Here is a 144,179-nt window from a genome sequence, read left to right as displayed (position 1 = left end):
ATTAACCATAGCTGCCCCTAAATTAACCCGTTCATGATCCGGACGTCTCTAGTCTCGCTATCGGTGCTGGCTGCTGCAGGAGAAGCTCCGTCCTTTTGAGTAAGTCTGCTGCCGGTTCCCCGTTACATAAACCAAAATACCGGCTTCAAAGGGCTGATTACCGGGGCGAGGGAGGGGCGGTAGTTGTAAACTCATGGGGCAGCTGCTTTGGCACCCCACTGAGTCACACCACACAAAAACAAAAGTTTTAGATTTTAGAAAAGCTGACTTTTCTAAAATGAGAATATGTATAGAGGAGTCATTATCAGACTGGGACAATTTAAATGGCGTTCAGGAGAAATGGGATTTTGTAAAAGCTGTATTAGTGAAGATAACAGAAAATTGTATTAGGCTGGTCAGTAAGAGTAAAAAAATTAAGAAACCGCTGTGGTACTCTGCAGAAGTGGCCAAAATCATAAAAGACAAGAAGTTAGCCTTTAGTAAATACAAAAATACCCAAAGTGAGGAAGATAGACAGATCTATAAAATTAGGCAGAAAGAGGCAAAGAAAGTTATAAGAGCTGCCAAATCACATGCAGAAGAGCGAATTGCCCTCTCAGTAAAAAATGGAGATAAAACATTTTTTAGATATATAAATGAGAAAAGGAAAGTGAAACAAGGATTAGTTAGACTAAAAACAAAAGGAATATATGTAGAAGATGATAAAGTTTAGCTGACTGCCTCAATGAATATTTCTGTTCAGTTTTTACAGATGAAAATGATGGAATGGGACCTCATTTGGGAAAAAAGACTGAATCATTTGAAATATGTGAGTTTATCGAGGCGGAGGTTCTACTTCAGCTGTCTAAGGTAAAGACAAATAAGTCGATGTGGCCTGATGGGATACACCCCAAGTTATTAAAAGAGCTCGGGGGTGAACTAGCAAAACCGTTAGCTGATATATTTAACGAATCATTGGTAACAGAGTTGTCCCTGGGGATTGGAAAGTAGCGAATGTTGTGCCCATTCAAAAAAAGGCAGTAGGGAGGAGTCGAGCAACTACAGGTTAGTCTTACATCTGTAGTGGGGAAATTAATGGAAACAATGTTAAAGGAAAGGATTGTTGAACATCTGAAGTCACATGGGTTTCAAGATCAAAAACAACATGGGTTTTCCTCAGGAAGATCATGCCAAACAAATCTTATTGATTTCTTTGATTGGGTGACTAAAGTAATTGATCAAGGTGGTGCAGTAGACATTGCGTATCTGGATTTCAGTAAGGCCTTTGACACTGTGCCACATAGAAGACTTATAAATAAACTGCAATCTCTGGGTTTAGATCCCAATGTTGTTGAATGGATTAAGGAGCGGCTGAGTGACAGACAACAGAGGGACAACAGAGGGTTGTAGTCAATGGCGTATATTCAGAACAAGGTATTGTTACCAGTGGGATACCTCAGGGATCTCTACTTGGACCCATTCTCTTTAATATTTTTATTAGTGATATTGCAGATGGTCTTGAGGGAAAGGTATGTTTATTTGCTGACGATACAAAAATTTGCAACAGGGTTGATGTTCCTGGAGGAAGAAGCCAAATGGCAAACGATCTAGGAAAACTGGAAAAATGGTCAGAGCTGTGGCAATTGGCATTTAATGTGGATAAATGCAATGTAATGCACCTGGGGCATAAAAACCCAAGGGCAGAGTATAGAATATTTGATACTGTCCTAACCTCAACGTGTGAGGAAAGGGATTTAGGGGTAATTATTTCTGAGGATTTAGAGGTAGGCAGACAAGGTAGTAGAGCAGCGGGTAATGCTAGCAGAATGCTTGGTTGTATAGCGAGAGGTATTAGCAGTAGAAAGAGGGAAGTGCTCATGCCGTTGTACAGATCACTGGTGAGACCTCACTTGGAGTATTGTGTACAGTACTGGAGACCGTATCTCCAGAAGGATATAGAAATGTTGGAGAAAGTGCAGAGAAGGGCTACTAAAATGGTTTATGGATTACAAGATAAACCCTACCAGGACAGGTTAAAGGATCTTAACCTATATAGCCTGGAAAAAAGACGGGACAGGGGGGATATGATAGAAACATTTAAATACTTAAAGGGAATCAACAAGGTAAAGGAAGATAGTTTATTTAAAAGGAGAAATACTACCACAACAAGAGGACACAACCATAAACTAGAGGGGCAAAGGTTTAATGGTAACATCAGAAAATATTACTTTACGGAAAGGGTAGTGGACGCATGGAATAGCCTTCCAGCAGAAGTGGTAGATGTTAATACAGTAAAGTCATTTAAGCAAGCATGGGATAGGCATAAGGCCAAGCTAGATATAGGATAAGGCCAAGTACTAAAGGAAAGTACTCAGAGGTTGGGCAGACTGGATGGGCCTACTGGTTCTTATCTGCCGTCACTTTCTATGTTTCTATGTTTCTATATTAACTGCACCCGAGGCCCCTTTTGCTTCGCATTAAATGCGACCAGTATTGTACACTTTTTTTATACTTGAAGGATCGGCGCCATATTCCACCCCTGTCACTGCTAAGCACCCGTTATTGAAAAAGACACTTCCCTGCTACGTGACAACATGCAGCATTCATTACCCAGAAACATATCACACAACGGACAGGAATTGTATTGCTATATGTCCCTTTACATTATATCATTCATATTGCATATATTCATTTCCATGCCCAGTTCCTGTAATAAAATCTGCAATGTTTTGTGTAAATGTGTGTGTGTAAATAAAGTTTTTTTTTATTTTTTTTCTCCATTGTGATGTCATAACAGAAGATGCACAGATCTCCACACAGGAGCGAAGCCGTCACTCTGGAGCATCTCCATCTACTGCAGCAAAGAAGTCTGAAGAAACGTCAAAACTGCTGGCCGCCTGACAAAGTGATCTGTGGAGTGTCGGCTCTCCAGCAAAGAGATTCGCAGAGTGTCGGGGGTCCCAGCAGAGGTCTGAAGATTGTAACCCGCAGATCGACGTTTATGATCAATTATTTGTATTTTATTTTGAATTTCATTTTTCCCCATCCACAAGATAGAATTAGCCTCTTAATGCCCAGAGGGAAGGGCAATTCTTCCAGCCATGGCTTCTCTAAAGGTTTCCTCCAACGCTGGGGTTTTTCCTTTCCTGTGGGCTGGAGAATGACTCTTTGTGAGTCCAGAGGTGGCCCCCTCTCGACCTGCTTTATGGTCGATTGTATAGAAAAAAAAATGATTATATAATAAACTTGTATTATTCTCATAATCATTGTCTGTGCATTTTTCTTCCAAATAGTAAAACTGTTTATTTGCTTTCTACTGTCATTCTCCAACGGAAGATAAACTTCATTTATTCATTAATTTAAAACCTTTGAAGGGTCTTCTGTAAGCAGCATTTTGCGGGTATCACATCATTCACACATTACCATCAGCACAGGGCAGAGATACTTCAGTTATTAACGTCTCATAGTGAAGTGATAGAGCAGCAAATAAAAGAGAAGATACATTTTACATGGCAACAATTAATGGTTTAAATACCCTCACTGTATAAGTCTCTACACTCCTGTTTGGAGGCATCTCCTCCTTTGCATAGATAAATCACGGACACCTTGTCTTTTTTTAATAAAGAAACAACAGATTTATAAAGAAATAATAATATATTTTTTTATTCATATCTCGTTTTTTATAAAATTATGTCAACAAATATTTTACAAATACATACATTAATGTTTAAGTCGCACTTTACCGTTTGATGGGGAACTGCCATATCTGCGATGAGACTAGGATTAATTCCAGCATTTAATAAAACATCTTACATTATTATATGTGACTTGTGAACAGAGCCACTAGGGCAGAATACATTGGGAGCAGCTGCTTTCTAGCCAAATGTGACTCCAAGGACAGGCGACCAAAGCTGCATCCTTCATGTTTATTAATAAACGGAAATAACGGTAATCCAACAGCTATAGGAGCCAACAGTGACTTGGGAATTTTATTTTAAAGGGGAACTCCCCAACAGGGTTGATGTTCCTGGAGGAAGAAGCCAAATGGCAAACGATCTAGGAAAACTGGAAAAATGGTCAGAGCTGTGGCAATTGGCATTTAATGTGGATAAATGCAATGTAATGCACCTGGGGCATAAAAACCCAAGGGCAGAGTATAGAATATTTGATACTGTCCTAACCTCAACGTGTGAGGAAAGGGATTTAGGGGTAATTATTTCTGAGGATTTAAAGGTAGGCAGACAAGGTAGTAGAGCAGCGGGTAATGCTAGCAGAATGCTTGGTTGTATAGCGAGAGGTATTAGCAGTAGAAAGAGGGAAGTGCTCATGCCGTTGTACAGATCACTGGTGAGACCTCACTTGGAGTATTGTGTACAGTACTGGAGACCGTATCTGCAGAAGGATATAGAAATGTTGGAGAAAGCGCAGAGAAGGGCTACTAAAATGGTTTATGGATTACAAGATAAACCCTACCAGGACAGGTTAAAGGATCTTAACCTATATAGCCTGGAAAAAAGACGGGACAGGGGGGATATGATAGAAACATTTAAATACTTAAAGGGAATCAACAAGGTAAAGGAAGATAGTTTATTTAAAAGGAGAAATACTACCACAACAAGAGGACACAACCATAAACTAGAGGGGCAAAGGTTTAATGGTAACATCAGAAAATATTACTTTACGGAAAGGGTAGTGGACGCATGGAATAGCCTTCCAGCAGAAGTGGTAGATGTTAATACAGTAAAGTCATTTAAGCAAGCATGGGATAGGCATAAGGCCAAGCTAGATATAGGATAAGGCCAAGTACTAAAGGAAAGTACTCAGAGGTTGGGCAGACTGGATGGGCCTACTGGTTCTTATCTGCCGTCACTTTCTATGTTTCTATGTTTCTATATTAACTGCACCCGAGGCCCCTTTTGCTTCGCATTAAATGCGACCAGTATTGTACACTTTTTTTATACTTGAAGGATCTGCGCCATATTCCACCCCTGTCACTGCTAAGCACCCGTTATTGAAAAAGACACTTCCCTGCTACGTGACAACATGCAGCATTCATTACCCAGAAACATATCACACAACGGACAGGAATCGTATTGCTATATGTCCCTTTACATTATATCATTCATATTGCATATATTCATTTCCATGCCCAGTTCCTGTAATAAAATCTGCAATGTTTTGTGTAAATGTGTGTGTGTAAATAAAGTTTTTTTTTCTCCATTGTGATGTCATAACAGAAGATGCACAGATCTCCACACAGGAGCGAAGCCGTCACTCTGGAGCATCTCCATCTACTGCAGCAAAGAAGTCTGAAGAAACGTCAAAACTGCTGGCTGCCTGACAAAGTGATCTGCGGAGTGTCGGCTCTCCGTCAAAGAGATTCGCAGAGTGTCGGGGTCCCAGCAGAGGTCTGAAGATTGTAACCCGCAGATCGACGTTTATGATCAATTATTTGTATTTTATATTGAATTTCATTTTTCCCCATCCACAAGATAGAATTAGCCTCTTAATGCCCAGAGGGAAGGGCAATTCTTCCAGCCATGGCTTCTCTAAAGGTTTCCTCCAACGCTGGGGTTTTTCCTTTCCTGTGGGCTGGAGAATGACTCTTTGTGAGTCCAGAGGTGGCCCCCTCTCGACCTGCTTTATGGTCGATTGTATTGAAAAAAAAATGATTATATAATAAACTTGTATTATTCTCATAATCATTGTCTGTGCATTTTTCTTCCAAATAGTAAAACTGCTTATTTGCTTTCTACTGTCATTCTCCAACGGAAGATAAACTTCATTTATTCATTAATTTAACCTTTGAAGGGTCTTCTGTAAGCAGCATTTTGCGGGTATCACATCATTCACACATTACCATCAGCACAGGGCTGAGATACTTCAGTTATTAACGTCTCATAGTGAAGTGATAGAGCAGCAAATAAAAGAGAAGATACATTTTACATGGCAACAATTAATGGTTTAAATACCCTCACTGTATAAGTCTCTACACTCCTGTTTGGAGGCATCTCCTCCTTTGCATAGATAAATCACGGACACTTTGTCTTTTTTTAATAAAGAAACAACAGATTTATAAAGAAATAATAATATATTTTTTTATTCATATTTCGTTTTTTATAAAATTATGTCAACAAATATTTTACAAATACATACATTAATGTTTAAGTCGCACTTTACCGTTTGATGGGGAACTGCCATATCTGCGATGAGACTAGGATTAATTCCAGCATTTAATAAAACATCTTACATTATTATATGTGACTTGTGAACAGAGACACTAGGGCAGAATACATTGGGAGCAGCTGCTTTCCAGCCAAATGTGACTCCAAGGACAGGCGACCAAAGCTGCATCCTTCATGTTTATTAATAAACGGAAATAACGGTAATCCAACAGCTATAGGAGCCAACAGTGACTTGGGAATTTTATTTTAAAGGGGAACTCCCCTTTTTTATCACAAGTTGTGTTAAGTTTGGTGGTGTATTCCATCATAGGTCTTATTGTGTATTGGACTGGGAATTGTTTACCATCTTTGTATATCAACCAGTAAGAGCGTAGTTGAAAGCCATGCAATTGACCAGCAGAATACCCTAAAATAAAGTAGCATATTAAAATTATAAAGCCCAAATTCTCCCAGATCTCAAACCAAAAACACGAATATTAGAAAAGATATGTTTTCAATTTTTCAATATAACTATTTCTTGAAGGCTGTCCAAACACTCACAATAAATGTAAAGCTTACATTGACTTCATCAGAAAGATTAAAAGGTGTCATGAGATGACATCAGATGTGTTCTAATTTGTAATAGGATCTTCAAGGATGACTAGCAAATACTGTTGTTAGATAAATAGAGAAAATTGAAAGATATTTCAAACATTACTGGATTCCAGCTAATGTGGTTCCAAGCTTAATTGCTACTTCTAGATAATTTATCTTGATCTCAACAACTTGAAAAAAATCAATTTCCTTTCCATGCATTTTCATTAATGTGTTGAACTCGGCTTCAAGACATTACTAGACAGATATGACAGACCCTCCTGTAAACACAACGCACAACAAAGATGCCCACTAGGGAACTTGACGTATTAGGGGTATGTATCAGTCACGTTATTGTTTTTCACTGAATGTTCCGAAATGATTCCGAATTTTACATCCAGATCATCATCACATTCCAGAGCATAAACTCTGTATGTAACGCAAGCATCGCTTCGCATGACACATGTCACGTTTCTATTTAACCAGTGAAAAATTCATATTAGTGATGTCCGGATCATGAACAAATCATTCTTTTGATACAATTCTTTTCAGTGATCCGGATAATCCGGTTCAGTATACTGAACGATTCATTTGTAACAGTTCAGTCTAGTGATGTCCGGATCATGAACGAATCGTTCATTTGATCCGGTTCTTTTTAGTGATCTGGATGAATCGGTTCAGTAGACTGAACGATTCATTTGTAGCGGTTCAGTCTGTGAATCATGTAACCTGATCCTAGAGCTGTGAGTCATCTGCAGAGCACTCAGACACAGACTCTGGGGTCAGGTTACAGCTCATTAATTCACACAGGAACGATGACTCATAGAGTCAGAGAGTCGTTCAAAGAGTCGAATGATCCGAAGAGTCGAATGATCCGAAGAGTCGAATGATCCGAAGATTCAAATGATTCGAATCTTACAGGGATCCGGATCTTACAAGGATCCGAATCTTACAGAGATTCGAATCATTCAGAGAATATTACTGATACCATACTTTTATAAATAAATACATTAATAATGTTTACACTGCCCCCAGGATTTAGATTCCCCTGAGTTTGCCCCCCTTTACCTATAACTGCACCTACAGTTAACTTTATTAAATTAATTAAATTAACCCTCAGTCATCAGCATAAAATTAACCCTTATACCCCATCAACCATAACTGCCCCTGAAATTAACCGTAAAGATCCCATTAACCATAACGGCCCCTGAAATTAACCCTAAAGACCCCATTAACCATAACAGCCCCTGAAATTAACCCTAAATACTCCATTAACCATAACTGCCCCTAAATTAATTGCATGTACTCCAGATAAATTACCTAATAAATTGGTATGGTTGATGGGGTCTTTACTGTTAATTTAGGGGCAGTTATGCTTAATGAGGTGTTTAGGGTTAATTTGGGGGCAGTTATGCTTAATGGGGTCTTTAGTGTTAATTTAGGGGCAGTTATGCTTAATGAGGTGTTTAGGGTTAATTTGGGGGCAGTTATGCTTAATGGGGTGTTTAGGGTTAATTTGGGGCAGTTATGCTTAATGGGGTCTTTAGTGTTAATTTGGGGGCAGTTATGCTTAATGGGGTGTTTAGGGTTAATTTGGGGGCAGTTATGCTTAACGGGGTGTTTAGGGTTAATTTAGGGGCAGTTATGCTTAATGGGGTCTTCAGTGTTAATTTAGGGGCAGTTATGCTTAATGGGGTCTTTAGTGTTAATTTGTGGACAGTTATGCTGAATGGGGTGTTTAGGGTTAATATGGGGGCAGTTATGCTTAATGGGGTGTTAAGGGTTAATTTTAGGGGCAGTCATGGTTGATGGGGTGTTAAGGGTTAATTTTAGGGGCAGACATGGTTGATAGGGTGTTTAGGGTTAATTTAATGGTGAGGGTTAATTTAATTAATTTAATAAAGTTAGCTTAAGGTGCAGTTGCAGGTAAAGGGGAATGTAAGTCCTGGGGGCAGTGATTATTAATGTATTTATTTATAACAGTATGGTGATATTCTCTGAATGATTAGAATCCCAATGAAGGCAGAGAGTCGTTCAAAGTCAAATCCCTGTAAGATCCGAATCTTTGAACGACTCTCTGCCTTCATTGACATCACTGGAGGCAGGGGGGAGGATTCATAATGAAAGGGGCGGGGCCAATCGTTAGTGTGCCTGCACGGAGTTACTGGAAATAAGTAACTCCTGTGAGTCACACTGAGTGATCCGAATGATTCACTTTAATGATCCGAACTTCCCATCACTAGTTCAGTCTGAATCATGCAGTTGTAACCTGATCCTAGAGTGAGTCATCTGCACAGCACTCAGACACAGACTCTGGGATCAGGTTACAGCTCATTAATTCACAGAGATCGAATACTTCAGAGAATCTCACTGACACAATAATTTTATAAATAAGTACATTAATAATCTTCACTACACCCAGGATTTGAATTCCCCTTAGTTTGCCCCCCTTTACCTCTAACTGCACCTTAAGTTAACTTTATTAAATTAACCCTCAGTCCTCAGCATTAAATTAACCCCAAAGACCCCATTAACCATAACTGCCCCTAAATTAACCCTAAAGACCCCATTAACCATAGCTGCCCCTAAATTAACCCGTTCATGATCCGGACGTCTCTAGTCTCGCTATCGGTGCTGGCTGCTGCAGGAGAAGCTCCGTCCTTTTGAGTAAGTCTGCTGCCGGTTCCCCGTTACATAAACCAAAATACCGGCTTCAAAGGGCTGATTACCGGGGCGAGGGAGGGGCGGTAGTTGTAAACTCATGGGGCAGCTGCTTTGGCACCCCACTGAGTCACACCACACAAAAACAAAAGTTTTAGATTTTAGAAAAGCTGACTTTTCTAAAATGAGAATATGTATAGAGGAGTCATTATCAGACTGGGACAATTTAAATGGCGTTCAGGAGAAATGGGATTTTGTAAAAGCTGTATTAGTGAAGATAACAGAAAATTGTATTAGGCTGGTCAGTAAGAGTAAAAAAATTAAGAAACCGCTGTGGTACTCTGCAGAAGTGGCCAAAATCATAAAAGACAAGAAGTTAGCCTTTAGTAAATACAAAAATACCCAAAGTGAGGAAGATAGACAGATCTATAAAATTAGGCAGAAAGAGGCAAAGAAAGTTATAAGAGCTGCCAAATCACATGCAGAAGAGCGAATTGCCCTCTCAGTAAAAAATGGAGATAAAACATTTTTTAGATATATAAATGAGAAAAGGAAAGTGAAACAAGGATTAGTTAGACTAAAAACAAAAGGAATATATGTAGAAGATGATAAAGTTTAGCTGACTGCCTAAATGAATATTTCTGTTCAGTTTTTACAGATGAAAATGATGGAATGGGACCTCAGTTGGGAAAAAAGACTGAATCATTTGAAATATGTGAGTTTATCGAGGCGGAGGTTCTACTTCAGCTGTCTAAGGTAAAGACAAATAAGTCGATGTGGCCTGATGGGATACACCCCAAGTTATTAAAAGAGCTCGGGGGTGAACTAGCAAAACCGTTAACTGATATATTTAACGAATCATTGGTAACGGGAGTTGTCCCTGGGGATTGGAAAGTAGCGAATGTTGTGCCCATTCACAAAAAAGGCAGTAGGGAGGAGTCGGGCAACTACAGGCCAGTTAGTCTTACATCTGTAGTGGGGAAATTAATGGAAACAATGTTAAAGGAAAGGATTGTTGAACATCTGAAGTCACATGGGTTTCAAGATCAAAAACAACATGTGTTTTCCTCAGGAAGATCATGGCAAACAAATCTTATTGATTTCTTTGATTGGGTGACTAAAGTAATTGATCAAGGTGGTGTAGTAGACATTGCGTATCTGGATTTCAGTAAGGCCTTTGACACTGTGCCACATAGAAGATTTATAAATAAACTGCAATCTCTGGGTTTAGATCCCAATGTTGTTGAATGGATTAAGGAGTGGCTGAGTGACAGACAACAGAGGGTTGTAGTCAATGGCGTATATTCAGAACAAGGTCTTGTTACCAGTGGGATACCTCAGGGATCTCTACTTGGACCCATTCTCTTTAATATTTTTATTAGTGATATTGCAGATGGTCTTGAGGGAAAGGTATGTTTATTTGCTGACGATACAAAAATTTGCAACAGGGTTGATGTTCCTGGAGGAAGAAGCCAAATGGCAAACGATCTAGGAAAACTGGAAAAATGGTCAGAGCTGTGGCAATTGGCATTTAATGTGGATAAATGCAATGTAATGCACCTGGGGCATAAAAACCCAAGGGCAGAGTATAGAATATTTGATACTGTCCTAACCTCAACGTGTGAGGAAAGGGATTTAGGGGTAATTATTTCTGAGGATTTAGAGGTAGGCAGACAAGGTAGTAGAGCAGCGGGTAATGCTAGCAGAATGCTTGGTTGTATAGCGAGAGGTATTAGCAGTAGAAAGAGGGAAGTGCTCATGCCGTTGTACAGATCACTGGTGAGACCTCACTTGGAGTATTGTGTACAGTACTGGAGACCGTATCTCCAGAAGGATATAGAAATGTTGGAGAAAGTGCAGAGAAGGGCTACTAAAATGGTTTATGGATTACAAGATAAACCCTACCAGGACAGGTTAAAGGATCTTAACCTATATAGCCTGGAAAAAAGACGGGACAGGGGGGATATGATAGAAACATTTAAATACTTAAAGGGAATCAACAAGGTAAAGGAAGATAGTTTATTTAAAAGGAGAAATACTACCACAACAAGAGGACACAACCATAAACTAGAGGGGCAAAGGTTTAATGGTAACATCAGAAAATATTACTTTACGGAAAGGGTAGTGGACGCATGGAATAGCCTTCCAGCAGAAGTGGTAGATGTTAATACAGTAAAGTCATTTAAGCAAGCATGGGATAGGCATAAGGCCAAGCTAGATATAGGATAAGGCCAAGTACTAAAGGAAAGTACTCAGAGGTTGGGCAGACTGGATGGGCCTACTGGTTCTTATCTGCCGTCACTTTCTATGTTTCTATGTTTCTATATTAACTGCACCCGAGGCCCCTTTTGCTTCGCATTAAATGCGACCAGTATTGTACACTTTTTTTATACTTGAAGGATCTGCGCCATATTCCACCCCTGTCACTGCTAAGCACCCGTTATTGAAAAAGACACTTCCCTGCTATGTGATGTCATAACAGAAGATGCACAGATCTCCACACAGGAGCGAAGCCGTCACTCTGGAGCATCTCCATCTACTGCAGCAAAGAAGTCTGAAGAAACGTCAAAACTGCTGGCTGCCTGACAAAGTGATCTGCGGAGTGTCGGCTCTCCGTCAAAGAGATTCGCAGAGTGTCGGGGTCCCAGCAGAGGTCTGAAGATTGTAACCCGCAGATCGACGTTTATGATCAATTATTTGTATTTTATATTGAATTTCATTTTTCCCCATCCACAAGATAGAATTAGCCTCTTAATGCCCAGAGGGAAGGGCAATTCTTCCAGCCATGGCTTCTCTAAAGGTTTCCTCCAACGCTGGGGTTTTTCCTTTCCTGTGGGCTGGAGAATGACTCTTTGTGAGTCCAGAGGTGGCCCCCTCTCGACCTGCTTTATGGTCGATTGTATTGAAAAAAAAATGATTATATAATAAACTTGTATTATTCTCATAATCATTGTCTGTGCATTTTTCTTCCAAATAGTAAAACTGCTTATTTGCTTTCTACTGTCATTCTCCAACGGAAGATAAACTTCATTTATTCATTAATTTAACCTTTGAAGGGTCTTCTGTAAGCAGCATTTTGCGGGTATCACATCATTCACACATTACCATCAGCACAGGGCTGAGATACTTCAGTTATTAACGTCTCATAGTGAAGTGATAGAGCAGCAAATAAAAGAGAAGATACATTTTACATGGCAACAATTAATGGTTTAAATACCCTCACTGTATAAGTCTCTACACTCCTGTTTGGAGGCATCTCCTCCTTTGCATAGATAAATCACGGACACTTTGTCTTTTTTTAATAAAGAAACAACAGATTTATAAAGAAATAATAATATATTTTTTTATTCATATTTCGTTTTTTATAAAATTATGTCAACAAATATTTTACAAATACATACATTAATGTTTAAGTCGCACTTTACCGTTTGATGGGGAACTGCCATATCTGCGATGAGACTAGGATTAATTCCAGCATTTAATAAAACATCTTACATTATTATATGTGACTTGTGAACAGAGACACTAGGGCAGAATACATTGGGAGCAGCTGCTTTCCAGCCAAATGTGACTCCAAGGACAGGCGACCAAAGCTGCACCCTTCATGTTTATTAATAAATGGAAATAACGGTAATCCAACAGCTATAGGAGCCAACAGTGACTTGGGAATTTTATTTTAAAGGGGAACTCCCCTTTTTTATCACAAGTTGTGTTAAGTTTGGTGGTGTATTCCATCATAGGTCTTATTGTGTATTGGACTGGGAATTGTTTACCATCTTTGTATATCAACCAGTAAGAGCGTAGTTGAAAGCCATGCAATTGACCAGCAGAATACCCTAAAATAAAGTAGCATATTAAAATTATAAAGCCCAAATTCTCCCAGATCTCAAACCAAAAACACGAATATTAGAAAAGATATGTTTTCAATTTTTCAATATAACTATTTCTTGAAGGCTGTCCAAACACTCACAATAAATGTAAAGCTTACATTGACTTCATCAGAAAGATTAAAAGGTGTCATGAGATGACATCAGATGTGTTCTAATTTGTAATAGGATCTTCAAGGATGACTAGCAAATACTGTTGTTAGATAAATAGAGAAAATTGAAAGATATTTCAAACATTACTGGATTCCAGCTAATGTGGTTCCAAGCTTAATTGCTACTTCTAGATAATTTATCTTGATCTCAACAACTTAAAAAAAATCAATTTCCTTTCCATGCATTTTCATTAATGTGTTGAACTCGGCTTCAAGACATTACTAGACAGATATGACAGACCCTCCTGTAAACACAACGCACAACAAAGATGCCCACTAGGGAACTTGACGTATTAGGGGTATGTATCAGTCACGTTATTGTTTTTCACTGAATGTTCCGAAATGATTCCGAATTTTACATCCAGATCATCATCACATTCCAGAGCATAAACTCTGTATGTAACGCAAGCATCGCTTCGCATGACACATGTCACGTTTCTATTTAACCAGTGAAAAATTCATATTAGTGATGTCCGGATCATGAACAAATCATTCTTTTGATACAATTCTTTTCAGTGATCCGGATAATCCGGTTCAGTATACTGAACGATTCATTTGTAACAGTTCAGTCTAGTGATGTCCGGATCATGAACGAATCGTTCATTTGATCCGGTTCTTTTTAGTGATCTGGATGAATCGGTTCAGTAGACTGAACGATTCATTTGTAGCGGTTCAGTCTGTGAATCATGTAACCTGATCCTAGAGCTGTGAGTCATCTGCAGAGCACTCAGACACAGACTCTGGGGTCAGGTTACAGCTCATTAATTCACACAGGAACGATGACTCATAGAGTCAGAGAGTCGTTCAAAGAGTCGAATGATCCGAAGAGTCGAATGATCCGAAGAGTCGAATGATCCGAAGATTCAAATGATTCGAATCTTACAGGGATCCGGATCTTACAAGGATCCGAATCTTACAGAGATTCGAATCATTCAGAGAATATTACTGATACCATACTTTTATAAATAAATACATTAATAATGTTTACACTGCCCCCAGGATTTAGATTCCCCTGAGTTTGCCCCCCTTTACCTATAACTGCACCTACAGTTAACTTTATTAAATTAATTAAATTAACCCTCAGTCATCAGCATAAAATTAACCCTTATACCCCATCAACCATAACTGCCCCTGAAATTAACCGTAAAGATCCCATTAACCATAACGGCCCCTGAAATTAACCCTAAAGACCCCATTAACCATAACAGCCCCTGAAATTAACCCTAAATACTCCATTAACCATAACTGCCCCTAAATTAATTGCATGTACTCCAGATAAATTACCTAATAAATTGGTATGGTTGATGGGGTCTTTACTGTTAATTTAGGGGCAGTTATGCTTAATGAGGTGTTTAGGGTTAATTTGGGGGCAGTTATGCTTAATGGGGTCTTTAGTGTTAATTTAGGGGCAGTTATGCTTAATGAGGTGTTTAGGGTTAATTTGGGGGCAGTTATGCTTAATGGGGTGTTTAGGGTTAATTTGGGGCAGTTATGCTTAATGGGGTCTTTAGTGTTAATTTGGGGGCAGTTATGCTTAATGGGGTGTTTAGGGTTAATTTGGGGGCAGTTATGCTTAACGGGGTGTTTAGGGTTAATTTAGGGGCAGTTATGCTTAATGGGGTCTTCAGTGTTAATTTAGGGGCAGTTATGCTTAATGGGGTCTTTAGTGTTAATTTGTGGACAGTTATGCTGAATGGGGTGTTTAGGGTTAATATGGGGGCAGTTATGCTTAATGGGGTGTTAAGGGTTAATTTTAGGGGCAGTCATGGTTGATGGGGTGTTAAGGGTTAATTTTAGGGGCAGACATGGTTGATAGGGTGTTTAGGGTTAATTTAATGGTGAGGGTTAATTTAATTAATTTAATAAAGTTAGCTTAAGGTGCAGTTGCAGGTAAAGGGGAATGTAAGTCCTGGGGGCAGTGATTATTAATGTATTTATTTATAACAGTATGGTGATATTCTCTGAATGATTAGAATCCCAATGAAGGCAGAGAGTCGTTCAAAGTCAAATCCCTGTAAGATCCGAATCTTTGAACGACTCTCTGCCTTCATTGACATCACTGGAGGCAGGGGGGAGGATTCATAATGAAAGGGGCGGGGCCAATCGTTAGTGTGCCTGCACGGAGTTACTGGAAATAAGTAACTCCTGTGAGTCACACTGAGTGATCCGAATGATTCACTTTAATGATCCGAACTTCCCATCACTAGTTCAGTCTGAATCATGCAGTTGTAACCTGATCCTAGAGTGAGTCATCTGCACAGCACTCAGACACAGACTCTGGGATCAGGTTACAGCTCATTAATTCACAGAGATCGAATACTTCAGAGAATCTCACTGACACAATAATTTTATAAATAAGTACATTAATAATCTTCACTACACCCAGGATTTGAATTCCCCTTAGTTTGCCCCCCTTTACCTCTAACTGCACCTTAAGTTAACTTTATTAAATTAACCCTCAGTCCTCAGCATTAAATTAACCCCAAAGACCCCATTAACCATAACTGCCCCTAAATTAACCCTAAAGACCCCATTAACCATAGCTGCCCCTAAATTAACCCGTTCATGATCCGGACGTCTCTAGTCTCGCTATCGGTGCTGGCTGCTGCAGGAGAAGCTCCGTCCTTTTGAGTAAGTCTGCTGCCGGTTCCCCGTTACATAAACCAAAATACCGGCTTCAAAGGGCTGATTACCGGGGCGAGGGAGGGGCGGTAGTTGTAAACTCATGGGGCAGCTGCTTTGGCACCCCACTGAGTCACACCACACAAAAACAAAAGTTTTAGATTTTAGAAAAGCTGACTTTTCTAAAATGAGAATATGTATAGAGGAGTCATTATCAGACTGGGACAATTTAAATGGCGTTCAGGAGAAATGGGATTTTGTAAAAGCTGTATTAGTGAAGATAACAGAAAATTGTATTAGGCTGGTCAGTAAGAGTAAAAAAATTAAGAAACCGCTGTGGTACTCTGCAGAAGTGGCCAAAATCATAAAAGACAAGAAGTTAGCCTTTAGTAAATACAAAAATACCCAAAGTGAGGAAGATAGACAGATCTATAAAATTAGGCAGAAAGAGGCAAAGAAAGTTATAAGAGCTGCCAAATCACATGCAGAAGAGCGAATTGCCCTCTCAGTAAAAAATGGAGATAAAACATTTTTTAGATATATAAATGAGAAAAGGAAAGTGAAACAAGGATTAGTTAGACTAAAAACAAAAGGAATATATGTAGAAGATGATAAAGTTTAGCTGACTGCCTAAATGAATATTTCTGTTCAGTTTTTACAGATGAAAATGATGGAATGGGACCTCAGTTGGGAAAAAAGACTGAATCATTTGAAATATGTGAGTTTATCGAGGCGGAGGTTCTACTTCAGCTGTCTAAGGTAAAGACAAATAAGTCGATGTGGCCTGATGGGATACACCCCAAGTTATTAAAAGAGCTCGGGGGTGAACTAGCAAAACCGTTAACTGATATATTTAACGAATCATTGGTAACGGGAGTTGTCCCTGGGGATTGGAAAGTAGCGAATGTTGTGCCCATTCACAAAAAAGGCAGTAGGGAGGAGTCGGGCAACTACAGGCCAGTTAGTCTTACATCTGTAGTGGGGAAATTAATGGAAACAATGTTAAAGGAAAGGATTGTTGAACATCTGAAGTCACATGGGTTTCAAGATCAAAAACAACATGTGTTTTCCTCAGGAAGATCATGGCAAACAAATCTTATTGATTTCTTTGATTGGGTGACTAAAGTAATTGATCAAGGTGGTGTAGTAGACATTGCGTATCTGGATTTCAGTAAGGCCTTTGACACTGTGCCACATAGAAGATTTATAAATAAACTGCAATCTCTGGGTTTAGATCCCAATGTTGTTGAATGGATTAAGGAGTGGCTGAGTGACAGACAACAGAGGGTTGTAGTCAATGGCGTATATTCAGAACAAGGTCTTGTTACCAGTGGGATACCTCAGGGATCTCTACTTGGACCCATTCTCTTTAATATTTTTATTAGTGATATTGCAGATGGTCTTGAGGGAAAGGTATGTTTATTTGCTGACGATACAAAAATTTGCAACAGGGTTGATGTTCCTGGAGGAAGAAGCCAAATGGCAAACGATCTAGGAAAACTGGAAAAATGGTCAGAGCTGTGGCAATTGGCATTTAATGTGGATAAATGCAATGTAATGCACCTGGGGCATAAAAACCCAAGGGCAGAGTATAGAATATTTGATACTGTCCTAACCTCAACGTGTGAGGAAAGGGATTTAGGGGTAATTATTTCTGAGGATTTAGAGGTAGGCAGACAAGGTAGTAGAGCAGCGGGTAATGCTAGCAGAATGCTTGGTTGTATAGCGAGAGGTATTAGCAGTAGAAAGAGGGAAGTGCTCATGCCGTTGTACAGATCACTGGTGAGACCTCACTTGGAGTATTGTGTACAGTACTGGAGACCGTATCTCCAGAAGGATATAGAAATGTTGGAGAAAGTGCAGAGAAGGGCTACTAAAATGGTTTATGGATTACAAGATAAACCCTACCAGGACAGGTTAAAGGATCTTAACCTATATAGCCTGGAAAAAAGACGGGACAGGGGGGATATGATAGAAACATTTAAATACTTAAAGGGAATCAACAAGGTAAAGGAAGATAGTTTATTTAAAAGGAGAAATACTACCACAACAAGAGGACACAACCATAAACTAGAGGGGCAAAGGTTTAATGGTAACATCAGAAAATATTACTTTACGGAAAGGGTAGTGGACGCATGGAATAGCCTTCCAGCAGAAGTGGTAGATGTTAATACAGTAAAGTCATTTAAGCAAGCATGGGATAGGCATAAGGGCAAGCTAGATATAGGATAAGGCCAAGTACTAAAGGAAAGTACTCAGAGGTTGGGCAGACTGGATGGGCCTACTGGTTCTTATCTGCCGTCACTTTCTATGTTTCTATGTTTCTATATTAACTGCACCCGAGGCCCCTTTTGCTTCGCATTAAATGCGACCAGTATTGTACACTTTTTTTATACTTGAAGGATCTGCGCCATATTCCACCCCTGTCACTGCTAAGCACCCGTTATTGAAAAAGACACTTCCCTGCTACGTGACAACATGCAGCATTCATTACCCAGAAACATATCACACAACGGACAGGAATTGTATTGCTATATGTCCCTTTACATTATATCATTCATATTGCATATATTCATTTCCATGCCCAGTTCCTGTAATAAAATCTGCAATGTTTTGTGTAAATGTGTGTGTGTAAATAAAGTTTTTTTTTCTCCATTGTGATGTCATAACAGAAGATGCACAGATCTCCACACAGGAGCGAAGCCGTCACTCTGGAGCATCTCCATCTACTGCAGCAAAGAAGTCTGAAGAAACGTCAAAACTGCTGGCTGCCTGACAAAGTGATCTGCGGAGTGTCGGCTCTCCGTCAAAGAGATTCGCAGAGTGTCGGGGTCCCAGCAGAGGTCTGAAGATTGTAACCCGCAGATCGACGTTTATGATCAATTATTTGTATTTTATTTTGAATTTCATTTTTCCCCATCCACAAGATAGAATTAGCCTCTTAATGCCCAGAGGGAAGGGCAATTCTTCCAGCCATGGCTTCTCTAAAGGTTTCCTCCAACGCTTGGGTTTTTCCTTTCCTGTGGGCTGGAGAATGACTCTTTGTGAGTCCAGAGGTGGCCCCCTCTCGACCTGCTTTATGGTCGATTGTATAGAAAAAAAAATGATTATATAATAAACTTGTATTATTCTCATAATCATTGTCTGTGCATTTTTCTTCCAAATAGTAAAACTGTTTATTTGCTTTCTACTGTCATTCTCCAACGGAAGATAAACTTCATTTATTCATTAATTTAAAACCTTTGAAGGGTCTTCTGTAAGCAGCATTTTGCGGGTATCACATCACATTTTACATGGCAACAATTAATGGTTTAAATACCCTCACTGTATAAGTCTCTACACTCCTGTTTGGAGGCATCTCCTCCTTTGCATAGATAAATCACGGACACCTTGTCTTTTTTTAATAAAGAAACAACAGATTTATAAAGAAATAATAATATATTTTTTTATTCATATCTCGTTTTTTATAAAATTATGTCAACAAATATTTTACAAATACATACATTAATGTTTAAGTCGCACTTTACCGTTTGATGGGGAACTGCCATATCTGCGATGAGACTAGGATTAATTCCAGCATTTAATAAAACATCTTACATTATTATATGTGACTTGTGAACAGAGACACTAGGGCAGAATACATTGGGAGCAGCTGCTTTCTAGCCAAATGTGACTCCAAGGACAGGCGACCAAAGCTGCATCCTTCATGTTTATTAATAAACGGAAATAACGGTAATCCAACAGCTATAGGAGCCAACAGTGACTTGGGAATTTTATTTTAAAGGGGAACTCCCCTTTTTTATCACAAGTTGTGTTAAGTTTGGTGGTGTATTCCATCATAGGTCTTATTGTGTATTGGACTGGGAATTGTTTACCATCTTTGTATATCAACCAGTAAGAGCGTAGTTGAAAGCCATACAATTGACCAGCAGAATACCCTAAAATAAAGTAGCATATTAAAATTATAAAGCCCAAATTCTCCCAGATCTCAAACCAAAAACACGAATATTAGAAAAGATATGTTTTCAATTGTTCAATATAACTATTTCTTGAAGGCTGTCCAAACACTCACAATAAATGTAAAGCTTACATTGACTTCATCAGAAAGATTAAAAGGTGTCATGAGATGACATCAGATGTGTTCTAATTTGTAATAGGATCTTCAAGGATGACTAGCAAATACTGTTGTTAGATAAATAGAGAAAATTTAAAGATATTTCAAACATTACTGGATTCCAGCTAATGTGGTTCCAAGCTTAATTGCTACTTCTAGATAATTTATCTTGATCTCCACAACTTAAAAAAAATCAATTTCCTTTCCATGCATTTTCATTAATGTGTTGAACTCGGCTTCAAGACATTACTAGACAGATATGACAGACCCTCCTGTAAACACAACGCACAACAAAGATGCCCACTAGGGAACTTGACGTATTAGGGGTATTTATCAGTCACGTTATTGTTTTTCACTGAATGTTCCGAAATGATTCCGAATTTTACATCCAGATCATCATCACATTCCAGAGCATAAACTCTGTATGTAACGCAAGCATCGCTTCGCATGACACATGTCACGTTTCTATTTAACCAGTGAAAAATTCATATTAGTGATGTCCGGATCATGAACAAATCATTCTTTTGATACAATTGTTTTCAGTGATCCGGATAATCCGGTTCAGTATACTGAACGATTCATTTGTAACAGTTCAGTCTAGTGATGTCCGGATCATGAACGAATCGTTCATTTGATCCGGTTCTTTTTAGTGATCTGGATGAATCGGTTCAGTAGACTGAACGATTCATTTGTAGCGGTTCAGTCTGTGAATCATGTAACCTGATCCTAGAGCTGTGAGTCATCTGCAGAGCACTCAGACACAGACTCTGGGGTCAGGTTACAGCTCATTAATTCACACAGGAACGATGACTCATAGAGTCAGAGAGTCGTTCAAAGAGTCGAATGATCCGAAGAGTCGAATGATCCGAAGAGTCGAATGATCCGAAGATTCAAATGATTCGAATCTTACAGGGATCCGGATCTTACAAGGATCCGAATCTTACAGAGATTCGAATCATTCAGAGAATATTACTGATACCATACTTTTATAAATAAATACATTAATAATGTTTACACTGCCCCCAGGATTTAGATTCCCCTGAGTTTGCCCCCCTTTACCTATAACTGCACCTACAGTTAACTTTATTAAATTAATTAAATTAACCCTCAGTCATCAGCATAAAATTAACCCTTATACCCCATCAACCATAACTGCCCCTGAAATTAACCGTAAAGATCCCATTAACCATAACGGCCCCTGAAATTAACCCTAAAGACCCCATTAACCATAACAGCCCCTGAAATTAACCCTAAATACTCCATTAACCATAACTGCCCCTAAATTAATTGCATGTACTCCAGATAAATTACCTAATAAATTGGTATGGTTGATGGGGTCTTTACTGTTAATTTAGGGGCAGTTATGCTTAATGAGGTGTTTAGGGTTAATTTGGGGGCAGTTATGCTTAATGGGGTCTTTAGTGTTAATTTTTAAGGGCAGTTATGCTTAATGAGGTGTTTAGGGTTAATTTGGGGGCAGTTATGCTTAATGGGGTGTTTAGGGTTAATTTGGGGCAGTTATGCTTAATGGGGTCTTTAGTGTTAATTTGGGGGCAGTTATGCTTAATGGGGTGTTTAGGGTTAATTTGGGGGCAGTTATGCTTAACGGGGTGTTTAGGGTTAATTTAGGGGCAGTTATGCTTAATGGGGTCTTCAGTGTTAATTTAGGGGCAGTTATGCTTAATGGGGTCTTTAGTGTTAATTTGTGGACAGTTATGCTGAATGGGGTGTTTAGGGTTAATTTGGGGGCAGTTATGCTTAATGGGGTGTTAAGGGTTAATTTTAGGGGCAGTCATGGTTGATGGGGTGTTAAGGGTTAATTTTAGGGGCAGACATGGTTGATGGGGTGTTTAGGGTTAATTTAATGGTGAGGGTTAATTTAATTAATTTAATAAAGTTAGCTTAAGGTGCAGTTGCAGGTAAAGGGGAATGTAAGTCCTGGGGGCAGTGATTATTAATGTATTTATTTATAACAGTATGGTGATATTCTCTGAATGATTAGAATCCCAATGAAGGCAGAGAGTCGTTCAAAGTCAAATCCCTGTAAGATCCGAATCTTTGAACGACTCTCTGCCTTCATTGACATCACTGGAGGCAGGGGGGAGGATTCATAATGAAAGGGGCGGGGCCAATCGTTAGTGTGCCTGCACGGAGTTACTGGAAATAAGTAACTCCTGTGAGTCACACTGAGTGATCCGAATGATTCACTTTAATGATCCGAACTTCCCATCACTAGTTGAGTCTGTGAATCATGCAGTTGTAACCTGATCCTAGAGTGAGTCATCTGCACAGCACTCAGACACAGACTCTGGGATCAGGTTACAGCTCATTAATTCACAGAGATCGAATACTTCAGAGAATCTCACTGACACAATAATTTTATAAATAAGTACATTAATAATCTTCACTACACCCAGGATTTGAATTCCCCTGAGTTTGCCCCCCTTTACCTCTAACTGCACCTTAAGTTAACTTTATTAAATTAACCCTCAGTCCTCAGCATTAAATTAACCCCAAAGACCCCATTAACCATAACTGCCCCTAAATTAACCCTAAAGACCCCATTAACCATAGCTGCCCCTAAATTAACCCGTTCATGATCCGGACGTCTCTAGTCTCGCTATCGGTGCTGGCTGCTGCAGGAGAAGCTCCGTCCTTTTGAGTAAGTCTGCTGCCGGTTCCCCGTTACATAAACCAAAATACCGGCTTCAAAGGGCTGATTACCGGGGCGAGGGAGGGGCGGTAGTTGTAAACTCATGGGGCAGCTGCTTTGGCACCCCACTGAGTCACACCACACAAAAACAAAAGTTTTAGATTTTAGAAAAGCTGACTTTTCTAAAATGAGAATATGTATAGAGGAGTCATTATCAGACTGGGACAATTTAAATGGCGTTCAGGAGAAATGGGATTTTGTAAAAGCTGTATTAGTGAAGATAACAGAAAATTGTATTAGGCTGGTCAGTAAGAGTAAAAAAATTAAGAAACCGCTGTGGTACTCTGCAGAAGTGGCCAAAATCGTAAAAGACAAGAAGTTAGCCTTTAGTAAATACAAAAATACCCAAAGTGAGGAAGATAGACAGATCTATAAAATTAGGCAGAAAGAGGCAAAGAAAGTTATAAGAGCTGCCAAATCACATGCAGAAGAGCGAATTGCCCTCTCAGTAAAAAATGGAGATAAAACATTTTTTAGATATATAAATGAGAAAAGGAAAGTAAAACAAGGATTAGTTAGACTAAAAACAAAAGGAATATATGTAGAAGATGATAAAGTTTAGCTGACTGCCTCAATGAATATTTCTGTTCAGTTTTTACAGATGAAAATGATGGAATGGGACCTCAGTTGGGAAAAAAGACTGAATCATTTGAAATATGTGAGTTTATCGAGGCGGAGGTTCTACTTCAGCTGTCTAAGGTAAAGACAAATAAGTCGATGTGGCCTGATGGGATACACCCCAAGTTATTAAAAGAGCTCGGGGGTGAACTAGCAAAACCGTTAACTGATATATTTAACGAATCATTGGTAACGGGAGTTGTCCCTGGGGATTGGAAAGTAGCGAATGTTGTGCCCACTCACAAAAAAGGCAGTAGGGAGGAGTCGAGCAACTACAGGCCAGTTAGTCTTACATCTGTAGTGGGGAAATTAATGGAAACAATGTTAAAGGAAAGGATTGTTGAACATCTGAAGTCACATGGGTTTCAAGATCAAAAACAACATGTGTTTTCCTCAGGAAGATCATGGCAAACAAATCTTATTGATTTCTTTGATTGGGTGACTAAAGTAATTGATCAAGGTGGTGTAGTAGACATTGCGTATCTGGATTTCAGTAAGGCCTTTGACACTGTGCCACATAGAAGATTTATAAATAAACTGCAATCTCTGGGTTTAGATCCCAATGTTGTTGAATGGATTAAGGAGTGGCTGAGTGACAGACAACAGAGGGTTGTAGTCAATGGCGTATATTCAGAACAAGGTCTTGTTACCAGTGGGATACCTCAGGGATCTCTACTTGGACCCATTCTCTTTAATATTTTTATTAGTGATATTGCAGATGGTCTTGAGGGAAAGGTATGTTTATTTGCTGACGATACAAAAATTTGCAACAGGGTTGATGTTCCTGGAGGAAGAAGCCAAATGGCAAACGATCTAGGAAAACTGGAAAAATGGTCAGAGCTGTGGCAATTGGCATTTAATGTGGATAAATGCAATGTAATGCACCTGGGGCATAAAAACCCAAGGGCAGAGTATAGAATATTTGATACTGTCCTAACCTCAACGTGTGAGGAAAGGGATTTAGGGGTAATTATTTCTGAGGATTTAGAGGTAGGCAGACAAGGTAGTAGAGCAGCGGGTAATGCTAGCAGAATGCTTGGTTGTATAGCGAGAGGTATTAGCAGTAGAAAGAGGGAAGTGCTCATGCCGTTGTACAGATCACTGGTGAGACCTCACTTGGAGTATTGTGTACAGTACTGGAGACCGTATCTCCAGAAGGATATAGAAATGTTGGAGAAAGTGCAGAGAAGGGCTACTAAAATGGTTTATGGATTACAAGATAAACCCTACCAGGACAGGTTAAAGGATCTTAACCTATATAGCCTGGAAAAAAGACGGGACAGGGGGGATATGATAGAAACATTTAAATACTTAAAGGGAATCAACAAGGTAAAGGAAGATAGTTTATTTAAAAGGAGAAATACTACCACAACAAGAGGACACAACCATAAACTAGAGGGGCAAAGGTTTAATGGTAACATCAGAAAATATTACTTTACGGAAAGGGTAGTGGACGCATGGAATAGCCTTCCAGCAGAAGTGGTAGATGTTAATACAGTAAAGTCATTTAAGCAAGCATGGGATAGGCATAAGGCCAAGCTAGATATAGGATAAGGCCAAGTACTAAAGGAAAGTACTCAGAGGTTGGGCAGACTGGATGGGCCTACTGGTTCTTATCTGCCGTCACTTTCTATGTTTCTATGTTTCTATATTAACTGCACCCGAGGCCCCATTTGCTTCGCATTAAATGCGACCAGTATTGTACACTTTTTTTATACTTGAAGGATCGGCGCCATATTCCACCCCTGTCACTGCTAAGCACCCGTTATTGAAAAAGACACTTCCCTGCTACGTGACAACATGCAGCATTCATTACCCAGAAACATATCACACAACGGACAGGAATTGTATTGCTATATGTCCCTTTACATTATATCATTCATATTGCATATATTCATTTCCATGCCCAGTTCCTGTAATAAAATCTGCAATGTTTTGTGTAAATGTGTGTGTGTAAATAAAGTTTTTTTTTATTTTTTTTCTCCATTGTGATGTCATAACAGAAGATGCACAGATCTCCACACAGGAGCGAAGCCGTCACTCTGGAGCATCTCCATCTACTGCAGCAAAGAAGTCTGAAGAAACGTCAAAACTGCTGGCTGCCTGACAAAGTGATCTGCGGAGTGTCGGCTCTCCGTCAAAGAGATTCGCAGAGTGTCGGGGTCCCAGCAGAGGTCTGAAGATTGTAACCCGCAGATCGACGTTTATGATCAATTATTTGTATTTTATTTTGAATTTCATTTTTCCCCATCCACAAGATAGAATTAGCCTCTTAATGCCCAGAGGGAAGGGCAATTCTTCCAGCCATGGCTTCTCTAAAGGTTTCCTCCAACGCTGGGGTTTTTCCTTTCCTGTGGGCTGGAGAATGACTCTTTGTGAGTCCAGAGGTGGCCCCCTCTCGACCTGCTTTATGGTCGATTGTATAGAAAAAAAAATGATTATATAATAAACTTGTATTATTCTCATAATCATTGTCTGTGCATTTTTCTTCCAAATAGTAAAACTGTTTATTTGCTTTCTACTGTCATTCTCCAACGGAAGATAAACTTCATTTATTCATTAATTTAAAACCTTTGAAGGGTCTTCTGTAAGCAGCATTTTGCGGGTATCACATCACATTTTACATGGCAACAATTAATGGTTTAAATACCCTCACTGTATAAGTCTCTACACTCCTGTTTGGAGGCATCTCCTCCTTTGCATAGATAAATCACGGACACCTTGTCTTTTTTTAATAAAGAAACAACAGATTTATAAAGAAATAATAATATATTTTTTTATTCATATCTCGTTTTTTATAAAATTATGTCAACAAATATTTTACAAATACATACATTAATGTTTAAGTCGCACTTTACCGTTTGATGGGGAACTGCCATATCTGCGATGAGACTAGGATTAATTCCAGCATTTAATAAAACATCTTACATTATTATATGTGACTTGTGAACAGAGACACTAGGGCAGAATACATTGGGAGCAGCTGCTTTCTAGCCAAATGTGACTCCAAGGACAGGCGACCAAAGCTGCATCCTTCATGTTTATTAATAAACGGAAATAACGGTAATCCAACAGCTATAGGAGCCAACAGTGACTTGGGAATTTTATTTTAAAGGGGAACTCCCCTTTTTTATCACAAGTTGTGTTAAGTTTGGTGGTGTATTCCATCATAGGTCTTATTGTGTATTGGACTGGGAATTGTTTACCATCTTTGTATATCAACCAGTAAGAGCGTAGTTGAAAGCCATACAATTGACCAGCAGAATACCCTAAAATAAAGTAGCATATTGAAATTATAAAGCCCAAATTCTCCCAGATCTCAAACCAAAAACACGAATATTAGAAAAGATATGTTTTCAATTGTTCAATATAACTATTTCTTGAAGGCTGTCCAAACACTCACAATAAATGTAAAGCTTACATTGACTTCATCAGAAAGATTAAAAGGTGTCATGAGATGACATCAGATGTGTTCTAATTTGTAATAGGATCTTCAAGGATGACTAGCAAATACTGTTGTTAGATAAATAGAGAAAATTGAAAGATATTTCAAACATTACTGGATTCCAGCTAATGTGGTTCCAAGCTTAATTGCTACTTCTAGATAATTTATCTTGATCTCCACAACTTAAAAAAAATCAATTTCTTTTCCATGCATTTTCATTAATGTGTTGAACTCGGCTTCAAGACATTACTAGACAGATATGACAGACCCTCCTGTAAACACAACGCACAACAAAGATGCCCACTAGGGAACTTGACGTATTAGGGGTATGTATCAGTCACGTTATTGTTTTTCACTGAATGTTCCGAAATGATTCCGAATTTTACATCCAGATCATCATCACATTCCAGAGCATAAACTCTGTATGTAACGCAAGCATCGCTTCGCATGACACATGTCACGTTTCTATTTAACCAGTGAAAAATTCATATTAGTGATGTCCGGATCATGAACAAATCATTCTTTTGATACAATTCTTTTCAGTGATCCGGATAATCCGGTTCAGTATACTGAACGATTCATTTGTAACAGTTCAGTCTAGTGATGTCCGGATCATGAACGAATCGTTCATTTGATCCGGTTCTTTTTAGTGATCTGGATGAATCGGTTCAGTAGACTGAACGATTCATTTGTAGCGGTTCAGTCTGTGAATCATGTAACCTGATCCTAGAGCTGTGAGTCATCTGCAGAGCACTCAGACACAGACTCTGGGGTCAGGTTACAGCTCATTAATTCACACAGGAACGATGACTCATTGTCACGTCTGCAATACAGCAGAGGATCCTCGCTGCAGAAATTGGGAAGGCGCCTCCTGGCGGAGATGGAGGGCCCAGCAACGAAACACCAAAGTGAATCACGGACACAGGAGCGTAGCGCAGTACAAAATCCAGGAACGAAAATAATAAATAAAAAATAATAAATTCAGGGGTCAGGCAAAAGAGTAGTCGGGGTCACGAGCTGAGGTCAGGGCAGGCAGCAAACAGCAAGGTCAAAAACTAGCCGGAGTCAGAACCAATAAATAACAAAGGAATATGGAACGCTAGTGAAGGCAATTAGGCACTATCACAGGCAAAGGTGAAGTGCCTACTGAGGGTTTAAATATCCCTCTACTCACAGGATCCTCCTACCCACCTAATTAGGGGGAGGAGGAAAAAAGATAAATGTCGCTTTAAGAAGCGACATGAATATTTATGAGTTAGCCGTTCGCGCATGCGCGAACGGCACTCCTGACGTCGAGGCGCGCGCCCCGTCAGGATCCAGTGATCTCTGCGGGGACGCGCGTCTATCCGCCGGACGGACCTGGCGGCGGCTCCCGCCAACGGAACGAGCAGGGGGCTGGACGCGCGGGCTGCGTCTCAGCTCCCCTACCCGCGGGACCACGGAGGAGGTAACACTCATAGAGTCAGAGAGTCGTTCAAAGAGTCGAATGATCCGAAGAGTCGAATGATCCGAAGAGTCGAATGATCCGAAGATTCAAATGATTCGAATCTTACAGGGATCCGGATCTTACAAGGATCCGAATCTTACAGAGATTCGAATCATTCAGAGAATATTACTGATACCATACTTTTATAAATAAATACATTAATAATGTTTACACTGCCCCCAGGATTTAGATTCCCCTGAGTTTGCCCCCCTTTACCTATAACTGCACCTACAGTTAACTTTATTAAATTAATTAAATTAACCCTCAGTCATCAGCATAAAATTAACCCTTATACCCCATCAACCATAACTGCCCCTGAAATTAACCGTAAAGATCCCATTAACCATAACGGCCCCTGAAATTAACCCTAAAGACCCCATTAACCATAACAGCCCCTGAAATTAACCCTAAATACTCCATTAACCATAACTGCCCCTAAATTAATTGCATGTACTCCAGATAAATTACCTAATAAATTGGTATGGTTGATGGGGTCTTTACTGTTAATTTAGGGGCAGTTATGCTTAATGAGGTGTTTAGGGTTAATTTGGGGGCAGTTATGCTTAATGGGGTCTTTAGTGTTAATTTAGGGGCAGTTATGCTTAATGAGGTGTTTAGGGTTAATTTGGGGGCAGTTATGCTTAATGGGGTGTTTAGGGTTAATTTGGGGCAGTTATGCTTAATGGGGTCTTTAGTGTTAATTTGGGGGCAGTTATGCTTAATGGGGTGTTTAGGGTTAATTTGGGGGCAGTTATGCTTAACGGGGTGTTTAGGGTTAATTTAGGGGCAGTTATGCTTAATGGGGTCTTCAGTGTTAATTTAGGGGCAGTTATGCTTAATGGGGTCTTTAGTGTTAATTTGTGGACAGTTATGCTGAATGGGGTGTTTAGGGTTAATTTGGGGGCAGTTATGCTTAATGGGGTGTTAAGGGTTAATTTTAGGGGCAGTCATGGTTGATGGGGTGTTAAGGGTTAATTTTAGGGGCAGACATGGTTGATGGGGTGTTTAGGGTTAATTTAATGGTGAGGGTTAATTTAATTAATTTCATAAAGTTAGCTTAAGGTGCAGTTGCAGGTAAAGGGGAATGTAAGTCCTGGGGGCAGTGATTATTAATGTATTTATTTATAACAGTATGGTGATATTCTCTGAATGATTAGAATCCCAATGAAGGCAGAGAGTCGTTCAAAGTCAAATCCCTGTAAGATCCGAATCTTTGAACGACTCTCTGCCTTCATTGACATCACTGGAGGCAGGGGGGAGGATTCATAATGAAAGGGGCGGGGCCAATCGTTAGTGTGCCTGCACGGAGTTACTGGAAATAAGTAACTCCTGTGAGTCACACTGAGTGATCTGAATGATTCACTTTAATGATCCGAACTTCCCATCACTAGTTCAGTCTGTGAATCATGCAGTTGTAACCTGATCCTAGAGTGAGTCATCTGCACAGCACTCAGACACAGACTCTGGGATCAGGTTACAGCGCATTAATTCACAGAGATCGAATACTTCAGAGAATCTCACTGACACAATAATTTTATAAATAAGTACATTAATAATCTTCACTACACCCAGGATTTGAATTCCCCTGAGTTTGCCCCCCTTTACCTCTAACTGCACCTTAAGTTAACTTTATTAAATTAACCCTCAGTCCTCAGCATTAAATTAACCCCAAAGACCCCATTAACCATAACTGCCCCTAAATTAACCCTAAAGACCCCATTAACCATAGCTGCCCCTAAATTAACCCGTTCATGATCCGGACGTCTCTAGTCTCGCTATCGGTGCTGGCTGCTGCAGGAGAAGCTCCGTCCTTTTGAGTAAGTCTGCTGCCGGTTCCCCGTTACATAAACCAAAATACCGGCTTCAAAGGGCTGATTACCGGGGCGAGGGAGGGGCGGTAGTTGTAAACTCATGGGGCAGCTGCTTTGGCACCCCACTGAGTCACACCACACAAAAACAAAAGTTTTAGATTTTAGAAAAGCTGACTTTTCTAAAATGAGAATATGTATAGAGGAGTCATTATCAGACTGGGACAATTTAAATGGCGTTCAGGAGAAATGGGATTTTGTAAAAGCTGTATTAGTGAAGATAACAGAAAATTGTATTAGGCTGGTCAGTAAGAGTAAAAAAATTAAGAAACCGCTGTGGTACTCTGCAGAAGTGGCCAAAATCGTAAAAGACAAGAAGTTAGCCTTTAGTAAATACAAAAATACCCAAAGTGAGGAAGATAGACAGATCTATAAAATTAGGCAGAAAGAGGCAAAGAAAGTTATAAGAGCTGCCAAATCACATGCAGAAGAGCGAATTGCCCTCTCAGTAAAAAATGGAGATAAAACATTTTTTAGATATATAAATGAGAAAAGGAAAGTGAAACAAGGATTAGTTAGACTAAAAACAAAAGGAATATATGTAGAAGATGATAAAGTTTAGCTGACTGCCTCAATGAATATTTCTGTTCAGTTTTTACAGATGAAAATGATGGAATGGGACCTCAGTTGGGAAAAAAGACTGAATCATTTGAAATATGTGAGTTTATCGAGGCGGAGGTTCTACTTCAGCTGTCTAAGGTAAAGACAAATAAGTCGATGTGGCCTGATGGGATACACCCCAAGTTATTAAAAGAGCTCGGGGGTGAACTAGCAAAACCGTTAACTGATATATTTAACGAATCATTGATAACGGGAGTTGTCCCTGGGGATTGGAAAGTAGCGAATGTTGTGCCCATTCACAAAAATTGCAGTAGGGAGGAGTCGGGCAACTACAGGCCAGTTAGTCTTACATCTGTAGTGGGGAAATTAATGGAAACAATGTTAAAGGAAAGGATTGTTGAACATCTGAAGTCACATGGGTTTCAAGATCAAAAACAACATGTGTTTTCCTCAGGAAGATCATGCCAAACAAATCTTATTGATTTCTTTGATTGGGTGACTAAAGTAATTGATCAAGGTGGTGTAGTAGACATTGCATATCTGGATTTCAGTAAGGCCTTTGACACTGTGCCACATAGAAGACTTATAAATAAACTGCAATCTCTGGGTTTAGATCCCAATGTTGTTGAATGGATTAAGGAGCGGCTGAGTGACAGACAACAGAGGGACAACAGAGGGTTGTAGTCAATGGCGTATATTCAGAACAAGGTATTGTTACCAGTGGGATACCTCAGGGATCTCTACTTGGACCCATTCTCTTTAATATTTTTATTAGTGATATTGCAGATGGTCTTGAGGGAAAGGTATGTTTATTTGCTGACGATACGAAAATTTGCAACAGGGTTGATGTTCCTGGAGGAAGAAGCCAAATGGCAAACGATCTAGGAAAACTGGAAAAATGGTCAGAGCTGTGGCAATTGGCATTTAATGTGGATAAATGCAATGTAATGCACCTGGGGCATAAAAACCCAAGGGCAGAGTATAGAATATTTGATACTGTCCTAACCTCAACGTGTGAGGAAAGGGATTTAGGGGTAATTATTTCTGAGGATTTAGAGGTAGGCAGACAAGGTAGTAGAGCAGCGGGTAATGCTAGCAGAATGCTTGGTTGTATAGCGAGAGGTATTAGCAGTAGAAAGAGGGAAGTGCTCATGCCGTTGTACAGATCACTGGTGAGACCTCACTTGGAGTATTGTGTACAGTACTGGAGACCGTATCTCCAGAAGGATATAGAAATGTTGGAGAAAGTGCAGAGAAGGGCTACTAAAATGGTTTATGGATTACAAGATAAACCCTACCAGGACAGGTTAAAGGATCTTAACCTATATAGCCTGGAAAAAAGACGGGACAGGGGGGATATGATAGAAACATTTAAATACTTAAAGGGAATCAACAAGGTAAAGGAAGATAGTTTATTTAAAAGGAGAAATACTACCACAACAAGAGGACACAACCATAATCTAGAGGGGCAAAGGTTTAATGGTAACATCAGAAAATATTACTTTACGGAAAGGGTAGTGGACGCATGGAATAGCCTTCCAGCATAAGTGGTAGATGTTAATACAGTAAAGTCATTTAAGCAAGCATGGGATAGGCATAAGGCCAAGCTAGATATAGGATAAGGCCAAGTACTAAAGGAAAGTACTCAGAGGTTGGGCAGACTGGATGGGCCTACTGGTTCTTATCTGCCGTCACTTTCTATGTTTCTATGTTTCTATATTAACTGCACCCGAGGCCCCTTTTGCTTCGCATTAAATGCGACCAGTATTGTACACTTTTTTTATACTTGAAGGATCTGTGCCATATTCCACCCCTGTCACTGCTAAGCACCCGTTATTGAAAAAGACACTTCCCTGCTACGTGACAACATGCAGCATTCTTTACCCAGAAACATATCACACAACGGACAGGAATTGTATTGCTATATGTCCCTTTACATTATATCATTCATATTGCATATATTCATTTCCATGCCCAGTTCCTGTAATAAAATCTGCAATGTTTTGTGTAAATGTGTGTGTGTAAATAAAGTTTTTTTTAATTTTTTTTCTCCATTGTGATGTCATAACAGAAGATGCACAGATCTCCACACAGGAGCGAAGCCGTCACTCTGGAGCATCTCCATCTACTGCAGCAAAGAAGTCTGAAGAAACGTCAAAACTGCTGGCTGCCTGACAAAGTGATCTGCGGAGTGTCGGCTCTCCGTCAAAGAGATTCGCAGAGTGTCGGGGTCCCAGCAGAGGTCTGAAGATTGTAACCCGCAGATCGACGTTTATGATCAATTATTTGTATTTTATATTGAATTTCATTTTTCCCCATCCACAAGATAGAATTAGCCTCTTAATGCCCAGAGGGAAGGGCAATTCTTCCAGCCATGGCTTCTCTAAAGGTTTCCTCCAACGCTGGGGTTTTTCCTTTCCTGTGGGCTGGAGAATGACTCTTTGTGAGTCCAGAGGTGGCCCCCTCTCGACCTGCTTTATGGTCGATTGTATAGAAAAAAAAATGATTATATAATAAACTTGTATTATTCTCATAATCATTGTCTGTGCATTTTTCTTCCAAATAGTAAAACTGCTTATTTGCTTTCTACTGTCATTCTCCAACGGAAGATAAACTTCATTTATTCATTAATTTAACCTTTGAAGGGTCTTCTGTAAGCAGCATTTTGCGGGTATCACATCATTCACACATTACCATCAGCACAGGGCAGAGATACTTCAGTTATTAACGTCTCATAGTGAAGTGATAGAGCAGCAAATAAAAGAGAAGATACATTTTACATGGCAACAATTAATGGTTTAAATACCCTCACTGTATAAGTCTCTACACTCCTGTTTGGAGGCATCTCCTCCTTTGCATAGATAAATCACGGACACTTTGTCTTTTTTTAATAAAGAAACAACAGATTTATAAAGAAATAATAATATATTTTTTTATTCATATTTCGTTTTTTATAAAATTATGTCAACAAATATTTTACAAATACATACATTAATGTTTAAGTCGCACTTTACCGTTTGATGGGGAACTGCCATATCTGCGATGAGACTAGGATTAATTCCAGCATTTAATAAAACATCTTACATTATTATATGTGACTTGTGAACAGAGACACTAGGGCAGAATACATTGGGAGCAGCTGCTTTCCAGCCAAATGTGACTCCAAGGACAGGCGACCAAAGCTGCATCCTTCATGTTTATTAATAAACGGAAATAACGGTAATCCAACAGCTATAGGAGCCAACAGTGACTTGGGAATTTTATTTTAAAGGGGAACTCCCCTTTTTTATCACAAGTTGTGTTAAGTTTGGTGGTGTATTCCATCATAGGTCTTATTGTGTATTGGACTGGGAATTGTTTACCATCTTTGTATATCAACCAGTAAGAGCGTAGTTGAAAGCCATGCAATTGACCAGCAGAATACCCTAAAATAAAGTAGCATATTAAAATTATAAAGCCCAAATTCTCCCAGATCTCAAACCAAAAACACGAATATTAGAAAAGATATGTTTTCAATTTTTCAATATAACTATTTCTTGAAGGCTGTCCAAACACTCACAATAAATGTAAAGCTTACATTGACTTCATCAGAAAGATTAAAAGGTGTCATGAGATGACATCAGATGTGTTCTAATTTGTAATAGGATCTTCAAGGATGACTAGCAAATACTGTTGTTAGATAAATAGAGAAAATTGAAAGATATTTCAAACATTACTGGATTCCAGCTAATGTGGTTCCAAGCTTAATGGCTACTTCTAGATAATTTATCTTGATCTCAACAACTTAAAAAAAATCAATTTCCTTTCCATGCATTTTCATTAATGTGTTGAACTCGGCTTCAAGACATTACTAGACAGATATGACAGACCCTCCTGTAAACACAACGCACAACAAAATGCCCACTAGGGAACTTGACGTATTAGGGGTATGTATCAGTCACGTTATTGTTTTTCACTGAATGTTCCGAAATGATTCCGAATTTTACATCCAGATCATCATCACATTCCAGAGCATAAACTCTGTATGTAACGCAAGCATCGCTTCGCATGACACATGTCACGTTTCTATTTAACCAGTGAAAAATTCGTATTAGTGATGTCCGGATCATGAACAAATCATTCTTTTGATACAATTCTTTTCAGTGATCCGGATAATCCGGTTCAGTATACTGAACGATTCATTTGTAACAGTTCAGTCTAGTGATGTCCGGATCATGAACGAATCGTTCATTTGATCCGGTTCTTTTTAGTGATCTGGATGAATCGGTTCAGTAGACTGAACGATTCATTTGTAGCGGTTCAGTCTGTGAATCATGTAACCTGATCCTAGATCTGTGAGTCATCTGCAGAGCACTCAGACACAGACTCTGGGGTCAGGTTACAGCTCATTAATTCACACAGGAACGATGACTCATAGAGTCAGAGAGTCGTTCAAAGAGTCGAATGATCCGAAGAGTCGAATGATCCGAAGAGTCGAATGATCCGAAGATTCAAATGATTCAAATCTTACAGGGATCCGGATCTTACAAGGATCCGAATCTTACAGAGATTCGAATCATTCAGAGAATATTACTGATACCATACTTTTATAAATAAATACATTAATAATGTTTACACTGCCCCCAGGATTTAGATTCCCCTGAGTTTGCCCCCCTTTACCTATAACTGCACCTACAGTTAACTTTATTAAATTAATTAAATTAACCCTCAGTCATCAGCATAAAATTAACCCTTATACCCCATCAACCATAACTGCCCCTGAAATTAACCGTAAAGATCCCATTAACCATAACGGCCCCTGAAATTAACCCTAAAGACCCCATTAACCATAACAGCCCCTGAAATTAACCCTAAATACTCCATTAACCATAACTGCCCCTAAATTAATTGCATGTACTCCAGATAAATTACCTAATAAATTGGTATGGTTGATGGGGTCTTTACTGTTAATTTAGGGGCAGTTATGTTTAATGAGGTGTTTAGGGTTAATTTGGGGGCAGTTATGCTTAATGGGGTCTTTAGTGTTAATTTAGGGGCAGTTATGCTTAATGAGGTGTTTAGGGTTAATTTGGGGGCAGTTATGCTTAATGGGGTGTTTAGGGTTAATTTGGGGCAGTTATGCTTAATGGGGTCTTTAGTGTTAATTTGGGGGCAGTTATGCTTAATGGGGTGTTTAGGGTTAATTTGGGGGCAGTTATGCTTAACGGGGTGTTTAGGGTTAATTTAGGGGCAGTTATGCTTAATGGGGTCTTCAGTGTTAATTTAGGGGCAGTTATGCTTAATGGGGTCTTTAGTGTTAATTTGTGGACAGTTATGCTGAATGGGGTGTTTAGGGTTAATTTGGGGGCAGTTATGCTTAATGGGGTGTTAAGGGTTAATTTTAGGGGCAGTCATGGTTGATGGGGTGTTAAGGGTTAATTTTAGGGGCAGACATGGTTGATGGGGTGTTTAGGGTTAATTTAATGGTGAGGGTTAATTTAATTAATTTAATAAAGTTAGCTTAAGGTGCAGTTGCAGGTAAAGGGGAATGTAAGTCCTGGGGGCAGTGATTATTAATGTATTTATTTATAACAGTATGGTGATATTCTCTGAATGATTAGAATCCCAATGAAGGCAGAGAGTCGTTCAAAGTCAAATCCCTGTAAGATCCGAATCTTTGAACGACTCTCTGCCTTCATTGACATCACTGGAGGCAGGGGGGAGGATTCATAATGAAAGGGGCGGGGCCAATCGTTAGTGTGCCTGCACGGAGTTACTGGAAATAAGTAACTCCTGTGAGTCACACTGAGTGATCCGAATGATTCACTTTAATGATCCGAACTTCCCATCACTAGTTCAGTCTGTGAATCATGCAGTTGTAACCTGATCCTAGAGTGAGTCATCTGCACAGCACTCAGACACAGACTCTGGGATCAGGTTACAGCTCATTAATTCACAGAGATCGAATACTTCAGAGAATCTCACTGACACAATAATTTTATAAATAAGTACATTAATAATCTTCACTACACCCAGGATTTGAATTCCCCTTAGTTTGCCCCCCTTTACCTCTAACTGCACCTTAAGTTAACTTTATTAAATTAACCCTCAGTCCTCAGCATTAAATTAACCCCAAAGACCCCATTAACCATAACTGCCCCTAAATTAACCCTAAAGACCCCATTAACCATAGCTGCCCCTAAATTAACCCGTTCATGATCCGGACGTCTCTAGTCTCGCTATCGGTGCTGGCTGCTGCAGGAGAAGCTCCGTCCTTTTGAGTAAGTCTGCTGCCGGTTCCCCGTTACATAAACCAAAATACCGGCTTCAAAGGGCTGATTACCGGGGCGAGGGAGGGGCGGTAGTTGTAAACTCATGGGGCAGCTGCTTTGGCACCCCACTGAGTCACACCACACAAAAACAAAAGTTTTAGATTTTAGAAAAGCTGACTTTTCTAAAATGAGAATATGTATAGAGGAGTCATTATCAGACTGGGACAATTTAAATGGCGTTCAGGAGAAATGGGATTTTGTAAAAGCTGTATTAGTGAAGATAACAGAAAATTGTATTAGGCTGGTCAGTAAGAGTAAAAAAATTAAGAAACCGCTGTGGTACTCTGCAGAAGTGGCCAAAATCGTAAAAGACAAGAAGTTAGCCTTTAGTAAATACAAAAATACCCAAAGTGAGGAAGATAGACAGATCTATAAAATTAGGCAGAAAGAGGCAAAGAAAGTTATAAGAGCTGCCAAATCACATGCAGAAGAGCGAATTGCCCTCTCAGTAAAAAATGGAGATAAAACATTTTTTAGATATATAAATGAGAAAAGGAAAGTGAAACAAGGATTAGTTAGACTAAAAACAAAAGGAATATATGTAGAAGATGATAAAGTTTAGCTGACTGCCTCAATGAATATTTCTGTTCAGTTTTTACAGATGAAAATGATGGAATGGGACCTCAGTTGGGAAAAAAGACTGAATCATTTGAAATATGTGAGTTTATCGAGGCGGAGGTTCTACTTCAGCTGTCTAAGGTAAAGACAAATAAGTCGATGTGGCCTGATGGGATACACCCCAAGTTATTAAAAGAGCTCGGGGGTGAACTAGCAAAACCGTTAACTGATATATTTAACGAATCATTGATAACGGGAGTTGTCCCTGGGGATTGGAAAGTAGAGAATGTTGTGCCCATTCACAAAAAAGGCAGTAGGGAGGAGTCGAGCAACTACAGGTTAGTCTTACATCTGTAGTGGGGAAATTAATGGAAACAATGTTAAAGGAAAGGATTGTTGAACATCTGAAGTCACATGGGTTTCAAGATCAAAAACAACATGTGTTTTCCTCAGGAAGATCATGCCAAACAAATCTTATTGATTTCTTTGATTGGGTGACTAAAGTAATTGATCAAGGTGGTGTAGTAGACATTGCGTATCTGGATTTCAGTAAGGCCTTTGACACTGTGCCACATAGAAGACTTATAAATAAACTGCAATCTCTGGGTTTAGATCCCAATGTTGTTGAATGGATTAAGGAGCGGCTGAGTGACAGACAACAGAGGGACAACAGAGGGTTGTAGTCAATGGCGTATATTCAGAACAAGGTATTGTTACCAGTGGGATACCTCAGGGATCTCTACTTGGACCCATTCTCTTTAATATTTTTATTAGTGATATTGCAGATGGTCTTGAGGGAAAGGTATGTTTATTTGCTGACGATACAAAAATTTGCAACAGGGTTGATGTTCCTGGAGGAAGAAGCCAAATGGCAAACGATCTAGGAAAACTGGAAAAATGGTCAGAGCTGTGGCAATTGGCATTTAATGTGGATAAATGCAATGTAATGCACCTGGGGCATAAAAACCCAAGGGCAGAGTATAGAATATTTGATACTGTCCTAACCTCAACGTGTGAGGAAAGGGATTTAGGGGTAATTATTTCTGAGGATTTAGAGGTAGGCAGACAAGGTAGTAGAGCAGCGGGTAATGCTAGCAGAATGCTTGGTTGTATAGCGAGAGGTATTAGCAGTAGAAAGAGGGAAGTGCTCATGCCGTTGTACAGATCACTGGTGAGACCTCACTTGGAGTATTGTGTACAGTACTGGAGACCGTATCTCCAGAAGGATATAGAAATGTTGGAGAAAGTGCAGAGAAGGGCTACTAAAATGGTTTATGGATTACAAGATAAACCCTACCAGGACAGGTTAAAGGATCTTAACCTATATAGCCTGGAAAAAAGACGGGACAGGGGGGATATGATAGAAACATTTAAATACTTAAAGGGAATCAACAAGGTAAAGGAAGATAGTTTATTTAAAAGGAGAAATACTACCACAACAAGAGGACACAACCATAAACTAGAGGGGCAAAGGTTTAATGGTAACATCAGAAAATATTACTTTACGGAAAGGGTAGTGGATGCATGGAATAGCCTTCCAGCAGAAGTGGTAGATGTTAATACAGTAAAGTCATTTAAGCAAGCATGGGATAGGCATAAGGCCAAGCTAGATATAGGATAAGGCCAAGTACTAAAGGAAAGTACTCAGAGGTTGGGCAGACTGGATGGGCCTACTGGTTCTTATCTGCCGTCACTTTCTATGTTTCTATGTTTCTATATTAACTGCACCCGAGGCCCCTTTTGCTTCGCATTAAATGCGACCAGTATTGTACACTTTTTTTATACTTGAAGGATCTGCGCCATATTCCACCCCTGTCACTGCTAAGCACCCGTTATTGAAAAAGACACTTCCCTGCTACGTGACAACATGCAGCATTCATTACCCAGAAACATATCACACAACGGACAGGAATTGTATTGCTATATGTCCCTTTACATTATATCATTCATATTGCATATATTCATTTCCATGCCCAGTTCCTGTAATAAAATCTGCAATGTTTTGTGTAAATGTGTGTGTGTAAATAAAGTTTTTTTTTATTTTTTTTCTCCATTGTGATGTCATAACAGAAGATGCACAGATCTCCACACAGGAGCGAAGCCGTCACTCTGGAGCATCTCCATCTACTGCAGCAAAGAAGTCTGAAGAAACGTCAAAACTGCTGGCTGCCTGACAAAGTGATCTGCGGAGTGTCGGCTCTCCGTCAAAGAGATTCGCAGAGTGTCGGGGTCCCAGCAGAGGTCTGAAGATTGTAACCCGCAGATCGACGTTTATGATCAATTATTTGTATTTTATATTGAATTTCATTTTTCCCCATCCACAAGATAGAATTAGCCTCTTAATGCCCAGAGGGAAGGGCAATTCTTCCAGCCATGGCTTCTCTAAAGGTTTCCTCCAACGCTGGGGTTTTTCCTTTCCTGTGGGCTGGAGAATGACTCTTTGTGAGTCCAGAGGTGGCCCCCTCTCGACCTGCTTTATGGTCGATTGTATTGAAAAAAAAATGATTATATAATAAACTTGTATTATTCTCATAATCATTGTCTGTGCATTTTTCTTCCAAATAGTAAAACTGCTTATTTGCTTTCTACTGTCATTCTCCAACGGAAGATAAACTTCATTTATTCATTAATTTAACCTTTGAAGGGTCTTCTGTAAGCAGCATTTTGCAGGTATCACATCATTCACACATTACCATCAGCACAGGGCAGAGATACTTCAGTTATTAACGTCTCATAGTGAAGTGATAGAGCAGCAAATAAAAGATACATTTTACATGGCAACAATTAATGGTTTAAATACCCTCACTGTATAAGTCTCTACACTCCTGTTTGGAGGCATCGCCTCCTTTGCATAGATAAATCACGGACACCTTGTCTTTTTTTAATAAAGAAACAACAGATTTATAAAGAAATAATAATATATTTTTTTATTCATATCTCGTTGTTTTTTAAAATTATTTCAACAAATATTTTACAAATACATACATTAATGTTTAAGTCGCACTTTACCGTTTGATGGGGAACTGCCATATCTGCGATGAGACTAGGATTAATTCCAGCATTTAATAAAACATCTTACATTATTATATGTGACTTGTGAACAGAGACACTAGGGCAGAATACATTGGGAGCAGCTGCTTTCTAGCCAAATGTAACTCCAAGGACAGGCGACCAAAGCTGCATCCTTCATGTTTATTAATAAACGGAAATAACGGTAATCCAACAGCTATAGGAGCCAACAGTGACTTGGGAATTTTATTTTAAAGGGGAACTCCCCTTTTTTATCACACGTTCTGTTAAGTTTGGTGGTGTATTCCATCATAGGTCTTATTGTGTATTGGACTGGGAATTGTTTACCATCTTTGTATATCAACCAGTAAGAGCGTAGTTTAAAGCCATACAATTGACCAGCAGAATACCCTAAAATAAAGTAGCATATTAAAATTATAAAGCCCAAATTCTCCCAGATCTCAAACCAAAAACACGAATATTAGAAAAGATATGTTTTCAATTGTTCAATATAACTATTTCTTGAAGGCTGTCCAAACACTCACAATAAATGTAAAGCTTACATTGACTTCATCAGAAAGATTAAAAGGTGTCATGAGATGACATCAGATGTGTTCTAATTTGTAATAGGATCTTTAAGGATGACTAGCAAATACTGTTTTAGATAAATAGAGAAAATTTAAAGATATTTCAAACATTACTGGATTCCAGCTAATGTGGTTCCAAGCTTAATTGCTACTTCTAGATAATTTATCTTGATCTCAACAACTTAAAAAAAATCAATTTCCTTTCCATGCATTTTCATTAATGTGTTGAACTCGGCTTCAAGACAGATATGACAGACCCTCCTGTAAACACAACGCACAACAAAGATGCCCACTAGGGAACTTGACGTATTAGGGGTATGTATCAGTCACGTTATTGTTTTTCACTGAATGTTCCGAAATGATTCCGAATTTTACATCCAGATCATCATCACATTCCAGAGCATAAACTCTGTATGTAACGCAAGCATCGCTTCGCATGACACATGTCACGTTTCTATTTAACCAGTGAAAAATTCATATTAGTGATGTCCGGATCATGAACGAATCATTCTTTTGATACAATTCTTTTCAGTGATCCGGATAATCCGGTTCAGTATACTGAACGATTCATTTGTAACAGTTCAGTCTAGTGATGTCCGGATCATGAACGAATCGTTCATTTGATCCGGTTCTTTTTAGTGATCTGGATGAATCGGTTCAGTAGACTGAACGATTCATTTGTAGCGGTTCAGTCTGTGAATCATGTAACCTGATCCTAGATCTGTGAGTCATCTGCAGAGCACTCAGACACAGACTCTGGGGTCAGGTTACAGCTCATTAATTCACACAGGAACGATGACTCATAGAGTCAGAGAGTCGTTCAAAGAGTCGAATGATCCGAAGAGTCGAATGATCCGAAGAGTCGAATGATCCGAAGATTCAAATGATTCGAATCTTACAGGGATCCGGATCTTACAAGGATCCGAATCTTACAGAGATTCGAATCATTCAGAGAATATTACTGATACCATACTTTTATAAATAAATACATTAATAATGTTTACACTGCCCCCAGGATTTAGATTCCCCTGAGTTTGCCCCCCTTTACCTATAACTGCACCTACAGTTAACTTTATTAAATTAATTAAATTAACCCTCAGTCATCAGCATAAAATTAACCCTTATACCCCATCAACCATAACTGCCCCTGAAATTAACCGTAAAGATCCCATTAACCATAACGGCCCCTGAAATTAACCCTAAAGACCCCATTAACCATAACAGCCCCTGAAATTAACCCTAAATACTCCATTAACCATAACTGCCCCTAAATTAATTGCATGTACTCCAGATAAATTACCTAATAAATTGGTATGGTTGATGGGGTCTTTACTGTTAATTTAGGGGCAGTTATGCTTAATGAGGTGTTTAGGGTTAATTTGGGGGCAGTTATGCTTAATGGGGTCTTTAGAGTTAATTTAGGGGCAGTTATGCTTAATGAGGTGTTTAGGGTTAATTTGGGGGCAGTTATGCTTAATGGGGTGTTTAGGGTTAATTTGGGGCAGTTATGCTTAATGGGGTCTTTAGTGTTAATTTGGGGGCAGTTATGCTTAATAGGGTGTTTAGGGTTAATTTGGGGGCAGTTATGCTTAACGGGGTGTTTAGGGTTAATTTAGGGGCAGTTATGCTTAATGGGGTCTTCAGTGTTAATTTAGGGGCAGTTATGCTTAATGGGGTATTTAGTGTTAATTTGGGGCAGTTATGCTTAACGGGGTGTTTAGGGTTAATTTAGGGGCAGTTATGCTTAATGGGGTCTTTAGTGTTAATTTGTGGACAGTTATGGTTGATGGGGTGTTAAGGGTTAATTTTAGGGGCAGACATGGTTGATAGGGTGTTTAGGGTTAATTTAATGGTGAGGGTTAATTTAATTAATTTAATAAAGTTAGCTTAAGGTGCAGTTGAGGTAAAGGGGAATGTAAGTCCTGGGGGCAGTGATTATTAATGTATTTATTTATAACAGTATGGTGATATTCTCTGAATGATTAGAATCCCAATGAAGGCAGAGAGTCGTTCAAAGTCAAATCCCTGTAAGATCCGAATCTTTGAACGACTCTCTGCCTTCATTGACATCACTGGAGGCAGGGGGGAGGATTCATAATGAAAGGGGCGGGGCCAATCGTTAGTGTGCCTGCACGGAGTTACTGGAAATAAGTAACTCCTGTGAGTCACACTGAGTGATCCGAATGATTCACTTTAATGATCCGAACTTCCCATCACTAGTTCAGTCTGTGAATCATGCAGTTGTAACCTGATCCTAGAGTGAGTCATCTGCACAGCACTCAGACACAGACTCTGGGATCAGGTTACAGCTCATTAATTCACAGAGATCGAATACTTCAGAGAATCTCACTGACACAATAATTTTATAAATAAGTACATTAATAATCTTCACTACACCCAGGATTTGAATTCCCCTTAGTTTGCCCCCCTTTACCTCTAACTGCACCTTAAGTTAACTTTATTAAATTAACCCTCAGTCCTCAGCATTAAATTAACCCCAAAGACCCCATTAACCATAACTGCCCCTAAATTAACCCTAAAGACCCCATTAACCATAGCTGCCCCTAAATTAACCCGTTCATGATCCGGACGTCTCTAGTCTCGCAATCGGTGCTGGCTGCTGCAGGAGAAGCTCCGTCCTTTTGAGTAAGTCTGCTGCCGGTTCCCCGTTACATAAACCAAAATACCGGCTTCAAAGGGCTGATTACCGGGGCGAGGGAGGGGCGGTAGTTGTAAACTCATGGGGCAGCTGCTTTGGCACCCCACTGAGTCACACCACACAAAAACAAAAGTTTTAGATTTTAGAAAAGCTGACTTTTCTAAAATGAGAATATGTATAGAGGAGTCATTATCAGACTGGGACAATTTAAATGGCGTTCAGGAGAAATGGGATTTTGTAAAAGCTGTATTAGTGAAGATAACAGAAAATTGTATTAGGCTGGTCAGTAAGAGTAAAAAAATTAAAAAACCGCTGTGGTACTCTGCAGAAGTGGCCAAAATCATAAAAGACAAGAAGTTAGCCTTTAGTAAATACAAAAATACCCAAAGTGAGGAAGATAGACAGATCTATAAAATTAGGCAGAAAGAGGCAAAGAAAGTTATAAGAGCTGCCAAATCACATGCAGAAGAGCGAATTGCCCTCTCAGTAAAAAATGGAGATAAAACATTTTTTAGATATATAAATGAGAAAAGGAAAGTGAAACAAGGATTAGTTAGACTAAAAACAAAAGGAATATATGTAGAAGATGATAAAGTTTAGCTGACTGCCTCAATGAATATTTCTGTTCAGTTTTTACAGATGAAAATGATGGAATGGGACCTCAGTTGGGAAAAAAGACTGAATCATTTGAAATATGTGAGTTTATCGAGGCGGAGGTTCTACTTCAGCTGTCTAAGGTAAAGACAAATAAGTCGATGTGGCCTGATGGGATACACCCCAAGTTATTAAAAGAGCTCGGGGGTGAACTAGCAAAACCGTTAACTGATATATTTAACGAATCATTGGTAACGGGAGTTGTCCCTGGGGATTGGAAAGTAGCGAATGTTGTGCCCATTCACAAAAAAGGCAGTAGGGAGGAGTCGAGCAACTACAGGTTAGTCTTACATCTGTAGTGGGGAAATTAATGGAAACAATGTTAAAGGAAAGGATTGTTGAACATCTGAAGTCACATGGGTTTCAAGATCAAAAACAACATGTGTTTTCCTCAGGAAGATCATGGCAAACAAATCTTATTGATTTCTTTGATTGGGTGACTAAAGTAATTGATCAAGGTGGTGCAGTAGACATTGCGTATCTGGATTTCACTAAGGCCTTTGACACTGTGCCACATAGAAGACTTATAAATAAACTGCAATCTCTGGGTTTAGATCCCAATGTTGTTGAATGGATTAAGGAGTGGCTGAGTGACAGACAACAGAGGGTTGTAGTCAATGGCGTATATTCAGAACAAGGTCTTGTTACCAGTGGGATACCTCAGGGATCTCTACTTGGACCCATTCTCTTTAATATTTTTAGTAGTGATATTGCAGATGGTCTTGAGGGAAAGGTATGTTTATTTGCTGACGATACAAAAATTTGCAACAGGGTTGATGTTCCTGGAGGAAGAAGCCAAATGGCAAAGGATCTAGGAAAAATGGAAAAATGGTCAGAGCTGTGGCAATTGGCATTTAATGTGGATAAATGCAATGTAATGCACCTGGGGCATAAAAACCCAAGGGCAGAGTATAGAATATTTGATACTGTCCTAACCTCAACGTGTGAGGAAAGGGATTTAGGGGTAATTATTTCTGAGGATTTAAAGGTAGGCAGACAAGGTAGTAGAGCAGCGGGTAATGCTAGCAGAATGCTTGGTTGTATAGCGAGAGGTATTAGCAGTAGAAAGAGGGAAGTGCTCATGCCGTTGTACAGATCACTGGTGAGACCTCACTTGGAGTATTGTGTACAGTACTGGAGACCGTATCTCCAGAAGGATATAGAAATGTTGGAGAAAGCGCAGAGAAGGGCTACTAAAATGGTTTATGGATTACAAGATAAACCCTACCAGGACAGGTTAAAGGATCTTAATCTATATAGCCTGGAAAAAAGACGGGACAGGGGGGATATGATAGAAACATTTAAATACTTAAAGGGAATCAACAAGGTAAAGGAAGATAGTTTATTTAAAAGGAGAAATACTACCACAACAAGAGGACACAACCATAAACTAGAGGGGCAAAGGTTTAATGGTAACATCAGAAAATATTACTTTACGGAAAGGGTAGTGGACGCATGGAATAGCCTTCCAGCAGAAGTGGTAGATGTTAATACAGTAAAGTCATTTAAGCAAGCATGGGATAGGCATAAGGCCAAGCTAGATATAGGATAAGGCCAAGTACTAAAGGAAAGTACTCAGAGGTTGGGCAGACTGGATGGGCCTACTGGTTCTTATCTGCCGTCACTTTCTATGTTTCTATGTTTCTATATTAACTGCACCCGAGGCCCCTTTTGCTTCGCATTAAATGCAACCAGGATTGTACTTGCACCCGGTGACACTTTTTTTATACTTGAAGGATCGGCGCCATATTCCACCCCTGTCACTGCTAAGCACCCGTTATTGAAAAAGACACTTCCCTGCTACGTGACAACATGCAGCATTCATTACCCAGAAACATATCACACAACGGACAGGAATTGTATTGCTATATGTCCCTTTACATTATATCATTCATATTGCATTTATTCATTTTCATGCCCAGTTCCTGTTATAAAATCTGCAATGTTTTGTGTAAATGTGTGTGTAAATAAAGTTTTTTTTATTTTTTTTCTCCATTGTGATGTCATAACAGAAGATGCACAGATCTCCATACAGGAGCGAAGCCGTCACTCTGGAGCATCTCCATGTACTGCAGCAAAGAAGTCTGAAGAAACGTCAAAACTGCTGGCTGCCTGACAAAGTGATCTGCGGAGTGTCGGCTGTCCGGCAAAGAGATTCGCAGAGTGTCGGGGTCCCAGCAGAGGTCTGAAGATTGTAACCCGCAGATCAACGTTTATGATCAATTATTTGTATTTTATTTTGAATTTCATTTTTCCCCATCCACAAGATAGAATTAGCCTCTTAATGCCCAGAGGGAAGGGCAATTCTTCCAGCCATGGCTTCTCTAAAGGTTTCCTCCAACGCTGGGGTTTTTCCTTTCCTGCGGGCTGGAGAATGACTCTTTGTGAGTCCAGAGGTGGCCCCATCTCGACCTGCTTTATGGTCGATTGTATAGAAAAAAAATGATTATATAATAAACTTGTATTATTATGCTGCCACTCTGTCCTCCCCCCCGAGATATGCTTCCACTCTGTCCCCCCACCCCCGAGATATGCTGCCACTCTGTCCCCGTCCCCCTCGAGATATGCTGCCACTCTGTCCCCGTCCCCCTCGAAATATGCTGCCACTCTGTCCCCGTCCCCCTCGAAATATGCTGCCACTCTGCCCCCGTCCCCCTCGACTTACCAGAGCAGACTCCCGGGTGTCTTGTGGGGCCCGGCGGGGGACATCTACGTAATATGCGTATACAACTTCCGGTGCCGGCACTCAGAGGTAAAACACATCGTGCGGACGTTCACCAGCTGCAGCCGGTGAACGTCTGCGCGATGCGCTTAGACAATCTCCTGTGCCGGCACTCCCCCCGTGGAAAGTGCTGGCAGGGGAGGCTGTCTGAGCTTATCGGAGAGTAGAATCCAGGTCCCCTGCACCGCTGCGGGGGATCTGTATCCTAACCATGCTGCCTGCCCGGCGCCCGGAACTGCATGTCCCAGGCGTCGGGCGATTTGAATTGCGCATTCCTGCGCTTAACCCCGAATATATGCCACACCCCCACTTTAAAGACTTAAAGTGGGGGGGGGGGTGCGGCCTATATTCGGGAAAATACGGTATTACTGTATACAGCACTGGGGGTTATATTACTGTATACAGCGCTGGAAAGTTAGTACTGTATACAGCGCTGGGGGTTATTACTGAACACAGCGCTGGGAGGTTATTACTGTATACAGCGCTGAAAGGTTATTACTGTATACAGCACAGGGGTTTTTACTGTATACAGTGCTGGGGGTTATATTACTGAATACAATCCTGGGGGTTATATAACTGTATAACGCTCTGTGGGTATATTACTGTATACAGCCCTGGGGGTTATATTACTGTATACAGCGCTGAGGGTTATTACTTTATACAGCGCTGAGGGTTATTACTGTATACAGTATATACAGGTGGTACAGCATAACACCTCTTACTATATACTGAGGCACACATTGACGATGGTACAGCGTAACACCTATCAGTATACATTGAGCCAGACATTGACAATAAAGCAGCATAACCCCTGTCACTATATAGTAAGCCAAACATTGATGTCATGTAGGCCTACCACTCCAGTGTCTTGCTTAGAATATAGTAGAGATGCACCGAAATGAAAATTCTGGACTGAAACTGAAAATTCAGCATTCACTTGGCCGAAACTGAAAATTACCCCCCCCCCCACACACCCCTTTAAAAAAACCCACACTTTTTAAGGTCTGCTGGTTTCCTTGTAGATTGTGAGCTCCTTGGAGCAGGGCCGTCCTCGCCTTTTGTCTCTGTAAGTGATGCACTACTTGTTATGTGCGCTTTACTCGTTGTACAGCGCTGTGGATTATGATGGAGCTATACAAATGACTTGACAATATTATTATTTATTTTTTATTCTTTATCGCTTAAAAAAATGATACAAATGTTTATAGTGGGTTGTTTACAAAAGCATAACAGATTTAAAAATGAGTGAAAATGTATAAACCAAGACAGCGTCTAAAAGAGTCAATGAAAAAGACGCACAACAATGTAACAAAAAGTGTCACATCCGATGTATGTGTATACATTTAAAGCCAAGTGGCTACAGCAGGCCCTTGTCCCTTCACCTTGTAACCCACACACGTTTACACATACAGACTAGAGTGACCACATTTTATTTCTGCCATTCAGGGACACAATATGATGCCCATGAGATCACACGCAGAGGTGTGTGTGTGTGCATATATATATATATATATATATATATATGCGTTAGACATGCATTTTTAACTACATAATATGTCTTTTATCTCTTTGAAGTAAAGACTATGATTGAAATATGACTTCAAAATAACAGCTGAACTGTGCAGTTTCTTTAATATTAGCCCATGTTGCCGATATTTATTAATATTAGACCCTGCTGCCAACACATTTTATATTAAAAAATTGGACCCTAAGCAAGCAATTCTTTGGGCCCTGCTCCACGCTCCCTAGCATGCAATCACTCCCTCTGCTCCTGTACCACAAAATAGGTATAGATCAAATAAACAACACATAAAACAGCACTTGCATGTATAGATCAACTGAATAAGACATACAAACCTAGATAACTACGTACATAAATAATTTATGGAAACATCGCATAGCAGGGATAGATCAACACATTAACACATAAACCCAGCTTTGGATGGGTAGATTAATTGAAATTCACATGCAAACTCAACACTGAAGGCATAGAATCAGACAAACAAATCCTGTATTTGCAGGTATACAATAATAATGTATGGAAACATAGCATTGCAGGTATAGATACAGATCATACAAGCCCAGCATGGCAGGTATAGATCAACTGGAAATCACATGTAAACTCAGCACTGATAGTATAGATGAAATAAACACATGAAAACAACACTGCAGAACTCAGCAATAAAGGTTTAGATAAAACCCCCTAAATAACAGACATAGATCACAGGTTGTACACCCCAAAGCCAGCCCTGGGGTCCACACTGCCCACATAGAACCTGACCAGCACCTAGATAACACACTTAAGACTTAACATCTTTGTCCCCAAACAGCCCAGCATCAGTCAACTTTGTCCCCAGACAGTCCGTCCTATGCCATCTTTGTCCCATAAACACCCTGCCTGCGCCATCTTGGTCCCCAAGGCTCAAGCACCCTGATTGTGCCATCTTTGCCTTTAAAATCAATTCATTCTCTCCCTCATGCACAGAATTTATCCACACACGAATTCATTTTTTCTCTCACTCAATTTCAATATTCTTACTACCCCCTTTCTCACCATCTACCCCCTCTCCCCCATTTCTCGCTATCTACCCCCTCTCCCTTCTTCTCACTATCTATATGGGGAGCAGGGGGAGAATGTTAAACCTTTGGTTGGCTCTTTAGGTAAGGTGGGCGGTGTTCCTCTCCCCAACCACATCCCTCCTGGGTCTGGCCATGCACCTGCTGGGCTCAGTTCCCCCCATCCCCATCGCTAGCCAGCCCCCTCCCCCAGCCCAGTTTGAACCCCATGTCATCTACCACCAAAGCAGTTGGTCGATCATATATTACATATTTGACACTGAAGGTCTGATCACATTGTTTTCATCTTCTATGGCAATAGCCAGGGCCGGCCCAAGGCAAAATGCCGCCTGGGGGAATTTTAAAATGCCGCCCCCCCACCTTATCTACCCCCCCCCCCCGTGCTTGCCTTTCAGCGGTCCTGCGGCGAGTCTCCCTGTTCGGTCTCGGTGCAGGCTTGTAATGCTCAGCATTACAAGCCGGCACCGAGACCGAACAGGGAGACTCGCCGCAGAGGAGAGAGAGAGGGGCACCGGGCGGGTACTGACAGCTTGGTAAGTGAAAACCACTCGGCGCCCCTTTCTCTCTCGCTTTAAGTGCCGCCTGGAGTGGTTGCCCCACTCGGCTCCATAGTCGGGCCTGCTTTTGTGTGATATAATAACTTAGTGTTTCATGCATTTAGTCACATGATATCTACAAGAACTGGAATATAGAGTCAGCACAGGTGGCCCTCACCCTCATTGGGGGCCACAGCCCGAAACTCACCCAGGGAAAGTTCAATCCAGACCCGGGAGGACCATGTATTTTCCAACAGGACAGAGAGCCCCGTTCTCCAAGTTTCAGTAGGCCACTCCACAAAGCCAGTGTTGTCCCTACGGCCCCCGAATCCCATTCCTTAGCTCTGAGAGCGATTTCCTGTTGTATGAAGCCCCGACACTGGCTTTTGGGTTGCAGCTGGCGTGGGTGAAATTGCGAGTTTGTTCCAGCCAGGAAGAATACATCTCCATGACGTTCCCCACCACTTCTGAGCTGATCTTCTTGCCAGAGCTGCCGTAGAAGACTGAGAATGGAGGTGGGTGGCCACCGACGTCCACCTCCTGGTTCTCCTTCGTCAGATCCCAGCAGGGAATACTCTGATGCCAACCGAAAGACGGGGTTAACAGGTGAAGGTCCAGGAATCCACTACACGCCGATCTCAATGAAGCCCTTACCTGTTCCAAGACATTTACACACAGAAAATCCTAGCCAATGAAACAGGCTGCATACCTCTCACCAGCCCCGCGTAACTGCCCCACAGTCCCCCATGGGCATTGGGAATCATGTAAGGTAGTCCCCTCCAACCACATCAATGCAGTAAACTGTGTTATTTTATTGGATGCGGATCATTTTTTATTGTTTCTGTATATTTTATTTTTTTTTAAAAGAAGAAAAAAATGACATATTTCACAATAAAAGTCTGTTGTGAATGTAATGATTTACTAAATATTATTATTATTGAGTAAATTATTACATTTACAACAAAATTCTAACACATTTTTGTTCAACGTTCTTCCATCCATTTGATATATTGGCAATTTTATTAGGATAATGATTTAATTGTTGTTATTATTATTAAATATGTTACTATAATAAATAATAATTGAAATGTGTAAAAATAATATTAACATATTATTATTATTAAACATAATTATTATTTTAAATATTAATAATTGTATAATGTAATGTAAATAATAATGTAAATGGGCGTTGCCAATGCGGAAAAAACACGCAAAACGCAGAGTGGGCCAAACATATAAACGGATTTACCCCCAACCCTGCCGCTGAAAGGGAGCCGCGCATGTCCAGCTCATAAAAAAGTGTATATAATTATATACATACATATTATGTCAGGTTCCTGGCTGAGGCTGATAGGAGTTGAAACCCACAGCACTTGTTTGGGGGTTATGAAGCTCACCCAGTTGCATGATTATTGATCAGGGTTACTGATCACCAACAGGAGACCCGTTAATCCCGGTTATTACCGTATCTCCGGATCCAGCTACTGATTCTTCCTGGGGCTCCCAGGACCCTGACGTGTTGAAAGCCACAGGCGTGCAGTTTGTGTGGGGCTGCCAGACCGTATTTTACTTTACTGATATATAACCTATTACTATATAAACTGTCTTAAAATATAATAGAAAAACACATTTATATATCGCATATTTTTATCTAGTGTGTGTATATGTATGATAATAATAATAATAATAATAATGAATATATTTTATTTTTATAGCGCCTCTATTGGTCGCCGGCAGGGAGCCCCACACAGCACAACTCTCTTATCACACCCAGCCACCACACATCACAATTCACTCCTATCACACCCAGCCACCACACATCACAACTCACTCCTATCACACACAGGCATCACGAATCAGGCCTATCACACCCAGCTATTACACATTACACCTCACTCCCATCACACCCAGACAGCTTCCTCCTTCCTCCTCCTTCCTTCTTCTTCTTCTTCCTCCTCCTCCTCCTCCTCCTCCTCCTTCTCCTTCTTCTTCTTCTTCTTCTTCTTCTTCTTCTTCTTCTTCTTCTTCTTCTCTTGAGCAGAGCTAGAAACTAGTACATACAGCTATATCATGTGGAAACAGCGACCCGCCTGGTCACCTGCCTGCATTTATGAGCGGTCTGTCAGAGCGAGGCTTGGAACGCTCCCGGAAGTAGGAAAGAGGCATTTCCGTGCTGGCGAGAGCCGTTGGCGCGTGTCTAGGCCGGACGTGAATTGAGACTGGGGATATTGGGGGGGGCCACAGAAAAGCAGAAACTGTCTCACAGGGCTCGGCAATGGTAGAGTTACTATAACCTTGAAGTAATTTCCCTGTCACTGCGTTTTATTTCATCTGTGGCCAGGTATTTTTATTTTATTTTATTAAATACTTGTGTGTGAATTCCCCAAAATGTTGTCGGCATATTTATCATGTAGCTCTGGTGCCTCGGCTTGCTTATACAGCAGTGCAACTAGATGTCCATGTGCAATCACCATGGTGACCAATTGGATATCTGACGTGATCTCGCTTCACTTCTGCACCAGTCGTGAGAAACATTATCTTGGTTTCTATGGAGCAGTTATCACTTTTATTACTTTGCGCCATGAGTTCTGTTTATACATAAAGCAGGTAGTGTGTAATTTAGAGCAGCAGGGCCTGCTGGAGCAGTCACTCAATGTTAATGCTACTAATAGTGAGCCCTTGTATAGTTTGGACATTCTTTCTGACACTGAAACTTGAGTCTCAGGCGTGCTATAGAGTGCGTGATCAGAGTATGTTTTTAAATGAGCGATGGGTAAGCACGCGTACATAGAACAGAATGTTGGCGTATTTTAGGAGGAATAGTATAAGTAATAAGGGCTGAAATACGTGGTCCTCTATGTTTTCTTTTGTGACTTTTCTCCCCATTTCTGTTTTAGAAATGAAGTCAGAAGAGCAGAATCCGAACATGTCCTTCATTGATCAAACCATAAAGATGAGCAAAGAAGCAAATGACAAGAGAGTGATTTTGGCCTGGGGTCTGCTGAATGTGTCATTGGCAGGGATGGTTTACTCAGAAATGTGAGTTTATTTGTAAAAATAATAATTGTGTCAAAGTTCATTATTTATTTTAGCTCTGTAAGAAGTGACTGCTAAAAGGGACACTTTAATGTTCCTTACGCCTCATCAAAGAATGCTTATTAGTCTTTTAATAAGCATTCTTTAACCTCTTGACTGCCAACGACGGCACCATGCCGTTGCTAGCACTACCCTACCTTGATGGAGGTCTGTGGATCACCATCTGCCCCTCACACTGAAGGGCATCACCGGGGCCACCCGATCCGGCCGGTGACGGCACGCGCAATGACGCGATAATGTCACTGCGCAACTTTATTAATAACTGACAATTGTCAGTTAAAGCGGTATGGGGGCATGACCCTCAACATATACCATTGGAAAGGCCTTTAATGCTTGTTAAAAAAGAATAAAAAATATTAAGTTAAAAAAATAAAAATTTACGAAAAAAAGTAAAAAAAATGATTTGGGGATCTCTAAACGAAGATAAAGATCAAAATTGCCTAGAGACCCCTAAATTAAATTATCTAAACATTAACTAGTTTAACTTTAAAAAAAATAAAAATAAAAAGTTAAAGTATTCTAGCTAAATGATCACTGTGGTAGACAATGTTACCACAGCGATCATATAGCTATGAAAAGTCACATTCCCTTTTTAAAAATGGCCGATACTAAATTGTAGCCAATGGTAGAGGGCGGCAATTTTTGAAATCCTGATGAACTGTAAATATTAAATTCAGCTATTTAGCCTGTGCGGTATGTGAGTAACCGTCTCATCCTTGGAGCTCCTTGCATTTTTACGGCAACTTATTTTTGCTGTAAAAGTGATGTTTTTTTGATTTTTTTATTTTTTTATCCCTTTACCATAATTTCTTTGGGATTGTAAGGGGGAAGAATGGTGTGTGCGCTTCAGTGAGTGAATGTATGGAAGGAAAGGTGTGTGCTTCTGCGAGTGAATGGAGATATGAAAGGCGTGTGAATGGTCAGTAATTAGGGTTGAAGCCTTGACGTGGCATTACTACTCACGTAAGAAGTTAAATTATGGCACAAAAAGTACACATTTGCAAAAACTACAGACCTTGACGCATGTGTTTCTAGTACAAACCTGGAGTGCGCAAGACTCAAATGAACATGTCGTTATGGTTAGAAAAAACATATTTTCTAGCCAAAGCGACATATTCCATCATTATTTGTGCACTCAACTTTTGTCCTAGAAATACATGTAACCCCTCATTTGAAGCTCCAAGGGGTGTAGTTTCTTGAAATGTGTACTTTATGTACCCTAATTTAACTTCCCAGATATCTAGACCACTTTAACTTCAGATATGGCAGATTTGAGAATCTTGTTAAAAAATTGTCTTTTAACATTATGGGGGGATGGCTGCATTTAGACAGCTGGAAAGTTAAATTATGGTACATAAAGTGTGTGTGTATATATATATATATATATATTATACCGTATTGGCTCGAATATAGGCTGCACTTTTTTCCCCCACTTTAAGTCTTTAAAGTGGGGGTGCGGCCTATATGCGGGGTCTAGCGCCCGACGCCCGGGACATGCAGTTCCGGGCGCCAGGCAGGCAGCAGGGTTAGGATACAGATCCCCCGCAGCGGTGCAGGGGACCTGCATCCTACTCTCCGATACGCTCAGACAGCCTCCCCTGCCAGCACTTTCCACGGGGGGGTGCCGGCACGGGAGATTGTCTAAGCGCATCCTGCAGACGTTTACCGGCTGCGACGATGAGCGTGAACGACCTCCGCTGCTGGCACGTCTGCTCGGTGTGCTTTAACAATCTCCCTTGCTGGGAATTCCCACGGGGGGGTGTCCCGGCAAGGGAAATTGTTAAAGCACATCGTGCAGAGGTGCCGGCAGCGGGAGGTCGTTTACGCTCATCGCTGCAGCCGGTGAACGTCTACACAATGCGCTTAGACAATCTCCCGTGCCGGCACCGGAAGTTGTCTACGCGTATTGCGTAGGTGTCCCCTGCCGGCCCCGCAAGACACACAGGAGTCTTCTTTGGTAAGTCGTGGGGGGGCAGAGTGGCAGTATATATATCGGGTGGGGGGCAGAGTGGCAGTATATGTATCGGGTGGGGGGCAGAGTGGCAGTATATGTATCGGGTGGGGGGCAGAGTGGCAGTATATATATCGGGTGGGGGGCAGAGTGGCAGTATATATATCGGGTGGGGGGCAGAGTGGCAGTATATATATCGGGTGGGGGGCAGAGTGGCAGTATATATATCGGGTGGGGGGCAGAGTGGCAGTATATATATCGGGTGGGGGGCAGAGTGGCAGTATATATATCGGGTGGGGGGCAGAGTGGCAGCTTATCTATTCTACGTTTAGAAAATTTTTTCCTTAGAAAAGCACCTAACTTTTAGGGTGCGGCCTATATTTGTGTGCGGCCTATATCCGAGCCAATACGATATTATATTAAACTACACCCCTTGACGCATCAAATGAGGGGCTGCATGTATTAGTAGCACAAGACTGGAGTGCGCAAGACATAAATGAACTTGTCGCTTTTAATTTAATTTTTATTTTTATAAGTGTGATATTCACTTATTTGTTGTGCGCGTCAGATTTGTGATACAAATACCTCATTTGCTGCGGCTGGGGGTGTAGTTTCTAAAAATATACAGTTTTGTTGGCATATTTTAACATCCCGGGCAGCTAGAGCTGTTTAATTGACGGCAGCCACGCATTAAATTTAAAGATGTCTTTTGTGATAGTCTAGTAAATTTTACTTTTAGCAATAAAATATTAGAAAAACACAGTCTACTGTTCTCAATTTCTGTTTATTTTAGACCGGTTACCTACTACAAATATTTAGCTACACAGCTTTTGATATTAGAGTTTAGAAAAATAAAATTACAAACTATTTTTTATTGAGTCGGAAGTGAAAAAATACTTTTCCCATTTTTGGCTTTATTTTGCAAATCTAATGAGACATACACATATAAAAATGGTATATTTGGAATCTGCTGGGTGTGCTGAAAAAACCAATATGTGGTTTGTAAAGTTTATTCCCAAGAAGTGTACTTCTAAACGGTTTAAACGAGAGATGCACCAAAATGCCGAAAACCAGCTTAGCACCAGGGTGGGAAATTTCTTAGCAGCCAAGGGGTTAAAAGATAAAAAAAAAGCATTTTTGGTCCTTGAAATCAATGGAAGCTTTTTCTGAGGGTCACCACTGTGTGTGTGTGTGTGTGTGTGTGCGACACATCTTAAGCATGGGAAATGGGCATAGGCAGAGTTTACCTTATGCAATTACAATGGGGACCACATGTAGAGTTTAAAGAGACCCCTCAGCTATCCCATGATTAGAATGTGTATGATGGCTGAAATGTCCATTTAAGAGTGTTTTGATTCCTCCATAAAATAATTACAAACTACATATTTTTTTTGTACTTTTCCCCCCATCTGCAGGACTGGTAAAATGATAAGTACGTACTATAACATTCCAGACTGGCCCTTATGGTATATTGGTAAGTTATCCACAGATTAATTATCATTACACCTGAAAAGAAAAGGTTTTTATATTGTCTTTCATGTCTGTATGTTTGTGTGTTTGTGTTTTTGTACTAACTTTTATACTTCAGATGATTTAACATTCCCTCCCTTTTTTGTGTTCCAGAATTAGCCTTTGCATTTCTCTTTAGTATAAATGCGCTGTTTGATTTTTGGCGATATTTCAAATACACAATGACTTCACCAAGCCTTGCTCTGAGTCCATTTCAGCAAAAGCTTCTTGGAGTACCAAACACCTGTAAGTATATTGAAAACCCAAAAGTCAGCAATTCATGGCAGTCTGTTTTAGCAACAGACTAAATGTCATTAATATTATAGGAATGCTAAGTAGTTCAACATAAAAATGCTATATTTACCATGTACCTGAATACTCATTTTGGCTTTTTGTGTCTGGGAGTGAGAGATCAGTGCGTGTATTTTTGTCTGACCGATGAGACTTATAATCAGGTGTCGATAGTGTCAATGGCCAAACCATTTCAAACTGTTTCCCTTTTTATTAGGAAACAAAATCCATCTTTTAGGTATCATAAAAGTACCACGGAGACGTCTCATAAATTTTTAAAACACCTGTAATTGTAAACTTGTTCAGATTTCTTTTTGAATGTGACAACAGTATTTCTGCTGTGTAAGGCACTGTCAGCGTCTCTAGTTCAAGAAATCATTAAAATATATTACAGTGGATGAACCATTGAACTTGCTGCTTAAATTGTATAATATGTATCCACAGTGTGGGCTAAATAAAATATATCATTGAAAAAGGCCTATTATGTGAGAACTGTAAAAATTTGGTCTTGTTTCAGGTGTACAATCCACTCCTCCTCAAGATGTTGTAAAAAGCAATGTTTCAACGTCTACTCCGTCACCCAGTATGCAAGGGCAGAGCGTGTTGAGCTATAGTCCATCCAGGTCACCCAGTGCCGGTCCAAAGTTCTCCAGCAGCTGCATGAGTGGATACAGCCCTCAAATGCAGGCCTTATTACCAAGCAGTGGGAGTTCTTTTAATTCAGCTATAGCGTATTCGCCAAGCAGCAGCTTCTCTAAGGTGAGTATCTAGCTTTTTGCCAAAATGCCAGTTATTGTGTATATTTTAAGCTCCCTCATTCTTCTAGCAGGGTAAAGTGTGAATTCATTACATTAGAGTTTAATGTTAATAACTTTATAAATGTAGATCTTGTTCCCTCTTAAACTGTATACTTTCTCAATGTCTAAGTGCTTGGGATAATGTAGAAATACACAACATTCAAGCGTTAACATAGAGGAATAAAGAAACCTTTTAACTTTAGTTTTTTTTTCTTCAGTAGTTTTTTGTATGTTCTATCGTATAACTGTGTAACTTTGTAGACCAAAATATTAGCACTTACAATGGCTTTGGCCTATTTAGTAAAAGGAAGATACATTAAATCCCTTTTGGGGGGATGGCCTGTATGAAATTTCAATGATCTCTTCAGTCTCTAATATACTGTATCTAATTGGGAAGAAAACATTCTTATTTCTATGTACTATTAAAGTGGTTAAGTGTTAATATACTAAGTTAAGTTGTAGTAAATAGTAGGCGCTGCGTGTATATTTACATATCCATTTTCCTATGGGTGTTTGATTGTTTAACTGTAAAATATAATTTTATTTTGACCTAGTCGGCAACACATCAAGGCTCCTATAGATTCCACAAGTCTTACCATATGCTGCAGTAGAGTGATGTAAAATGTATTTTTTCCTCTCAAACGGTTAAATCTTGGTTAGTCTTCATGGAACCTCATTTTACCTTTTCTTTGCAAAATGATTTTAGATGCAAAGTTTCAGTCCAACTCCTGGTTCACCACAGAATCCAAGCAGTCTTGGCCCAGTGGATAGTAGTGGGCTGAGGTCTCGATTCCGTTCTTCACCATCTGCCTACAGCTCACCTACAAGACAGGATGACTATATGACAGATCTTAAGATACTGGGCACGTTTCTACGAATTGAAGAGGAAAAGCTGCAGCGCACTCAGATAGGTATTAAGCTAGATTTTACAGCTACGTTGGTTTACTGTGTTTCATTCACCATTACTGGTTTAAGCCTTGTCAGCAGGTTAGTGCTGGCTTCATAGATACCCAGGGTGCGGTGGCTCCAGTTTTCTCCAGGTGCACCTATATCAGGGGCTTCCAACCTGTAGTCCTGCCACAGGTTGGAAGACCCATGACCTATATTATGAACTTGTACGCCAAAGTAATATCATAGAGACCTATACTTGCCCTGGAAAAATATGAATATATCATTTTTCCTTGCTAAAGGGACACTGCGCCATTATGTGCACTTTAATGGAAGGGATACTTTAAAGGGCACTTTCAGCTATCATGGTGTCCTACTTGCAAATGCGTGAAGGGGAATTATGTAGACTTCCTTATATACATGTGCCCCTGGTATTTTCTGTGCGAGAGATGGGTTCAGCCAAACATATTCGTAAAGTACTATAATATGCAATCTTTCTGGGTAAGGCTGTTTGGGGGCATTATATTCTTCCTGCAGAGGGCAAGCTAATTATAATGTGACTTTATTATACGGGACAGAACTACAGATGATGAAATACAGCTCTCTTTTCAGCTATACACTGTCTAGCAAATTGGCACTTTTTTTTTTTTGTGATATGGCAATGGGATAATTTGATGCATTCCAATGGTACAAGCCTTCACCACGCTTCGTTTATTTCAAGATACCTTGTTTTTGAGTTTTAACCTAACCTACCTATGCTTTATGTAGGGAGTCCTGATTCTACTTCACCAGCAAACAGTCCAACATTTTGGAATTACAGTCGGTCTATAGGGGATTATGCGCACACTCTCAGGAAGTTCCAGTACCAGCTGGCCTGCCGTTCCCAGGCTCCATCAACCCACAAGGATGAAGTAGACCTAAGCTCCAAACAAGCAGCAGAAGAGGTATAACTTACTCATTCACTAATAAACATGCTTTTTTTATTATTATTATTATTCCGGCTGACATTTGACATATTGATAGAATAATCTGCATATGTATACTATTGCGCGCCTCAAGTTTGCTTGCTAATTAATACACAAATGTGTATATTGATTCCATACACAACATTTTATTATAAAATGTAAACATCTGATTTATTTTTTTTGTGTGCGTGTGTGTGTGTGCGTGCGCAATGGATGTTGGTCCTATGTGTGTATTTAGTATATTGCCTAAAGCCGTTACAGCAACTTGAACCGCCTCGTATCTGAGAATTACCATACGTCTGTCATCTTTGGCTACCTCTTTAGGGGAGCTTCTGCTGCATTGTTATAGGTGGCAGTCTAGATGTTAAAATACCTTTTTAAACTGCAGGTTTGGGCGAGAGTCACAATGAATCGGCAGCTGCTGGAGCACATGGATTCGTGGACTGCAAAATTCCGAAATGTAGGTGTACATTGCATTAAATCCATGCAGAATGTTTCATGTGTGATGATAAATCACACTTAATGTGTGGTAGCTCACTTTTTTCTTATGTCAAGGTGTAAGTGTTTTAGTGTATGTATAGATGTGTGTGTGTGTGAAATATATATATAATTTTTTAATATTAGTCGCCCTTCTCCCTTATTTTGCATTATATATTTTTAGATGGTCTCTCTCCTGGACAGAGACTTTCAAATACACGTGTGAATATCTGAGTTCTTGTAAATGATTGATTTTAGTAAAAGTTCTTTGGCAAGTTTGTTTTGCTTTTTCTTTCATAGGTTTTGAAAATATTGAGTGTCTTGTATTTTCTATAGACTGACTTTTACTATTGACAACTTTTAAAAATCACTTTAATCCAGTATAAAACTCTTCTTATTTCTTTTTGTAGTGGGTTAATGAAACTATTTTAGTTCCTTTGGTTCAAGAGATGGAATCCGTGAACATACAAATGAGAAGACTAGGTTGCCCAGAGTTGCAAATCGGAGGTAAATGGAAGCATAGTCATCCTAAACCTCAAAACTGTTAAATTCCACTTGGCAAGTTGTGTGTAATACTGGTATGAAATGTTGGCATGCATACAAGTGGCAACAGCCTGTCATAAGCTGTAGAGGGTAATACAGTAAGAGAATTAAACGTGCATGGAATAGGCATAAAGCTATCCTGGATATAAGACAAGATCAAAGACTGGTGTAAGATCAGAAATAAATGTGTATACTAGACGGGCTGAATGGTCCTTGTTTGCTGTCAAATTGTATGTTCGCTTACGGAGGGAAAGGTTCGAAAAAATGCTTTTTGGAATCCAAACAACTTTTTGTTCTTGATATGCTTGTTTTGGTTTATCTTTATAGACGATGAAACACACAGCAACACAAAATGTGACCTAAATAATTTTTACATTGATCAATGCATATATTTATAACTTGGGGCAGGAGATACTCCCCTATGTACTTTTCCCTGATAAAGGTGTATAGTTTCTATAATGTTGGGGTGTACCTGGCACAGGTTGCCAGTGCAGTATGCACCAATATGATTTTACTGTGATATCTCTGAAAGAATTACATATTTAAACATGAGCAAGCCTTTCAAAAAAGTAATAATGCTTGTTAGGAGTATTGGATATTGGAAAAAAGTATATTAAGCCCAGAAAAAATGTGATTGTGATATTTTTTTTTTTTTTTCTGTTCGTCAGGAGTGTTGCTTCATTACCTTTTAGTAGTCCTTTTTTATGTTAAACTGTGAACTAAAATATTAATGTATCTGTGCTCTTGGCTTTTTTAGAATCTAGCATCGGCAGTTTGAAGCAAGCAGCTCTTTTAAAAGCTCCACTTGTTCCCTCGTTTAATATCATTGTGCAATATCTGGACATCACTCCAAATCAAGAGTACCTCTTTGAACGCATTAAAGGTTGTTTTGGTTTTTGTTTTATTGTGAGATTGAAAATTTTATTAATGCTTTAATATGTTAGACTAGTTAGTGGGAACACGCTAATCTTGTTTTTGTTTTGAAACCTGATTCCAAAACAGTTGAATTTTTCATTCAAAATGAATATATAACACTTAGTTTACTAGATGAATTGGAAAACTGTGGGCTGTTTGTATTTCTTTGACCATGCAAATGTGTCAAAAATCATGTGAATCTTTAATACAGATAGAAGATATATTCGTAGAGGATTTTTATTTTTTCTTACAAGCGTTATTTACTTTCTTGCAGAACTGTCCCATGGAGGGTGTATGAGCGCCTTTCGATGGAATTCAGGAGGAGACTTTAAAGGTCGTAAATGGGACACAGATCTTCCCACTGACTCAGCGGTATGTTGTGCCACTCAGAAAACTTACTTAAATACCCATTATTAGAAAGAAAAACTGAGCATTTGTAGCCCTAAAGTGATTTTCATATTGAAGTACATCTCCATTATCCAATTATCCATTTAAAGTTAGAACTTTTTTGCATCTTATTTTCTTGAATCTGGCAGCTTTCCTGACGACAATACAAAAAAACAAACTGTCTGCGCTTATCACTCTAATAAAGTTGGCGACAAATATATAAACATAATATAAATGAGAGGTTTTGGTTATATGAATTGGCCAAAGCATAATTAAGCTCACCCGCCACGTCAAGGCACACTCTCAATAGGGTGAGAACCTACTCTCACCTCCTACATAGTGGGCACACAAAGCAGTTTAAACTGCTACCAAAACCCCTGGACAGCAAGCTGTGTGTGTATTAACTATAAAGGCAAATGCAAACCTCTTGGACCAGGTCTAATTTATACATATGGAGTAATCCAATTTGTTATGCTGAGTATATAGTGATTATAGCTGTATTTGTTTTAATGGATTCCTTGCAGTTGTGAAATGTGTTTTGCAATATCTACATATCGGTAATGTAAAAATGATCTTGGATATTAAGGAAATTAACAAAAATTTATATACATATCTTCAAAGAATGTATTTGACTAGTGACTAAAGCACACATGCTGCCCAGCTTTCAGACAGATCTCTTTTGTCTGCTGTTTTTTACAGATCATCATGCATATGTTCTGCACATACCTAGATTCCAGGTTGCCTCCTCATCCCAAGTATCCTGATGGAAAAACCTTCACTTCACAGCATTTTATCCAGACACCTGATAAGCCAGGTTTGTGTGTTTCATTAACAATTTTATCCTGTTCATGGACAGTGATGTTTGTTATCAAACTTTATGTATTAAAACATACTTTGATATTAAAGGAAAAGTCATGCTATTTTTTGAGACCTCACCCCACCCTTTCCATACCACTTGAAAGCCATTGCACTTGAGCTCTAACTCTTGCTCTGCCTACCACGTATTTACTATATGAACAAAATTGAGCATATTACTGCCAGGGAATCTAAACTCCAAGGGAAAGGAACACAAAAGTTTATTATACCACATATCAGAAATGTGCTTTGCATTGTTGGCTCAGAGGGCCACTTGCATATCTAATAGTATTCACTGTCCTGCTGTAATCACCAGATGTTTTATGTATTTTAAGAAATACCATATTGGCTCGAATATATTCGGGGTCTAGCGCCCGACGCCCAGGACATGCAGTCCCGGGCAGGGTTAGGATATAGATCCCCCGCAGCGGTGCAGGGGACCTGTATCCTACTCCCCGATACGCTCAGACAGCCTCCCCTGCCAGAACTTTCCACGGGGTGGGGGGGGGGTGCCGGCACGGGAGGTTGTCTAAGCGCATCGTGCGGATGGTCACCGGCTGCGGAGGTTGTTTACCCGCATCGCCGCAGCCGGTGACCGTCCGCACGATGCGTTTTACCTCTGCCCCCAAGACTTACCAGAGGAGACTCCCGGGTGTCTTGCGGGGCCGGCGGGGGACATCTACGCAATACGCGTATACAACTTCCGGTGCCGGCACATCAGCTGAGTGCCGGCACCGGAAGTTGTGTACGCGTATTGCGTAGATGTCCCCCGCCAGCCCCGCAAGACACCCGGGAGTCTCCTCTGGTAACTCGGGGGGGGGGGGGGCAGAGTGGCAGCATATCTCGGGGGGGGGGGACAGTGGCAGCATATCTCGGGGGGGGGGGGGGACAGAGTGGCAGCATGTTTTTTTTCTTTAAAAAAGCACCAAACTTTTAGGGTGCGGCCTTTATACGGGGGTGGCCTATATCCGAGCCAATACGGTATATAAATCTAGCATTGATGGCATCTTTGTAAAGCAAACACTCTGATCTCTGTATGTAAGAAGCAATTGGTATTTGGAAAGTCCATCCAGGCTGGCGACTGACCGGTTGGATCACCTTCTCAGTGTACAGAGTGAATTGTCTAATTACATGCAGGGTACATTTTTTGTAAGTGTCTACCCCGTTTAAAAACACACAAAAACAAAAAAGCATGCTTATGGACTACAACTACCGTGACCCTAAACCAGGGTGATAGGAGTTACCCAAACTGTATCAAAAACAGAAAAATGTTTCTTGGGAAGGTGTGTATTTTATGCTTATTTTGTGTCTTTGGTATAGTTATGGAACCCATTACATTACATTACATTTATTTATATAGCACCAACAGCTGTTACAATCAGTGGCATAATTTAAAATTGCACACGCAATAACAAGCTGGTACAAAAGGAGAAGAGAGCCCTGCTCTTTCAAGCTTACAATCTAGTCGGTGGTTGAGCGGGAAGTGAGACAATAGGAGAGGTCTGCTTGGATGGGGATGAGTTGATGGGGTCCCGGATGATCTGTAGAAGTTGTGGTCATTCAGATGGCTTGATAAGGTTGATGGCTGAGAGTGTTAGGAGCAAGGGTTGTCCACTTCTCGGAAAAGGTGGGTTTTTAGGGAGCTATAACACCCATATTGTGTACCTACCTAGCGATATGCTGTGTGCTGTCACCTACATGGACCCCGTGTGTTTGGTAATTTACTAAATGAGATGAGGACATCTCTGAGCAAATAGTGTTTACCTTTTAGTTCCTTTTGACCTTTGCGGCGAGATGGTGAGTTTGTTTTTATACATATATTTGCATTAGTACCAAGTGATAACAGGCATTATTTGTCTACTTATGCTGATTTTTTTTCTTTTCTTTTTTGCATCAGATACCTCAAAGGAAAATGTGTTTTGCATCTATCAGAGCAGCGTCACTCCTCCCCATTACGAGCTAGTGTATCTAAAGCACATTTACAACTTGCCAAAGGTAATCAGATTTTTATTTATGTATATGAGGCTGTATTATTCTCAAACCATTTGTGCAAATACATTTTGAGGTGAATATATTTGACAATGAGAAGATGTTTTGTTTTGTGTGGGATTGGTAGAAACATATTGAAATTGGTTCTGGTGTGTCTGATTAAATGTTTGTTTGGGTTTGTTTTTTTTGTATGTTCTAGGGAAGAAACAACCTCTTCCATACGTTACTAATGTTCCTGTACATCGTAAAGACTAAAGAATCCGGGATGCTTGGGTAAGTGGAGCAGGGTATTTTATTAAACATTTCCTTTTGGCGTCTATTTTAATTTGGGATTACCAGACTTCTGTATCTGTTAAGAAATACACAAAATTAAGCTCTTTGTAATGGTTTGTTTTTTTTTTGCTCTGTCACATGCCTTGATTTTTTGAACAATTTCAAAAGCCTTTATGAAATCGTATTTAAAGAAAAGTACCATTATTACGGATGTATATCAACCGCCTTATGATACGATGTACCATTATGTCCTTTGCTTAGTGTTTAGAGAGGAATATTTCCCTTGAAAACATAAAAACCTATGAACGGGGGCTGATGCTGTACTGGTGGGGGATGTTTGAGTGTCAGTTGGGTTTTGATGATGGGTTTGTATGGTTATTCATACAAAATAGAATCAAAAGAAAGCTCTATCTGTTTAATATGCGTGAGTACACTTAACATGAAAGAGGGGTGCAATTATGGTTAAACATGGTTAAAGTCGGAAAAAAGTTCTTGTCATATTATATTCTGTAATGTTTACCAATGGCTTTTTTTTTTTTCTTTTAGGAGAGTCAATCTTGGTTTATCGGGAGTAAATATTTTATGGATATTTGGTGAATACGGACAATAGACGTACCTGACATTTGGTTGAAAATAGATTAAAAATTATTTGCCCCCTCCACTAAAGTGGAGTTTTGGTTTTGTCCTTGTGTACAATTTTTTTTTTTTTCTTCTTAAGGTGGGAGATCTGGAGAGACATTTTGGGAAAAATACATGTTTCTCATGAGTAGTTTTAAAGACTTTTTCTAATTTCAAATTTGTCTGGAGAAGTTCTTCACAATTAGATAACCTGTGCTATGGACAAGCCAGAAGAATACATTTCCGAGGCCATTATGTTGTATAGTGACCAGCCGTTTGAGGAAAAAATGGCACAGAGCATACCTTTTTTTTTCCCAGATAATTTTAATGCCAGAAAATTGCTTTGTAACTCATTTGGCAGAAGATACTTAACTAACTGCAACTGTGCTTTCATTCAAAGTTATGTTTGTAGTTGTGTGGTTTTTTTCCCTTGTTATTGGTTTGAACTTGTAGAAGATATTGCATTCTAGGGTCAACATATTCACGCAATAACAAACTTTCAAGACTAGCACATACGCTACTGCTCAAAAGTTTGGGGTTCACTCAACGTTTTTTTTTTTATTATTAAAATAACATCGAATAGATCAGTAATACATTGTAGACGTTAATGTTCTAAATGACTATTGTATCCAGAAACGGCTTTTTTTTTGTTTTTTGTTTTTTTTAATGGAGTATCTTCATTGGCGTACAGAAGGCCTTTATCAGCAACCATCACTCCTGCGTTCCACTGGCACATTGTGTTTGCTGATCCCAGTTTAAAATGTCCTTGTTTTCCATGAAAGCGCTAAATGACCCCAAACTTGTGAACGGTAGTGTATCTGTAGAAGACACCTGAGATCTTTAAAGCTTTTGTGACTCTACTCCTAACTTATAATGGATGAATATAATCACAAATTTTAAGGTAATCCCTACATGCTGTCTTCTCGAGCATCAGTTTATCTTCTAATTACTATTTCATCAATGCTTAACAATTTCCACAAAGACTTGCCCAATTATTTGTATTTATCACTCCGTGTAATTGATATCATTCAGTTTGCCTGGTATTTAATCATGCCACAAAATCCAACTTCAACATCTGATACATTTAACTGTATTTATTCTTATAAGACAGATTCGCACACTTAGTGCTGCAAGCAAATGGTTTTTTACAGGTTTTATTTATCTCTGCCATATCATATATGTAATGTTTTCAGGGAATGGACTTTTTTCTAAAAAAAAAAAAAAAAGTTATCTTAAAAATTAGCAATGTTAATGTTTGTTGACTTGTTGCTAGTGGTATTTTTTATTGCAATGTTTCCCTCTCAAGATGAGGCTTGTATCAAGTGGTACCTAAAATAAACAATTTTTTTTTTTTTTTTTTTGTTTTTTAAACAGTCATTTTTCTTTCAGTCTTTGTATTGACAAACGTCCCCTTTATTTAAGAGCAAACAAGTTATGCCATCAACACAATGTGAACAAACAAAAATGTGTAATGGGGATAAAATTAACAAAAACAATAGTTTGGTGTTCTCTGTGCATTAAATTGTGTGTATTCTGTTTTTATTTATGTAATGGGAGCTCGACTTGAATATACTGGTACCTTGGCAATTGTAAAAAAAAAAAAAACAACACCCTATATTGTGATTTTCAGGCATGCCTCGCTAAATCTTTACAAGTAAGCTTGTACTTTAACACAGTTAACGTAGAAGCAGCTTTAATAACAGTTGGGTATCCTGGCTTTTAAACTTCTAATCTTCTACAAGATGTTCTTGTAGGTCAGCATTTGTCATCTGGATCGTGTAACTGGTTATAGAAGGTCTATATTATACACTAGATCAACCTGTTTTATTTTGTTCTTTTCTATACAGGCTTGGTTAATATTTCTTTAACCCCTTAATGACAATTGCCGGTCCTGGCACGGCACGGAAAAGCATGTGCTTTACAACAATTGACGTGCCAGGACCGGCACGTCTTTAAACGGGTGCAGAAAGCGATCTACTATCGCTTTCTGCACCCAAAAAGCGTTGCTGAATGCCTCGACCTCGAGGCATTCAGCAACGCCGCGATCGGCACGAAGGGGCCATCTCTGGCCCCTCCACGGGGCGTCAACATCCGCCATACTTTGTATGGCGGCGGACGCCCGTTTTAAAAGCGTTTAGGAGGCGATCGACGATCGCCTCCTAAACTTAAATGGTGTCGCTGGAATGCCTCGATCAGGAGGCATCCAGCGACACCAAACACTAACCTTTTGATGGGCTGTGACCGCTCCGGAGAGCGGTCACAGCCGCAGCTGCCGGCAATCTTCGCCATCAAGGAAGATGGCCGCCGTCCTGTAACAGGAACCACAAATTTTAAAAGTTTGCTAGATGGTCCAGACCATCTAGAGAACTTTGGCTCCACTTGCAGGTTGAATACAGGTACTGCATTCACCATGCAAGTCAATGGAGCCCAGCTTTCTAATCACAGTGTGATTAGTAAAAATAAATTAAAAAATAAAATAAAATTAATAATAATTAGAAAAAAATAGTAAAAAACAGTAAAATGTAAAAATCATTTCCCACTGATGTCACTATCAGGGGAACCTCCAAGTTGAAAAAAAATGTTAAATTTTTTTAAAAAAAAAATATATATATATAAAAAATATATTTTTGTGAGCAAGTCCTAAAATTAGCATATTAGCTTAAAACAATTCTCGCATGGAAAGAGTTAAAATACTGGCATATTAAATGCCCGTGGGGTGTCTACTTTTAAAAAAATGTATGATTTGATGGGGTAAATTGAATGGGCCAGGTTCAACAACGTCCCAATTAACACGGGGGGAAGGATGGCCACACATCTAATTTCCAATTAGAAAAATGCACACGTACCAAATGTGGCCTTTTAGTTCCCCCAAAAAATGACACACCCATGCATGTGGGGTATCACTGCACTCAGGAGATGTTGCTGAACACATTATGGGGTGTTGTGTGACAGCGGCATATACCAGGAGCTGTAAATTCATACATAAAGTAGGTGTGTGTGGGAAAAATACACACACAAAAATATTACTGCAAACTTTGAAAAAATGCTGGTGGTAAAATATGTGCATGCAGAGTTAAAATACCAGCATTTAAAATACCCTGTGGTGTCTAGTTTTGAAAAATATATGGTTTTGTTGGGCACACTGAAATGGCCTGGCTCAAAGATGTACCAAATAGGGCATGGGCAGTGGATCCCAAATGCCAAAGTTCAACATTGAAAAAAGCGCATGCCCCAAATGTGGCCCTTTTGCCCCAAAACAGCCAGGCAAAATCATTCATGTGAGGTATCGCTGTACTCAGGAGATGTTGCTGAACACATATTGGGGTGTTTTGTGATAGTGACATATACGAGAACATTTTAATTCATACCTGAGTTAAAATGTGTATGGAAAACCAAATGCAAAAAAATGACTACCACAAAGTTTGACAAAGACTGGTGGTAGATATGGTGCATGGAAAGAGTTAAAATACTAGCATTTGAAATACCCTGGGGTGTCTAGTTTTCAAAAATATATGGGTTTATTGGGCACACTGAAATGGCCCGGCTCAAAGATGTACCAAATAGGGCATGGGCAGTGGATCCCCAAATGCCAAAGTTCAACATTGAAAAATGCGCATGCCCCAAATGTGGCCCTTTTGCCCCCAAACAGCCAGGCAAAATCATTCATGTGCGGTATCGCTGCGCTCAGGAGATGTTGCTGAACACATATTGGGGTGTTTTGTGATAGTGACATAAACTAGAACATTTTAATTCATACCTGAAGTAAAATGTGTATGACAAAACAAATGCAAAAAAATGACTACCATAAAGTTTGACAAAGACTGGTGGTAGATATGGTGCATGGAAAGAGTTAAAATACTAGCATTTGGAATACCCTGGGCTGTCTAGTTTTCAAAAATATATGACTTGATGGGGTAAATTGCATTGGCCGGGTTCAAAGATACCCGAAATGGCACATGGGGGGAAGAATTACCAGATTTGGAAAAAATGGCTTTGAAATAGCAAAACGCTACCTGTACTTATTGCCCCATAATGGGTAGAAAAAAGCAAAAAAACATAAAAACATTGGGTATTTCTAAACTCAGGACAAATAGTAGAATCTATTTAGCAGGTTTTTTCATTACCTTTTATAGATGAGTAAAAGATTTTTCAACTAAAAGTTAGAAACAGTCATTTTTTTCTAAATTTTTCACCATATTTTATAATTTTTTTAATAGTAAATAATATGATACAAACAAAACAATGTCATCTAAAGAAAGCCCTTCTTGTCCTGAAAAAAACAATATCTAATGTGTGTGGGTTCAGTAAACGGGAAAGAAGAAAATTACAGCTAAACACAAGCAGCGCAGAAGGGTACAAAAAGTAAAATCAGCCTTTGTCTCGAAGGGGTTAAGCATGTGTTTTTGTATCAATGAAGTGCATCTTGAAGAAGAGGCTGTGTTCATGTGTGTGTATATATACATAGGACTGTGACAGGGTGTAGTCAGGTGCTGATAGTTATGCTTGGAATACATAAATCTGAGTCCTTCAACACTCAGATGGTTAGTCCAGGAATCATGTTTGGGATCATCAAGAAGCAGAGGCAACTGCTATCCAATACAAGTTCACCTAAAGTGACACTGGACACAGTGTTTTGCAACTGAAGCAAGCAAGCAAGCATTTTGGCCTGGGGGGCGGATATAGCCAAGTGCCCCCGTTTCTGATAATGCGCGAACAACCGCATTAAAACATCCTCGCTCTATCATCACACGTTGCCTTACAACTGTAAAGTTTGACCTTGTCCAGAGCCTCTCCCGTTCGCTGCTGACAAACTGCGATATATCTTGTAAATCACAGCACATAAGAACCATCTGCCCTATCCAGTAACGACCCATCTAGATATTACGGGGGGGTCACGTAACATCGCATTACGTGACCCCACTGTGCTCCTGCACCCGTGAGCGGGCTGGGCCCCCCTCCTGTTTGAATTATTTTGGACTAGTCACTAGCCCATGGGGTAATTGTCCTCCAGGCCAGCATGGCTCTGGCAACAACTATATATACAGCTTATGAAATATGTCCACAGCAGCCAAAGGTTACGTCACTTTTAATCTGTATCACTATTATATAGCTGTTTATAGTGGAAATACATATTTTTTCGTCTTATTTAGGGATCGAATCCCCCAGTCAAGCGTCACTGTCAGAGAAAAGAGTACAAGCAAGGACGGACTAATTTATATGTAAAATGAAATGTAAATTAATTTATACGGGAAGAACTTAATATACAGTAATTAAGGGGATTTCATAAAAACACAATGGCACATCGTGTACTATAAAAAGCAAACTAGATGTATTCCATGTCATAATATTCCATAGAGCATCATTATAGCGTGATCAAAGTAATACAACGCTTACAAAGGTAGTTAGCGGTGTCTTTGCCGCACCTGCAGCAAACTTGCACGAAAAAAAACTACAACCCCCGTCATGCTCCGCGCAGTTTAGCTTTGCGCATGCGTGCTCCTGCTACATCGTCTTAAAGCCCTGTCATGTGGCGGGCAGCTTGTGTAAGGTGAAAGGAATCAGGATCGAGATGCTAGAGGAATAGAAGTCTCCTAGCTGAGATGTCTCTGGATGTGGAGTATACCCGGCGCAGGAGGTACACGCATGACGCTTTCGGTAAGCATACACCTGTTTATTAAAGCGAGCAGCTTTTCGACCAAACGGGTATATTAATTGAACGTGTGCTTAATAGAAGTACGTATTTGGATATGACTCAAACACAGCCTATAGAATGAGTCTGATGCAAAGTTTTTTTTGTTATATTAAAATATAAACAAAATACATTGCCTAAGCATCCAAACGTGCCGTCTGATTCTTTTTACCATCAATTGTGTTAACTGCGTAATTTGATTGCATCCATTAAGCCCGTTCCATGTATGAATGTTTTCTAGCTGTTCTTACAACAACTTCTGGATTAACTTTTATGTGAGGTTTGTATGATAAGTGAACGGATTAGTAATTGATTCATGTTGTATCATTTGTCATGGCTTTGTAATGTGGTGTGTGTAAATATATATTTACTCTTGTTTCTGGTACATGGTGACAGGTGTCTTCTTTCCCCGCTCACAGTGAGACATTTCACCTATGCACAGAGCTGGATCCTGCACATGGCTACCGAGGTGTCTGTTTAGGGCCCAATGTATATAGCATGTAATGGTTGCTTGGGAGTCAGTATCGTTGTTATATGTGCCGGTGCCCACCTCTTCCATTGAAAGTGCTGGATGCAGCCTCCAGCCTGGCTTGGGAGCAGAAGCGTAATGGGTGGCATCTTGTGTCGCAGGTATAAATCATGCCGGGTGTGAAGCGATTACGAGGTGGCCCCTTACATGTATCAGAAAACACCTAAGTTTCTACATAGGTTCGCTTCTCTTATTCCTTGTGCATATGCATCGTTATCGGTGTCGATGAGTAGGTGTTTCTCTTTTTTCCATCATATAAACGTTGGTACCACATCTGCTTTATCTGTGGAAATGGACCTGTTAAAATAGGAAGTAATACTGCAGTAGTATTTGGTTGGTGCCATCACGGAGAGAAACCCATTCTAAACAGCCTTCTGTCTGTATAATAAACAATAAATAATGCTGACTGTGCAATAGATCTCAGCTACGCTTTTAATCCAAATATTTCCCAAACAATAAGCAAGTTAAAAGCAGAACACAAAGAATAGCCATAAATGAAATGAAGGTTAATGCCGTAGTGGTGACTATTCTCCATTACCCATTGTACATCGCTACCGAATTTGATGGTGCTATATAAAACAATAAATAATAATAATAACCCAATCTGTCCCATTTCTACACTGTGTGGCATTCTTTTGGCTCAATCAATGCAGATTGTACCGGTGCCTTCAGCACCTCCTCTGGTCCTTCGCTCCTATTATTTACTAAACAAAGGGCTCATTACATTTGTTAGGAATTCAGAAAACCATAGTCATAATGTTTCATGTGCTGTAGCAAAACTGGATCTTCAACTAGGATGAGTGCGTTTTCATAGTGTCTGAAACTCTGTATGTTCTTTACTTTGCAACATTGTGTCATTTTTAGATAAAACCTTGCATTCTTCCATTTTTCACATATTTAGTATACCTTCAGAACAAAAAGTTTAAGGTTTTACTTGGCAGCATTTTCAATTTTCTAATGTATGGTGTTGTGATAATGTCATTTTTTTTCTTTGTGGTTTCTTTATGGAGAAACAGACGTTATATACTAGAGACATATATATATTTTAATGGCTTTATACACTGACCTCAGCATAAATCATTAAGTTACTGTAAACCCCATAAGTGACTGTTATATATATATATATATATATGTGTAAGTGACAGTTACTTGTTTCATTGGACTGTTCTGTGGCTTTTTTGTCACAACTGTCTTGTACTTGTACTTGTTTTCACAAACAAAGTGGGACAACTTGCCTAAAAGTTTTGTATGGGTGTCTTTAGTTCAGGGATGCGACTTGAAATATATATATATATATTAGTTCATCTCACCAGTTTGCTCTAAGACTTGTTAGGGAATGCTCTGGAAGGGGGTCAGACCGTGCAACTGACTTGGATTCTATTGTCTGAATAGTGTGAAGATATGGAAGAGCGCATGATGGAGCTTGTTCTTCATGTGATGTGGCTATCTGTTGCAGAACCAATAGATTAAATGCTTTGCCCTGTTGCTTTTGACTTGTTGTAATATAAAAAGCCGTCATTTTTCTGCATGAATGAATTGTCACTGTCTACCTTGTGATCTAGATGTGAAATTGTATTTCATGAAACATATTCATCTGGAATTTGTCCAAATTCAGGGAAGAGTGACTCAAAGGTTTAGATGTAACTAAACAAAATACAAAATCATTTTTGTTAACTATAAAGCTACACCCTGAGGGCAACCCATCAAACTTTGTCCAAGAAATGGACACATGCACACGCTTACTTTACCATTCATAGTTACTAGGAAATGCTGCCAAAATGGTACATTCATGCTTAATTACTGATATGGGGATGGGGTATGGTCGTGCAACACCTACATATGTGTGGAGTGTGTGAACATATGATATATAGTCTATCCAGAGTATGCCATGGTGAGATAGGAGAGGGTTTTATGATACACATAACTCTATATGAGTCTCTATTCATCCTACCCTTCCACCAAAACTGTAAGAATTGGAGAAGGGAACCTTTCCCAAGATTAAAACTTAAATATCTAAACTAACTCCTAACTCGATAAAGAAATAAAGGTTAAGTTTTAATCTTGGGGAAGGTCCCAATCTCCAGTCATGATGCCTTGCTATTCTTCTTTCCCAATTCTATATAACCTTTTTGAAGTATCTCTCATATTTAAAGTCAAATTGACCAATGACGCTTTTTGTTGGTCTTACGTGTGAAGGTTTTTATTTATTTTAATACATACTATTGTAAAACTGTAAGAAATGTGATTTAACTGAAAACCCTCTTTACCGAAAGCCTTGAATAGACTCCGCTAATCTTTTTTTTTTTTTTTTTTATTATTTTTTTTTTTATTTAACACACCGGAGGTAATCGTTTGACTTGATATCTCTCTCGATACTCCAGATTTCCCTCGAGAATTTGAGCACAGGCCTGACATTCACCACAGAAGGGGATCCCTCTGTGACCGACACTGTGGTGTAACTATCCAAGCAGATTTTGGGGACACACATTCTGGATCTCATCAACACAGTTTGCTCACACCAAGGCTTTTGCCAGGTAAGCCTACACCTAGAGGGAGAAACGATTAGATAAGCTGCTGATGAAAGAAAGAGAGAGGTCTCTGCGCAGATTACAAAAGATTTTTCAGAAATCTTAATGTGAAATTGTGGTATTGTTTTATAGTGGTATCATCTACCCCGAGCTGCTGTCCTCATCATTCTGGGGAAGTTCAGCCTTGCGATGTCTGCTTAATTAAAACCACTATCACCGCTGAAAATGAAGTAGAGGCACTAAAACTGTCAAACAATTACAAGGTAATTGGCATTTTATTCTTTCCTTGTGTTGATGTACAGTTAAGTCAGTGTTTTTCTTCATGCTAGAAGGCAAGCCAGTTGTCTATCCAAGTTGTCACAGAAGCTCTGTTCATCCTATCAAGACTCCAACCGCTCTTCTATATCCTCTGAATACTCAAACTCGTCAAACATTCTTTTGATGTACTGTCTTTTACAAAGTAAATCTTTAGAGGGGGAGGGGGGGTAAATCTATTTTCTTGGCAGTAGGACGGCTCCAGTAGTCAATGTATGGGGGATTCCTGCTTGTGGTTTGTCAGACATTACAGTGCATCTTGGGATCTTGAAGACTTGTCAAGAAAAATTTGTCTGCGACTTTACTAAACATTACTCAAATGCTGTTCAGGATAGCAGTGCTACTAGTAATCTCTAGCCATTAAGACAATTCAGTGTTCTGTATTGTATCTCAAATGTGCAGTAACAAAAATATATTGCTTTGTATGAAAATACAGTACTAGTAATGTTCAAAGGAGATAACATCTGCGGGCCCTTTGGCCATAGCAAATTGAACGTCATACATTTGGGATCTTGCAACACATTATGAATGATTGTATTGTAAACCTGTTAAACTGCAAAGTTGATAATTGCTTTTAAGTCAGTTGTCGGGTATGACTGTCCATGTTTCTTTTCACAAAGGATTGTAAGCTCGGGCCACCACTTGTCATCTATACCAGTATGTCCTAATGTGTTAATGTTATTAATTTTCACTTAACCTCCATTGTAAAAGTATTACGGAATCTGACGCGACTCTATACATGGAATGTAATTAATAGTTCCTTTTTGTGTTTTCACCAGTTTGGCTTCAAGAAATGGAAGAGTCATGTGACAGAGCGGCCATGGGAAGATCGGTCTGATATAGTAAAGGAGCTGTATTCCGAGTTAAATGTGGTGAAAAGCACAGTTGGTAGGGATCAATTTCTGATGACATATAACAGTTTTACCATGTATCTCATCAACATAAGTGCAAACGTTATACTGCATGTACCATTGCTTTCAGTATACATGTATAAAGTGCATTGCCCAAGTGACTTTGTAGTTCCTATTGGTATTGTGGCTTGTTTCTACACAAGCATCTTGTTTGCGTTGTTTAGATGCAACTGCATACATTCAATGCCTTATTTTGAGTAACATGGTGTCAAACTGTGTACATACTATTGCAGACAGAAAATAGCATGGGTGCTGCATCACCACTAATTCTGAAAGTAGTGAAGTATTTCAGATACCTCTTTTGCCCTTATCCTACCAGTTTAAATATTAACAATTTTATTTCTCCCTCTATAGAGTCTGGTATAACAATAGGGAACGTCCTTTATCTCCTAGCCTTTGGATGGTGGGTTGCCCTTCTGTATTTCTTGGTATCTGTCCTTATGTTCTTGTCTATACTGGGAGCTCCGTATGGTAAGTCAGGGTGGCAAAATATTTTTCCATATACTTGTTAAGTACATAATGTGTCTATGCATGGCCTTGCTAGGTATGACATCACTAAATTATTTTGTACAGTAAGCACTATAGGTGTTTTTGTTCAGTGTAAAAGCTGTTCCCCCTTAGAGCGTGGCCAGCATTGACAACTTCATGCGTCTCGCTGCTAACCAAAATGAAGCTTGAACCAATGTTTAAGAGCAGTGGACAGGTACAGCAATGGTTGGCATGAAAAGATATTTACAAGACAAATGTTGTTTTTGGTCTCATGTTTTCTGGTAGATTTTATACGGTTAGTGGATAGATGGTGTCTGTTTCATATCCCAAACAAACAAATCCGACAATAGACAAACCTTGATGAGACACACTGAGACACAAAAATAATTTCAAGGGTGTGCTAGATCTGGACTGCTACTACCAGTGTAACCATTGTTTGCGATACCCCATTTTATAGAATTAATAGGTAGGACGTATTGGTAGCTGAAAAGCTAGGATGTACAGATTGGTGAACTATCTTTTGTGTATTATGCCCCCCCCCCGCCACCAATAAAAATATTTTTCTCCTCGTTGTTGCAGGAATTCTTTGCTGGAAGCTGTCTGGGTATTTCATTTGGCCATTTGGAAAAGTGATCTTAAAGGTTAGGGTTAGGTTTTGTGTTTTATTTTCCTTTTTGCAAGCTGTCAAGGCCTCTAATAAGACCTATCACATATCACTCTACATCTTGTTCTATCACTGTAAGACCACTAACGGGTATCACGTGCTCGATTAGCTAAATTGGTAGTGTCGGTGGAGTTGTTGTGATTTTTAACTCTTTTACTATACCATTCCTTATAAAGGTACACTGGCAAGTTTCTCCAATGTGGAGGACTCGGCTGGCCCTGTATAATGCATTATTCAATGGGTGTGAGTGAATAAAGAAATCTCGGTTTTAACTGTGCATAATCCAGGGTCAGTCCAGCTCTACATATTTCTTATTTAGTAAAATGTTAAGTGACGTCACTACTTGAAACGAGTGCTTGTGCATGTCAGCCACTCTTGGCTTCCAGAGCAGAGCGGGCATATGTTGTTGAATTTCTCTCTTCTTCTGCTAGAGTGGCATCATACATACCAAAAAGTGCTGCGTGCGATTCTCAAAATGTGAAGCTATACCAGAGGTGGATGAAATGGAGAAAACACCCCTTATTGGATGTGAGAGACTCCATACGGATTTCCAACCCTCAGAGGTTGCCTACTGGGTAAGACCCCATTTACCCCTACCACGTTGCCTCACCGCTCAATAAGTGACATGTTTTGAAGGTGAATGGGTTTAACTCTTTAGATTGTAAGCTCTAGTGAGCAGGGCCCTTGACAGGTTTTGCCTCTTGTAACTTTGCTTGATAGAAGGGAAAAATAGTAGCAGGTAGATCAATAATTGAAATTCAGTGTGACTTTTTGTTGCTTAGATTAAACAATACAATGGTGCTGTATTCCCTTTAAACAATGTTATCCTTCCTGGCCACTTTTTTTTTTTTTTTTTTTTCTGTAATTAATGGCAAATTTTATGACTTATGTTAGTAACAAATGATGCTACTGATGGGTAGCGGGTATCTTTCTTTACTAAAACAATAAGTAATCTAGCTATCCAATATATATATATAGTGAGTAGTTCATGCAGGCTTACTTTGTAACCTTCTTTGCCTCCATCTCTTTCTTCCAGTGGCGAATTAGCACTTACATCTGGCTTATGCTGGGATTTCCCTTGCTTGCCATAGCCCACGGACTAGTCTGCCTTATCTCATGGATCCTGGTTTTCTTCATCCCCATCTCCAAGATGAATGCCAGAACTATGTCCAAAGTATTGCTGATGCCTCCTGAACATGTTCACCTACGTAGCGCAAGCAAGGTTGGCCTTTGCAATCTTTACTTCTGAACCGCAGCATTATGTGGAATATAATAGCTTTGTGTGTGGTGTGGCAGTATCTGCTATTAACATCTATAACTTTATCTGCATTGTGTTAGATGGAAGAGACCTATGAGGCGGAGGTTGTTCTATGCTGCTATCATGCAGTAAACCTTTATTACTACAAGTACACGGTGGATGGGCTCAATGTGTTTGCTGTCAGTATCCTTTTCATTTTACATTCAGTGTAATCTGGTTGGCATGTACTTTTCATTTCCCTTTTACATAGTAGGGACTAGTTACCGGTTATAAATGGCATTTATGTGTTCCTCTATCATGAAAATGATGTCCCAGATCAGAGGTTTTCAGTTTTCTTTGTGTGCAAAAAGTAAATGCTGGTAGCCTTTACTCCCTGTGTTATTGTCTTACATCTGGTAATTTACTTTTCTCTATAGATATATATTTATATTTTTTAAGTGCTTCTCTTACCCCTTTTATTAAGAAATGTATTTTCTGTGCTTTCCCCTCGTTTAAAGCTAAAACATGATTATTTACTTAAGTGAAGAACTCATCCTTAGCCTCATACCACTTAGATCTAATAGTGTTGGTCATTGTGTCACTGGCCCTGGGATATGCAGACGACCACAACCATTACACAAGCTCTCCTGTGAAGTTCACACTATCTCTGCTCTCCATAATGCCTTTGTCATACTATATTGGTATGGCCATTGCAAGGTAAGTCTTACAGGCTCGAGGACTTTGTTGCCCTCTAGAAATGTCGGTTTATATACCTTACCTGCTCACGGGAATGTAAAACCTTCCTCCTTTCCTTTAGATAGATGTGGAAGTTGTATAGTATTGGCATTTTTTTGTTTGGGCCAAGTTAGGCGGTGGTGGAAGAAGGGGAGTACTTCACATGCACAAGTTCATAATGCTAGTTTATAACTATCTTCAATGAATTAGTTGTGCCTAGTCTTTCAATATGGCTGGGGTAATATAGAAATGCTTGGTCCCTTTCCATAAACAGACACATGAGCAATCTAGCAGAATAGCATGATGGAGCTACTACAGGTGAAACCTCTAGGACCATCTGAACCAAGTATTTAGATTATTTATGCATTTTTTGCAAGCAAATATTAGACAATCAGTGATATTGGAGCCACTTTACTAGCAATGGTTATAGGCAAATTTTTATAAGATCTGCAGCAAAGCCATTGGACACCTTTTGATACATGACTCAAATTAAATATCCAGAAGCATTACCTGGTGTCACGATGACACAATGTATACTTGCCTGTCTCTCCAATAACGATACTTTTGTAGTAAAGTTGCTGTTATGTAGTTTAACTGATTTGTCTTTCTCTTTCCTTTGCAACTTTGCTGACTTTGGCAGTATTTCAGCTCAGAGTAACTTTGCTTTAGGTGCTGTGGTAAATGCTACCTTTGGTTCCATCATCGAGCTCACCTTTTATATCACAGCATTAATCAAAGGAGCTCGGGAGGAGAACAAGTGCTACGAAGAAGTAGTGAAGTCGGCCCTCACGGGCACTTTACTGGGGTGTGTCCTCTTTGTTCCAGTAAGTCATTATTTTTATATCGCAGTCCTTGTCCCCAAGTCATCTGCTCCACAGATTGTGCTTTAAACGGTAGAATCCTCATTACTCGTGGTAACTAGCTTCCTAGCTCTGTCCATCCCTTTTATAAATAAGGCTAATGCCTGCTAGGCTATCATTACTCTAACATGATCTGTATGGCTTGGTGAGAGAGCTGTGCCGACCAGTGTCCACAGAGGGTAATAACTGTTCCACTGTCTCCTACGTGGATTGGTGTGTGTGCTGAAGGTCTGTCTCTGCCGACAGTGACCTTTCTTGCGTGGTCCTGCATCTGCTTACGGTATCTCGCCATAATGTACTATTTTTTGAGATGCTTATTCTGATCTAAATTCAGCTGTTAAATGTACTTTTAGATGCAAGCATCCATGATAGTTACAATAAATTTTGAAATGCCCTTTTTAAGCATATTCAGTTGTTCTGCTTTCGAATGCTATTATAGTTGCGAAAGTCCCTGACTACATATTTGTATGAGATCCTAGCAGTGTTTTTCTTGTAGGGCTTGTGCATGGTCATCGGTGGAATCAAACACCAGGAGCAGAGGTTTAACAGCAGGTCAGCTGGAGTAGGTTCTGCGCTGCTCTTCATATCTGTGGGAGGTAAGAATATACTCAATACAGCTTGTAAGGGACCACTCTACTGGAGATATCGAAAATATCCAATATTATATAACTTGCCATTGCAGGTAAGAAATGGGGTGTAGCCGTCATTATGCACATTCGGATTTGATTATATGTACCGTGAAGCTGATGTGAAAGGGGGATATATTTCTTATATGCAAGTTGAATTATATAGTTGACACTTTAGCGAAGTCTTTTTCAAAGCGGAAGAATATTGATCCAAAAGTTCATTGTTTGTTTTTTTTTAAATAAAATTTAAACAAAAAACTTACATGGTATTTGGAATTCCCACCATCCCTTTGGATAGGGATTTCACTTTCTATTCTAATACACAATCCCTACTTTATTAGTTAACTTGAACTTAATTCAAATTATTAGTTGATTTTAACAAAACCCCAGGTAATATTCACGTATCTCTGGGTTATCTTAGCTCTCTTAGAACATCCTACCAATTTAACTGGTCAAATGAAGTAATGGATTATTTAGGTATTAAAATTATGTTTGACCTATCTATAGCAGACTTGGTGGCTTAACTATTTGTATTTAATTTCTGATTTGAGAATACAAATATACAGAGTTAAGCAGGTTTGAATTAATGTGGTCCAAGCTTTGAAAGGCCCTTGGTTTGGGAAAATTAATGTGGTCCGTTAGAACTATTCCATTTAACTGACCAAGTTGAATAAAGATCTATCTATACGTGTGTGGGGCTCAAGGAGATCAAAGCAGAGTGTAAGTATATTGAGAAGAAATATTAGACAAGCTAGCTTAGGTTACCTTGTCCTTTTAAAAGTTACACAATGTTACCATGTGCAGGGGCATTTTTAATTCAGGTGCATTCACCCTCACTTACACTCTCATTCTTGTTCACTTTCTCCCCCCCCTCCCCACAGTCTTAATGTTGTCCTACCTTCTCTGCCAACCACTTCTGCTTCTGTATCTTATATATTAGTCCACAACTTCGGACATAACCTGGCATGATCTTCCGCCAAAACTGCTATGCTTTAGGTGACCTTCTCTTCCCAGAGTGGACGGAAGCGACCAAAAACACCTATATACCGTATTTGCTCAATTATAAGACGACCCCCCCCATCTGAATATTAATTTAGGGGGGGAAAGCCTGAATATAAGAAGACCCGATAGGAAAAAAGTTTTACCAGTAAATGTTAGTTCATGTAAACTATGTGAACCTTTTTTTTTTTTTTTTATAAAAGCTATGATTGAGAAAAATATTTTGTTTTTTTATTTCCTTTTATTTAACCAACCTGCCCCCCCCAGTTATGCACATCTGCTCCCAGAAATGCCTCATACCTCCTATATGCCACTGTGCCCCTTGATATGCCTTTTAACCCTCTATATGCCATTGTGCCCCATGATATGCCTCTTGACCCCCTATGTGCCACTCTGCCTCCAGAAATGCCAGGAGGATCCAGGTCCCCTGGATATTAAAACTTCTAGCCAAACTTATGTCTTTACTGCAATCAACCTTGGTGTAAATACTACTTTGACATTTGAAAAATGAGAGAATGATTTAGGTAAACTTTTTAGGTTGATACATGGTTTAACTCATGATTTAACAACTAGGAAGATAGTTTTCATAAAGTCCTACATGGATACGGTCCCATATGCATAGGTTTTGTCATTCTTCCTCTAATTTATGTTGGCGATTGTAATAGAGTGAAAGGCACTATGTACGACATCTATGAATGTCAGGATATACATCCTATAAACTAGATTTGTAAATATATTTAGTTCTATTTTTGAAAGGGAAATAACTGTATTTTAAATGAGTTACCGGGAAATGGTTTTAGTCTGCCCTGGCTGTGAATATTCTCGCAGCGTTCAAGATTTTCATTGTATGCATCGGTCTAAATTTGTAATGTATAAAAAAAAAAAGTAAAAGTGGACAAATTTATTATAAATCAATGTATATCTCCCAATGGGATACTATCCTTCACACGTTCTTGATTCTTAGTATATTCGCAGATGACCTGTGATGGCATCACAATGACTATGTTGCGCTGTAAGTTTGCATATGATGAATGTATGTTCCTTTAGTTCTTGGACACATTATGTGAATTCATTCTCATGTAAATAGTTCTATTTTAAAATCCTTATTTGTCATCCCAATTTACTATATAATTGTAATGTATACTATTATACGGCTGGATCTGTAGATTAAAATAAAGATTTCATTATAAAAAAAAAATGACTAAGGATTAAGTAATCAATTTGATGTCCGTTAACCTTTTGCATTTAGATGAATGAAGCAAGTAAAAATTTAAATGAGGCTGATACATTTGTTTGGGTTTTTTTTGGTGTATGGTCTTTCATTGATCTTGACCACTGGATGAAATCAGAATAGTAAACATCTTCTAAACATAATCTTAACTTTTATTATTATTGTTTTATTATTGTACTGCATTTGTGTAATATATCTAAATGTCATCTAGGTTTACATTTATATGTATTATGTTTTAGGTTTGTTAAAAAAACAAAAAAACTAAACAAAAAAAGAAAATATGCCCCAGTAGCCCTTGTAAATGCTAGATTGCATTCTAAATGTTCTAATAGCAGGTTATGTGCCTGCGATAACTCTTTTCTATATGGTAGCATGTTTTGCTTTTTGTTTTTCCCATTTCACAAACCTGACCCTTCTTATGTTCCTGTCAGGAAATTATTTTGTTGTGGACTAGTAGCTTGGCTAATCGAAGAGGAGCTCCAAATGTATTCCCTCTTTGTCTTGTTAATTTAGCTTGAAAGTGCTTGATAGGTCAACCTGTTATTTCTGTATACTTCAGTTATTGATAAAACAGATCCATTGCTGTAACATTTACATGATCCATCCATCAGGTGTTTTTGCTCCTACATTGTTCTCCAAAGTGTATGGGAAAATGATCTGCGGAGAGTGTATGAACTTCGGCCATAATGTCTCAGAGAGATATATTTGCCAGAACTGCCAAACTGATGTGGTAAGTGGTTTTATTAACTAGAAATCATGATAGAGCTATTTGACTTGGAAGAGGTCTGTCTGGTGGTTTGTTTTGTTTGCACTGATTTTCTAGCAAACAATGTTCTTCTTTGTGTTTCTGTGGCACATTTGTTCTTTCAGAGGTGGGCAAATGTATTTCACATTTAGGATTCTACTGAATGTTTTCAGAAGTCCGAAAGGTATTATCTGTAGAGAACAGTATACCATGGTACATGGGCTTTTTGGATTCCTACCGCCTAAGGTTTGTTCTGGACACATTTTTAGGTTTAACACTCAACATAATTGTGTATACAGCTGTGTAACATGTATTTATGGGACGCTATAAAGGTAATTTACATTGTATGTGAGTAAAATGGACTGTACAGTTTAGTGCTGCTGACTTAGGTACACTTTTCCTGCATACATAACATTAATTCTCTTTTTTAACTGCTTATGTTTTGAATTCTTGGATGAAATCAAATTTTCACCAATTTTGGGGTCTAACAAAAGATATCTTGGCAACATACATTGATAGCTCCTTTTAGTATCTCACCTTAGAATTCTGAGTGGACCATTTATGAATGTTGCCTGTATCTGTAATATATAGCCCATTAGTACTTTACAGTACAGCTTTAGAAATTGGAACTATCAGAGCATATGAATGGTGAGCAGGGCTGGCCCGACAATGGAGCCGAGTGGGGCAACCGCTCCAGGCGGCACTTTGCCGCCCCAAGCCTTTTTTTTTTTTTTTTTTTTTTTTTTTTAAGCCGAGAAGAGAGAGAGAGAGAGAGGGCGCCAAGTGGTTTTATCTTACCAAGTTGTCAGTACCCGCTCGGCGCCCCTCTCTCCCCTCTGCGAGCCCTCTAGCTCGGTGCCGGCTTGTAATGTTGAGCGCCGGAAGATGACATTTCCGGTGCTCAGCATTACAAGCCGGCACAGAGACCGAGCAGGGAGACTCACCGCAGGACTGCTGAAAGGCAAGTACGGGGGGGGGGAAGGGTAGATAATGGGAGGGCAGCAGGGAGCGGAAGGGTAGATAATGGGGGGCATTTTAAACTTCGCCCCAGGCGGCATTTTGTTTTGGGCCAGCCCTGATTGGGAGGCTGACTGATCTCTGCAAAGCATTCTCTGTTTAACAAATGTTGAAGCTACACATTGAGAATCTGATTCTCGTCACACTTTGTGTGACTTGACAACACTGAATTCACTAATAACGAGAACCCAAACTACTACTTAACTTATGAATCTCAGACTTGTCTCATATACAGTTGTGTGAAAAAGTAACACCGTCTTTGGATTTTATGGTTTTACATATCATAACAATCAACCGTTCCTCAGCGGTTCTAAAAATTAGGTAAATATACCTCAGATGAATGGCACATGATATAATACAGTGTCATGAGTTATTCAACAAAAATAAAGCCAAAATGGAGAAGCCATGTATGAAAAACTAAGTACACCCTTACTACTTCCATAGGAATTAAGATGTAGAATAAATCTGTCATTCCACAGTGAGAAAAATTATTTAAAAGTGGAAAACAGTTGCCAGTCTTCCCAGGAGTGGACATCCCTGCAAATTCACCCCAAGGTCAGACTGTGCAATGCTCAGAGAAATTGTATAAGAAAACAACAAAAAAAAACTAAATAAAACCCCTCTCTCTACAGGCCATAGTATGTTCATGATAATTACAGTATACTACAATTAGGAAAACAAGACTGAACAAGATTGGTTTGTTTGGAAGGGTTGACAGGAGACAGCCTGTTCTCCCCAAGAACATGGCAGCACGGCTTAGGTTTGCAAAGTTGAATATTAACCAAACCACAAGACTTCTGGAACAATGTCCCTTGGACAAACAAGACCAAAGTGGAGATGCTTATCCATAATGCAGAGCGCCATGTTTGGTGAAAACCAAACACAGCATATCAGCACAAACCCCCTCATACCAACTGTCAAGCGCAGTGGTGGAGGGATGGTGATTTGGGCTTGTTCTGCTGTCATGGGACCTGGGAACCTTGCAGCCATTGAGTTGCCCATGAACTCCTCTGTACACCAAAGTATTTTAGAGTCAAATGTGATGCAGACAGCTAAAGCTTGCCCGAAATTGGGTCATGCAAAAGGACAATGATCCCAAGCACACCAGAAAATCTACAACAGAATGGCTGAAAAAGAAAATAAAGGACCTCAACCCAATTGAAATGCTGTGGCGGGACCTTAAGAGCACAGTGCTTATACAAACGTCCTCAAACCTCAATGAACCGAAGCAATGTTGTAAAGAAAAGTAGGCCAAGTCTCCTACTTTGATGTAGATGTGAGAGACTTATAAAGTCATACAGAAAAAAAAATGTATTGCTGCTAACGGTGGTTCTACAAGCTGTTGAATCATAAGGTGTACTTTTTCAAACATGGCTTCTCCCTATATATACAGGATTTAATTTTATAGAATATATAACATGGTGTAAATTAAAAAAAAATCCAAAGAGGGGTGTACTTACACAATCCTTTTTAATTTAGGTAATGACCGAACGGTGTCTATTATTTATTTCAGATGGGAAGCAACAGCACTGCCTTCTACAATGATGTTAAGTGAGTATTTTGCTTCCAATCGTTAAATTCTTTGTACATGGCTTTGTTAATGGCTGCACTGTCATAATTTATATAGCGTATTGGCTCGAATATAGGCCGCACCCTAAAAGTTTGGTGCCCCCCCCGACTTACCGGTGCAGACTCCATGGGACATCTACGCATAATGCATATTCAACATTTCTTTTTTTGCTACCAAAAACCTGTTGCAACCTTTGTGCATTCACTGGAGCATGTATGTTCTGAATTTCCTTTATGTTCTTTACAGTTTGAAGAGAGACTTTATTACAGCAGTAATAGATGCTTATTTGGTTGAGTACATTTTTATAAAAAAAATCTGAAATTCATGATCCTGCGCAAACCGACAGGACAATTTGCCAAGTTTGTTTTTTCTGCTTGATACTACCCCTTAGTACATATTAATATTGAAAATGCTGTCATGGTAACTGGTGTGAACATAAGGCACACGTTTGTATTAAACTATGTAACGCCCAATGCACAACTAGGATTTTCCTGCTAATAAACATATGAGATCGCTTTCAAATCTCCCGACTTAAGACATATGTGTTTTTGATAAATATGCCCATTTTTTACTTGGATAACAAATTCCTTTTGCTTTACTGTGGCATGTAACATGTGGGCCATACAAAACACCCCTAGATACGACACTTGATTTGCTTCCTCTTATTGTTGCAGGCCATTGGTGTACACAGTGTCGCTTCTTCTGCCTGCTGCGTATATTATAGGGCTCATCTTCACCCTTAAGACCCACTCTCACATATACGACATTCACATCAGTGACTGTCATGGTAAGTACACAGAAGATCTTATAAAAATTGTGGATGGTTCTCTTGATGTTGGTATTTATCATATGACTGACCGGGTAGCTAGGACCTCTATCAAATTTCGAGCATAGTGAAGAGCTAAAGACTGGGTCCCATTGCCCCATCTTATGATCCTCTCGTAAGAACACCTTTTAAGAGCATGCTTAGGGTTAGTGGGCCTGGGTGCAGCAATTCTTCAGCACCCCTTCCCCCTACAACTAACCAGCAAAGCCAGATTAAGGAGCTTTGGGTCCTGGGGCAGTAATACAAAAAGGGCCCTTTTTGTCTCGCACCCAACTTTTGAGACCCAAAGAGACCAAAGTTAAATCTAAAACTATTATTCAAAATCCCATTTACTACAGAATGTGAGAGATAAATGGTTATAGCTTTCAAAGTCCTGGGTGTGGGGGGCTTACAGATTTATAAACCAAATAAAATATTGACACAAGATCAAAACTGTACTCGCATTTCACAGCACTCAGAGGCAGACACACACATGAATCCAACTCACAACATTGACAGACGCTATCATAAGAACACTTCACTGCATTTACACATACTGGTGGTTTTCTGTTTAGTTTATGAATGTGAAAATGCAGCCACAAAAAAAGGGATATGCAGAGCAAGTATCATTTTACCTAAATGTGGAACTGAAATCCAAACCACAAAATAAATCTCCTTAAGTGTACACACATGTACATTGTCTCACGAGTTATAAAGTAACAGAAGTCCATCATAGGCAAAAAGTGTAATATATAAATATATATATAATTAGGCAGGAAAATGTACTGCAGCAGCTTGTGTCCCTTCTAAAGGTTCACAGGCAGAAACCCCTTGCAGGATAAGGTAAAAATCAAGATAATCTGTATCTTGATTTTTACCTTATTCACTTACCAGTGAGCTGATCCTTCCAACTTGCCCCAGACAGACAAAACTCTGGCACATGAATGTGAGGTGAAGACACTTCCAGGCTCAAGTGTTACAAGGGTGGGAGAGCTGCCCAAGAAACTAAGCTAACCTGTTGCTTTAACACAGTGGTATTTCTCTATAAATTAATAAAACTGTGTATATATAGCGCCAAGGTCTTGTTACTCACATGGGGTCTAGTCCTCGGCAGGCAGGTATAGAACCCTAAATTTGGTTTAGGTTTTCAGCTGTAACTACTTATTTCAAATAAGTGTGCATTCAGATAATCACACAGTTCTGAGCGGTGTAGTACAGGGGGCCTGCTTTTGCTTGATAACCTGTTTTATAGAGCCTTTATTGCACACCTGCATATAAGCTGTAGACCCTTGTATAGATTAGTAGTATTCCACAGGTACAGATTGTCAGAACCAGTAATGTAGTGTTGCACCAGTGATCGTCTACAGAGGAGAAGGAGGTGCCTATGGTATGTTTGCTGTTCAGTGAAAATAATGTGGTTTACAACAGGAGAGCTGTTATCAATGAAATAATGAAGTGTGGCTTGTTTTTGTTTTTTACCCCATAGTTCCCGGCCATCACCATAATGCTGTGGTTCACTGGTCTCGTTGGCGAGCAATGGTCGTACTGATTGGCTCTACCCTACTAATGTCTGCTTGTGCAGATCTGGCCACAGAACACATCAGCCCAATTCTGTCTGGAGCCACTGTGTCTCAAGTAAGTGCCTTTTCCAGCACAGCATACACATATGCTGTGAGACAACTTTATCTTCACTGAGCATTAAAATATCCTTTGCTAGCCTTCTTTAAAGAGCAGACAGTCCTTATCTATTATTCTACATCATGTATGAGATGTTATACAGCCTTTCCTTCTTTGATGCAGTATTTCATTGGAGTGACTGTTCTTGCATTGATCCCAGAGCTCCCAGAGATTATCAATGGGATCCAGTTTGCTCTCCTCAACAATTTAAGCTTAAGGTAAGTAGTAATGGCATGAGACTTTTGACATTGAGTGGTGTCGTCGGACTGCATTTTCTCCCACTCTATGTGCATTTGAACACTATTAACAAAACTGGTATCGCTTGAGATGAGTGTAGAATGGTATACAGCAAAATAATCACCTAATTCCTCGGTAAATGTAATAATTCAATGTTAAATATCATATGTATTACAAAGGCATGATCATTTATTTCCTGACTTCTATGACCATAACCCTTGGACAAGGTAAATCTTGCGTAATTGTAACGTTCTGAGGGAAAGCAGTACCTATACAAAGTCTTCAAGCAGAGGTGCTTATAAGGTGACTGGAGTAATGTATAGTCCGTCTGCTTTGTGTGAATTGCAAAAATGCAATTCCCACTAGTTGTGACGTCAATGTTGAAAAATCCACTGCTAACATATTGAAGAAATTCAATGGCCTACCCTGATTCAAGGTTGTAAAGCAATGGATAGGTGACAGGAAGACGTGTGTGTGTGTGTGTGGACTCGAATCCCATATCTGAAGGGTCTTTGGTGCTTTCTCCCTTTCCAGCAGTGAATCCATGCAGTGTCCTCTAGGGTGCATGCGAGGACCTATTTCTAATGAGTGAGCACTCGGCCCTGGTATGGGTTTTACAAGCTCAATGGCAGTCTACATCTGGCCCTTCATTGATTGTGATTTGATGTAACTGGTGTTAGAAGGGAATGTTTGGCATGGTATATTTAAATGTTTGGTTTACGCAACATTAAGGCACAGATCTCTTCACTAAATTAAATGTTTAAACTAAAAGCACAAGCAATAGGAACCTTAAAAATGTAGTTATAAAAAAATGGGTTGTAGAGATTGTTCCTTTCAAGATGATTTTGTTTATCTGGTGTAAAATTTCCACCTGGATCGCAACAAGATAGAGATGAATAAAATAGAAAATGTTAACATGAAATCATGTAGCATTCTGTTTGAATATTAAATATATCAAAATGATTTGACTCTTGTAATTTCAGATAATTCTTACATTCTTAATAATTTCAGGGTTTTCAGACTAAGCCATTTCAGCATTTTTGTTTTTTCAGTATAGAAATTGGAAGCTGCATTGCAGTACAAGTGTGTATGCTTCAGATACCCATCCTGGTCCTGTTTTCTGTGTTCTACGTAAGTACGTTTGTCTGTCTGCTGATGCATGCAACCCACAGCATATACAGCTTTATATAAATCTGTTCATCTTCCATGTCAGTGGTGGTATATTCCTGTCCTCAATGGCCCAACAAAGAGAGTTCATTCTGACTTAATCGCCTTCACAAATCTCCAATTGAGTTCCTTGGCTCAAACTGGGCTATGCAAAAATCCTGGCCCTAGGGCCAATGTGAGATTTATCTCATCTTACATAACAGATACAAGGAAGCTATAGAATTGGCAAGAACTGACACGTATCCGAGCCGTGGGACATTGGTCCCACAGTTCACTCTTACATTGGACAGGCTAAGCAACAGAAAATTCTGCATTGTATATAAAGAAAAGTACAAATAAATTCATGGGTAATTGAGTACGTATTTAATGTACATTTTGCTTCCGTGAGAATATCTGTCTTGGATTTTTATCTCTACATTAAGTAATCTTCAACGCTTACTTAATTTTGAAACAATACATGCATAGACAGATGATTACATAACAGTTTAACTTCTAATGTATGAGATTTTTCATCTGGCATTTATTCTTGCATGTATTGTTGGAACTGATCTAATTTTATTTGTTGGATTATTCCCTTGTGGACATCCTAATTGCAAGGAGCCTGTTCCTTTCTAAGGGATTCTTTCTTACTCCCAAAGGAAAGCTTTCATATATTTTTTTTCTTTTCCTTTCCGCTAGCCCACAGGATTCACTTTGATATTCAGTGACCTCCACCTGTGGGCAAGCATGTTTAGTGTGATCCTAATGAACTACATCTTTATGGACGGAAAGTGTGACTACTTCCAAGGTAAGGCCTCCTGCAGGAGAACCTAGAGTACTTTTTCAGTATAATAGGATATATACATTAATCATATTTACAGTGAGACTTAAATAATAAACATGGATAAAAACCAGCCCATGTAACTTGGCTTTTTTCCCCTGTTATAAAGATTCTGATTTTAATCAGTCCTAGGTCTCATCTTCCATATGGTATACTCTTATGCACATCCCATGTATATTTAAATTCTCATTGTGTATTACCCTCTACCACTTTAGTAGACAAGTGGAAAAACCGCCTAGACAGACTTTTAGTAAAGTTAAATCATCCTTACATTAAAGCTGAGCATTTTTTAGCTTTAAGTTTGAAAACATACACATAGATCTATATGTTGATGTAGAACATGATTGATAACAAACCTTGCCTGTTCTGTGAAACGGCAGTAGGATAATCCAATGCTTTCATAACGAGGGAAGCAATACTACTTCTGCTTGTTCTGAATTCTGTACTTTGGCAACTCTAAAGCAATTCGGGGGCATAGTGTGTATGAGGGCCAGTTTAATGTCTGTCTGGGCCACTGCATTGTAACCGGAAGTCTAACTGTGCTACCTTTTGCTTCTTGTAGGCACTGCCCTGGTCATTGTTTACTTCATACTGCTTGCCATGTATTTCTTTGCTCCCTCTCCTGTTGGATGCTGATTCATCATCTTGGAGTAGACAATCTAAGTTTGTTCCTTCCATGTGAGTAATGGGCAGCAGTATGTAGGATTTTCTTCCAACAGAATACAGCACAATCTTCCCGTTTAAAGATGAGATCTGTGTTTTGGAAGGTTTTCATAAATGATTAATTGCAGAACCCTGTGATTTTTATGAGGCGGAGATGGGGCCAGACACCACATGATAATGAGCTCTACAACCCCCGCATCCTCCTCTCTAGTGGCAGGGTGAAATCTGTGCCTCCGTAAACCACTGGACATTACTACCCTGTTGGCAAGGACAGGGATGGATGCCAGTACTAAGCAAGACAAAATATCCAGGCTTTCAGATATACCGTGTAAACCTGTTTGTGTGTTTTTTGTTTCTTGTGTATCTTTCATATGAGTGGCAAATGTGTAAAACAGAAAAGCTGATGGTATAGAAGGTTTGCAGGTTGCCTGATTTGCAATAATGAAATCACTTGCTGGGTTGTTGCTTTAGAATATGCCTTGAACAGTTGCATACCAGATGGTCACTGCGTTCCACAAATGTTTAATTATGTCGTATGCATTTAAACATGTTTTCAAACTGTAACTTATCACGAGGTGTTCAATAAAGTATGAGCACTTGTTGAGTGATTTCGATCATTAGTTTTTTTGGGGGGGGTTTTATACGTTTTGTGGATAGACTGTTGAAAGAGTTTATTACTAATATTAAACACATTTGAAATCTAACATTTTTGTGCATTTGCTGTCTTATTTTGTAAATGCGCCATAAAAAAAAAATAAACTAGATCTTGAAAATATTTCTGCTGTTTTGTGTACTTGTTAAATAAAAATAAATACTATGAGAACACAGGTTTTGTGGACTAACACAACTTTCAAGTGTCAGGTGGGTTTAGCACTTCTGTGAAACACTTGCATTGGCAAAAGCCTTGCCAGAATTAGTATGTTAGCCTGCCACTGGCATTTCCAGGTCACAGCTTGATACGGTCCTGAACCCAGGAGCTAGCAGCCACTGCATTCAGAAACCGCCAAGGAAAGGTCCTGTGGGAAAATACAGATGCGCAAAATCCTGGAACAGCCACTGACCGATCTAGCCGCCTAATGCTTCATAGTATAGGTGGTTTGCAGCTTGCCTGATTTGCTAGGTCATTGCTTTCAAATATTACATGTTTTCATGCTTGAGGAATTGATACACGTTCTCAAAAATTGAATTTCTCTAGTAAGACAGAGTTGGGATTTGGCATAATTTATTATTCAGCCATGCCATTGTAGGGAGCTTATGACTATTGCAAAATGTTTCTGCAATCTTTCTTTGGAATCTGCCTTAAGGAACAGGTCATATAGATAAGGGATAATAATAAAAACTCCTTCCTGCAAAGCAGAGGCTTGGTAAACCCATAGGTGCGGAGGAAAAGCCAAAAGATAGGGCCCTGAAGTGGTAGTTTTGCACACTGCCTCTTGTCTGAATCACCAGATGCAGCAATCTATTGTACACTCTAATTGGTGTGCGTAGATTAGCAACTATTAGATCTAAAAGTGTCATCTAACCGTCCTTGTCGACAATCTGAACAGGTGAGCAATTCCATTCGAAAATGTTCCTTTGCCACAAAAGGATTTAAAAATTGGGGATCCAACACGGGTCTGATATTTCGGTCTGTTGCAGGAACCAAGGCTATAATATAGTAAGTACCTTGGAATTCTGTCCCATCTGGTAGTAGCTCCATGACCTTTTTGTACAGATGATCTTAAACCAGATGCTAGGAGCCTTTTGTTGCCCGATAATGTGCCTTCTTGGACATGCTATGTATTTCTAGTCTGTTTCTTTCAGTATTAAGGGCCCAACTGTCTGCTATGGACCCCACTGGTCACAAATGATAAAATCTTGCACCCGCCAGGTGTTGGCAGGAATATTTATTGTACAAATTTTTACCTGTCAACTGGAAAAGTGGAATAAACTAAATTTAAGTATTTACCAAACAGATATGGTACAGTATAACTCCCACCACTATACATTGCAGAGTAACTCCTATTAATATATACAGTGAATATAAAGTCTTCATACCCCTGTTAAAATGCCAGGGTCTTGTGATGTTAAAGAATGACATTGTCAACTTTTAATGTGACCTATAACGTGAACAATTCAATTGCAAAAATGAAATCTTTGAGGGGGAGGGACCAAAAAACTCATAACCTGGTGTTCAGAATTAACCAATCACATTCAAACTCATGTTAAATGAGTCATTACACACCTGCATTTAAAGTAACCGATTAATCAGAGCTGATCCCAGAGCTGAATCCAATTGAACATCTGTTGGGTGATCCGAAGAGGGCTGTGCGCAGGAGATGGATTTGGAGCATTTTTGCAAAGAAGAAAAGGCAAATATTGCCACATCAAGATGTGCTATGCTAATAGACTCCTACCGAAAAAGACTGAAGTGAATGTATCTCTAATGGTTTGGCCTTGTAGGTGGCCAGTTAAGCTTTAGGAATAGCACCCTCTAGAATATTCATAAGCGAGTCGAGCACCAATATGGTCCCAAGCGCGTCTCCAACGCTGGCCTCCATCAGCTCTGACCTCAATGGAATGGCAATTTATGTAAGAGCCTCTTGTTACCTACATGTGAACTTTAGCAGATGGTTATAAAGAAGAATATAAACCAATCAAAAATGACCACTATCATCCCATCTCCAGGATTTCATAAAGACCCTCAAGATTATTGAAACAATTTGGGTCTTAAGATATCCCATACCAAAACATTCCCAGTGCTGCCAAACCAGATGAAAGGAGGCCACTGTTTCTGGATAAAAGGGTTCTGGCCAAAGCATTGCCTCCAAACAGTTAGTTATTTTTTGGCTATGAACTATGCTTTTTACCGACTTGTTCATTTGATCCCAGTCCTGTAGCAGCCTTAAGTAGAAGTTAGTGTTCTTAATCTCCTGTTTTATCTTGAAAACATTTAGAACCTTATAAATTATCCAACCCTGGAGGAATCTGGGAAAGTTGGGTACGTACGCAACGCCCGGCAGGATGCTACTCTGGCATCAAACAACGACCTGGTTTACTGCCATATCAAATCAATTATAGTTATGCTACAAGTAAAACTTTGCACCATAATCACTTTATTATATTTTATCCTCCATTACACTTTCCTTGTGGACACAACACACAACAAATATGAAGCCCAGTATACTGTAGCTACAAAAACAGAACACTCTCTCTAGTACTCTGAAATTCTGATATTGTACAAATTTAGATGGGTGCAACAGGTGTGATTCTTTGAAGTATTTAACCCAGCACCAAAGTTTTAGATGAGATCATTAACCTATTAGTACTATTACTTCAGGTAAGAAAGTAACTCGGGCATCTGTATTAAAAGGGAAAGTCCACTGTCCTGCAGCCATACTAAAGAAGGCGGCATATGAAAAGAACTGTGACTGGTGGGAAGAATATCTCACTCACTGAAAACTATGTGAATGAGACAAACAGTTCTACACATAAAACTCACAGGCAAACAAAGAAAAAAAAAAAACTTTTGACCTTGAAATAAATTTAATTTCAGTTTAATGGAAAATTTAAAAAAAATAAAAATAAAAAAAACATTGACAGTTATACAATGCATGTACCATGCATGAACATTGACATAGAATATTGCACTTCAGATATTTTACAATAAAATTTTCACCTCTTAAAAGCTTTAACACGACAAGTTTTCATGTAAATTTACATCATGCTGTGGAAGATAAAACCAGTATTCGCCGTGTGGCATATCTGCTGTCTGGCTGTAGGGAATGCTGGCTTTGTCATTTAAATTGAAGTTTTGGAAAACCCTTTGGTGTCAGAATAGTAATATCGAATGGAAGGGATTTTAACGTTCCTGTTTACTAACTTACATGGATGAGGCCTCAACGTCAAAGGGATCTCATGATTGAGTTTATACATTTGGTAACTGGAAGGGGCTGAAAATCACATTGGTTATTTGTGCATGTTGCACTGTTTTTCCTGTGTTAGCTAACCATATTTTTCAGTGCAAATATTTGAAAACTAGTTAAATCGTCAAGTGAAAAAAAGACCCCTAAAAAATCCCAGCGACAGCTGCCAGCACTGTCAGACAGCCATATTACAGAAAATTAATCTAGGGTTTTGGTATTTCTATAAACATTTATTTCTACATGTATTAGACTTTTAATTCATGAAGAGGTTTATATATATTTATGTAATACTATTAAAAAAAAATTTTGAATTACAGGAAAAAAAAAAAGAATTTAGAAGGATTGTTTGCAATGTAGAATTCCCCTCTCTTACCTGGAAGCAGAGCAAAGAAAAAGAAAAAAAAAAAAAAAGCTATTGCTAAAGCAAAATATGATTAAGAACAAACATCTGTTTTAAGGCAAAAAATATATACTAGAATTCATATGTAAAATATTCTAAGCTGCTTGGGGAAGAGAGAAAAACCAAACAAAAAAGGAGAAGGGACCACAATACTAAATAAATCCTCAAAAAAGACAAGGGCCACTTGTGCGGCGTATGATACAAAACTGCAGCATAAATATTTTGGATCTGGAAATAAGCAAATAATAAGCTAGGAACAACGTAAGGGAGGAGTAAGGCCTGGAGGACTGCAGCCTCCACAATGCATAGCTATCCTTTTGGCCTAAACACGATGGGAGCTCTGGTGTTACAGCAGATGTAAGATGTAACCTCATGATAGCTGCTGAGCCACCGGCTACAGATTGGTGGGTCACAGATAAGTCTACAGTCCAGTAACAGGCGCGTGTACTTTTCTGCCGTCTAAACACTCTCCATATTTTACTTGCTTATCCAGCAAGAGATTAGGCAGCATGCATCGGCAGCCATTGAGAAATTTTCACTCTTTGCAGATATGAAGAATTTTCAAGGACCAGGACTTCTTGTAATAGTTTATCAGGCAAGTGTTTTTCAGTACTGGTATTAGGAGGTGCAATAGTGTTCCATCAAATATCCTTATAATAGAAAGGTGCTGGAGCCATGTTTTATCCTTTAGATGTGGTGAGGCAGCTTTAGTTATATGACATGAAAACACTGTAAAAGTTGGGAAGAAAAACAAAAACAAAGCCTTCTGAGCTACACACTGAAGTTTGAGTCTTGTGGAAGAGTAGCATTGGTGGCTTTCCATTAAAACTATGACCTTTCAGCCTAGTGCAGTTATGGAAAAATCAGATTCACAAACCGCAAGCCGAGAACTGAAGGCACTATAAGCCTTGAACAAGTTGCAGCCTGGCCCCTGCACAACGGCTCACAGATACATTCCAGAAGAACCGAACATTCAAATTCCATAGCATAACGGAAGCCATGTAATGGCCCGCTTTAATAATACTAAAAGGCAAAACACACAAAATATACACAGCTAAATGTAGTTGATTAAAGTAGTATTTCCAAGTCGTAGAGCATGTGTAGCGTGGTTTTGGTATGAATGGCCAAAAGTAATCTGAACTCAGGTGATATCCTGCAGTAATTTTCCGTAAAATTAGTTTTACCTTGTCAATTCTGCCACTGCAGATTCTGTATAGCTTTAGTTCATAAGTATTTAAGTTTGATTTGTGTACTAATGGAGGAAACCACCTGTCCATCTGATGACCTACAGGACGGAAATCATTCAGGTTCCACCTTAAGGCAATCCGTGGAATGGATAGTTATTTGCCTTATACAGCATTGGGATAACATGTGAGATGAAGGTAGTACTAGTGGTGGATCTTAATATATACAAAAATAAGAAAGAAGAAAATCATACCATGAGCAGAAAAAAATCACAAAAAGCTTTCCTTAATATACGGCCATGTTACATGTATGCTCCATGGCTCTATTACAGAGCTCTGACTGCAACTAACCAAAAAAATATAAAAGGCTTGTTGGATAGTCTCAAAGTATGGTCACTAATGCACGGATTATAGGAAATCCACTTGACTATAATATATATATATATATATATATATATATATATATATATATATATATATATATATATAAAAATATCGCTGGATTAACATGATGGCTCAGACAAGGTTCACACTGCCAACAAGATTGAGCTTTTAAAAGCGTTCAAAGACGACAAGAGCAGTATGGGATTATTTGTTAAACACACATGTAGTTCACATGACAAACTTTGGATGGGCGTAGATCTTGAACAATGGACGAGACGAGCACTTATACTGATGTCAGACGTAAGAAAAAAGAAATCCCCTCAAGGGCAATAATTAAGCAGTAAAAAGGACAGGTTTTCTTCAGCAAAAAGGAAAAATAATAATTTAAATAGTTATTAAAAGCACATATTGAAGCAACGATAGTGAAACTTCATTTTGAGTTAAAACTTTCCATGACGTGTCCAGTAGAGGCGAGACTGGTTTAAAACCACAGACATTAGAGCTGGTATTGTTAAAATGAATTAAAGGCCACGGAGATTGTCTGAATAAAGTCTAGGTATTCTGATCTTGTTAGCAGCGTTCTCCTGGGGAGGGCTCCTATAACAGCATCATATAACTTGATATAAGGGCAGGATGGAAGTGGGCAGAGTTGGCATTATTTTAACCTCTCAATCAGCCCTTGAGATAGTCCAAGCTGAAGCAGTTGATTTGTGGGGAGAAGAGCAAGGTGCGGAAAATGCTTTAATAAGTTCTCCCAACAGAGTTCCAGTAGGCTGGGCACCACAAGCCAGATTTTAAACAATGATCCAGTCCGCTTGTTCTCCTGGATGTTGACAACTCCACCATGGATATACATGCAGCCAGCCTAGAAAAAGGTGACATTTAAAACAAATATATCAAAATAAGCAATGCAGTGCAGTTTGAATTCCCACTGATATTACTACTAGGTTTCCCACTAACCCACCAACACTCAAAGATACGGGAGTAGGTACAAAAACATAGGTAAAATTACATCACTGATCATCTAAATGCATGTGAGGACCGCCCTTGCTCAGTTTTTTACATTGCATGTTTTAACTAGTTAATTCCAAAGTAACAATGTAAATGTAAAGAGTATTTGTGCCAAACAATAATAGCCCAAGTAGGGAGACACTCGCTCATTTACGAGCTCTGAAATTTGCACATACAATCTTTGATATAGAGACCTATAGTTAATTTCCGTTTGAATGCTTATAAATTGTAATTTCCATCAATACCCTTCTGAAAATTACAGAAAAATCAAAGAGGCAACATACTGGTGTCACAGTGGCACAGTGGAAATACGCAGGCTCAGGCATCAGTGCAGGAAGCTTTGTCCACTGGAAAGTCTGCAAGTCCAGCTTCCAGAGATCCCCCAAGATAATCTCTCCGTTATACCCACCACAGATGAACACCTCTGCAGAAGCACAAAACAGGTTTCTGTAAGGCCCTCACTTATCACAATACAATTATTTTTATCAAGTTATTTAAAGTCATCATTAAGTGAGGCACAGATGAAATACATGCCTCATTTCATACAATCAATAAGTAGAATAAGGGTTTATGTTTTAATTTACACATTTCATCGCAGTTTCACTTTACTATAAAGTAGCCCTACAAATAGGCATCATGACCCATTCTACCAATCTCTGTATCAGAAGATAACCCATGAAGGGGTTCTACATTTTTGCCCTGCCTCTTGTATATCTTTTGACCGATACACCAACGCTGTAAATGTTAGACTATCTACAGCTACAGCATGGTGTCCGCAAAACAGATGCTTACCATGTTTAATCTGGACACAGCTGTGACACCTCCGGGCAGCAGGGAACCCTGGAATTGTAAAAAAAAGGGGCAAACATCAAGCACAAAACTTGGGAGACTGGTACCATAAAATACGAAAATGCAGTCTTTGCAATATTACCCAATAAATGTATTTAGTATTTTGAGCATCAAATTTATTGAATTATTTTCTATGCGTCTGTTTAGGGTTTCTATTTGAAGCATAACATTATGAGTAGCACTTTTTTTTTTTTTTCTAGTTACATGAGTTTACAGTGTAACTCATAAATAAGCTGCTGAAAAACCTTGTGTATTATTTTCCGGGTTCATAGCTCAATCATTTTCCGTCCATTGTCGTCCGTGATTGGAAAATCAGTGGCGTCTCCAGCTTTCATATTTAGGGGGGGCACATGGGGGGCCAGGGACCAAAGTAGGGGGGCCAATTATAAAACGGTACATATACATATTGCGACAGGCCTCCCTTTTCCTTGGGATTTTTCAAGGATCTTGGTTGTTACCACAGTCTTCTAGGGTAAATGAAGCCCAGGATACATCCAGCTCAGTTTCAATGTTTATTTTACATGAAGAAACAACAGCAGTTATAAGCAGCACAGGCTAACAGTCTTTGCTTGAGCACTGACTTAGTAAAAAACAGCTCCAAACATTCACCTTCCAACAAGTCATAAGTTTCCATAAAAAATGGCTTTTCAGAGAGAAACCACTCCTCAGTTCCTCAGCTCTCCCAGCTGGAATAACAATGGCCTCTCTCTCTGAATCAGGCTCAGTTCCTTTTACCCTCTGCCTGCTAATTAATCAACCACAGGTGAGCTGCTACTTAGTCCACACCTGTGGAGCTCCTGTCCAGAATGCAGACTCTGGATTGGATCAATACAGCAATTAGTGCTGTTGGAACACTGGCCCACCCTGCTCTTCCAGATGCTCCGCCCCAGGGACCCTTACCATGTTTTGCAAACTGCCAGTAATGCAGTTTGTAGTCAAACAACATCTTTCCCTGGGACTTTAATTTTACACATAAGGACACACAAAATTAGCCAGAGTAGGGCGTATATACCGCCCATCCACTACTGTACCGGCCTTTTTGTCACATATCCTCCCCCCCAGCTCATTCCTACAGGGGTGAGCGACCATGGATATCAAGGAGTGTACCCTGGAGAGCCCGTCCGCATTCCCTTGTTTAAGACCTGCTCTGTGTTCCACGGTAAAATTGAAGGGTTGTAAACTGAGGAACCACCTGGTTACCCTTGCATTTGTTTCTTTATTTTGAGACATCCATGTTAGAGGAGCATGGTCGGTAATTAATCTAAATTTCCTCCCCAGAAGATAGTACCTAAGAGCCTCTAAAGCCCACTTAATTGCCAGACACTCCTTCTCTACTATGGAGTAATTCTTTTCTTGTGGGTTTAGTTTTCTGCTCAAATAAAAAACAGGATGTTCTTCACCTTGGTACTCTTGGGAAAGGACAGCCCCCAAGCCAACCTCAGAAGCATCAGTTTGTACCATAAATTCTCTAGAAAAGTCTGGAGTTACCAAGACCGGCTGAGCACAGAGAGCTCCTTTTAAAGTATGGAAAGCTTGATCAGCTTCTGGAGACCACTTAACAGAAACCGGGGATCTTGCTTTTGTAAGATCAGTTAAAGGGGCTGCAATAGTAGCAAAATCACGAATGAACCTTCTATAATAACTAGTTAACCCTAAAAATGCCCTCACTTGCTTTTTTGTGAGTGGTCGAGGCCAGTTTTGTATAGATTCCACTTTTGCCAACTGAGGCTTAACCAACCCTCTCCCTATCGAATAGCCCAAGTACTTTGCCTCTTCAAGGCCAATAGTGCACTTGGCAGGATTGGCAGTTAAGCCAGCAGAGCGAATAGAATTAAGTACAGCTTGAACTTTAGGGAGATGAGATTCCCAGTCTGTACTATGGATAACAACATCATCGAGGTATGCTGCAGCATAACGGACGTGAGGCCTTAGAATCTTATCCATCATCCTCTGAAAAGTGGCAGGGGCCCCATGTAACCCAAATGGTAATACAGTATATTGAAAAAGACCATTTGGTGTTGAAAAAGCAGTTTTTTCCTTTGCCTGTTCAGTGAGTGGGACCTGCCAGTATCCTTTTGTTAAATCTAGGGTCGTCAGGTAACGAGCCTTCCCCAGCCTTTCTATCAATTCATCAACGCGAGGCATCGGATATGTGTCAAATTTTGAAATGCAATTTAACTTACGATAATCATTACAGAATCTTATAGTGCCGTCAGGTTTTGGAACCAGCACAATAGGACTGTTCCATTCACTATGTGATTCTTCAATTACCCCCAGCTTTAACATTTTTTCCACCTCCAAGGTTATAGCTTTCCTCCGAGCTTCGGGAATTCTGTATGGTTTTAAGTTCACCTTTTTCCCGGGGTCTGTTATTATATTATGTTTGATGATACTAGTCCTTCCAGGGACTGCAGAGAAAATGTCCTTGTTTCTCCTGACAAAATCTCTGACTTCTTGTTTCTGATGCCCTGAGAGTGTTTCTGGAATATTTACCTCAGGATCAGGGATGGGAGGCTCTGGGGGCTTCGAAGCGGTTAAGACTTCCCTATCTTTCCAAGGTTTTAACAAATTGATATGATAGAGCTGCTCAGGTTTTCTCCTACCTGGCTGCCTTACTTTATAGTTAACCTCTCCCACCTTTTCAATGATCTCATAGGGGCCATGCCAAGTTGCAAGAAACTTATTCTCCACTGTAGGAACCAACACTAGTACTCTGTCCCCAGGTTGGAATACCCTGATCCTAGAGTTACGATTATAGCAATTTTTCTGTGCTTCCTGAGCTTTCTGCATATGTTCTCTGACTACAGGCATGACGGCTGCTATTCGGTCCTGCATCTGTGCTATATGCTCAATCACACTTCGGTAAGGTGTGGTTTCCTGCTCCCATGTCTCTTTAGCTATGTCTAACAATCCACGAGGATGTCTCCCATATAATAACTCAAAGGGTGAGAAGCCAGTGGAGGATTGGGGAACTTCCCTAATGGAGAACATTACGTATGGTAACAAAAAGTCCCAATTTTTGCCATCAGTGTCTACCACTTTCCGTAGCATACTTTTTAGTGTTTTATTAAACCTCTCGACTAAACCGTCAGTCTGGGGATGGTAAACTGAGGTCCTAATATGCTTCACTTGAAGGAATTTGCACAACTCTTTCATGACTTTGGACATAAACGGGGTTCCTTGATCCGTTAGTATCTCTTTAGGAATACCCACTCTACTAAACATTAACATGAGCTCTTTTGCTATATACTTTGCAGACATATTACGTAGGGGAACTGCTTCCGGATAACGAGTTGCATAGTCCATAACAACCAAAATATATTGGTGTCCCCTAGCTGATTTAACCAATGGCCCCACTAAGTCCATAGCAATCCTTTCAAAGGGTATGTCAATTATAGGTAGAGGTATCAGTGGGCTACGAAAAGCCTTGAAAGGGGCTCTGAGTTGGCACTCAGGACAAGAGGAACAATAGTTTGTTACTGCAGCAAATACCCCAGGCCAGTAAAATCGTCTAAGAATTCTCTCTCGTGTTTTTTCTACTCCCAGGTGTCCACCCAAAATGTGGCTATGTCCAAGACTAAGTACAATTTTTCGGAAAGCCTGGGGAACTAATAACTGTTTAGTGGTATCTACACCCTTTCTTTCTACTCTATATATCAGATCATTGATTACTTCAAAGTAGGGATTGGGCAATCTGTTTTCTGGCTGATTAACAACTCCATTTGTGACTTGAATATTATTTCTAGCAGCAACTAATGTAGGATCTTCCCATTGAGCACATTTAAAATTAACCGGACTGATCCCTAACTCTGGGAAATCATCCTCCTTCTCTGTGCTAGTACCAGCCTCCTCTCTGTTTCCAACAGTATTATCCCCTACTAACACAGGTAAAGGGTGGAAAGCTTTACATTTATTTTGTCTCATGTCATCCAGATCGTCTTCCAAATCAACATCAGAAAAGGGAAACACAGACCCTTCACCAGTTTGACTGCTTCCTAATGAGGCATGGCCTGAGTTTTCTGTGGATCCCCACAGCTGGAGAAAGTTGGGGAAGTCTCGTCCAATCACCACATCATGTGCTAAACTGGGCATTACACCTACTCTATATTTTATATTACCATACTCAGTTTCAATTTGCACCTCAGCAGTGGGATATTCTCGCTTGTCACCGTGTACACAGATAATTCCCATTTTATGTACATGATCTGTTTCTACCTCAGGTATTATCGACTCGGCTACTAAAGTGACCATGCTCCCTGAATCTAGCAGTGCTCTAGACATTTTCCCATTTACATTCACACAACACCAATGAGAATTATCATTATTAGCAGAACCAACACATTGATAAAGAGAACATGGATTTTCCCCCATATTGCATTCCATACGTTCGTCGTTGAGTGGGCAGTCCTTGGCTGTATGACCAACCTCGTTACATTTATAACATTTGATAACATAGTCATATCCCCAATTAGTTCTTTTCCCAGGTTTGTTATGTCTGAACGCGGCTCTGACTCCTGGAATAGCGTCTCTGGTGTCTTGTGCATATACCTGCCGTTCTTCAGTACCCCTTAAATCATGAACAGTCTTACCAGCTTTCCCAGGATCTTGGATCTTCTGATTGCGGGATTGCTCAGTTGAAACAGGACGTGCAAGTTCTCCTGCAGTTACATACCTCTCCACCAAAGCAATTAATTGGTCTGCTGTCTGAGGGTCACTTTGACTAACCCATCTACGCAGAGTGGGAGGCAAGCCCCGCAAAAAACGGTCCATTACTAAGAGTTCCACAATGTGATTAGCTGAGTTGACCTCCGGCTGTAACCACTTCCTGGCCAGATGTATTAGGTCAAACATTTGGGATCTTGCAGCTTTGTCAGAGGAATATGACCATGAATGGAACCTTTGTGCACGTACTGCTGAGGTTACTCCAAGCCTTGCCAGGATTTCATCCTTCAACTTGCTGTAGTCACTGGCCTGTACTGGCTCCAAGTCATAGTAGGCCTTCTGGGGTTCTCCACTCAGGAACGGTGCCAGTATACTTGCCCACTCAGCTGCCGGCCATCCTTCTCTCGCTGCTGTGCGTTCAAAAGCCAGAAGATATGCCTCAGTGTCATCTACTGCAGTCATCTTTTGAAGATAGTGACTTGCCCGAATCACCTTGGGTCCTTGATAGGTCCCTTCAGAGTCCCAGTTCAGCTTTTCAGACAAAGCGTGAATCTCCTGCTGTAGCGCATGGGTAGCGGTTTGCTGTTCCTCACGGGTCACTCTGAATGCCTCAGCTTGTGTCATAACAATATGCTGTACCAAGGTATCAGTGCTTTCCTTCTGTGCTTTGGCCATTATCATAGCATTCTCTGCTTGAGCCAGCACCAGCTGCTGTAGGGCTGCACTATTTTCTGCAGCTCTCCTATTAGCTTCCTGCTGTGCAGAAGTAGACTGGATCAGTGCTTTAATAACTTCCTCCATGGTGAGCTGTAAATGGCTTCTACCCACAGACTTACGTGGATGCCCGCAATCTCCACCATATGCGACAGGCCTCCCTTTTCCTTGGGATTTTTCAAGGATCTTGGTTGTTACCACAGTCTTCTAGGGTAAATGAAGCCCAGGATACATCCAGCTCAGTTTCAATGTTTATTTTACATGAAGAAACAACAGCAGTTATAAGCAGCACAGGCTAACAGTCTTTGCTTGAGCACTGACTTAGTAAAAAACAGCTCCAAACATTCACCTTCCAACAAGTCATAAGTTTCCATAAAAAATGGCTTTTCAGAGAGAAACCACTCCTCAGTTCCTCAGCTCTCCCAGCTGGAATAACAATGGCCTCTCTCTCTGAATCAGGCTCAGTTCCTTTTACCCTCTGCCTGCTAATTAATCAACCACAGGTGAGCTGCTACTTAGTCCACACCTGTGGAGCTCCTGTCCAGAATGCAGACTCTGGATTGGATCAATACAGCAATTAGTGCTGTTGGAACACTGGCCCACCCTGCTCTTCCAGATGCTCCGCCCCAGGGACCCTTACCATGTTTTGCAAACTGCCAGTAATGCAGTTTGTAGTCAAACAACATCTTTCCCTGGGACTTTAATTTTACACATAAGGACACACAAAATTAGCCAGAGTAGGGCGTATATACCGCCCATCCACTACTGTACCGGCCTTTTTGTCACAATATATATATACACACACAAACACACACAATATATATACATACATATATATACACACACACACACGTTAGACATGCATTTTTAACTACATAATAGGCACTTATCTCTGAAGTAAAGACCGTGATTGAAATATGATCTCAAAATAACAGCTAAACTGGCAGTTATTTTTCATTCTTTAACCCCTTCGTGACAAAGGCTGATTCTATTTTTTGTACCCTTCGTGACAATGGCTGTTTTATCGTTTCTGCGGTGTTTGTGTTTAGCTGTAATTTTCTCTTAACCCATTTACTAAACCCACACAAGTTATATATTGTTTTTTTCAGGACAAGAAGGGCTTTCTTCAGACACCATAATTTTTTATATATGATGTAATTTTCTATAATAAAAATAATAAAATATGACGAAAAATTGAAAAAAAAAAAAATCTCACTTTTATTCATCATAAAAAACTACTGAAAAAACCTGCTAAATAGATTCTACTATTTGTCCCGAGTTTAGAAATACCCAATGTTTTTATGTTTTTTTGCTTTCTTCTACACGTTATGGGGCAATAAGTACAAGTAGCGTTTTGCTATTTCAAAACCATTTTTCTCTGAATCTGGTAATTCTGTCTCCATGTGGTATTTGGGGCATCTTTGAAGCCAGCAAATTAAATTTACCCCACCAAACCATATATTTTTGAAAACTAGACACCCCAGGGTATTTTAGATGCTGATAGTTTAACCCTTTCCATGCACTAATCCTACCACCAACCCTTGTCAAAGTTTGTGATAGTAATTGTTTTTGCTGTTTTTTAAACATACTTTGTACTTCAGGTGTAAAATTACAGCTCCTGGTATGTTGTTGCTGTCACACAACACCCCGATATGTGTTCAGCAACATCTCCTGAGTACATTGATACCCCACATGCATGGGTTTGTCAGATTGTTTGGGGGGCAAAAGGGCCAAATTTGGAACCTCAGCCGTATACCGCTGCATGGCAACAATTGCAGCAAAAATAGTGGGGAAGGAAAGGGTTAATGGCTCTAATAAAAAAAATGTAAAAAAACCCTAAAAAAAAATGTAAAAAAAAAAAATGTAAAAAAAAAGAACCCCAAAAACAATTGCCACTATGCAAGATCACTGTTTATGCAGTGATCAATGGCAATGAAGGGGTTAATATTAAATGGGTGGCTCTTATAAGAGCCTTTGGATCAATATATATATATATTATTGAGAATACTTGAAAACACACTGATCTGTCTCTCTCCCTCACTAGAAGCAAGTGAAGGAGGGAGGCAGATCCAATACTGATCAAAGGCAATGTTTAGAAAACATTGCCTTTGATTTAGCAAATCATGATCACTCTTATGAGTGATCTGACCACTAGGGGTGTTATTCACTGGATGTCCATGACATCCAGCAACACCCCCCCCCCCGATGATGACAGCAGGCTCCGCCCCCGGCTTGATGGGCGCCGCCATCTTGAAACACCGCGTGTGTTTTGAAGACGCCGGTACCGGGAAGGTAAGTTAAGCATTTAGGAAGCGATCGCGGGTCGCTTCCTTTGCTAAACAGGTGTTGCAAAGATGCCTCGATACTGAGGCATCTTAGCAACACCAGCTAAGCAAAGTAAGCGACTCGCGATCGCTTCCTAAACCCGTTTTTCGGCGGCGGGCGCCGCCATGTTTGAAAGACGTGCAGTCTTTCAAACATGTTTTTTTATTTGCTCCTAGGAGCGATCGGGGGGGGGCGGGAATGTTTTTTTTTTGGTGTTGCTCAATGCCTCGATGTCGAGGCATTAGAGCAACACCGTTTGAGTGAAAAAAAAAAAAAATAAAAAAATAAAAAATAAAAAAAACGATCACGGATCGATTTTTTCACCCGTTTAAAGACGTGCCGGTCCTGGCACGTCAATTGTCATAATCGTCACGATTTTCGGTGACGTGCCCGGACCGGCAATTGTCATCAAGGGGTTAATATTAGCCCCTGCTGACAATATATATAAATATTAGACCCCTGCTGCCGATATATAGAAATATTACACCCTGCTTCCGATATATGCCGTATTTGCTCGATTATAAGACAAAGTTTTTTTCAGAGCAAATAGAGGTCTGACTATGAGACTAAGATCCAAATCTCCTGCAGCTCTGCAGGGGACCTGGATCCTCCTGTCTGATAACCCCAGCTGCTGCCGGCACTTCCACCGGTGTTTATCACCGAGCGCCGGCGAAAGTGCGGACAGCAGCGGAGGTTGCATATGTGCATACCTTCTCACTGCCGGGATAGCCCGCCCACTGCCGGGGAAGCAGAGCCGGGCGGAGAGATCAGAAGAAACACCGGGACCCCGGCGGCACTGTGCCGTCCCAAAGTCATCTGCGGATCCGGTAATTTCCTGGAGGAGGCGGGGCCATGCGGGGTCACACAGCGTCATTGTGTGTGATCCCGTGGGAGCTGCAGTAAGCGCCTGCTGAGGCATCACAGTGAGTGAAGTGCCTTAGTTGCTTGAGTGTATATTAGTGTCTGGGTATCAAAGTGTCAGAGTGGGTATGTAAGTGGGTATATTAGTGTCTTGGTGTGTAAGTGTCCCCCTATATGCCACTCTGCCCCATGTTATGCCTTTTAACCCCCTATATGCCACTCTGTCCCATGATATGCCTTTTAACCCCCTATATGCCAGAGTGGCATATAGGGGTATAAGGCATTTCTGGAGGCAAAGTGGCATATAGGGGTTAAAAAGCATTACATGGGCAGAGTGGCATATAGGAGGATAAAAGGCATATCAGAGAGGGAAAGGAAATTTAAAAAAACAAAAAAAAAAGTTTACATGAATTAAACTTTTTTCCTTTAGGGTGGTCTTATAATCAGGCTTTTTTTTTTAAATGAATATTCAGATTTTGGGGGGTCATCTTATAATCGAGCAAATACGGTATTAATATTAACCCCTGCTGCCAATATATGTTAATATTAGCTCCTGCTGCCGATATATATTAATATTAGCCCCTGCTGCCGATATATATAGTATTAGTCCCTGCTTCCTATATATATTAATATTAGCCCCTGCAGCCAATATATATTATTAGCCCCTACTGCCAATATATATAATTAGCCCCTGCAGCCAATATTGAGAGGTCCTCTCCCCTGTAATCATCCCCAGAGTCCCTTTGTCCCCTCATTCACTAAAACATACCGCTCTTTTACTTACACCCTGTAGTTCAGGTATAGACAAATAAACACATGGAAACAGCACATGCAACTGAATGAGATAAAAAAAAAAAAAAAAACACAACTTGTATTTGCGGGTATACATAAATAATGTATGGAAACATAGCATTGCAGGTATAAACCAACAGAACACACAAACCCAGCATTGCAGGTATATATCAACTGGAAATCATATGTACACTCAGCACTGAAGGTATAGATCAAAAACACTGGAAACAGCACTCCAGGTATTGATCAACTGAATAAGACATACAAATCCTATATTTGCAGGTAAACATAAATAATGTATGGAAATATAGCCGATACAGATGAACAGAATGACACAAAACCCAGCTTTGCAGGTATATATCAATTGGAAATTACATAAAAACTCTGCATGAAACGTATAGATAAAACCCCCTAAATTACAGGCATAGATCCCTGGTATCACACCCCAAAGCCAACCCTGGTGTCCACATTGCCCACAGAACCTGACCAGCACCCAAATTACACATTGTGTCAACTTTGTCCCCAAACAGCTGAACGTACGCCATGTTTGTCCCATAAACACACTGTCATCTTTGTCCCCATTGCCTAAACACCCTGCTTATACCATCTTTGCTTTTTTGACAAATCAATAATACACATATGATTCACAAACACTTTTACAGTCACTCACTAATTCACACAATCATTTATTCTTTCAGACAAATTATTTACACATATTCGTTGTATGCATCCACACCAGTAGCGTACCTAGCGGGGGGGGCGGTCCGCACCAGGTGCCGCTCATCAGGGGGGTGCCAACTTCCCGGCACCCCTCCAGAGACGGACAGTAATGTCCGCCGCTGGAGGAGAAGGCTCGCAAGGGAGCGGTATCGGAGGTCTTTAACAGAACTCCGGCTCCCTTGAGTGATTTTAAACCGGGTTCAACCATCAAGAGTCAAAATCACTCAAGGGAGCCGGAGGTCTGTTAAAGACCTCCGATACCGCTCCCTCGCGATCCACGTGGAAACTGCTGCTGTGCGCCGGGGTTTGTTGTCAGATCCCAGCGCACCACACTGAAGCCACGCCCACCGCCGTCCGTGCCCTCTGACCCGGAAGAAGACAGAAGAAGAGGAGCGAAGAGGAAGAAAAGGAGCTGACTGCTGTAAGAAGAAAAGAGGAAAGGTAGGAAATCATTCAGTGAGAGTGGATTGGTATGTGTGGAATGTGTAGATTGGTAAATGTGTGAGAGTGATGGGTGTTATGCTGTACCATTTCCAATGTCTTTCAATATATAATTATGCTCTAAAGTACATCATAACTCCCATCACTCTATACTGTTCCATACAGTGGCAGAGCTGGGAGACAGAGGCCTTGCATCCCCACCGCAGGACTCCTGAAATGTAAGTGAACTTCAAAGGGGGGAGAGGGTAGATAGGGAGAAGGGAGTGAGACGGGGGGGGATAGGGGGTAGATAGGGAGAAAGGAGGGTAGCAAGAATATTGAAATAAAGAGTCAGAATGAGAGTGAAAATGAATGGATTAATGTGTGGATGAATTGTTTGAATGAGTGAGAGAATTAATGAATTTGTGAGAATGCATCAATGAATATGTGTAAATAATTTGTGTGAAAGAATAAATGATTGTGTGAATTAATTGTGTGAATGAAAGCGAATTAGTGAGTGACTGTAAAAGTGTTTGTGTTAATCATAGGTGTATAGTTGATTTGTCAAAAAGGCAAAGATGGTATAAGCAGGGTGTTTATGGGACAAAGATGGCACAGGTAGCGTGTTCATGGGACAAAGATGGCGTACACTCGGCTGTTTGGGAACAATGCTTACTCATGCTGGGCTGTTTGGGGGCAAAGATGGCATGTCCTGTGTGTGTAATTTGGGTGCTGGTCAGGTTCTATGTGGGCAATGTGGACGCTGTTTTTTTTTGGAGGGTTATTAAAGAAAGCACTATTATATGTTCAGTAAATGTTATTTAAACGTATTTATTTTACTTTTAGTTATTAATTTATTTTTTCAGATTTCTTGTTGTTTACAGTTGACATACAGTTTACAAATTGGTGCAATAAATATTCTTAATTTTGTAGATGTTTTTACATTTGGTGTGTGGGGGGGTGCCACTTACAGGATCCGCCCCGGGTGCCAAATACTCTAGGTACGCCCCTGATTCACACATTAATCCATTCATTCTCTCTCTCATTCTGACTATTTCAATATTCTTGCCACCCTCCTTTCTCCCTATCTATCCCCTCTCCCTCCCAATCTATCCTATCTATCCCCTCTCCCTCACGCTACACCTGCAAGTCGTTCGCCTTGGAAAGGAACGGAGAGACTCAGACGCGCTACAGATTGTTTTTTTTAAATGTAAGCATGCTGCACCTTTTTAAATATTAAACACACATTTATATCTCACCTCCTTGCCTTTCTATTTTTGTACTGATTCGATTCGTGCTCCTGCTGTGTGGACGGCATAAACACTCAAAGAAGGGATTCGGAGAGGGCGTCCTAAAACAACTTGTTCGGCGGGAACGGAGGCGAAACTCCTTTCCTATATATCTCAACAAGTCAGAGCAAACTTATTGCTCATCTCCATGTGAGCAATAAGTGTATAGAGGATACACTTGATTCACATATATTTGCGGAAAACACTGATTTTTTGTTTCTTTTTTGTTTCCATATATTGATACATGACTGACAGCGAATGGAGACTGGGAAATCAATATACGTATTGTTTTTTGTTTATTCATATTGCACATTATATTGATGTAATAAGTAATTTACTGTCACTTTTACAATTATAGGCGCAACACTTTATTATATCTTGTTTACTATTATTTTGGGGTTATCCTATTAGTATCTGCAGCATTATATATATATATCTATATCTATCTATCTCTATCTCTACACACATACAATTTTTTATATCTTAAAAATATCTTTGTATATAATTATACAATATTTAGCGCCTGATCACTATTAGTTTATCCCCTCTCCCTCCCAATCTATCCTATCTACCCCTTCTCACTCTCTAACCCCCTCCTAACTTTCTACCCTCTCCCCCCTTTGAAGTTCACTTACCTTGGGCTTATAGAAGTCCAACGGTGGGATCGCGAGGTCTCTGTCTCCTTGGTTCTGCCGCAGTGTGCGCGGCTTCATTGCCGAGCGCCGGATATGACATCATATACCGGCGCTGCGACCAAGGCAGAGGCCTCGCGGAGAAGAGTAAGAGGCACCGAACGGTTGCTGAGAACTTATTCCTCAGCGACCGCTGGGCGCCTCTCTCTTCTCCACATCTATTACAAAAAAAAAAAAAAAAAAGACGGCGTTTCAATTGGGGGGGGGCACAGCATGATGTAGGGGGGGCCATGGCCCCCTCTGCCGACGCCACTGTTTCCAATATTACCACCTGGCTACTGGCAATAAGTCAGCATTACCATAGCTGTTCACAGTAGTTGAATACAAAAGAAGAGGCATCGGACATAGGTTTTTACAGGACACGATATTTACGGCCTCAAAAGTACAAGAGGGAAGTATAATGTAAAGGAAGAAATTTAAGGACAAGACATGACAGCTTATAACCAGGGGATCAGAAGATTAGATTTAAAGAAATTTCCCCTCCCTCTCGGGAAAGTGGAACTGCTTCTAATTCAAAGGGGTGGGGGTCTATACAGTGAAAGCTTAAACACACATGGGACACAGGCTATATTGAATATAATCCAAGACCAAGTATAGAGCTGCAAAGGTAAGTAATTTGGGATTTTTGGTTGCTTGAGGGAGCATGGATCTCTGGAACCATCCCCAAGGGAGATCTGTGGACGTATGCTTACCAGTGGGCTCATGCTGTGAAGAGAACCTGTGTATAGCCTGTGAAGCATTCATACAACAAATATAAGGCAAGACTGGGCACCATGCAAGCTTTGATGTTTTTACAGCAGGAACAATTTGGTCTAGATGGTTCTAACATCCCATGAAATTCTGGTTCGGTGCTAGCGAACTTTAGTCTAACACTGCTTTAGCCTTACCAATATTTTCATGAGGCTTTGTCGGGATATCCTCCCAGGTGTTTGTTTCAAAGTTGTAGGCATGGATCTTGACCGCAAAAGATGGTAAAGTCAGCAGTTTATATACAAAAAAATAAATAAATGTACAGTACCAAGAAATTATCCGAGATGTTCTATGTTACTAGGAAATAAAAACGGCTTACAAATCGTTACAGCCAAAATACAGATTGCCATCTCACACTAATTTACTATTTCACCACTAATCTTAAGGGGTAGAAGAAGTATTATTAAACACTCATCTACAGACACCAGACAAGCCAGAAGGCTTGTTTTTCCCTCAGAAATCTCATGATGCTTCGACAACCACAAGGGATTCTGGGTAGGCACATGCAAATAAGGTTAACAATGATCACCTTTGCCTCTATATCCACTTTATACATGGATCCCTTGAAAGTAATTGCCCGCTGTACAAGACAGCCTTTAGACAAAACTCGGGAAGAGGTACAATAGCCAGATCACCACTCATGGACCACTAATATTAAAACATTCCTAAAGCTTATTTTTTCAAACTCTGAAGAGAGCTGTGCAAACCTTACTTTACATACAAGTATGATTTGCTTAGTCGCAGCAGTTTAAGATGCAAGCTATTTAACATGAACAGCTGTGAAAGGAAAAAGGCATTGGTCTCAAAACATAGCCAAGATTATTTTCGAAACGGACACACAAGTGTTACCTTATCAAGAGAGTATGCAGTCCAAGAGGTTCCTCCACCGAGTACATAGATCCGCTGCCCATCATGAGCAATCTCATGTCGGTACCTAATGTCAAACAGGAGACACAATCATTGGCTTGATATCCTGAAAAGGGAAGCTGCTGACAACTGGCATCCTGACCCACATTCTAGACCGACAGTCTTGCCACTAGAGGGAGAAGCACTCCAAGCATGTTCTCTTGGCACTCCAGACTGATCAGGTCCACTCACTGAATCAGTGATGTCAAGAGGTAAGCCAAGATACACAGGAGAAAAAAAAACCACAACATAAGTTTTTGTTTTTTTTTAATATTACATTTAGTATTTTTTCAGGCTTTTACTTTGTGAAGTAGGAATATTTGCTTCACACTTCTGACTAAAAGAATATACCACACGTGGTAACCTGACCTTGTGATAGAGAAACGGACTCAGGAGCCAAAACACTGAATGATTAAAATATCATGTATTGTAGTATTAACCACTATATGGCAGACACAATTAGTTTAGCATATTATCGATTTCAAAACTCCAAATGCATTGTTTTTAATAGGTTTAAGGACAACCCATCGTCCTTAAGGGGTTAATCAATCAACATAACCAAAGAATGGAAATAAAGGATTTTTTTTTGCACCATGGAGTAAAGTTCATATAAATATTTACAAAAGTCACGCAGTTTCAGAATTGATGCCAGTCCCTACCTCTCCTCCGGCAGGTCACAAGGTGGGTTATTTGGCTTAAGCTGAATCCATTCTCTAGTAGAGAGATCCAACCGGTGAAGATCTGTGCTGTATATGTAACCTGTGGTTCCGCCAAACACATACAGGAAACCATTTATAATTGCCATAGCCTAAAGCCGAAAAATAAATGGGGAAAAACTGTTTACAAAGTTATAAGAGATATCATTACAGCATGTCAGAACCTACAGTAGAACAAGAGTCAGACCCCGTGATTCCCAGCAGACAATGGGGTGGGGAGTCTAATTTGCGGAGCACCATACTACTAATTCCACAACTGCTGGGGAAGGGGGGCTACTTGATGCTAACCTCATTTTGTTCAGTATCCATTTCCTTGCTACATAGAAGGGCCTTGTTCTTATTCTTTAATCATTATTTCACATATACCTGTCCATATATTCGGTTTGGCTTCTTCCCACGACAGCTAAGTAGTGCCCATCTCTTGTATTTCACATTGCAGACATGGACATCATTACCATTGCTCTCCCCAAATGGGATTCCTGTGCCGCCAAACACAAGGAGGTTGTAGCCATGTAGAACCACTAGAATAAAAGTATAAACTGAGTTGTATTTAAACCCATGTGTATTCAACAAGTAAACATTTCACAGAAATGCCAGAGAAGAAACCGACAAATTAAGCAAATCACAGCAAATAATTTTAACACTATTTCCCAAAAATACTTACAAGACATGGATGCCAGCTCTCTTGGCATGTAACCATCTGTACCCATTTGATGCCACATCCCAGTAGCAAAGTGATAACGCCAAAGTTCTCGAAAGAGGGGGTAGTCTTCATTTTCTGGTCCCCCTGACTCATCGTAGTCTGGATTGTACCCTCCAAATACATACAAGTTAGTGTTATCAGCCACACAGCGGTGTCCACTCCGAGCAGGAGGAGATCGACGACCTACAAGATACAGGGTTTCAACTTTGTTATTAGGTCCTACTTCGCAATAGACACGAGGGCTATAAATCACACAAGTGGGATTCCGTAAGCAAATATACTGTGTGCCTCCACCGTGCATCAGACACTTATATTCAGCATTTCAAAGTGAAAAGGACCCTAGGGCACAGAATAAGCAAACATTAGGATTATCTGCTCAGCTGAACCAGTTGCAGTAAGTGATTTTATATAAAAACTAACAAAATCTTATCTAATAGAGCAGCATGAGCTAACCAAATATGAATGCTTTCATACCACAGAAGAATCGGTGGTAGGGGATACCTAGAATGAAAGAACATGCATCAATACTAGCCAAATATTCTACCAGGACAGGCACCCTAGAAAACACAGGAAGAAAGAAGAAAAAAAATAAAAAAATAGCGCACATGCATTCTCATGGGATTCTGGTAAATCCAGTTGATAATCACATTAGGTTTGCATATTGCTAGTACTTCAAAGCTAACAGATGACTAACAGTTTGTGTCTGCTATCAGTGGGAGCCTAACACTTGATGCCTGTAATCAGTTAATGATTAATTGATTTCACAACCTCTCTAAATACAGGTCATGGTATAAGTGCAATCACAGAGAAAAGGATGAATCTTGTTATTGCTCGAGACCCAAACTTTTTAATTTTGTTTAAAAAAAAATTTTTTTATGTTAAATGACACAATTTCAGCTAATGTATACATTTACAAATACATGGATACAATGGACACTACTTTGAAAGGCTTCCCACCTTAGCCATGCAGGTAAAGCACAGCGTCCAGGGAACAATACAGTTAAAACCTCCTAAAAAGTATGTAGTTTATGTGGTTGGAGAATCAATCCAGCAGACACTTAGCTGAAAGTATCAGGACAGAGACTTGTCCAACAGTCATAGAAAGCATGCAAAGAAACCAACACGTGTCTGGATATTCACACATAAGTCTGTCCATGATATGTGACGACCTAATTGGCTGCCAAGAGGAAAATTCAAACAAATATAGAATTGCTATAATGGGCAGCATTAGTTGAATAAATTTGACACATACCCCGTGAAATTGAAAACTCCTATTGTAACAGATACACTTTTTTTTAGTGCAGTCGATTAACACAAATAAGAATGCCATTCCAGTATTTAGCGAGGACAAGATAAGCCACACACACACCCCTTACAGGATTTCAACACTAGCCACCAGATTATATCAGGGAGAAGTCAAACCCTATAATTTCTACCATAAGATTTTCCATGTTTTACAAACTATATAAACCTGCACACATACACACTCACTTACCTGTTACCCACTTATGTCTGGTTTTTATGAGCACATCTGCATGAAATTACATGTAATGGATTTTAGATCTGTCTTTGGTAGACAATCTACAGAATCCCACAGCTGTAAATACTACATTTAATACACCCAACAGTAAAGTGCAGTTATTTGTTATTGTGACAGTATCAGAATCACTTTACGTAGTTGAGATTATTCATAGTTAAATAATTCCTCTAAACTTTGTTGCTGGGTTTATATATATATATATATATATATATATATATATATATATATAATCTCCGTTCCCAATGGGACACTGCAGCAATCATATGCATTTTAATGCATTTGACAGCTGAGCGGACCCCTTTAAATTGTATGCGGTGTCATGTGATATGCTCACCACTTGCCATCTCCAGCGATGAGTTGGCGAGCGTTCCAGAGGCCTAACAAGAACTCAGATTTACATGTGTATAAAGTTCTATCATTCATTTCCATGGGAGCATTTCACCAAAGAATCCATATTAAAGTACCTTTTGGGTACATCAAATTGCGTTTCTAAAATACACCTTGAATTCACTCAAATGTGGCTGTAGTGAAGCATATATGGATGTATCTTCATATGTCATATGCTAATAAAATATAAGCCTAATTTTATATTAAATTTTTTCTTACTGGTACAGAGGAAAATTGGTCTCTCCAAATTGATTGAGAAAACAATGGAGATGATCTAAGACAGGACGCTTACATCATAATTTCCAATACTGAACCAAGCATACCATTCCCGGCCAAAAACTATATCCAATCCTTCGTAGAAAGCTCTCCAGTGATAGCAATCCCCGAAGCAATGAAACCACTGATTTTAAAAAGCATGTATAAAATGCTGCCATGGTCTCTAAATGCCAGTTAGGAACCGCGTAAACCTGATCTCCGCTCTCACAGGGAAAATGGTGGGCGCTTCATTATATAGAGAGCCTAACCAATGCAAAACAATGATTGGTACCAATGCATCTATTTCATGAAACTGAACACGTCATGGGTTACGATAAAGTTCAATTATGTCTGCAACACTAAAGATCAGAGCTTCAGTCTTCTTAAAACAAGGAGCTGCCCGTTAATAAAATGTTGATTGCAAGTGGGGCCAAACTTGGACAGCCGAGAACAGTTGCTCGTCTGTTAACGCCAGCACCAAACACATTCAGCTGATTAATTCATAGAAGAGGAGACTGTTGTGAATAAATCACAGCGCCGTGATCCAGTACCACGGTCACCCATAACGTATAAAAATAGAAATCCAATTTAAAAGCAAATGCTTTCAATATGAATAGGGTATAACATTGGTATATTGGTCACTCACGCATAAAATGGATTGAACTTTTGTATGATGAGGGGGGGCATTCAGCATCTCACAGTCTTGCCATTTAATGCCTCAAATAATTTTCTTTCATGGTAGCATGTAAGGGAGCAACATGCAAAATATTACACTTACGCACCACTAGCTCATGGAATTAGGTAGGTAATGTACAAGAATCCCAGGAGCCATTGGGAAGTGCTACAGGCTTAAACTCTATTGCAAACAGAAACCTAGAGTTTGATGTGATGGTAGATAATCAGTCGGCCCATGTGGTTTCCCCATTTTCTCTGATATAGAGACTCAAAACTTAATCAGTCCTTGGTCTTGTCTTAGATTATGGAAAGCTTTATACCCATCCTATACATGCTTAAACTCCCATACGGTGTAATATTTCCATCAGAAGGGGGAAGAGTCTGTTTCACTTACATACCATCCTCTCTGTAAAGGTAGAATCTGGTTTCTTGCTCCGACATTCCTTTTCTGAAATACACTTCCCTCTTGTATTTAGTTAAATCCCTTTAAGTATGTATTGCATCTCCCCTCTCTTCCTTTATACAAACTACTTTGGTACCATTTTGGTACCCAAAGCGTCAATATTCTTCTGGAGAACTGTACACAATACTCTAGGCGAGGTCTGACAAGTGATCAGTGAAGTGACTACCAATACCTCTAGCTATAGCAATAGGCAGCTATGTGCCCTGTGCCCATCCATAGCCAGCCAACTTACCAAGTAGAATCTGCAACTGTACTGGAGTCCTACTTTGTTGAGATTTGACTTGCAACTGTAGCAATTAAACAATATTTCCTCAATTTCAAGGGGGAAAAAAAAAGTAGTTTGGAAATCCATACATTTTTAACAGTGTTATCTATATCAAAACATCAATTCAACTAATATATATACCGTATTGGCTCGGATATAGGCCGCCCCCAGATATAGGCCGCACCCTAAAAGTTTGGTGCTTTTTTAAAGATATGCTGCCACTGTCCTCCTCCCCCCTCGAGATATGCTGCCACTGTCCTCCCCCCCCCCACCCCCGAGATATGCTACCACACTGCCCCCCACGACTTACCAGAGGAGACTCCCAGGTGTCTTCCGGTGCCGGCACATCAGCTGAGTGCCGGCACCGGAAGACACCCGGGAGTCTCCTCTGGTAAGTCTTGGGGCAGAGGTAAAACGCATCGTGCGGACCATCCGCACGATGGGCTTAGACACCTCCCGTGCCGGCACCCCCCCGCCGTGGAAAGTCTGTCTGAGCGTATCGGGGAGTAGGATGCAGTAGGATGTAGGTCCCCTGCACCGCTGCGGGGGATCTGTATCCTAACCCTGCCCGGCGCCCGGGACTGCATGTCCTGGGCGTCGGGCGCTAGACCCCCGAATATAGGCCGCACCCCTACTTTAAAGACTTAAAGTGGGGGGGAAAAATGCAGCCTATATTCGAGCCAATACGGTATATATAATGTGAAAACATTCAGAAATCTTACATCTGTCAACTTAACCTCTATATTGGCGCAACAGGAATAGATACGGACAGAACGCGTGTCGCTCGTTTTACATGCTTGTGGGTGTCCCTGAAATATATTTAGAACATGTAGGCATCAATGCTAAATACAAACATGCGTTCTATACATATCTGAGTGACACACGGCTGTGATATGCATAAAACTGAAAACCAAATAAATTGAGAAAGGTTAGTTAAAAAAAAAAACAAAAAAAAACTAAAATGGCAAAAAAGAGAACGTTAATAAATAAAAATAGAAAATACAGACTGGCTGGTAGTCACCCACCTTCTCTCAAAAACCTGCTAGGAATCCTGAGGCTGGGACAGGAGTGAGTGAAGAGTCGCCTAACAGGAAACCACCGTACCTTCTTCTTAGATCCTGTCACCACAATTACCAGCAATGAGTCAGGCGTACACGGCACAAGACAGCATCAACACACAGCAACATACAGCAACACGGCCGGGAGACATATTCAACATCGCCTGATTTTTTCCTCGAATAGGCTTCATCAGTCAGCAATGATGTACGACAGCCGTGTCTTATGGACAGGGATTTCTGGTTATGTGTAAACCCCTCTTGGCTGAGAAAAGTAAAAAAAACAGTCACCTACAAACATTACGGGGGGGGGGGGGGGGGAGTCACATGTAAGGACAAAATGAAGCACAAGCTCAAACATGAATTTTTTATTTTTTTTTAAACTTTTACCCGGGCTTAGGCAATGTATTGGACACCAGGATTCAAGGGGTTAAAAAGTCATGTGGCATTAGTGGACTACTGTTATATAAAAAAAGAAGTCATTAATAAGCTGTATAGCTAGTAAGTACGGTATACAATATATACACAAACTAAAACAAAGATTTAAAATCTACTACTGCAAATGAAAGTTAGGAATTATGTATCTATACTATCAAGAATGTAAAGGACGAGAAAGGGAGAACACATGTGTTTACTGTTAACATGCCAGGTTCATGCTGAATATGTCTTCCAAATGACCATTTTAATACATTCAGTGCATGTGTTTATATAACTCCATGTCAGAAGTTCGAACACATTTAGCGTGCAATAAACATTTACCGAGAAGGTGGCCAGTGACATGCACACGTCCTGGCATTTCTATAACCCCAGACACAGGGGGCACGTTTGTTGGATTAGTTAATACAATTCCAAATGGTGATTAATAAAGTGAGCCATTCATTTGGCTCGGATTGGGGCTCTCTAGAGGGAGGTGGAGAGTTGGAGTTTTATAAACGTGCATCTAGTTAGCATGAAATATGTACAACATCACACATGGGTTATGGCGGATATAATACAAGCTAGTAAACGTATTCATGCACAAACAACTCACTACTTCACAGGATTGCAAAGTGTGGGTGAAGCGTGAGCTTGCGCTAACTTTAATGCTGCTTATCTAGTTGGGGTGCGTAATATAAACACATCAACTCTTACATACTGCGGCATAAGGAGTACACTGGTGCAATAATGTCTTTTCAGCAGAGAACAATCGCTGCAATGATTTTGATTCTATACTATATGGGTAGTAAATCTTATATTGTTAAAAGTTTATTTTTCAAGACGGAAAAAGTGCTTCATGAATAAACACCAGACCCGTTTTGATCATTTTAGCAAAAGGCAACTACTGTCACCTCAAAATTAAAACCATCACAGTGCTATCTAATAAAGCCTAAAAATATACTTGAGGAAAATATACGGGACCAACAGACACAGAACTGCGCTGAACGAGATGCAGTCCTTTTTATCTCCTTATGTGACCTCTACACTCTGCAAGGAACTCCAGTGTTGGGAGCAGAGCACAGGTTGCTTATCTAAAACCCGCAACGGATGTATTGTGAATGAAACGTACAGAACAATAACAACAACAACGCTCCTGCAGGTCAACATACATGCAATGTACATTTATTGTGCCAATTATGGTGTACTATCACTACATGCCACAAAAGCCCAACAACGTTCACGATGTCGAGAATTTTGCACCTCTGTTCTCCTTTCCCCCCCAAAGATCAATACATTTGCTTTCACAGCGTACAGTCTTGTACACGGCCCGCGTTCTGGACTTTGTCATGTTAGCACGAGACTGCCTTTCGCAATGTGCATCTCAGTAAGGGAAAACCGGTCAGCCTCTCGCTGAGCACACCGCTGCCATGGGACAATTCAGGAGAACGGATCTCTGGGCTCATAGCCAGCTCTGTATGGTGAAACCCATGTCTCAAAGCTGTGGACTTGCACAAGAAACTTTTGTTTTTTTTAAATAAATAGCACTGTGTACCTGTTTACCGTAAACATTGTAAAAAGGGTCAAGGTGGAGAGACATTCCTCATGGTTTCCGCCAACGAAAAGTAATTAAACACGTATATTGGGGGTTACAAGGAAAATGATATACCTATGCAGCTCAAAAGCTAAAATACAGAAAATATGAAAATATTGTTAAAACTCCTTGTACTCTTATTGGCATGACACAATCGCATGGGGAAGAGAAAAGACATCAATACAACAATACGGCGCACGTGGATTAATGACACAGTATTTAAGAAAATTCTGATACAGGATGGTAAAAAGGTACAGGGTGAGGAACACCCGCCTTATCCACATGCGGTACAAAAACAGCAATGTGATCATGTTTTCATATGTAAAGCTTATTCAGACGTCTTTAAAATGTATTACCTTTATTTCACATATACCTTCTACTTATCAATTCCTTTATACAGTATGACTATATAATGAAAACATTTCAGCACTACTAAATGGCAATACCGCACTATAATAAAGATGACTGTATGTTGCATTACCCGAGAAATCCTTTTCTATGTAATTTAGCTCTGGAAATGCTGCTGGGTATATCTTTTTAATATTTCAAACACAAGTTGGGTGAAGTGCGAAGATGAGTCACGTCAAAAATTCAAACCGAGTTTCTGCCCATGTATGAAAAATAAGGCTGCAACTTGCAGCCTCCGTACTTCAGCGATGATGTTGCCGGAGCTCCAGTGCCAGAGAATCATGGGTGGGTGGGTATTCACGCTAAATCTTTAGGTAAGCAAAATGAAACATTTTAAGGACTTAAGTGATCACGTATTACTATGTAATGCCTTATTTAAAATAAAACCATTCCTGGTGTCTGAGGTATATAATAATCACTCCCTATTAAGTCATCGCTGCCATATTGTTAAGTTGCTGATCGGTTCAGGACACTTTTACAAGGGTAGGAGAGGAGAAGACGGACAACCAAAATCTACACTCCAGCCATCAGAAGATAGAGTATAACCTTTGAATTAACTTGTATTAAAACACCCAGTCTCCTTTGTATTTGCTCTTTCCTTACCCACTATTTGCGTTTCAGCAAAGCACATAAGCAGGATACTTGCTGGCTTGCATTATTTCCACAGGGGTCCATCGAGACCCCCAGCGTGCACGCGCAGAATGCACTCCCGCCGAGTTTAAATGGCAGAGCTCTCCTGCTTTTAATCGATTGCTACAGGCAGCCAAAATGAGTGCAAAACTCTGGAGCCGCAGCATCTCACCGAGATAATTATTAATTTAGTAAAGTACTTTAATAGACATCCATCATTGGTGGGGCATTAACACTATGACAGACCATCCCAGTCTCAGAGGCCATAAGGGGAACTTTTAAACAAAATAGCTTCAAAACAATTACGCCAACGGACATAAAATATGCTTAGAAGAAGCTTTAATGAAGTTAGTTATGCAGCAGCTACCGTGAAACAAAACCAGCAAATTAGAGAGAACATAGTGCTCATAGGAGTTGCAAAACAAAGTTATCTTATCTCCTTGCAGCCAACTAGGTCAGGGTCACCCACAATCCTACAGCACACTATCTTAAGGGCTCTTTGGGGCAAATATGTCATAGGTATATACCACGTGTGTGTGTGTGTGTGTGTGTGTGTGTGTGTGTGTGTGTGTGTGTGTGTGTGTATATATATATATATATATATATATATATACACACACACACACACACACACATATACACACACACATATATATATATATATATATATCCCTCCATGCATCAGCTCTTTACCTGGCGCAAGTTATTTGCAGAACACGTGCAGAATTCAATCGTTTCTAAGATACTTGCATTAATAAAAAGAGGAAAAAAAGGCAAGAGGTATAATTGTTATTTATGATTAAATCAGAGTTAACAGGAAACCTTGTAACAAGAGAAAAACTAGCTTGAAATTTTAGACACATTGACAAACAAATAGCAGATAAAGCATTTTCCCTTCTATTAAAGGGAACCAGTCACCAAAACAAGAAATAGACAATCAATAGTAAAAAAATACTATGAATCCTACATAGATAATACTGTATATTCCCATAAAAGATTAACAAAAGGCTGTCAGAAAATGTACCTGCGGCCACCAGTAACACAATGTGGCTTCCTATGCAAATACAGCACAAAACCAGCCACATGGAGGTGAACTGAACTGTGGGTGAATAGGCCCACAAATTGACCAAGTGGCTTCACGTATCTTCATGATGCTGCGAGAGAAAAGCTGTCATGTCACGTCCACTTTGAGTTTTACGGTTCAAGCTGGAACGCATTGAGGCAGTGGCGACTCTAGAAACAATATATAGGGGGGGCACACAAGATACCACAGTCAAACGGGGGGGGCATTAATAATTTCCACCATTAAATCATACCACTGAAAAAACACACACATATATATATATATAGCCAGAAGTAATGTGCTATGGAATGATACTTTTGTTATTGGACAATACAATACTTGATCATTCAACATGGGAAGCCTGAAGCTTAGTACGACTAATCCTTGAAATCCTTTAAACAACACAATACCTTAACTTTTCCACTAAATGATTTTAGGGCCTAATATTAGTCCCTGCTGCCGATATATATATAGATATATATATATATATATATATATATATATATATATATATATATATATATATATATATATAATATTAGACCCTACTGCCGATAACAGGTATAGATCAACACATTAACACACAAACCCAGCTTTGCATGTATAGATCAACTGAAATTCACTTGTGATCTCAGCACTGAAGGTATATATCAAATAAACAGAATCAGACACACAAACCCTGTATTTGCAGGTATACAATAATATATGAAATGTAGCATTGCAGGTATAGATCAAATCAATACATGGAAACAGCATTGCAGGTATTAATCAACTGAACAAGACAAGACAAACCCTGTATTTGCAGGTATACATAAATAATGTATGGAAACACAGCATAGCAGATATGGATCTACAGAAGAACACACAAACCAAGCTTTGCAGGTACAGAGCAATTGGAATTCACATAAAAACACAGCATTAAAGGTATATTTAAAAACCCCTAAATTACAGGGATAGATCACAGGTTGCACACCCCACACTGCCCACATAGAACCTGGCCAGCACCCAGATAACACACATAACATTTGCCATCTTTGTCCCATATACCTGCCTGTGCCATCTTGGTCCCCAAGGCTCAAACATCCTGCTAGTGCCATCTTTGCCCTTCCACAATTATACATCTATGATACACAGAAACACATTAACTCATGCTCTCCCTCATTCAGACAATTCATCCATTTTAAGAAACTACACCCCTTGGAGCTTCAAATGAGGGGCTACATGTATTTCTAGGACAAAAGTTGAGTGCACAAATAATGATGGAATATGTCGCTTTGGCTTGAAAATATGTTTTTTCTAACCATAACGACATGTTCATTTGTGTCTTGCGCACTCCAGGTTTGTACTAGAAACACATGCAGCCCCTCATTTGATGCGCCAAGGGATGTCGTTTTTGCAAATGTGTACTTTTTGTGCCATAATTTAACTTCCTACGTGAGCAGTAATGCCACGTCAAGGCTTCAACCCTAATTACTGATCATTCACACGCCTTTCATATCTCCCTTCACTCACAGAAGCACACGCCATTCTTTCCATACATTCACTCACAGAAGCACACACACCATTCTTTCCCCTTACAATCCCAAAGAAATGATGGTAAAGGGAGAAAAAAAAAAAAAAAAAAAAAATCACTTTTACAGCAAAAATGAGTTTTGCAGTAAAAATGCAGGGCGCTCCAGGGATGATATGGTTACTCACGTACCGCACAGGCTAAATGGCTGATTTTAATAATATTTGCAGTTCATCAGGATTTCAAAAATTGCCTCCCTCTACCGTTGGCTAAATTTAACCCCATGATCAAAGGGATCATAGGATTAAAAATTAGTATCGGCCATTTTTAAAAAGGGAATGTGACTTTTTATAGCTATATGATCGCTGTGGTAACATTGGCTACCACAGTGATCATTTAGCTAGAATACTTAAACTTTTTTTTTTTTTTTAAAGTTAAAGTAGTTTATGTTTAAATAATTTAATTTGGGGGTCTCTAGGCAATTTTGATCTTTTTTTATCTGCCTTTAGAGACCCCCAAATCATTTTTTTTACATTTTTATTTTTTTTTACTTAATATTTTTTATTCTTTTTTTACAACCTATATACCGTTGGAAAGGTGAGGCGATTACCTTTCCAACGGTATATGTTGGGGGTCTGTAGCTGCTTAGATGCCCCCATACCTCTTTAACTGACAATTGTCAGTTGTTAATAAAGTTGCGCGGTGACGTCATCGCGTCATTGCGCGAGACGTCACCAGGCAGATCGGATGGCCCCGGTGATGCCCTTCTGTGTGAGGGGCAGATCGCCGGGGTAGGTGGTGATGGAGGTCCACAGACCTCCATCAAGGTAAGATAGTGCTAGTGACGGCATGGTGCCGTCGTTAGCACCTGACTGGGACTGCTAGCGACGGCACCATGCCGTCGTTAACAGTCAAGGACTGTCCTGGGTGATTGCAAATTCGGCGGGGGGGCAAGGAATAACCTAGGGCCTTGCCCCCCTGTAGCGACGCCACTGCATTGAGGTTTTCCTGATTGAGTAGATATCAAGCTGTGCCATTACTTGGGAGAGTATGCGCTCCAGAAACGGAGCTCGAACATCACAAATATTCAGAATACATGTCAATCGCTGCTTTTAGAATTCTCTCACACTGCGAATTGACACAATAGATGTTGGAGTATGTTCGGGTTCATGCATAGTTGTATTTTTAATTGAGAACACAGTCCTTTTAACCCCTTCATGACAATGGCTGATTTTATTTTTTGTACCCTTCATGACAATTGCCTTTTTTCTGATTTTTACTCATCTATAAAAAAAACAATGGAAAACCCTTCTAAATAGATTCTACTATTTATCCGGAGTTTAGAAATACCCAATGGTTTTATGTGTTTTTGCTTTTTTCTGCTCGTTAAATAAAAGTCAAGATTGGTTTTATTGTTTTTCATGGAAATGCCATGATCTGGCTTGCCTTTTCCGTCTTTTTTTTTTTTTAATAAAATCCTAAAAATGGCTGGCCCTAGTAATTATTGGTCCTGCTTCTAACCAGGTGCATAAAAAGTAAATCATCTTTTGCTATCTAAATGGTTTGAAGGTAGGAAATAAAGGGTCTTTTTACTTTATATAAAAAAAAAATTAAAAAAGCCCCAAGGATTTGATTTATAGTTTTGCCTGCGCCAAGTCAGTTTTCCCTTTGCAAAACATTCCAGGTGATTTCAGCTTTAAGCCATCTGTCTACTTTTAAAGTCTGTTTCACATAAACATCATGAATGGATGTGTAAACAGAGCAGGTTCCTGCACAAACCGATGAGCTCCAACACTGCTGCAAGTAAAGCCCTTTAAAGGGATAGACCAGCTTCACTGCGAGAATATGGACCGTGTGTAATCTTTGAGGCCACCACAGCACTGAACAGAGACAACCATAGGATTAATACATTACAACATGCGGATACAGAAAGAGAAGAGGGGGGCCCTGTTCTTGGCAGCTTACAAACCTATGTGCGGGAGGGGGACCTATATGTGGGAACAGTGAATGGAATGCTTCTGCTTCCATTACAAAAACCAGGTGCCCACTTTGTTACAGCTATGTTATCTCTCCCCTGCGCGAGATTCTACATACAGTCTACTTATTAAAGAAAAAAAAAAGATTAGTTAAAATGGTTAGTTACCGGCTTTGAGATTACAAATTGACAAGTCAAAAAGCCTATATATATATATATATATATATATATATATATATATATATATATATATATATATATATATATATTCTACACACTTACACGTATGCATACATATACACATACACAAATACTTGTTCCTTAGAAGGCATTTTTAAGATGAGATTAAAACATCCACAGAAAAAAAAAAAAAAAAAAAAAAAAAGCTTTCCCCTGTTCTGTTGGAGGATTCCCCTGCCTGGTGTATAATTCCTATATTTTGTCTCATTACACTTGAATTTAGCAATCTCATCCAGACGTACCAGTCTTTTCTCAGAAAGAAACAGGCCCAATCTGGCAAGGCTGTCTTTATGCTTGAAAAGTTGCATTCCAGAAATTGCATTTTGTTTAATCTCTGAACACTTTCCAGTTCAACATCTTTTTTTGAATTTGTACGGCATAGTCAAGGTGTTATCTTAATATTATTATTAATAATAAATAATACACAAAGCAGCAATATCACACTCATCTTGTGCAATACTTTCACTTTAATGCAGAACAGCTTGCTTAATTTTGTAGCAGCTGCCTGTGATTGTGCACTGCTGGAAACACTATTATCAATTATCTTTTCTATAGCGTTAACCTAAAAAGCAAAATTCTTAAAATCCCTTAAGAATCCCCCCAGGTATTCGAAGCGAAAAAACTGCATAAATTTAAAGGGTCCTCTTGGCTATCATATACATTAAAATGAAAATGTTCCTTTAACTCAAATACCGAGATGCTACTTAATACATGAAAAATTAAAAAGAACATATGTTACATATACAGTATATTCTGCTCCATTCCGACTGTATAAAATAAATAAAGCAACCGTTATCACATCTAGAGTGTTTTTATTATGTGTTCACTCACCTGGTTAAAATGTGACACACACACTTGGACAGATCGCAGATCGCTTTCTAAGCTTGTTTAATGCCATGACGTGCCAGGCACGTCATTGGTCGCTAACCAACTGTTTTTCCCCATCACGTCACTGTCATTAAGGGTTAACATCTCAGTAGGTAATAATTTATACCAACTACAAGCAGAGACACACAGAACCCAAAGTCAAACAGATGCCCAAATCAGAAAAAGACGTAAAAAGGTGCATAAGCTTTCAGGACCTCAGGAGGGAAACATACAATCTAAAGAAGAGACTTCTGAGGTACCAAACACTTATGTAACCTTACAGCTTTTTCTATGTTGGCCCAATAAAGGGAATCAACTTTAACCAACAGCATCACTTTCTCTTGTGCCAATAGCACCATATCCATTTTCCTTATAAAAAATGTTTAGGTACGGAACCTAAATTATTAGTGTATAGTAACAATAGTTAGTCATGACTGGTTTCAGGTTGAAATACTATGAAGGAAGACAAATGTGCCTTCTTACAAGAAATTCACTCATATCTTTAATACAAACGGCTGCTTGGGTGTCTTCGGTTCAATTCACATCTTATCCGACTACACTGAACAGAATGCCGGGATGGCGTCCCAAACCTTTTTATAGAAACACATGACGTTATGGGAGTCCCTAAAGAAAGAAGCCATCTGACACAATGCTTTGGAGGCGTATATCACTCAAATAGGCCGGGCCAAGAAAAAGTTTGTCTTATTAAGATGCGAACTAGATATTGGTGCTTCAGGCCGGGGAAGACAGTGTTTGTCGCATAAGCCTTCTCACGGCAGTGACCCTTTAGGACACTCCTGAGCAGTGTTCCCTCTAAGCTGTGCGCTTGTGCGCGCACACACAGCTTTCAGAGGGAGCGCACATGAACAAAAATTGTGCGCACAACCAGTAGCGTACCGAAGGGGGGGGGGGGCGGTCAGTTACCGGTTGTGTGCACAGCACCCTTCCAGAGACGGACAGTAATGTCTGCCGCTAGAGGAGCAAGCTCGGATGGGGAGATCAAGGATCTCCCTCCAACCGGCTTAAAATCAATCAAGGGAGCGGGAGGTCTGTTAATACAGACCTCTGATCCTGCTCCCTTGCGATGCGGGCGGCAACTGATGCTGTGCGTCTGGATTTGATGTCAGATCCCGGCGCACAGCACTGAAGCCACACCCACCATCTTTACTGCACCGGAAGGAGAGGACACAGAAGAGGAAGAACGAAGAGGAGGAAAAGTGACAGAGAAAAGGTAGGAAAACACTCAGAGTGAATTAGTAAGTGTGTGAGAGTGATGGGTGTTATGTTGTAGTTTAAACGGAATGTTTGTGAATGAGTGTGTGTGTAATAGCATGGATGTGTAAGTGTGGGGGGGGGGGATAGCATGGCATAGGGAGGCTGTAATCATATTCCTATCATGCTCAGGTTCCAGCATGTACTGGCTGCCTGTGCATGATAGGAGTGAGATTGCTGGTAGCAATTATATATTTTTTTTGTTCAATTTTGGTGTGTTAACCACACCTTTATTAAAAGTAACACACCAAAATTGGACAGAGAAATTTGATTATATATATATATATATATATATATATATATATATGTATATTTTTGCTAACAGCAATCCCACTCCTATCATGCCCAAGTAACCAGTATATGCTAGAACCTGGGCATGATGGGAGTGTGATTGCTGTTAATTATATATTTTGTTATTGATTTTTTTGTCTAATTTTGGTTTTACTTTTAATAAGTGTTTTTTTTTATTTTTGTTTTTAAAAGGTGTGTGGGGGGGGTCATTTTCAGTTTCAGTCAAGTGAATTCTACATTTTCAGGTCCAGAATTTTCATTTTGGTATAGATAGATAGATAGATAGATAGATAGATAGATACTAGGCCAGACACTAGAGTGGTAGGCCTACACCACATCAATGTTTGGCTTAGTATATCGTGATTGCGGTTATGCTGCATTATTGTCAATGTCTGGCTCAATGTATAGTGATATGTTGTACCACGGTCAATGTGTGCCTCTCTATATAGTGATAGGTGTTATGCTGTACCACCGTCAGTGTGTGCCTCAGTATATAGTGATAGCAGTTATGCTGTACCACCATCAATGTTTGCCTCAGTATATAATGAAAGCAGTTATGCTGTACCACCGTCGATGTTTGCCTCAGTATATAATGATAGCAGTTATGCTGTACCACCGTCAATGTTTGCCTCAGTATATAATGATAGCAGTTATGCTGTACCACTGTCAATGTCTGCCTCAGTATATAGTGATAGGTGTTATGTTGTACCACCTTCAATGTCTGCCTTAGTAAATAATGATAACAGTTATGCTGTACCCCTGTCAATGTTTGCCCAACGATAGAAGCTATGCAGTTTTAAAGTCTGTGTGTGGGGGTCCCACGTACAGGATCCGCCCCAGGTGCCAAATACTCTAGGTACGCCCCTGCGCACAACAGTTTTTCCCAATTTAATTTTTATCCTTTATGCGGCCTGGAGCCTCCGCTTGTGATCCGCTCATAATTTACTTATGCAGTGAGAATTTCACCTTTAAAAAAAACATTACAGTAAGTAATACTGTTGTGTAACTAATACTACATTATCACACTATAATGTAGTGTTATTAACCATGAGCGAGCTGTTCCAAAAATATAGAACAATTTAAATTTAACATTTGCAGAAGCATATTGTGCGCAAAAAAAATTTGGCTCTGGGAAAATTTTTGCACAAGAGAAATTTTCTGCGCACACCACCTAAAAAAAAATTAGAGGGAATATTGGTCCTGAGGTAGAAAGCATGAGGAGGAACAAGCAGATGGTTATGTGCTTTATCAGCAAAGCCGCAGCACTGACAAAACCTCAAAGGCCTGCAGCTAAAATAGCATATCAGTCTCCTCATACATACTGCTTCCTGTGCGACTAAGGACAAACTCCAAGGAATACACGTTTGTGTGTCAGCATGATAGATAGATATATATATATATATATATATATATACACACACACACACACACAGTTCGGCAGGTTACAGTAACCATCACAAGCTCCTCGCTGAAACACTTCCAGTGCCCTCTGGTGCATAGTGTCCCAAGTGCTGTGTAATTCATCAAGTACCGGCAGCACTGGGGTAATTAAGGAGAAATTAGGGCGAATCCAAATGCCATGAAACAGAGGTGTATTTTAAAAACCACACGCCATTTATACACAGCAAGCTTCATGTTATAACCACCGCCTTTGCGGGGGGCCAGACCTCCTTTACACGGCGACAGTCAGCACGCCCTTCCAGCTACTCCGTGCCCCTTGCTCCCATACAAGCCACCATTCAGCAGGGCCCCTGGCAAGTCCCCTCGGCGGCGCCCTGTGGCGTGCTCCTTCCCTCACCCCCCGGTGTGTCTGCGCCGCTCAGCTTTGCTTGTACCCGGCCCAGCTTGCTCGTTTTCAAACGCACTGGCCCAGGGTCTTTGCCGCCGCCCCACCTGACCCTCACCTGAGGCTCTCCCGCTCAGTTTCACGAACCTCACCAGCGGCTCCCCTCCGCCGGCTTCCGCGGCCATGACAGTAAGCGCACCACGATAACAGCCCCGCACGGAAACACGAGACAGCCGCTAGAGGCACCAATACTTATCGGCGCTGCGACGTGCGGGATCTAATCAGACACGGTTACCATCAACTGGCAATCTGTGAGCGATCCGTCCCCAAATCGTAAAACGGATATTATGTGTCCGTTGCGATCGGATTGCTTAGTAACGTGTCGAGAAGAATGAATACATCTGTAATGTAATATTCCTGAACTGTGTAACGTTATGATGCTACATATGTATATAACGGTGCTGCACCGACTACACAAAACGTTCGCGGCACTATCTAACATGTTAAGCAAATAAATCTAAGCAGTTCGGCATTTTATCTTTCCTCTGAAGAGCTTATCATATAAAACGTTTTAACGGGGATCTGTCGCTTAAAGCCCTGTGTAACTTGTCTTTTAGAGAGTCTGATGATGTGATTCTGCCATTAAGTATATCTTTATGAAAAGGGAGGGCACACAATCGCCCTCTGGGCAGTGTGTAATAAGCTGCGGGGGGGGGGGGGTGCATCTGAGATCCCTGTGGGCCAGTCCAATAATTAGCTCCAGCAATACCTTGGCCAGTGATTTTTGTCAGAATTCCACTAGATCCATGACCAGTAATTTACTCAGGTTTCCAGACAACTGCAAGAGACTAATAGTGCACTTTGATGCGATGCTTGTCTCGGCCCAGCTCGGAGCTAAAGCAGCATCCCTGCTAAGGTAGAAGACCAGTGGCCACTCATCATCAGGTTTAATAACTTATGACAGATGATGCGGAAGCTCTTATACCTTCGAGCTCGACGCTAACCTCAAACAAGCATCTGGCCCATCGAGTGATAATTCTCGGCACACCAGGTTGCATGAAGACCTACGGAGTCCGTTTCCATTGCCTTTCATTGGGGACCATTTTTCAGATTTAGTTGCCGCAGGTTTGTTATAAAGGTCTACCACTGGATACATCCCTTATTTACTTAATGGAACGCGTGACCTTTTTTACCATCATGGCGTTATATTTGTCAGGGATAACACATGACTTGTTCTGTAATAAATCAGCCACTATAACCAACTGAATTTGTGATTACAGAGAAGTCCCATGAAAAAATATACTTCATCTTCAGCATGAAATCCATAATAATCTGTGTTTTTATTTCATTTGGCTTCAATAAGCTTCCTTTATCTTCAGGCCTGGAGATTTTCCATGCTTCAGTCAGTCAGCAGCCCATTTCTAAAACAAAATCAATGAGGGTATTTTTAATTTATGATTGACTTTATTTGCGATTTGCCCGGTGCGGTTTACATATAACACGTGTGTAAACACACTCTCTTATACATACGACTCTCACACATAAACGCATAATTCTTAGGTATCTGGGTTCTTATGCCATCTTTAGCACCGACGCTCACCTGGGAATAGCTGATTTGCATGCAAGAGCAACACCTTAGCCTATGTTGGTTCCCATGACAATATTATGAAGTGCGATGACATGGAAGACTTGAGGGACTGCCAGGGGAAACGCGGGACGCCTGCCTTCCCTTACTTCTGTGGTAAAAGGGGAGTAAGACGCAGGGACACTCCAGACGTTGCCAAGGTGATAGCACTACCTTTACCACTTTATTCCACCACTATTCCTTATACAAAACCCTCATCGTGTGAATCAAATGACAGCCTTGTGACGCGAACCCTTTTTTTTCATGAACTTGTTTAATAATAATAACTACAGCAATGATATTCACATATGGCGCGTTACACCACAGGAGTTAACACATTGCTATAGTGATTTGCCGCTGATCCGGAAGTGAAACACGCTGCCTCGTTTCCTCCGCTCAGCTGCGGGATTCGAAACATATGCTTCCGGCGGCACTAAAATGGCGGCGCCCAGCGAGTCGAGCACGGAGGTCTCGTTAAGATCTCCAGAGGGGACCCCCAGTAAAGTTCGAGATCTGATAAACGAGGGGATCGTTAACGAGGATAATGGCACCAGGTGAGGGGCTAGCAGGGGGTGCTGCATCGACTACTTTAATCGCGCTAGTTCGTGCTTTTAGTAAATGAATCGCTGATTGGCGGCGGTGTTATTTTTACGCCAAAACATACAATGTTAAGTAGCAGTTTTTGTAGGGTGTATTGCAAGGTCATCCGGCCCGTTGTGCTTTTTAAAATGACCCCCAGGCTTAAAGTAAGATTGTGGTGGCAGTAGTTCAGTAAACTCATTGATATCAGAAGTGATTCATTCTACATCTCTTTCTTGCTGTTAAATGTCTTTTATCAGAATAATAATAATGTTAAGTGTGTGTGAAGAGAGAGAAGCGTGTGTATCTATATTTACCTCTGTGTGCCCGCGCATGCACACACAGTGTATGGATGTGTGTTTAAATGAAAGCTTTGTTAACTTGTTATTTAGAAAAGAAGCCCCTGTTTCAGCAGAAGAAAGCAATGACTTTGAAGGATCATCAGACGCGAACCCTAGCGAGACCACGAGTAAGGATGCATTCTTCAGTAGAGTGGAATCTTTCTCAATATCCTTTTTTGTTTACGATTTTTTGTAAGAAGGTATGCATTAGTCTTGGTTAGTTTATACTCCTGATTCTAGTGTACTGTGACATATTATTTTGAAGTTGTGGATGGTTTTCTCTGTCTTGAAATGCCGTACATAAGAAAATCAAAACACATTCTGTGTGGTTCAGAAAACCATGTCCCATCTCATTCGTTAAATTTAAATATTCATTCTCTGAAGGCCACCATATTACCCGTTACGGTATTTTCTTTTCTGGAATGAAAGGTTTCCCATTGAAAAAATAACATGGCATATTAAAATGTACTTTTTTTTTTTTTTTTTTCTTTGCATTATTGTAATCGCATTTTACTGATCAGTTCGCTTAGTGCTACAGTGCAACATTGTCTAATACGAGCATGGTGGGGAAGCATTGCTTTTACTCGTCCTTACAAAGTAAGTGCCTACTCCCTAAACAGTGCGTCTGAAGAAGTATTGTGGTTTGCGCCTTCCTGGCTTCAGTATACGTTACGGAGATCCATTGTCTGCGGTCTTCTGCTGCAAGAGAATGTGGCTATCTGTCTTTAATTTATAATGAAATCACTAAGGCATCTTCAGTGTTTGCTCACACGTGGAACTATGCATTATACATGGCCACCTCAGCCCTTCTTGCTGTAGCAACTGCAAAGATTGTAAGCTTGCGAGCAGGGCTCTCTCCACCTAATGTATCGGCTTGTCTTAGTCTGTGCTGCGTAAGCTGTTGGTGCTATATAAATAAGATGATGATAATAATGTTTACCCTGTAAACTGAATAGTGAAGTGAGAGAGTTGAAATTACAGTGAATAAACTCTAGAGATTTCATGTTGACTTGAGTAAAATGCCAGAAATTTACTACACCGGACTGCTGACTATTAACATTTAAAAGTGCAAAAGCCGACGGTTTTATTTATAGAATGGTTCTTATCTGCCGACATAGTCTACCCATTTTTTCCCCTCCGAGAATATACCCTACAATACATAATATTGTATATGTGGATATAGCAGCAATTAGTCCCAATTTATTTTTGGGGCAAATGACATGAGCCCAGTGTAGTTGATAAAGTGTCCCTTTCTAGCCCACAAAGTCAGCACAGGTTTGTTTAAGCTTAGCCCATGTTAGGCGGTATATGAATATGGTGCTGTTTGAATATTACGCATTAGTCTGAGTATTGATCATTTCATAGATAAGATGTAAATGCAATTTGTGAGAATTGCAAGCTTAACCCTGTTCATAAGACACCAATCCTTCTATAAACGGCATTTTGGAAAAGCGACATGAAAAGAATGCCATAGACATGAAAATGTGCATTATGTTTGAGTTCTTATGTTTTATTATTTATTTAAAGTGTCTATTGTCACCTACATGGGCTACGCGTGCAACCTTAGATGCATTGAATTGGGGAAAATATACTAAAGCAGGGGGAACCTTAAAGAAATAGAAAAAAAAATGATATATATATATATATATATATATATATATATATATATATATAAAATAGGTAATCATCCTGCCTTTATATAATGGGATGTAAGTTTTTCTATGAGTAGCTGCACTTGTCCTGGAAATACAATATATTGGCTTCCGCAGGTAAGCTGTGTATAAGGTTGCCAGCAAACTTCCAAAAATGTGTCTTTTGACCTGTTGCGGTAAAAGGGGTTAAATGATGGCTTGTCTTCTGCTACACATTTCCTTAATGTGAAAACTCATTGACCTGGGCAGGAAAGCCTCCAGAGCTGTCCCCTCTTGCCTGTGCCGGTTTCGGATGGTGCAACATCTCGTGTGACATGTTGAAGTGCTCCAGCTGCCTCGCCTATCTCTGTGCCAGCCTGCAACCAACCTTAGATGTCATCAAATGTAAGTACATGTTTAGTGTGTTGTTCTGTACTGGGAGCCAGCAGTAAACAGCTGGAAATCCTTAGCGGATGAGCAGGTGATGTGAATGTCAGATGATTTATAGCTATCATTGGCGCCTGCAAGGAGGAAGAGGGCATGCAGTACTTTACTCTTACAGTGAGTAGTTTTGCTGAAAACCGGCTTAAATCCAGATTTTTTTTTTTTCTGTCTTGACTTGCAGTTCAGCGTAATTCCTTTTTGAATTCATTATGTTTTCAGAGACCTACCATAACATCAGCTGGTAGACCTTACCCCAGGTGCTGGTAGGCAGAATTTTGTGGAAGATTGAACAGTTATTCTTATTTGTTTGTAAAGTGTGATTGCTTAGGCTTTAAACTGTGATATACTTCTCGTTCATGCAGTTATATCTTCCTTCAAATGTTAGGCTCTATGGGAAAGCCCCATGAACAAAAATGTTTCTTTTAAAAGAGGCACGGCAGTCATCCTATGCACTTAAATGTGTTATGTTGCAGCGACAGGGATAATTTAAACTAAGAAAAGGGAAATCGTGGCTTAACAAGCTCATGGCAATAAAGCTCCCCTTTTAGGGGACAATAAGATGTATGATGAGATCTCCCTTTAAAATAAATCCGATCTATGACCGTTAAGAAAGAGGTAGAAAAGATTTGTACGCAATGTATCTGGAGCATATAAAATACACTCTTGTTTTGTTGCTTAGACAAGGAGCGCTGTGCGGAATTGCAGGAATCGCTGAAGAACGCGCATAAGAAGTACTGCTTCTGGCCTGATAATCCATGCCCAGGTACAGTGTTAACGTATCCGCTGTCTGCCATTCTACACGTGAACAATGTGGATCCCTTTTCTCTTCGGTTGTATGTTTAGACATTATTTAAATGCCTTTCCTCAGAAAGGAACCCAAAGCTGGTGCACTTAAAATAAGCGTTAATGTAGAGAAGTTGTCTTCTTACCATAGTTGTGACGGAAGCCTCCATCACTGGGACCACTGGAGAGGCCTGACTGCCAGCCTCCTCCCTATTGACTATGGGCCCTGGGTTTGTAAAGACTTCTGTGGCTACCCCCAGCAGTATCATCTCATCACTGGCTGAGGGGATTATCTCCGGCAGACAGCCAGGATCTGCCACCAGGGAGTGACCACCATTGTTTCAGTTTAATGTTGTATAAATCAGCCCCCCCCCCCCCCTATAGTATTGTTAGTCCCGTTACTGCCCCTTTTTTTGGATATATCCAGTCCTGTGTGTCTGAAATAAATTGGTCTTCGTTTGGTTTTACCCTACACTGAGTCTCGGCTAGTGACTGGGGAACCGGGGAAAGTGTGTTGTCCCAGGCTAAGGGAGCACAAGTCAGTGGAGGTAGTCGGTCGGGCTATCCAGCTCTGTGACAATAGTCAATAATAATTAAGTTAAACTGAAAGTTTAAATGTATGGCATTTTGTCACAGAATTAGTTTTATATCCTCCATTTTTATTATTTTAAAAGGAAACCAGTGCCTTTCAACTAAAGTACAGATATCACTTTGAGAACAGAATCTGGCATGAATTAGCTAGGCTAGAAGTGGAATAATTTAGTTTATACAAAAAAAGGCCTGAGTTATTCCCTTTTTTTTAGCAGATTTTTATTTTTTGTTATTGTGCTGTACGTTTTTAAGCTCTCCGCAGACCTATTTGTAATAACATTCTTTCACACAGATCATTACTGGACTCTTATGGTCACAGAGCCATCTGCCGTGCTGAGTGAATTTGTGGAGCGTTTCCAGAACCTTTGTCACCTAGAAATGCAGCTTCCACCCCTCAATCCCGAGGACTTGAATAGCATGGTAAGAAAACCTTGGGACATGCAATCATCTCCCTGTTAGACACCATTCTGCGCATGTTTGATTCTCAATAAAAGTCTTTATGGTCCCGCAGGAAATTAAGACGGATGTCCTTGGACGCGTAGCTTTATGGATTGGTCTGCTCAGCCAGGCATGTTTAATTATAAAGCTTGGTTAGCGTTTTGCTTTTCTACTTGGTTATTGGAGTGTTAAGCCAATGCTCTCTTCTAGCTCTGTAACCTCTACAGGGTCTTGTTAATTTGCAATGGTTAAACCATGTGTCGGTTTGCGTGATTTCACACTGAAGTAGCAAACCAAGAAGCTGTTATGTTGCAGAGGATCATAATACCATTACTTAAAAATAATAATAATTAAAAAAAAGTATTGTTTATTATAAAATCATATTAATGACTGCTGTGCTCATGTTGTATGATGTGTCAGCCTGTAAGCCTTTGTGCACACCGCATATGTTTTCATGAGCAATGTATTTTAATACGGGGGGGGAATTAAGCTTCAGTACTCCTGTTATCTGTACCTGCAGTGCTTTTATGGTGGTCTTGCATTCATAACTTCCTCAGGTGTAGCATGTATTGGCATAAGTAACCATAAATAAGTGCGTTTATTCCAGTTATTGTTTCAGAGCTCTTAAATTTGACACTCTTAATCTACTAAAGTATTAGCTATTTAGAATGTAAATTCACAACTAAAGCTTTGCTGTTTCCACACTCAGGGACTCACTAAGGACACCGTGAGTTTACTTCTCCAACTCATAGATGATGAGATGAAACCTAAGGATGCCAGGGAAAATCTGTCTGCTACCCTGCCCACTGATTCTTTACGAGTCCATATAACTGCCTGTATCCTGGCACTCTGTGGATGGAACAGAAGGTGTGTATGTCAGGGGTCGACAAATTTGGTTTGGATTTAGTAGCCAGCCAAAAAAGTTAGGAGCTGTGTGTTTTTTCTTAGGAGCCTTTTCTTCCCCTATCGTATTTTTAAATTCCTGGCCCCCAGGGTTTATCGAACCTGGCCATACACCAACATACCCTTTTACACCCTCTAACACCACACAATAACAGACACATGCTAACATCTTATGCTCACAAACACTAACAACGTACAGTATAACACATACACGTTAACATTCTATGCTCATGTACACAAATGTTCACACCATACACTAATACATACACCCTCATGCTAATGCCATACTGTAACATAAACAACACTATACACGCTAGCACCACTCTTATACACGTGCAAACACACTCACACTGGCTAACACTACATATATATATATATATATATATATATATATATATATATATATATATATATATAATATACACTATGAACACACACGCCCTGAATCTGGCACTACAACAAACTGAAAACAGTCCAAACTGAAAAATGCGCACCTCCCAAATGTGGCCTTTTACAGGGGATCACTGGTATCACTGTACTCGGGAGATGTTGTTGAATACATATTGGGGTGGTCTTTGGCAGTGATATATACCTGGAGCCCATACATGTGTGTGTGTGTGTGGTGGTGGGGGGGATTGTATCACAAACTGAGTGGTGGTACAATTAGTGCATGTAAAGTGTGGTTTTTTGTTTTTTTTCCACAGTTTTATGTGTGTATCTAAACTGTCCATAAAGCTAGTGGGGGAAAAACATACCCAAAACATGAATTAACTTACCCTGAAACACTCTGTATACCTGGGATTTTCATCTATGATGTCTAAACGCCAAATTTTCCAAGGTGACAGATATTAAACCACCCCATAAAACTATACGTTACAAAAAAATAAACAACCCAGGGTATTTCACTAGGGCCATTTTGACACTTTTTAGCAAGTCTTTTTGATACCAATCTCTTCCAAAATTGGTGTTTTAACACAAATATCGCATCATGCTTTTTATTAAATAAGCAACTTCATAAAAAAAAAAAATACTATGTTCAGCAGTGTCCCCCAAGTTACTTTAGCTAGTTTAGTACCCCCCCCCCCCTGAATTCGTTACATAGTAACTGGGGAGCTTTGCCGGAGTTGGGAAAGGGATTTTTGAAATAAATTTATCCAGATAGCTACAACGGGAATTTTCTTTTTACTTAATTCTTTTTTTTAATTTCTTGTACATTTATTTAGCGTTTAGGTGTATTTTGTTTTTACACTGCTTTTATTTAGAGATCAGTGCACAGAGATTTGATCACCTGTTAGGGTTCCCATGGACAGCAATCGGGTGGATCCTGTATGGAGCTCCATGACATCTGCCATAGATACTGCAGCATTACGTTCCCGCACACCTGATCGCACACCTGAACAGACTCCCATCTTGTAGCATTTGCAGAGCCAATGCTGCAGCTGAGAGGAGCCAAGTATATCGCGGGCAGTGAGATGTTATATGGAACAAAACTCACAGAAAGTAGTGAAGATAAGGGGCAAATGCACATGGGTGGATTTTGTGGTGGTACTGTGTTGAATACAGGAGAGTAGTGCTTTTAATTCCATAGTTGTCTTCCCCACTTTGTTAAAAGTACCTCCCCACCAACTTGTCTTTTCAGCCCATCGTCTCTGTCCCAGCCTCTCTCTGTCGTATATTGTAAACAGTGTATGAGGAAGGTTGGGCTGTGGAGTTTCAAGCAGCTGGACACTGTAGACACGGACACATCCCCAGGGACTCCTATCACTCCGGTGTCTCCAGGAGAAGGGCAAAGCGATCGAACACCCTTGGGTGTTATGAACCCAAACAGGAGAGTCACTCGCAGCCAGGACATTGAACAGGTGAGCTTTCCTCCAGTTTTTCTGTTCTGAAAAATGGGAAAAGTCTGAAATTGAATGTTGCATACAAAAGGACATTAAGTCCTCACACATGATCATTGTCTAAGGTTAAGGTTATCTTTAGCAGAGGAACAGAAAGGTATGGGATTACCTATGAGGTGATTGACAGGTAGACTGATTTTTATTGTTTCTCCTTTACTCACTACAGAGCCCTTCTACGGTCTACACGCGAAAACGCAGCTGGGAACTTTCAAGCCCGGGAGAATCTGAGGCGTTCAGAAGTCGTCCAGTGACCCGCAGCATGGGGCAAGATGCTCCAGAACCGGGTTCCAGTCCACATCGGAAAGTCAAGAGGCTTCGTCTCTGTTCAAGCAGCAGCTCAGTGAGTTCTTGTGTTCAGGACATAATTTGATGAAATTTGTTTTATTAATACTTTTGGTTTTGCTGGTATTTTTTCTTTTCCTACCTGCCAGAGAGCTAAAGGTTGAAGATTAATTTAAAATGCGTGCTTCTCATAAAACGGCACTTTGTAAGTTTAAGACTTTTTGGAGGTCATAGACTGTATCAGAAAACATTGTCTCTTTCTCTTTATGGTGCATTTATGTTGATAATGAAATGTTGTCCTACGTACACAAATCAATTCTATGTGTATATGTATCGTACGGTGTATTACTGATATTACCTGCTTATACTGGATATTACTGGTATATGGCTTTTTAAAAATGTATTTAAAATGTTTCATTGTTTAAAGCTTACAGCCCTTGTTAACAGTTATTTGGGGAATATATTTTGGGAATAAGAAAAACTAAATGAAGTGAAATGGAAAAAGGTGTACATGGTAGAGAAAACAAGCAACAAGTGAATAAGTAGGTTATTTAAAGAGAGAAAGGAAAAAAAAAAAAAAAACAGCAAGTTGTGGAATTATGGCATCTGATGTTTTCCTTACCCTTCTTCTCAATGTCTTCTACGTAGGACACATCTCCCAGGGGTTGCTTTGACCCTTTGTATCAGCACAGGCGCTGGTGTCCATGGGTGACCGTGTACAAGACAGGCACAGCAAAAGAGACTGATACCATGAGCACTAAAGAGACGGAAAGGGCAATGGAATGTGGCTGGAAAGAAATATTACAAGTGCTGCTGGCAGATGTCAAATCCAGATCCCTCACTGAGCAAGACTCCTCAGTAAGTATTATCAGAAGAGGGTGGGGAACTCGAGCTGACGTGGGATCTTGATTTTCTGCTTTATAAAGCTGGGAACGTGTTGTATTATGAATTATAGAGCAATACAGTAAGCAAACAGTATGGCCTATTCATCAAATTGATTCTTAATTGTAAAAGCAATGCCAAGATCAAATATAGCTAACTCTAAATGCAATGCATGGATTCAATCTATATTTTGTTATGTTTCAATTTAGAGTGTATCAGAAAAGTCCAGCAAGATCTTCAGGCTCTTTCGGCAGTGGCAGACCATCACTTCATCATAAAAACCACTGGATACATAATCTGACCTCTTTTCAGTGTCCCTGATACTGTATATACCTGACTTTATTGTGTAGCCTCCAGTTTCTGGCATCTACAAAGTTGTCTGGACTCCAGTGCACCTAACAGAACTGTATTGTGTAAGACAAGTTTGCGATTGCCTTGATGCCATGGCATTAATGACATGGCTGATATGCTGACCTTTTATATTAAGAAGAGTAAAATTAAATACAGAGGCTTGATGTTGGAAAATCCCCATCCTTTATTTGCATACCAATAAATGACAACTGGAGAAACTGCTGCCTTTAAATCCATTTGTTTTGTTTAGTAATATTCAGCACTGCTAACATATATGTCTAAATGGGCACATTTTTCTTAAAATGTGCTTGAATAAGATGTACAGCGTTTGGCAACTCTTTGAGTTTTTGTCTGCCTAGTAAATGCGCATCAGGTCTCCTTACCACTTCTCCTCGTGCCTTTGCTGACCTGTGCACTCACTTTTAAGCATGGTAGCATAGTCCGTTTTAACTTGTTAGTGATTAATCATTTTATACCCGCCCAACCAAAATTGTTCTCCCAGGTCCACAAATAAATGGATTTATACTACCGTTTTACTGCAAGTATCACATTAAAAATAAGATTTAAAAACTATTGCATTTTCTGACTGTGGTACACGATAGAAGGACTTGGTGTTAATCACCACCTTGACTAATGAAAGTCTATGAAGAAAACAACCTCATGAAGATTCAGCTCAGTGTAGAGCATGGGAAATTATCCAAAATATCCAGATGGACAACAGCGGCAGCCTCCAGGTCTGCAGATAAAGGAAGTTAATTGGAACAAAAGGAGATAACATTATTTTCAATGTCAAGTTATACCGCTGTACAAAGTAAACTGTTTCAATGGGATATCCCCTTTAACGTCACAAATAGCTGCCCTGTGTTAACTTTACATATCACTGTAAATAAATATCATACCGCTAAGTTTGTGTAATGCCATATATGCTACTAACTTAATGCCTGTGTGAAAACCCATTGGGTGCTCTGATGCTCCTCCTGTATGCTGTGTAGAATAGTGTTTGTAAAATGGGGAAGCACAACCATAGTTGTAACTGTACATAGTTGTACAGTGTGAGCTGTATTGCAAACAAGAACTGTAGTAAGGGGATACCACTCCACCTTTTAGTATTTCACTCTACATAGATGGGATTCCACACCTCCTCCAGCTACAGCATGGTGGTAGTCCTCGGTAACTTCATAGAGGTTTGTAAGGTTAAGCATAGTTCTGTGTCCATTATTGGTGTATTCAATTTACATGGGAAAACCTCTTTTCCCGCAAATTACAGTATTAAGCTAAGCCTCAGACACTCTAGCTTTAGATGATGACCTCTCGTTCTAACGTATTTCCTCAAATTAAAAAAAGAAATGTTACGAGGCATAATCTGAAGCTAGAGGATCAGAGGCTTAGGTGTGATGTAGGGAAGCTTTACTTTAATAAAAGAGGGTGATAGATAAATGGAAGCGCCTCCAAGCAGAAATGGCGATAGCATGGGATAGGCAGAAAGCGATCAGAATCTAAGACGAGACCAGGCACTGATTAAGGCGTGAGTCCTTATATCCGGAAAAACGGGCAGACTAGATCGGGCGAATAGTTCTTATCTTCTGTCGAATCTATATTTTCTGTAACTTCATCTGAAACACAAGTGAATCCTCGACTTATGTAAGTGGATCTTTCCCCCAAAATACGCGTAAACTGAGTTTTACGTAACTCCGAGGCATGTTTTATTATATGTATACTGTACCTTAGTCAGTTGAGGTAAGGGTGGGTGTGGTGGCGGCGGCGGCACATGAAGCAGACTATGGCTCTTCTCCTAATGCAGCGTCAATGCTGGTGCAAGGTTGATCCCATTTCACCAGAAATGTTTGTCAAAGTTTGAACAGTTGCCCCCTTTCCCCCCCCCCCCCCTCTTCGTAATATGAGAAGACATGGTTG

At 39.9% G+C, this 144,179-nt stretch overlaps 4 protein-coding genes across 4 annotated transcripts; 3 read left to right on the top strand and 1 right to left on the bottom strand.

Moving 5' to 3' along the window:
* The first annotated feature begins 27,755 nt into the window (after window positions 1–27,755).
* Window positions 27,756–66,023, top strand: LOC149298752 (transmembrane protein 209-like). The gene is made up of 16 exons (XM_089487079.1): window positions 27,756–27,886; window positions 45,546–45,646; window positions 53,390–53,516; window positions 56,940–56,998; window positions 57,148–57,279; window positions 57,842–58,083; window positions 58,828–59,032; window positions 59,778–59,953; window positions 60,363–60,434; window positions 60,862–60,958; window positions 61,752–61,877; window positions 62,184–62,281; window positions 62,996–63,110; window positions 65,049–65,146; window positions 65,340–65,413; window positions 65,960–66,023. The coding sequence occupies exons 1-16, from the start codon at window positions 27,756–27,758 to the stop codon at window positions 66,021–66,023; spliced, it is 1,917 nt and encodes a 638-aa protein (XP_089343205.1).
* A 5,608-nt stretch (window positions 66,024–71,631) lies between these two features.
* LOC149298751 (uncharacterized) lies at window positions 71,632–91,518 on the top strand. The gene is made up of 20 exons (XM_089487243.1): window positions 71,632–71,686; window positions 74,631–74,783; window positions 74,910–75,040; window positions 75,872–75,980; window positions 76,358–76,474; window positions 77,072–77,139; window positions 77,588–77,731; window positions 78,193–78,378; window positions 78,495–78,597; window positions 78,969–79,110; window positions 79,769–79,952; window positions 80,485–80,584; window positions 83,456–83,574; window positions 86,120–86,157; window positions 86,851–86,963; window positions 88,468–88,616; window positions 88,782–88,876; window positions 89,948–90,026; window positions 90,741–90,849; window positions 91,445–91,518. The coding sequence occupies exons 1-20, from the start codon at window positions 71,632–71,634 to the stop codon at window positions 91,516–91,518; spliced, it is 2,268 nt and encodes a 755-aa protein (XP_089343369.1).
* Window positions 91,519–98,073: 6,555 nt separating this feature from the next.
* On the bottom strand, window positions 98,074–131,703 carry LOC149298750 (kelch domain-containing protein 10). The gene is made up of 10 exons (XM_089487253.1): window positions 131,637–131,703; window positions 119,439–119,531; window positions 114,790–115,011; window positions 114,492–114,646; window positions 114,069–114,217; window positions 113,353–113,437; window positions 112,641–112,707; window positions 99,222–99,269; window positions 98,714–98,853; window positions 98,074–98,283 (listed from the first exon to the last, which is right to left on the bottom strand). The coding sequence occupies exons 1-10, from the start codon at window positions 131,701–131,703 to the stop codon at window positions 98,074–98,076; spliced, it is 1,236 nt and encodes a 411-aa protein (XP_089343379.1).
* Window positions 131,704–133,580: 1,877 nt separating this feature from the next.
* Window positions 133,581–142,192, top strand: LOC149298749 (zinc finger C3HC-type protein 1-like). Its single transcript, XM_089487077.1, has 10 exons — window positions 133,581–133,696; window positions 134,114–134,228; window positions 135,948–136,098; window positions 136,817–136,900; window positions 137,804–137,931; window positions 138,659–138,816; window positions 140,492–140,711; window positions 140,917–141,090; window positions 141,681–141,890; window positions 142,124–142,192. The coding sequence occupies exons 1-10, from the start codon at window positions 133,581–133,583 to the stop codon at window positions 142,190–142,192; spliced, it is 1,425 nt and encodes a 474-aa protein (XP_089343203.1).
* The last annotated feature ends 1,987 nt before the right edge of the window (window positions 142,193–144,179 follow it).

This window comes from Sceloporus occidentalis, unplaced genomic scaffold, assembly GCF_023333645.1.
Source record: "Sceloporus occidentalis isolate IW3139 unplaced genomic scaffold, rSceOcc1.0.p SCAF_31, whole genome shotgun sequence".
Classification (NCBI taxonomy): Eukaryota; Metazoa; Chordata; class Lepidosauria; order Squamata; family Phrynosomatidae; genus Sceloporus; species Sceloporus occidentalis.
This window is presented reverse-complemented; position numbering and strand designations above follow the sequence as displayed.

What these genes read in the sequence shown, in the direction of transcription:
- LOC149298752 (XM_089487079.1), top strand. Translation starts at nt 27,756, where the DNA reads ATGACTCATTGTCACGTCTGCAATACAGCAGAGGATCCTCGCTGCAGA. An exon ending in GCTGCAGCGCACTCAGATAG is followed by an intron (nt 59,033 to 59,777) that starts GTATTAAGCTAG and finishes TGCTTTATGTAG; the next exon opens with GGAGTCCTGATTCTACTTCA. An exon ending in ACATTTACAACTTGCCAAAG is followed by an intron (nt 65,147 to 65,339) that starts GTAATCAGATTT and finishes TGTATGTTCTAG; the next exon opens with GGAAGAAACAACCTCTTCCA.
- LOC149298751 (XM_089487243.1), top strand. Translation starts at nt 71,632, where the DNA reads ATGTCTCTGGATGTGGAGTATACCCGGCGCAGGAGGTACACGCATGAC. An exon ending in ATTGGTATGGCCATTGCAAG is followed by an intron (nt 79,111 to 79,768) that starts GTAAGTCTTACA and finishes TGACTTTGGCAG; the next exon opens with TATTTCAGCTCAGAGTAACT. An exon ending in CTCAACAATTTAAGCTTAAG is followed by an intron (nt 88,877 to 89,947) that starts GTAAGTAGTAAT and finishes TTGTTTTTTCAG; the next exon opens with TATAGAAATTGGAAGCTGCA.
- LOC149298750 (XM_089487253.1), bottom strand. Translation starts at nt 131,703, where the DNA reads ATGGCCGCGGAAGCCGGCGGAGGGGAGCCGCTGGTGAGGTTCGTGAAA. An exon ending in TGTGACCTGCCGGAGGAGAG is followed by an intron (nt 113,438 to 114,068) that starts GTAGGGACTGGC and finishes GTTTGACATTAG; the next exon opens with GTACCGACATGAGATTGCTC. An exon ending in CTGCATACTCTCTTGATAAG is followed by an intron (nt 112,708 to 113,352) that starts GTAACACTTGTG and finishes TTTGCGGTCAAG; the next exon opens with ATCCATGCCTACAACTTTGA.
- LOC149298749 (XM_089487077.1), top strand. Translation starts at nt 133,581, where the DNA reads ATGGCGGCGCCCAGCGAGTCGAGCACGGAGGTCTCGTTAAGATCTCCA. An exon ending in CTCTGTGGATGGAACAGAAG is followed by an intron (nt 138,817 to 140,491) that starts GTGTGTATGTCA and finishes TTGTCTTTTCAG; the next exon opens with CCCATCGTCTCTGTCCCAGC. An exon ending in TCACTGAGCAAGACTCCTCA is followed by an intron (nt 141,891 to 142,123) that starts GTAAGTATTATC and finishes GTTTCAATTTAG; the next exon opens with AGTGTATCAGAAAAGTCCAG.